General features: G+C 44.7%; 1 protein-coding gene across 1 annotated transcript; it reads right to left on the bottom strand.

Annotated features, from left to right (window-relative positions):
* Positions 1-37,744: 37,744 nt before the first annotated feature.
* Positions 37,745-130,817, bottom strand: LOC137326857 (uromodulin-like 1). Its single transcript, XM_067992237.1, has 30 exons — positions 130,742-130,817; positions 127,101-127,343; positions 124,982-125,143; positions 118,434-118,531; positions 116,476-116,662; positions 114,337-114,477; positions 112,075-112,197; positions 109,308-109,562; positions 108,591-108,703; positions 106,252-106,471; positions 102,465-102,605; positions 101,199-101,333; positions 95,003-95,260; positions 94,172-94,306; positions 92,687-92,944; positions 88,819-88,953; positions 86,032-86,292; positions 84,728-84,844; positions 81,301-81,558; positions 81,054-81,197; positions 80,652-80,909; positions 76,683-76,795; positions 75,679-75,898; positions 57,509-57,649; positions 52,567-52,796; positions 51,877-52,019; positions 49,666-49,887; positions 48,209-48,368; positions 45,056-45,146; positions 37,745-37,932 (listed from the first exon to the last, which is right to left on the bottom strand). The coding sequence occupies exons 1-30, from the start codon at positions 130,815-130,817 to the stop codon at positions 37,745-37,747; spliced, it is 5,226 nt and encodes a 1,741-aa protein (XP_067848338.1).
* Between the last annotated feature and the right edge of the window lie 13,362 nt (positions 130,818-144,179).

Below are 144,179 nucleotides of genomic sequence, written 5' to 3'. Positions count from 1 at the left end.
AATGAAGTAGAGAAACATCCTGGGCTCCATAATGGGACAGAGCCTGCCTCAGTCCTTGAATCGTCTCACTAACTGAATGCTCAGTACATCAGATCTTATTTTGTTGAGATAGTTTTTTAGGTGTGTTCTTTTTTGTATATATAGGGTAAGGAGGTGCTATTATGTGTAAGAAGTCTGAATGCATCATCATTAGTGACAAGGTGAAAAACCTGCTTTCAGTGTCTTATAATCAGTGATCCAACAAGAATGTCAAGGGGCCTCTGTCACCAGACGTTACCTCAGGGTCAATTAAAATCCCTGTCCACTGAAGTTGTTTCCAGATTTCAGTCATTGAGAAGGGTTTACTTAACAAACCTTTGAGTCACACACAGAGACGGGGACAGGTAGTGGGATGGTAAGAATGGGTCTCTCTTGTGTTTTTCCTCTGTGAGTTGACGTAGCACCATCCTCTCACCAAACTCCCCTTTGTGGATGCCTTTCTCAGGCGCTCACAATAGGACCTTTAACGGAGAAGTTGATTGTGTAAATATGTGCAGCTAACAAACAAATTTTTTAAAACCTGCAAGTGCTAAATATCTGAAATACAAACAGATAATCTTGAAAAGACGCAGCAGCTCAATCAGAGAACAGACAGGTTTTAAGACTCAATTCTGATGAAGCTTACACATCCACAACATCATAACCTTACCTTTTCTTCTTTCCCATTCCAGACCTTGTCTGGCCTGCTGTGCGTTTCCAGCACTTTCTGTTTTCATTATATAATGAACATTCAGGGATGCAGCTACTTTGGTCAGCAGCAGTAGAATATACACCGATCGTCAATTTAAGAAAAAAATATATTTGCATTTATATAGTAATTTGTTGTGTCTTAAGGGCATCCCAACATGCTTCCCAACCAATGGACTGGTTTTGAAGTGTTATATATATGTGTGCAATAAAGTCCCACAAATTTAGCAAATGAACAAATGACCAGTAATCTGTTTTGGCGGTGATGGCTGATGGATACATTTTGGCCTGAACACCAGGCAAACGTTTTGGTCCTCTTCGAATAGAATCACTAATATCCACTTGAGCAGATAAATCAGCCCTCGGTTTAACATCTCATTGAAAAGACAACACCTTGAATAATGGAGCACTCCCTCAGTACTGCTCTGAAAGGCTCGATTTTAACCCAGAACGGAAATTTGGCGGGCACCAAAACCACCCCCCCCCCCCCCCCGCCCTCGACCTCAGCAGCGTGAAGCTGCAGCGATTTTAACTCCTGGGCCTCATCTGCATGCCCTCGAACAGTTGCTCAAAACGGGCAGTAAACGGCATCTAGAAGGTGGGCAGAAGCTTAATTTCAGGCGGTTGGGAGGCTGTCGCCTGGAGCTAAATGAACAGTTGCCTAGCACTCAGCTAAGTCATGGGGAGGGGATTTTGGGAGGGACTCTCATTCGGGAAGTGGGGAGCCCAGAGCAGGGGAGGCCATAAACTTTCTTTGTTGGGCTCGGGAGAGCACTCTTGCTCCTCCTGGCCCCACAAGGAATGTTAAAAAAATGCATTCTGGCCACGGCTCCAATAGCCAGTGGGCTCAGACCACCAGTTAAAATTGTAGTCGGGGCCCGATGGCTTCAGTTCTGGCCACCTGCTCAGACAGCGTCAGCGTGTTAAAATAGAAGACAGCAGGAACGGAGCAGGACATTGGCGGGTAAGTCCCAGTGTCCCCCAGGCAGATCGGGTTCAAATCACCCCTGAAATGTCAGTCTAGGCTATATGCTCAAGTCTGTAATGTGCTTGGAACCCACAACCTTCTGACCTCAGAGGCAAGAGTATTACCAACTGGGCCAAGCCTACGTGATGAGCCTTTCGACCCCTCTAACTCATAATTCTACAATTAATCCCGGTATGCTGATGGGCCACTACTGACCTGGGGCTATGAAAACAAAAAAGACATGGGGCTCAATTTTAAAATGAAAATCCGGGTACGTTGGGGTCAAAGAAAATCAGAGAAATCCGGAGCGGGCAGGATTCCGGCTCCAACCCGCTGAAGAATGCACAACTCTCCAGTGGCTGGAGTCATACCTAGCACAAAGGAAGATGGTAGTGGTTGTTGTAGGTCAATCATCTCAGCCCCAGGACATTGCTGCAGGAGTTCCTCAAGGCAGTGTCCTAGGCCCAACCATCTTCAGCTGCTTCATCAATGACCTTCCCTCCATCATAAGGTCAGAAATGGGGATGTTCGCTGATGATTGCACAGTGTTCAGTTCCATTCACAACCCCTCAGATAATGAAGCAGTCCGAGCCCGCATGCAGCAAGACCTGGACAACATCCAGGCTTGGGCTCATAAGTGGCAAGTAACATTCGCGCCAGAAAAGTGCCAGGCAATGACCATCTCCAACAAGAAAGAGTCTAACCACCTCTCCTTGACATTCAACGGCATCACCATCGCCGGATCCCCCAACATCAACATCCTGGGGGTCACCATTGACCAGAAACTTAACTGGACCAGCCGTATAAATACTGTGGCTACAAGAGCAGGCCAGAGGCTGGGTATTCTGCAGCGAGTGACTCACCTCCTGACTCCCCAAAGCCTTTCCACCATCTACAAGGCACAAGTCAGGAGTGTGATGGAGTACTCTCCACTTGCCTGGATGAGTGCAGCTCCAACAACACTCAAGAAGCTCGATACCATCCAGGACAAAGCAGCCCGCTTGATTGGCGCCCCATCCACCACCCTAAACATTCACTCCCTTCTCCATTGGCGCACTGTGGCTGCAGTGTGTACCATCCACAGGATGCACTGCAGCAACTCGCCAAGGCTTCTTCGACAGCACCGCCCAAACCCCCGACCTCTACCACCTAGAAGGACAACAGCAGCAGGTACATGGGAACAACACCACCTGCACGTTCCCCTCCAAGTCATACACCATCCCGACTTGGAAATATATCGTCGTTCCTTCATCGTCGCTGGGTCAAAATCCTGGAACTCCCTTCCTAACAGCACTGTGGGAGAACCTTCACCACACGGACTGCAGCGGTTCAAGAAGTCGGCTCAACACCACCTTCTCAAGGGCAATTAGGGATGGGCAATAAATGCCGGCCTCGCCAGCGATGCCCACATCCCATGAGCGAATTTAAAAAAAACGACCCGGAGTCATCTGGGTTTCGCGCGCCATTCCCGAACCCGGAAGTCCCCCCGTCAATTAAAGCTGGCGGGACAATATTTAAACAACCAAACGTACCGAGGTACTTAAGGTAGTTTATTTTTGGCATATTGAATAGTTTAAAAGATTTTGACCTTACCTGGGTGGCTTTCCCACGGCTTCCGGTTCACGCCTGATTTCACCAGGCGGGAAGGGCCAGATCAGTCAAAAATAAACTAAATAAATTAAATAAAATTACATTTCCTATTGTAACAAAATAAATAAACATACCTTTCAAACGATGTCTTCTGTACACCCCCCTCCCTCCGATGTCCGATGTCTTCTTTACACCCCCCTCCCTCCGATGTCTGATGTCTTCTGCACACCCCCCTCCCTCCGATGTCCGATATCTTCTGCACACCCCCCTCCCTCCGATGTCTGATATCTTCTGTACACCCCCCTCCCTCCGATATCCGATATCTTCTGCACACCCCCCTCCCTCCGATGTCCAATATCTTCTCAACACCCCCCTCCCTCCGATGTCCGATATCTTCTGTACACCCCCCTCCCTCTGATGTCCGATATCTTCTGTACACCCCCCTCTCTCCGATGTTCGATGTCTTCTGTACAACCCCCACCCTCTGATGTCCGATATCTTCTGTACACCCCCCTCCCTCCGATGTCCGATGTCTTCTCCCCCCTCCCGATCTTTGTCTCCCCCCCCTCAACTCTCTCTCGCAACAGCTGATGAGGTCGATCTCTCTCTCTCTCTCTCTCTCTTTCTCCCCCTCCCCCCCATTCAGATGAGCAGATGGCGCGAAATCCGGAAGAGGCTTTAATTGGCCTCATTAGGGTTGCAATCGCACCCGCCTACTACCCTTCTGGGTTTGGCGCCTGCAAATCACCCCCCTCCCCCCCAGTTGCCATCCCGCCGCTCTTTTAAAATTGAGCCCATGGGCTCGCACTCCACGGGCTCCTGCTGTACCATGAATATCAACCTGATGTCAGGGAAGTGGAGTCTACCTGAAACTGAACCTGTCCAGACATCCAAATCTTTGGCCTCGATTTTCATGGGGTGAGGGTAGGGGGGTGCGGGAAGGGTGTGGGGGACGAACCCAGCAAGGCCGGGGATGTGGAGGTCCTGCCAATGTTAAATCACTGCTCCCCCGCTCAGGCCTCGAACGAAAATTGCAGATGGGGTCCCAATGACATCATCGGACCCGATCTGCATATTTAAAAGACCCAACTTCCTTCCTGCAGGTTGTCAAGAGCAAGTTAAGATCGGGACACAGCAGGAAGGCAGTGGGATCAGAGTGGGTAAGTGTCTCGCCCTATTTTAACTGCCCCCCCCCCCACCCCCGCCCAGATTCCACCAGGTGGGGCAGTTAAAATCAGGATCTTTGTTTCAATGTGCTTATTGTGTGATTTATTCTGCTCCTTTCAGAGCTGTGTGCTTTATCACATATTCTTTCTATTGCAGTTCTGGGGATTCCAAACAGATATCATAAGCCGAGCTCCAAAGAGTATCCTTGGTTGCCCAAGATCCATCCAGCTAGAGTGGAAATACATTGAAATAATGATGGGACTGAGACTGGCATAGAATAAATGCATTGTGGCAGTCTCCAAGGTACCTATCATATACCTGTAATATGTTACACAGAACCTGCATGCTGATGGAATAAATCCTTCCTTTTGATACATGCCATAGCATTGATGAAAGGAGCCAGTATGGTTATACGAATTCCATCAATGATGTTCAGTTCTCTTACGAAGCCAACCATTTTAAGAAGTGTAACATGGAGTTAGATCAAAACCTCAGCACAGAAACCAGCCATTCAGCCCTACTGGTCTGTGCCACCATTTTTGCTCCACACGAGCCTCCTCCCTCCCTACATCATCTAACCCTATCAGGATACCTTTCTCCCACATATGCTTATCTAATTGGTCTTGGTGATTGGATGCCACTGACTGGCAAGGCGTAACAAAATTTTCCTTTTATGGCTTTTTGCTTAATTAAACATTGTGCATAACTTGCCCTGTCTCTTCTGGGCTGGTTGCTATCTAGGTGTATGTTTGTCATTGTAGGAACAGTGGAGGTCCAAAGAGATTTAAGGGTCCATGTTCACCGATCATGTCACTTGGGTAAGGTACCAATGGGCAGAGATCTCCATAGGACCTCATCCCAGCGAGGCTCATCACCTTCAGGGAGGAAGTTGAAAAAATGATTTGGGCTCAATTGCTATCTATGAAAGCATCTGAACAATTCTTATGCTAGCAAGTTTACTTCGAGGATTACAGCACCATAACTGCATGGAATTGAGAACCATAGAAATACATAGAAATTACAACACAGAAACAGGCCATTCAGCCCAACCAGTCCATGCCAGCGTTTACCCTCTACGTTGAGGAAATAGTTCCAATCACATTTACCTACCCTGTTCCCATATTTCTTCAACCCCTTTTTCTTTATTCATCTATCCAATCTAATCTTGAATGTTCTCATAATCTCAACTAACCCTGGAAGTGAATTCCACAGCCTCACAACTCTCTGTGTGAAGAAGTTTCTTCTGCCCTCTGTTCTAAATCTCTTAAATTTAATCTTGTATTGATAGCCCCTCGTTCTAATTCCCTCAACTACTGGAAGCAGTCTGCTTCTATCTACCCTGTCCCAACCTTTCATCATTTTAATTTTAATCGCCCCATAATCTGCATTGTTCTAGCGGAAAAAAAATTTCAAGTATTTCTTCGTATTTGTATTTCCTCATACCAGGCAGCATCCTAGTAAATTTGCGTTGCACCCCCTCTAAAGCCGCAATATCCTTCCTATAGTGCAGAGCCGAATGCTGAGCACAGTACGCTAACTGAGGTCTTATATAGACTCTCGGTTTTTATATTCTATACCCCTTGAGATAAAACCTAGAATTCTATTAACATTTTTTACAGCCTTATCAACCTGAGGTGCTGCCTATAATGCCCTGTTTTAGTGATGTTGGTTGAGGGATAAATATTAGCCAGGACACTGGGGAGAACTCCGCTGCTCTTCTTCGAATAGTGTCATGGGATCTATTTCCATCCACCTGGGAGGGCAGACGGGGCCTCAGTTTAACGTCTAATTCAAAGGACGACACTTCCGACAGTGCAGCACTGGATTACGTGCTCAAGTCTCTGGAGTGGGACTTGAACTCAAAACCTTCCAACCACAGAGGCTACCAACCGAGCCACAGCTGACACCTGACAGTTGGCTGCTAAAATTGCATCAGGGTCCCACCTAAGCGATAGGATCCTAATTTGCATATATTTATAAGCCTCCCATCTGAGGGAGGCGGGTACCTTAGCGCCCATAAAAAAAATGTCATTAAAATGGGCATGGAATGGGAAACGAGTGGTAAGTACACCACTTCCATTATAGCTCCCATTCCGCCTGATTACCACCAGGCGGAGTGAGTTAAAACTCCCCCTCTGGTGTTGTAGATCTACCTCCAACCCACAGTCTCTTCAAGTGAGACCCTCCTTGGGGTTGATGAATTTACCCTGACGCGTTTCAAATAAAGTGATCATTTCTCGCTAACGGGCGCATTCATTCGTCCGTGCACATGAACAACAAGCTGCGTGTGATGGTGCAAACCACACATACCCGACTCAAGGGATCTGGGGATCGGGCGGGAAAGTGGAGTTGAGGTCGAAGATCAGCCATGATCTGATTGAACGGTGGAGCAGGCTCGAGGTGCCGTCTGGCCTACTCCTGCTCCTATTTCTTACATTCTTATGTTCTGATGAATCCATCAGCATAGTATTCTGCTGAAGTAGCTGTATGTCAGAGTGATTTCAAGCAGTTTCTTCGAAACAGAAAACATGTTAAACAGAGAAATTCTAATTGCACATCAGTGGGTCCACACCCTCTGTCATTCAGTACAAACAATGTGTTTAGCCATGGCTCTGGCCAAGTTATACAGTGAAAAGGAAGTCTCTGAGAAGTATTACCATGCATCAGCCGCACAAAGGGAAGGTGTAAGATACAGTCCCCACTGCTTATAGCGGGCGCGTTCGTGCGAACACGATTTGCCCGCTGTATGCGGTAGCTGGTATAACGGGGTAGTGTTATTTCAGTACTGTACTTCTTTTAAGACGCAGGCGAAAGTTTGCATGTGAGGGTCAGCCTTGCCAGGCTCTGTCAGCAACAGGAAGCTTTAATTATTGCTGGGTTCAGGTTGTGACGTTGGGGGCCTGACTTTGCAAACCCCCTTCATATTTCACAAGGCGCAATATTAGTGGGCCAAAAGAAGCAGTGCTGTGGATAAGTGGAGACCTCATCTTAGTTTGAGCAATTATCAAAACCAGGTCCCATGCTGGATTTTGTGACATTGGGCCAATCTCAACAGGCACACCTCGCCCATTGAAAGTGGTTGATTGACAGCTCGTGGGCTTGGTCTTCTTTAGCTTAATCTTTAAAGCAGGACTTTTGTTATTAGAAACGAAATCAAAAGCAAAAAAAACTGCGGATGCTGGAAATCTGAAATAAAAACAGAAAATGCTGGAAAAGCTGAGCGGGTGAGACAGCATCTGTGGAGAAAGAAACAGAGTTAACGTTTCAGCTCGATGAGCTTTCGTCAGAAAACAAAATGCTGCCTCACTTGCTGAGCTTTTCCAGCATTTTCTGTTTTGTTATTAGAGTTGGTGGTAAGTCATAAGGCCCCGATTTGCATGAATTCATGAGGCGCCCGGCTGATTCAGACCCATGGAAACACCGGGGGGGGTGGGGGGTGGGGGCGGCCGTGGTGGGAAGCAAGGCAGTAAGTCCACCGTCACAATTTTAACTCCGCTACACCGGGGGCGGAGGGAGTTAAAATTGACTCTTTTATCATTTTGAACTGAGCTTCCTTTCTCCATATCCTTGATAACCGTACTTCCCAAATAGATATCTATCTCCCTTCTTAAATATCTTGATTGATTTTCTACCAGTTCTGGGGCAGTGCAGTTCAATCTCGCACAACCTTTTGTATGAAGGTTTGGCCTTAGAAGTTGCAGTGTGCACCGCCTGTTTCTCAAGCGCTACTTGGCCTCCTAAATCCTCAATATGGCGGGCAGAAAGCATGCTTACCATCCCGGCCAGAAGTACAGCACCCGCCATATTTGGGTGAGGACAAACAAGAGGCGTCCTTTACCCAGGCCTCAAACAAGGTGCCAAATGCCTGTTTTAGGTCCCCTCTCCAACACTGGTTTGCTGTGAAGCAGCGGGCTGCACTCAGGGAAACCAGCCCTCGGGCTCGCCTGCAACAAAGAAGGTACCTGAATGTGGAGCACTCCTGATCTTCCTGACCCCACATTTAACCACCCGGCCACCCGACCCTCGATCCTCACACCTGTCGCCTCACCTGACCCCCCGATCCCCCCTCCCCCACCTCTTCTCATGATTCCCGATCTCCCCTCCCCACCTCCTCTCCTGACCCCCCATCCCCCCTCCCCCACCTCTTCTCCTGACTCCCGATCCCCCTACCCAACTCCTCTCCTGACCCCCGATCCCACCTCCTCTCCTGACCACCAATCCCCCTCCCCACCTCCTCTCCTGACCCCCGATCCCCCCAACTCCTCTCTTGACCCCCGATCCCCCTCCCCACCTCCTCTCCTGACCCCCGATCCCCCCAACTCCTCTCTTGACCCCCGACCCCCTCCCCACCTCCTCTCCTGACCCCCAATCCCCCTCTCCCACCTCCTCTCCTGACCCCCAATCCCCCCTCCCCCACCTCTTCTCCTGACCCCCCGATCCCCCCTCCCCCACCTCCTCTCCTGACCCCCGATCCCCCCAACTCCTCTCTTGACCCCTGATCCCCATCCCCCACCTACTCTCCTGACCCCTGATCCCCCCTCCCCATCCTCCTCTCCTGACCCCCAATCCCCCTCTCCCACCTCTTCTCCTGACTCCCAAATCCCATCCCCCACCTCTTCTCCTGACCCCCGATCCCCCCTCCCCCACCTCCTCTCCTGACCCCCGATCCCCCCTCCCCACCTCCTCTCCTGACCCCCCGATCCCCCCAACTCCTCTCCTGACTCCCGATCCCCCTACCCCACCTCCTCTCCTGACCCCTGATCCCCCCTCCCCATCCTCCTCTCCTGACCCCCAATCCGCCTCTCCCACCTCCTCTCCTGACCCCCAATTCCCCCCACCTCTTCTCCTGACTCCCAATCCCCCCTCCCCACCTCCTCTCCTGACCCCCGATCCCCCTCCCCACCTCCTCTCCAGACTCTCGATCCCACCTCCCCCATCTCCTCTCCAGACTCCCGATCCCGCCTCCCCCATCTCCTCTCCTGACCACCGATCTCCCCTTCCCTCTCAGCCTCTTCTCCTGTCCCCCAATCCTCCCCCCACCACTTCCTCTCCCAACCCCTGATTCCCCACCCACCCCCGGCCTCTCCTCCCAACCTCCTCTTCCAACCCCCGTTCTGACTCCCATGTCGGCCCCTGCGATTTCAGGACCCCCGAGCCAATCCCAACCCCTGGCCGGACCTGTGGCCCTGACCCCTGGACCCGACCCCCTGCCCCACGTTGCCTCGCCACCCCCCATCCAGGCCCCTGGCCCCTGAATCCACTTATCTGAGGTCTGCTGTGAACAAAAGGGAATTGGATTTGTACTTGAAAAGGAAAAGTTTGCAGGGCTGTAAGGAATGAGGTGGGGTGTGGGACTAATTGGATAGCTCTTTCAGAGATCCAGCACAGGCATGATGGTCTGAATGGCCTCCTTCTGTGCTGTAGGAATCAATGATTCTATTTAGCATCTCTGATATATTCTATTTGTGCACTGAGTAAGCTATTATTGCCCTGGTGTGGCTATGAGTCAGGCAACAAATTATGTGTTATTCCCTGAGGCATTGAGGTGCTGTTGGTGCAGAAATTTGTAAAGATAACATAAGGATACACACTGTTGTTCAGCTGTTCAAATAAATGCAGAACGTATGTATTGTCATTTGAAAAGATTATTAGGTTTCACATCGATTTCTCAAAGTTCAAGCTCTTTTTCAGAGATAGATGCGTGCAGGGTAGATCCAGTATCAGCTTGGTGTTGATCTAGGGAAAGAAGAGCAAGGAGGAGACCTGGGCTGCCGCACCTCAGTATGGTAGGACAACATTCAGCTATGTCTCTGTGGAAAGAGGGTGGGCAGAGAGCAGCTCTTTCCACACAGAAAATCTGAAGAACCCACCCAGCACAATTCTGAATCCCCTAACACTGACCAGTCTTAAGAGCCATGATGTGGAGATGCCAGTGATGGACTGGGGTGGACAAATGTAAGGAGTCTTACAACACCAGGTTATAGTCCAACAATTTTATTTTAAAATCACAAGCTTTCGGAGATTATCCCCTTCGTCAGGTGAATGAGTGAAAGATTCTCAAATCGCATATCTTATATTAGGCTGGGACAGCATCACACCAATCAAAAGGTGTCGTTGTTGTTCAAACAGGCCAGTCACGGAGAACAGCACATCCCAGTACACTGGATATACATTGTGTCAATTACACAGACAAAAAGAAAGAGACCCAAATGGCAGAGAGAGAGAGAATATTAAAACACATAACTTTTTTTTCCCCTTTTTGCTGGTGGGGTTACGTGTAGCGTGACATGAACCCAAGATCCCGGTTGAGGCCGTCCTCATCAGTGCGGAACTTGGCTATCAACTTCTGCTCGACGATTTTGCGTTGTCGTGTGTCTCGAAGGCCGCCTTGGAGAACGCTGACCCGAAGATCAGTGGCTGAATGACCTTGACTGCTAAAGTGTTCCCCGACTGGGAGGGAACCCTCCTGTCTGGCGATTGTTGTGCAGTGTCCGTTCATCCGTTATCGCAGTGTCTGCATGGTCTCGCCAATGTACCATGCTCCGGGGCATCCTTTCCTGCAACGTATGAGGTAGACAACATTGACCGAGTCACAGGAGTATGAACCATGTACCTGGTGGGTGGCGTCCTCTCGTGTGATGGTGGTATCCGTGTCGATGATCTGGCATGTCTTGCAGAGGTTGCCGTGGCAGGGTTGTGTGGTGTCGTGGACGCTGTTCTCCTGAAAGCTGGGTAATTTGCTGCGAACGATGGTCTGTTTGAGGTTGGGTGGCTGTTTAAAGGCGAGTAGTGGAGGCGTGGGGATGGCCTTAGCGAGGTGTTCATTGTCATCGATGACATGTTGAAGGCTGCGGAGAACATGGTGTAGTTTCTCCGCTCTGGGGAAGTACTGGACGACGAAGGGTACTCTGTTGGTTGCGTCCCGTGTTTGTCTTCTGAGGAGGTCTATGCGATTCTTCGCTGTGGCCCGTCGGAACTGTCGATTGACAAGTCGAGCGTCATATCCCGTTCTTACGAGGGCGTCTTTCAGCGTCTGTAGGTGTCCATCGCGTTCCTCCTCGTCTGAGCAGATCCTGTGTCTTCGTAGGGCCTGTCCATAGGGGATGGCCTGTTTGACGTGGTTGGAGTGGAAGCTGGAAAAGTGGAGCATTGTGATTTTAAAATATAGTTGTTGGACTATAACCTGGTGTTGTAAGATTCCTTACAGTCTTAAGAGATGTAAGGGATCTTACAACACCAGGTTATAGTCCAACAATTTTATTTTAAAATCACAAGCTTTCGGAGATTATCCCCTTCGTCAGGTGAGTGAATGAATAAGAGGTTCTCAAATCGCATATCTTATATTAGGCTGGGGCACCATCACACCAATCAAAAGGTGTCGTTGGTGTTCAGACAGGTTAGCCACAGAAAACAGTAGGTCCCAGTATGCTGAATACACATTGTGTCAAATTACACAGACAGAGAGAAAGAGACCCAAAAGGCAGAGAGAGAGAGAGAGAGAATATTAAAAACAGATAACTTTTTTTTCCCCTTGCTGGTGGGGTTATGTGTAGCGTGACATGAACCCAAGATCCCGGTTGAGGCCGTCCTCATGGGTACGGAACTTGGCTATCAATTTCTGCTCGACGATTTTGCGTTGTTGTGTGTCTCGAAGGCCGCCTTGGAGAACGCTTACCCGAAGATCAGAGGCTGAAGTCCTTGACTACTGAAGTGCACCCCGACTGGGAGGGAACCCTCCTGTCTGGCGATTGTTGCGCAGTGTCCGTTCATCCGTTGTCGCAGTGTCTGCATGGTCTCGCCAATGTACCATGCTCCAGGGCATCCTTTCCTGCAACGTATGAGGTAGACAACGTTGGCCGAGTCACAGGAGTATGAACCATGTACCTGGTGGCTGGTGTCCTCTCGTGTGATGGTGGTATCCGTGTCGATGATCTGGCATGTCTTGCAGAGGTTGCCGTGGCAGGGTTGCGTGGTGTCATGGACGCTGTTCTCCTGAAAGCTGGGTAATTTGCTGCGAACGATGGTCTGTTTGAGGTTGGGTGGCTGTTTGAAGGCGAGTAGTGGAGGCGTGGAGATGGCCTTAGCGAGGTGTTCGTCGTCATCGATGACATGTTGAAGGCTGCGGAGAACATGGCGTAGTTTCTCCGCTCCGGGGAAGTACTGGACGACGAAGGGTACTCTGTTGGTTGCGTCCCGTGTTTGTCTTCTGAGGAGGTCTATGCGATTCTTCGCTGTGGCTCGTCGGAACTGTCGATTGACAAGTCGAGCGTCATATCCCGTTCTTACGAGGGCGTCTTCGAACGAGATATGACGCTCGACTTGTCGATCGACAGTTCCGACGGGCCACAGCGAAGAATCGCATAGACCTCCTCAGAAGACAAACACGGGACGCAACCAACAGAGTACCCTTCGTCGTCCAGTACTTCCCCAGAGCGGAGAAACTACACCATGTTCTCCGCAGCCTTCAACATGTCATCGATGACGACGAACACCTCGCTATGGCCATCCCCACACCTCCACTACTCGCCTTCAAACAGCCACCCAACCTCAAACAGACCATCGTTCGCAGCAAATTACCCAGCTTTCAGGAGAACAGCGTCCACGACACCACACAACCCTGCCACGGCAACCTCTGCAAGACACGCCAGATCATCGACACGGATACCACCATCACACGAGAGGACGCCACCCACCAGGTACATGGTTCATACTCCTGTGACTCAGCCAACGTTGTCTACCTCATACGTTGCAGGAAAAGATGCCCCGGAGCATGGTACATTGGCGAGACCATGCAGACACTGCGACAACGGATGAACGGACACCGCGCAATAATCGCCAGACAGGAGGGTTCCCTCCCAGTCGAGGAACACTTTAGCAGTCAAGGACATTCAGCCACCGATCTTCGGGTAAGCGTTCTCCAAGGTGGCCTTCGAGACACACGACAACGCAAAATCGTCGAGCAGAAATTGATAGCCAAGTTCCGCACCCATGAGGACGGCCTCAACCGGGATCTTGGGTTCATGTCACGCTACACGTAACCCCACCAGCAAGGGGAAAAAAAAGTTATCTGTTTTTAATATTCTCTCTCTCTCTCTCTCTCTCTCTGCCTTTTGGGTCTCTTTCTCTCTGTCTGTGTAATTTGACCCATTGTGTATTCAGCATACTGGGACCTACTGTTTTCCGTGGCTAACCTGTCTGAACACCAACGACACCTTTGATTGGTGTGATGGTGTCCGAGCCTACTATAAGATATGCGATTTGAGAACCTCTTATTCATTCACTCACCTGACGAAGGGGATAATCTCCGAAAGCTTGTGATTTTAAAATAAAATTGTTGGACTATAACCTGGTGTTGTAAGATCCCTTACATTTGTCCACCCCAGTCCATCACCGGCAACTCCACATCAGTCTTAAGAGAGACGTTAGAAGAGGCCTGGAAGCAGATTGTCCAGCCATCCCCTTGAGCCGGGATTGTCTGTGGTACTGGGGGACCAAACTGGTACAGGAGAGAAGAAAATGATTTGGCAGAATGATAGAAGCGATCTTCTCCTTTTTATTGTCATGAAACCCAGAGGTAGGTTCATTGAAAACCCAGATTCACTTGGAGCATAGAATTGATAGCATCTACTGGCTATCAGAGGTTGGATTCTGGTGCACTCTGATCTCCTATTAGTGCATAAAACAGGAAGGTAAATTTGCATCTATACTGAAAATTGGGCAGGTTCTACAACAGGTGGGTGACCTGCTCTACCAAATTACCACCCGGACAGTGAAGATGAAAATTTATCCCAAGGACTTTAATTGCCCATTTGTATGTACTTCCCACTTTACTTCAGTTATATTGCAATTACTCTTTATAACAGTCACTAACATCCTCATTAATTCTATGTTCTGAAAACAAAACAATAAACACTTGTAAAATACTTTTATAATTGTTTAAGTCTCATGCTGGTTGGCAGCAACCTTAAGTTCGCCAGATTCACTGAGGCTGGTAAAAAAAAAATGGGCCCTCTTGGTTATCTGCCTTAAGCAAATCCAGCAAGTTACTTTGGCGTTGCTGCCGACCGTGTGAAACTCATGCATCAGGAGCCACCCACGCTAGCACGACATTTATACCAATGTCAAAACTGCTTTTGAAACAGCTTTCTATTAAGTCACAAGCCTGAGAGATGTTTCTCTTGCCTGTTATGTATGTTTATCGTTCTTCAGAAAGTCTTGGCATCCTCTGTTTACATCACTCAAGCTGATACTCTTTAGGCATGCCTCACCTCTCTAAAGTATCACGTATAATTGAGATGGTATGCAAAGTAAAGGTTAAGCACACCCCTTCACTTTGCTTTCAAGCTGACTCACACTGCTAAATATTGGAATCATAGCTGTTGGGTGTAAATTTTGAACTGAATCAAATGCCCTCATAATAACCAGCTACAACATGATGTAGTACCATGCACTATGGAGCAGGAAAAGGTTTAATGACCTGAAAAGGTTGGTCAGGATACGTGAAGACACAAGTATCCTTGAACATCTTGCAACATTGTTTGATGCAAGACTTCCTCCCATCCCCATTATATCTGTAATTGATGGAATGAGTGGTATGGTAAAATTTCACAAAGACTCTCAATCCCCACACTTGCACCATTCCAGTGAGTCAGCTCCTAGTTATTGAGAGCAAGGGTGGTAGTGCAAAGCTCAAATTAGGGATCTTGATGCACAGCATTTGAAAGTATTATCCCTTAGCAATGGATTCAGACACCTCTGTGAAGCTAAATGTGGTGGCAGGAGGGTGACTTTGTCACTCTGTATTCTCAATGCAAAGGAAAAGGTGTCCCATAATAAAAGGCAATAAGCAGCTCTAGAGGGAGGATTTGCTAACCTTTTTTTCATCCGTTCATGGGATGTGGGTGTCGCTAGCAAGGCCAGCATTTATTACCCAACCCTAATTACCCTTGAGAAGGTGGTGGTGAGCCGCCTTCTTGAACCGCTGCAGTCTGTGTGGTGAAGGTTCTCCCACAGTGCTGTTAGGTAGGGAGTTCCAGGATTTTGACCCAGCGACGATGAAGGAACGGCGATATATTTCCGAATCGGGATGTTGTGTGACTTGGAGGGGAACGTGCAGGTGGTGTCGTTCCCATGAGCCTGCTGCCCTTATCCTTCTAGATGGTAGAGGTCGCGGGTTTGGGAAGTGCTGCCTAAGAAACCTTGGCGAGTTGCTGCAGTGCATCTTGTGGATGGTACACACTGCAGCCACAGTGCGCCGGTGGTGAAGGGACTGAATGTTTAGGGTGGTGGATGGGGTGCCAATCAAGCGGGCTGCTTTGTCCTGGATGATGTCGAGCTTCTTGAGTGTTGTTGGAGCTGCATGTATCCAGGCAAGTGGAGAGTATTCATCACACTCATAACTTGTGCCTTGTAGATGATGGAAAGGCTTTGGGGAGTCAGAAGGTGAGTCACACACCACAGAATACCCAGCCTCTGACCTGCTCTTATAGCCACATTATTTATGTGGCTGATCCAGTTAAGTTTCTGGTCAATGGTGACCCCCAGGATGTTGATGGTGGGGGATTCGGCGATGGTAATGCCATTGAATGTCAAGGGGAGGTGGTTAGATACTCTCTTGTTGGAGATGGTCATTGTCTGGCAGTTGTCTGGCACGAATGTTACTTAACCTTACTTACCTTAGAACACTGTCTGCTCACAAGGAAAAGGTTCTCAAGTTACTTGGCTGCCAGTAGGAGATGGGAAAGTAGGAGGCCAGCTGCCAAGCACAGGTTTGTAAAGACCTGATGGTCTGCAGTTCATAAAGTAGTGTCTTGTCTTTCAAGGAAAATGTGTGATTTCTTTTCAATGCTTATATATTTTTTTGTTCATTCATGGGGTGCCTGGCACTTGTCTGGCACAAAGGTTATTTGCCACTTATCAGCCCAAGCCTGGATGTTGTTCAGGTCTTGCTGCATGCGGGCACGGACTACTTCATTATCTGAGGGGTTGCGAATGGAACTGAATGCTGTGCAATCATCAGCAAACATCCCCATTTCTGACCTTAGAGTTATACAGCACGGATAGAGGCCCTTCAGCCCATCGTGTCCGCGCCGGCCATCAAGCCCTGTCTACTCTAATCCCATATTCCAGCATTTGGTCCGTAGCCTTGTATGCTATGGCATTTCAAGTGATCATCCAAATGCTTCTTGAATGTTGTGAGGGTTCCTGCCTCCACAACCCTTTCAGGCAGTGAGTTCCAGACTCCAACCACCCTCTGGGTGAAAAAGTTCTTTCTCAAATCCCCTCTAAACCTCTCGCCTTTTACCTTGAATCTATGTCCCCTTGTTATAGAACCCTCAACGAAGGGAAAAAGCTCCTTAGTATCCATCCTATCTGTGCCCCTCATAATTTTGTACACCTCAATCATGTCCCCCCTCAGCCTCCTCTGCTCCAAGGAAAACAAACCCAATCTTCCCAGTCTCTCTTCATAGCCGAAGCGCTCCAGCCCTGGTAACATCCTGGTGAATCTCCTCTGCACCCTCTCCAAAGCGATCACATCCTTCCTGTAGTGTGGCGACCAGAACTGCACACAGTACTCCAGCTGTGGCCTAACCAGTGTTTTATACAGCTCCATCATAACCTCCTTGCTCTTATATTCTATGCCTCGGCTAATAAAGGCAAGTATCCCATATGCCTTCTTTACCACCTTATCTACCTGTTCCGCCGCCTTCAGGGATCTGTGAACTTGCACACCAAGATCCTTATGATGGAGGGAAGGTCATTGATGAAGCAGATGAAGATGGTTGGGCCAAGGACACTGCCCTGAGGAACTCCTGCAGCAATGTCCTGGGGCTGAGATGATTGGCCGCCAACAACCACTACCATCTTCTTTGTGCTAGGTATGACTCCAGCCTCTGGAGAGTTCTCCCCCTGATTCCCATTGACTTCAATTTTACTAGGGCTCCTTGGTGCCACACTCGGTCAAATGCTGAATCGATGTCAAGGGCAGTCACTCTCACCTCACCTCTTCAATTCAGCTCTTTTATCCATGTTTGGACCAAAGCCAAGGTAATGAGGTCTGGAGCCGAATGGTCCTGGAGGAACCCAAACTGAGCATCGGTGAGCAGGTTATTGGTGAGTGAGTGCTGCTTGATAACACTGTCGACGACACCTTCCATCACTTTGCTGATAATTGAGAGTAGACTGATGGGGCAGTAATAAGATTATATCAATTATCATCTTCTGTGATGAATGTTCCTCCTCCACAATTACATTTCCTTTGATATCTTCCAGGTCATTCCCAGTCAGAATCAGAACCTTGTTGCACAAGAGGTAGAAACAGTGGTTAAAAATAGAGGTACTTAGATGTGAAGTTTTGTTATTAGTAAACAGGGAAATTGTCTTAAGTGTGAGTGTGCATTATTCTTTTGGAGTATTTGGATCTTATGATAATATTGTGAGAGAACGACTTCTCTCCGGTAAGGCCAAAGATTTATTGCTTTCCGGAATAGTAATCATTTTTGGGCCCCTTAAGTGGATCATGTGGTCTTAGATGAATGCTTTCACTGAAAAGAGTTGTTAATTTGCAGCCATTTCTCTTGAGCTGTTGGCAATGAGTTTTCTGGAACCTCTTCATCTCCATTCTGGGCAACCTCTGCTCAAATGACTGGAAGGCCTCATCCACCCCACCATGCACCTGGATGGTATAGGTGTGCAACATGCAACGGGCAACAATAATCCTTGAGATACTTAGAGACCTGCATAAATGGACGGTGTTATCAGTGAGTGCTGCAGGGGGTATTCCCGGACTGCAATCAACTAACAAAATACAGATTCAGGGTGAGATCTTGGCTGGCAACCAGCAGAGAATGTTTATTATTTTATTGCAATGAAATAGATCTTTATTTAGAAGGCTGAGGGGTGACTTAATAGAGGTGTTTAAAATTATGAAGGGGATCGATAGGATAGATGTAGAGAAGATATTTCCACTTGGGAGTCCAAAACTAAGTGTCATAAATATAAGATAGTCACGAATAAATCCAATAAGGAACTCAGGAGAAACTTCTTTACTCGGAGAGTGGTTAGAATGTGGAACTTGCTACCACATGGAGTAATAGTCCAACGATTTTTATTTGAAATCTACAAGCTTGTAGATTTCAAATAAAAATCGTTGGACTATAACTCGGTGTTGTAAAATTGTTTACAATTGTCAACCCCAGTCCATCACCGGCATCTCCACATCATGACCACATGGAGTGGTTGAGATAAATAGAATAGATACATTTAAGAGGAAGTTAGGTAAGTACACGAGGGAGAAAGGAATAGAACGATATACTGATATAGGGTTAGATGAAGCAAGGTGGAAGGAGGCTCGTGTGGAGCGTCAACATCAGCACAGACCTGTTTCTGTGCTGTAAATTCTATCTAAGTCCCGTTCTCGCACTGAGGACACCATCCAACATGAGTGGCACGATTACCGTGCTAAATGGGATAGATTCAGAACAGATCTAGCAGCTCAAAACTGGGCATCCATGATGTGCTGTAGGCCATCAGCAGCAGCAGAATTGTATTCCAGCACAATCTGCAACCTCATGACCCGGCCTATTCCTCACTCTACCATTACCAACAAGCCAGGGGATCAACCCTGGTTCAATGAGGAGTGTAGAAGAGCATGCCAGGAGCAGCACCAGGAGTATCTAAAAATGAGGTGCCAACCTGGTGAAGCTACAACACAGGACTACATGCATGCTAAACAGGGAAGCAACATGCTATAGACAGAGCTAAGCGATTCCACAACCAACGGATCAGATCAAAGCTCTGCAGTCCTGCCACATCCAGTCATGAATGGTGGTGGACAATTAAACAACTAACGGGAGGAGAAGGCTCTGCAAACATCCCCATTCTCAATGATGGCAGAGTCCAGCACGTGAGTACAAAAGACAAGGCTGAAGCGTTTGCAACCATCTTCAGCCGGAAGTGCCAGGTGGATGATCCATCTCGGCCTCCTCCCGATATCCCCACCATCACCGGAAGCCAGTCTTCAGTCAATTCGATTCACTCCACATGATATCAAGAAACGGCTGAGTGCACTGGATACAGCAAAGGCTATGGGCCCCGACAGCAACCCGGCTGTAGTGCTGAAGACTTGTGCTCCAGAACTAGCTGCGCCTCTAGCCAAACTGTTCCAGTACAGCTACAACACTGGCATCTACCCGACAATGTGGAAAATTGCCCAGGTATGTCCTGTCCACAAAAAGCAGGACAAATCCAAACCGGCCAATTACTATACCATCAGCCTACTCTCAATCATCAGCAAAGTAATGGAAGGTGTCGTCGACAGTGCTATCAAGCGGCACTTACTCACCAATAACCTGCTCACCGATGCTCAGTTTGAGTTCCGCCAGGACCATTCGGCTCCAGACCTCATTACAGCCTTGGTCCAAACATGGACAAAAGAGCTGGATTGAAGAGGTGAGGTGAGAGTGACTGCCCTTGACATCAAGGCAGCATTTGACCGAGTGTGGCACCAAGGAGCCCTAGTAAAATTGAAGTCAATGGGAATCAGGGGGAAAACTCTCCAGTGGCTGGAGTCATACCTAGTGCAAAGGAAGATTGGAGTGATTGTTGGAGGCCAATCATCTCAGCCCGAGGACATTGCTGCAGGAGTTCCTCAGGGCAGTGTCCAAGGCCCAACCATCTTCAGCTGCTTCATCAATGACCTTCCCTCCATCATAAGGTCAGAAATGGGGATGTTTGCTGATGATTGCACAGCATTCAGTTCCATTCGCAACCCCTCAGATAATGAAGTTGTCCGTGCCCGCATGCAGCAAGACCTGGACAACATCCAGGCTTGGGCTGATAAGTGGCAAGTAACATCCGCGGCAGACAAGTGCCAGGCAATGACCATCTCCAACAAGAGAGAGTCTAACCACCTCCCTTTGACATTCAACGACATTACCATCGCCGAATCCCCCACCATCAACATCCTGGGGGTCACCATTGACCAGAAGCTTAACTGGACCAGCCACATAAATATTGTGGCTACGAGAGCAGGTGAGAGGCTGGGTATTCTGCGGCGAGTGACTCACCTCCTGACTCCCCAAAGCCTTTCCACCATCTACAAGGCACAAGTCAGGAGTGTGATGGAATACTCTCCACTTGCCTGGATGAGTGCAGCTCCAACAACACTCAAGAAGCTCGACACCATCCAGGACAAAGCAGCCCGCTTGATTGGCACCTCATCCACCACCCTAAACATTCAGTCCCTTCACCACCGGCGCACTGTGGCTGCAGTGTGTACCATCCACAGGATGCACTGCAGCAACTCGCCAAGGCTTCTTCGACAGCACCTCCCAAACCTGCGACCTCTACCACCTAGAAGGACAAGAGCAGCAGGCACATGGGAACAACACCACCTGCACGTTCCCCTCCAAGTCACATACCATCCCGATTTGGAAATATATCGCCGTTCCTTCATCGTCGCTGGGTCAAAATCCTGGAACTCCCTTCCTAACAGTACTATGGGAGAACCTTCACCACACGGACTACAGCAGTTCAAGAAGGCGGCTCACCACCACCTTCTTGAGGGCAATTAGGGATGGGCAATAAATGCCGGCCTTGCCAGCGCCGCCCACATCCCATGAACGAATAAAAAAAGGACACGTAGTTTCTTTCTTTTCTTTCTCTCTCCTCCATCTCCCCCTTCTTTTCGATCTCTTCCTCTTCCTCCACCTCATTTCATTTCTCTCCTCCATTTCCTTTATTCGTCTTTCCTCCTCTAGCTCCCCTTTCCCTTTGTTTCTTTTTCTCTCCTTCTACCCTTCCATTTCTCTGTTCTCCCTTTCAGTTTCTATTTTTAAAAATCAGTAATTTTTCTATTTAACCCCCAGTTACTTGCAGAACTTTTCATTATTCGAAAGAAAAATCAAGGCTGCAGATTTCTATTTTCAATAAAAGTGTATTTGTTCACTGAGTGATTGGTATGGTTTCTTTGACGTCATTGTATTCTGTCAAACTAGTTTTGAGAAGAAAGAGACAGCGACTGATTGCCAAACTCACTGGGAGCTGCTTTTCTTGTGAGAGAAAAATGAAAATTAAACTCTGCAATTCCTAGTTGCAAAATGGGTGTGTTTTTTGTGGAATGTCGCAAAAATCTAGTTTTCAGCCGCATCCACGCTGCTTGCATGAAGATTAAGGAGTTGGCTACTAAATTGAGAAACATGACCTCAAGGGGTGAAAATTTCTTTAGGCCCATTATTCGGACGAGTTTTGTGCGTCTGCCGCACCTTTATTTTAAGAAAATTAATTTCAGGTCACTTGCCTCTCTGGCGGCAGCTCAAAGGGAAGTCCTGGGAGGGGCTTGGAGCAGCAATGGGGAATGCCTGAAAAATGGCCCAACACAATATTGGGTCGGACGTCTTTCAGGCGTAATATTTGCGTGGGACATTGATTCCCGAAATTGGCCCTAATTGCGCCCGTTTTGCGTTCTTGGTAGTGAGGTCCAACTTCCAGCCCCAAAGGGATTAAGCTCAGGATTGCTTCCTGTGTCATACTGTGGACAGGTTAAGGAGAGGAAGATTAGGAAGGTCAATGCGTGGCTGCAGGGCTAGTCCAAGAAGGAAGGCTTCACATTCTTGGGGCATTGGAGCGATTTTTGGGACTGGAAAAGATGTAGCAAAGGGATGGGAGGATTTAAACCATGAGGAGATAGGAAAAGTCTAGGTTTGAGACTAGAGAGGGAGAGCATGAAACTATTGGAATAGAAGCAGAAGGCTTAGCTGAAATAAATAGCGAGAAAATACTATTGTGTGGGGAGAAGCTCACTGTAGATGTCACATATTGAGTGTGTAATCACTCGTTACACATCATCCTTCAGGGAAGGTCTGAGAGAAAAGCCAATTACTGCTGTTACAGGGTGTCACCTGATTTGAGAGAGGAAGTCACCAGGCATCTGGTCTGGGTACTAGCAGAAAGCAGAAGAAGCAGTTCCAGTGTTGGATGTGTTCCTTCCTAATTGGATGTAGATTCAGCTTCTGTTGGGAATGGGAATGGCTTCTGGCTGGCAATCTGAATTCAGTGTGTGAGTCTCACAGCCCAGTTCAGACTACTCACCTCCCCAGACAACTTTCAGGGGAGCAGGACTAATTGGATAGCTCTTTCAAAGAGCCGGCACAGGCACGATAGGCCAAATGGCCTCCTTCTGCACTGCATCATTCTATGATTCTAAGAGGAGAAAGAGAAAGAAACAGGCTATGAGGTATTGAGAGATAAAGCACTTGTCCAAGAGTCAAGGAATATCAAAAAATTAAATGAGAAGCCCTCGAAAAATAAGGGTCAACACTTCAAAACATTGGAGTTAGGCTTGAGTGGTATTTATGTGAATGCACAAATCATTCACAACAAAATTGGAGAATTAGATGCATTAGTAACTATGGAGGGATATGACATAGTAATTATTACAGGCACATGGCTCAAATTTGGACAGGACTGGGAGCTTATATTCCTGGTTATAACATTTCAGGAGAGATAGGTAGATGGGGTGGCAGTATCAGTGAAGGATCACAGTACTAAAACACAAGGGCCTAGAATTTCCTTAGTGCTGCGCCCGCTCCGCTGCCGTAACTTCACAGGAAGTGCAGCAGAAACCCCGTTTAGGCGCTCTGAGGAAATTCCCGGCCAATTATGCATCTTTCTTAAGGGACAGAAGCCTTTTTAATAAGGTGTTTTACGTAAAGAATGTGGCATCCTAACAGATGAGGCAAGTAAACATAAATATCAAAGAAAATCTGAAAGGATTGACCAACAAAGAGATTCAGACAGAAACCATATGGTTGGAGATCAAAGATGTAAAAGGGATTGTTGCATTAATGGGGTTGCACGACAGGCCCCCTGGAGGGAAATAGAAGAGGAAATGTGGAGACAAGTAGAGGAGATGAGTAGGAATTTAAAGAAACTATTCTTCAAGGAGGTTTGAATTACCCACTTATTGATTGAGACAGGGAAGAAGCAAATGGAGAAAATGGAACGGAATTCCTAAAGTGCGTGCAGGACTCCTTCATCCAGCAGTGCGTCCGTATGCGTTCAAGGGGAGAGACGTTGCTAGATCTAGTTATAAGTAATAAAATAGATCGGGTACGTGAGATAAATGTGAGCCAGCACCGTGGGAGTAGTGACCATATTATGACAAGGATATTTTTAAAAAGGAGATTGCAAAGTTGCGGAACAAACATAAACCATTTCTTTAAAAAAGGAGAAGGAGACTACTTCAAGATTTAGGATGGCGTGGATAAATAAAGAGGTTAGAAACAACCTAAACTTGAATAAGAGGGCATATGATAAACACAAGGCTGAAGTGGAGAAAATAAGGAAAGAGGTTAAGGAAGGGATAAGGAAAGCAAAGGGGGGAGTATGAGGAGAGAATCTCAAAAAATATTAAAAAGAACTCTACAAATGTATCAGTTAATATAGGACTGTTAAATGTGAGGTGGGACTCTGAGAGAAGAGGTTAATTAGTTAGTAGAAATTGGTGCGATATTTAACAAGTTTTTCACTTCAGTATGTACAATAAAGAAGGGTATTGAATCCTGAATTGATTAAAAGCAAGATGAGAGATATTCAAAAGGAAAGTATCAGAGAAGTTGCTTAAGCTAAAGAAGGACAAAGTTCCAGGACCTAACTGAAGAAATCCAAGGATCTTGAGGGAAATGGGAGACGAACTAACGGAAGCAGTAGAAATTATGGGGCAAAAATTCGATAGGGCCGTTTTCGGGTGGGGGTAGCATGATGCGCTAGTACCCCGCGCCCAATGGCCCCTATGCAGGCAGCATGTGAACTTCACGCTGCCTGCTACTTACCATCATATCTCCATGCAGCCATGAGGAAGTTGGAAATGGGGCGTGCACAGCGCACATCATCAGCAGCCTGCACCTCTTAAAGGTGCAGGTGCACATTTCAAATGGCAGGTACACAGCTCACTAGGAGGAGGGAAAGACGACCACAAGGATAGCAGGACCGGCACAAGAGAGGGCTTCACGCCGCACTGGAGGTCCCAATGAAGGGGGTCTCTGCATATCTAATGCTCCTTCTCCTTTCCCACATCTTCCTCCTCCCATAATCTTTTCTGACTCACGTGCTGCACGTGCTGTCAGTATGCATGTCTTACTTGCTCCTTTACCCACTCCACAGCTCAACCTGTTTCCCTTTGTCATTGCAGATACCCAAGAGCATGTGGCGGCACTGTCTGAGGAGGAGGAAGAGGAGGAGGACACACCGTCACTCGATCTGACACTTGCTTCCACCAGCTCAGAGACTGACACTGCGTGTCCTTTAGAGGTTAGGTTAGAGGAGGGATCCGCACGTGGTGAGACACCGAGCACAAGTGCACAGGAGCCAGGGTGAGGGGAGCAGATACCACAGGTGCCAGCTTGCCGGAGGACAAGGTCGCTCACTGGTTCTGCTGCAGGGCAGTCAGTTAAGGATTTCGATGGGCAAGGCTACAGAAGACGGCTGATGGGCGTACACCACCAAATGCTTGGGGCACTGGAAAGCCTGCCAGAAAGCCTGTGCATAATGAAAAGGGGAATGGAGGAGTCCAGCTCCAACTTGGCACAGGGCTTTGCGCAGAACTTGGAGCCCATCCTTTCCAACATGGAACGGGTGGTCACTTCCATCAGCACACCTGTGGAACCCACCATGATGCAGCGTCTGATGACTGATATCACAGCTTCCAATGCAGCACAAACATCTGCCATCCAAGGTTTGACTGCTGCTATGGAAGCTCAGACTGCTGCTATCATGGGTCTGGGGACCACTGTGGAACAGGGCTTCCAGGGCGTCACAGCACTCCAGCAATCCGTTCTCCAGCTGATGACCAGGATTTCTGAGGCTCCGCCCCGTGCGAGTGGCAGTGGCGCCATGGCAGTCGGACCTGCTGTCCTCTCTCAGCCTTCCTGCTCCCGCCCCGTCACTCCGCCAGTGCCCGTGTTGTCGCCTATCGGCCAGCCAGGCCGGACTGCTGCAGCCCATGCTGAGATAGTGCAGTGTGAAGCTGGGCCCTCCCGGCCCAGAGCTGCTCGAGGTCGTCCTCCAAGGCCATCTGCACACTCCTCCATTGAAGACCAGCAACCTCCCACCATCCATGTTCCAGTCACTGGGGAAGCACCTCATAGGAGCACTAGGATAGGTAAAGGCACACGAACAACAGGCACTAAGGGAATGCACAAGGGTGAATAGATCTGTTCTGTTTCCATAATTTCATTCATTCATTGATAAATGTGACTTTGATTTTGCATTTGGTGGTGGTTTTTATTTGTGCGATGAGCTGAGAGGGAAACCAATGTGTAATCAGATGGAGGGTGATTTGATTGTCTTGTGGGAGTGGAAAGGTGGGGAATGTAGGACTGTTGGTGAGTTGGGGGATGTAATTCACATTATTGATAGCGGGCACGGATCAGGCGAGCACACAGAGCCCTTGCAGACAAGGTGTGTGGTTTCCTGTTGCACCCTTGCGTCTTCGTCCACTTCCTCTTCCGGCTCCACCCCCTTCTCCTCCTCCTCCTGATCCTCTTCCTCCTCAGCCTCCTCCTCCTCCACCTCTGGCTCAGGGTCTTCTCCAATCATTAGTGGCAAAGGCTGGTCCCTCATGATGGCGAGGTTGTGCAGCATGCAGCAGACAGACCACCACAAATCTGCCCACCCACTCAGGGGAGTACTTCAGGGCTCTTCCAGACCGGTCCAGGCAGCGGAAGTGTTGTTTGAAGAGGCCTATGGTGTGTTCCATGATGTTGCGTGTGGCAGCAAGGCTCTCATTACAGGCCTGCTGTGCACTTGTGTGTGGGTTCCTGACCGGTGTCGTGAGCCATGGCGTGAGGGGATAGCCCTTTTTGCCCAGTACCCAACCTTTGGCTTGCTGAGTCGGGTGAAAAATAGCTGGCACGTTGGACTGCCACATGACGAAGGCATCATGACTGCTCCCAGGGTAGCGGGCATCGACCTCCATGATTCGATGCGTGTGGTCGCACATCAGCTGCATGTTGGGGGAGTGGAAGCCCTTTCGGTTAACGAAGATGGCTGAGTGCGATATGCGTACAGTCAATGGCACCCTGCACCATGGGGAAGCCAATAATGCGGGCGAACCCCACCCCCCCCCCCCCAACCAACCCCGGGCTCACTTGTTCTGCTTGTCTCTGTGGAGAGAGAAGGTGATGGACCTGTTCCTCATCTGGTACCTGTAACCTCCCTTATGCAGCAGTGCACTGCAAACTGCGAGATGTTGCACATTTCGCCAGCAGAGGCCTGAAATGATCCTGAGCCATAGAAATTCAGCGCCACGGTAACCTTCACAGCCACAGGCAATGCTGTCCTTGGCCTGTAGTGAGGCTGCAGTTGTGGCCGCACCAGTTGACAGATCTTGGTCACAGCTTCCTTGGTGAACCTCAGGCGAGCTCTACCACCTAGAAGGACAAGAGCAGCAGGCACATGGGAACAACACCACCTGCACGTTCCCCTCCAAGTCACACACCATCCCGACTTGGAAATATATCGCCATTCCTTCATCGTCGCTGGGTCAAAATCCTGGAACTCCCTTCCTAACAGCACTGTGGGAGAACCGTCACCACACGGACTGCAGCGGTTCAAGAAGGCGGCTCACCGCCACCTTCTCGAGGGCAATTAGGGATGGGCAATAAATGCCGGCCTCGCCAGCGATGCCCACATCCCGTGAAAGAATTTAAAAAAAAAAAATCCTCCTCGGTCATGTTGTGGTCCCGGAAGGCCCTCGTTGGCTAGGTCCTCCTCCTCACTGCCCTGCGCCTCCTCGTCCTCCATCTCCTCGCAGCTTGACCTGCTGTGCGTGGCCTCTCTGCGTGCTCCCAGTCGTGCTCAATGCCCAGCGGGAACCCTAGCAGACCGCCCATGGTTGCCAGGAATGTTGTTCAACCAGGGTTGTAAATTTTCGAATCGTGAGGCAGCACCTGCCGAACCACTCTCAAATGTACTCTAGGAGCTCTCAGTAAGGATAGGGAGCTTCAAAAAACACTTCCTACTCCACCAGCAGCCAGAAGCAATAATCCAGCAACTAACCTGCATGGCCCCTTTAAATAGCGCTGATGGTGGGGGGGGGGGGGCGGTGGGGTCCTCCAGACACTGTAAGACACGTTCAGATGGTCGGGATTAAGACTGTGTGTTGAGTTGAGCGTTAAGGCCCAAAATGGTGTCTATCACTTTAAATCAGCGTTGCACACTGATTGTATCCATTTTCTCCTTACTTTTCATGCTTCCAGCGTTCGGTATTTGCGCCTGCGCTAACCCCTATACCAAGATGGTGTCTCACGGTGGTTGGAAGTGGTTAGCAGATCCATTTCTGTTCACTGTGTATATCAATGCAGGGCTCGAGGGAGTGATGTCAAAATTTGCAGACAATACTAAAATAGGAGATATAGTCATTAATTCTGTGGACCAAAGAATGCTCCAAGGGGATATTGACAAGATGGTGGGGTGGCAAAAAAAAATGGCAGATGAAATTGAATGTCAGTAAAAATGAGGTAGTACACTTTGGTAAAAAAAAAATTAATAATTATACTTTGAATGGGGGAAGGTTGCATGATACAAAAGAGCAAAGTTATTAAAAGTAGCATCTCAAGTGGATAAGGCCATAAAAAAGCTAATAGAATACTGGGTTTTATGGGAAGAGATATAGGAGTGGACACTGGTACGCACCACGTGAAATTGGTCCTCTTGTGTCAACAGGGCGTGATCTGAGTGCTGGGGATGGAACTCGCACCCCCAAGAGGCAGAACGTCGGTCCTGAAGAGAATGAATGTCTTCGGGGACACTGGGAAGGGGAGGGCTATCGGTGGCTGTGGGCCTGGGGGAGCACTCCTAATCCTCTTTGCTCCTTATTCTGGAAAGTACTTCTTTTTTTTTACTCATTTTTTTTTTGCAACACTTTCTAGCTGTCCCTTTAAGGACCGCTGGTTTGGTTGCTTTAGGCCTGAGAAAACTGACTGCAATATGTGCGGCGCATGCTGCGGTCAGTCGCGATTGAATATGGGAAAGGGGCCTGAAATCGGTGTTAGGATCTGGTTTTGAATAGGAAATGGCCTGACGTTAGTTTCAGACGTTTGGCCTGGACAACTCCGGGGGGGGCCCTAACCAATTTAGCATGCGGCGCTCCCCCAGCACGGAATGAGCACACGACGCATGCCATATTGGGCTTTCCAGCACCCATTTTTCACTCAGAAAACGGGTGCAACAAACTCCAATTTTAGGATGTAGAATATTAAGGTCAATATATAATGCTGAACCTATATAAAACCTATATAGACCACTGTTGGAGCACTATGAGCAGTTTTGGGCTGCACATTATAGGAAGAGGCAATAGAGAAGGTACAGCACAGATTGCTATTATAAGATTGCTATCAGGCATGTGGAAATACCAATATGAAGAAAGATGTGAGAAACTGGGGGTGTTTTCATTCGAACAGAGAAGATTACAGTGTGATTTGATAGAGCCGTTTAAAATTATAAAGGGATCGGTTAAAGTAGATAGAAACAGGCTGTTTCCAGTGATTGAGGCATTGGGAATGAGAGGACTTACATATAAGATTAAATGTAAGAGATTTAGCACAGAGAGAGGAGAAACCTTTTTACACAGAGTGTTATGGAATGCACTACCAGAGTTAGTGATTGAAACAGAAACCATGGCCAACAATTTAAGAATCGGTTAGATAGATAGTTGAAACAAAGGGGAATAAAAGGATACGGGAACAGGGCAGGTAAATGGGAATAAAAGTATTGCTCGTATGGAGACTAAACACCAACGCAGGCTGATTGGACCCATGTTTGTATTGTAAATTCTATGTAATTCAGCCCGTTAAGCCTGCTCCATCATAAGATCAGCCCATCCTCACTTATCCATATAGAAACCACCCCCCCCGCTACAGCAACCCCCCTATCATGACATCCAACTATTGCTTAAATAAATCCAGGGTTTAACCTCCACAACCATGGTCAGAAACCCATTCCAGAAATTGATCACTCTTTGCGTGAAGAACAGCTTCCTGGTAGCAGTCTTGTGTTTTATTAGTTTGAACCTGCATCTCCTTGTCCTGTTATCACAGTTGAGTTTGAGGTAATGTTCCTGATTTATCTTTTCTGTGCAGCTTGCCATCTTATATACCTCTACAGGGGCATCTCTCAGTCATCTAAAAGAAACGGACATACATTTGCCTTTCACGACTTTAGGATGTCCCAGAACATCCCAACCAATGAAGTACGGTCACTGTTGTAATGTAAGGATGAAAATTAATTTGCACACAGCAGGGTTCCATGAATAGCAATAAGATAAATGACCAGATAATCTATTTCCACGATGTGGGTTGAGCGATAAATGTTGACCAGGACAACTCTCCTGCTCGTCTTCAAATAATGTGATGGGATCTTTTATATCCCACTGAGAGGGCAGAGGGGGGATGCAGTTTAACATCTCATCCAAAAGACAGCACCACCAACAGTGCTCCAAACCCTCAGTACTGCACTGGAACGTCAATCTAGATTATGTGCTCGAGTCTCTGGAGTGGGTCTTGAGCCCACAGCCTTCTTAGGCAGAGGTGAGAATGCTATCATGGAGTCTCAGCTGCCACCATTTAACAAGCCATCGACAATATCACAAACTCTCCCTGACTACTTTGAGAGAGCTGTTTCTATACCCACCACATTACACAACAGCAACATTGTAGTGAATAGCCCCTTACAGGAATACGCCTTGGTTGCCATTCAAGTATCACCACACTTAAGTCTTCGAGAAAAAAGGGTGCAGTGGGTCAGATGACTATTGCTAAACATCTTTTTTATTCCTAAATTTAGCAACTCGTGCAGGAACATGGAGAGTGAGAAAAACAAGACATGAAATCATTAGAACAGTCATTAGAAACAAAATTTATTTGTATGTGTATTTTTAAAAGGTTTGTTACTATGGCCTCAATAGTCCCCCAGCCTCCCCAACCCCCGCCTCACGACGGGCGGGAAAGGGTCGGTGGAAAGGGTTAAAAAGTGAAATCCGTGGAACCGAACCCCAAAACGCCGCCCACGGGTCAGGAGCCATTTTTACGGTGCCAGATATCGGGGCGTCTGATTGTCCTGCCGTGGAGAACCGGGCTCCTATACTGCAACTGGGAGCCTGGTTTGAAATTAACTCATGCTGCATGGGTATCTCTGGGGTCAAGAAACTCAGCAGTGAAGCGGAGATGGAAGCTGCCGGCTCCCCAACGTAAGTGGCTCTTTCAGCACTCCTTGTGGGCCAGCAGGAGCAGGAGGGCTCCCCCCAGGCCCTTCAAGGAAGCCTTAGGCCTCCCCCAGCCCTAATCTCCAGCCTCCCACCACATCCTCCCGATCACAGGCCTCCCTCAACCCCCCGATGGCCAACTGGATGATCTTCTCCCCACCCCCCCACTCCTGATTGCCGATCATTCCCCCCTCCCGATTGCCGATCTTCTCCCCCCCTCCCAATTGCCGATCTTCTCCCCCCCTCCCGATTGCCGATCTTCCCCCCCCTCCCGATTGCCGGGGACTAGCCCCAAGTGACCTTGGCTGCGGCCTCCTGCCGCTGGTGTTCCCACACGGCCAACGGCCAGGATGTCCATTTGGCCGGCTGCCGGGCGGGAGGCCGAGCTACAAGATGCAAATGAGGCCTTGCCGTTAAAATCGGCAGGACCTCTGCGTCCCCGGCCTTGCCGGGTTTCTCGGCCATTTTCCGCCTCCCTTTCTCCCACCTGCCTCCCCGTAAATATCGGTGCCTAAGTTTCATAAATAGTTTATTGAGTGCTGGATAAATTCTGACAGGAGCAAAGGAGTTCTCCCCAGTGTCCTGGTTAATATCTGGTCAATTTTTTTTTTTTATTCGTTCACGGGATGTGGGCGTCGCTGGCGAGGCCAGCATTTATTGCCCATCCCTAATTGCCCTTGAGAAGGTGGTGGTGAGCCGCCTTCTTGAACCGCTGCAGTCCATGTGGTGACGGTTCTCCCACAGTGCTGTTAGGAAGGGAGTTCCAGGATTTTGACCCAGCGACAATGAAGGAACGGCGATATATTTCCAAGTCGGGATGGTGTGTGACTTGGAGGGGAACGTGCAGGTGGTGTTGTTCCCATGTGCCTGCTGCTCTTGTCCTTCTAGGTGGTAGAGGTCGCGGGTTTGGGAGGTGCTGTCGAAGAAGCCTTGGCGAGTTGCTGCAGTGCATCCTGTGGATGGTACACACTGCAGCCACAGTGCGCCGGTGGTGAAGGTAGTGAATGTTCAGGGTGGTGGATGGGGTGCCAATCAAGCGGGCTGCTTTATCTTGGATGGTGTCGAGCTTCTTGAGTGTTGTTGGAGCTGCACTCATCCAGGCAAGTGGAGAGTACTCCATCACACTCCTGACTTGTGCCTTGTAGATGGTGGAAAGGCTTTGGGGAGTCAGGAGGTGAGTCACTCGCCACAGAATACCCAGCCTCTGACCTGCTGTAGTAGCCACAGTATTTATATGGCTGGTCCAGTTAAGTTTCTGGTCAATGGTGACCCCCAGGATGTTGATGGTGGGGGATTCGGCGATGGTAATGCCGTTGAATGTCAGGGGGAGGTGGTTAGACTCTCTCTTGTTGGAGATGGTCATTGCCTGGCACTTATCTGGCGCGAATGTTACTTGCCACTTATGAGCCCAAGCCTGGATGCTGTCCAGGTCTTGCTGCATGCGGGCTCTGACTGCTTCATTATTTGAGGGGTTGCGAATGGAACTGAACACTGTGCAGTCATCAGCGAACATCCCCATTTCTTACCTTATGATGGAGGGAAGGTCATTGATGAAGCAGCTGAAGATGGTTGGGCCTAGGACACTGCCCTGAGGAACTCCTGCAGCAATGTCCTGGGGCTGAGATGATTGGCCTACAACAACCACTACCATCTTCCTTTGTGCTAGGTATGACTCCAGCCACTGGAGAGTTTTTCCCCTGATTCCCATTGACTTCAATTTTACTCGGGCTCCTTGGTGCCACACTCGGTCAAATGCTGCCTTGATGTCAAGGGCAGTCACTCTCACCTCACCTCTGGAATTCAGCTCTTTTGTCCATGTTTGGACCAAGGCTGTAATGAGGTCTGGAGCCGAGTGGTCCTGGCGGAACCCAAACTGAGCATCGGTGAGCAGGTGCCGCTTGATAGCACTGTCGACGACACCTTCCATCACTTTGCTGATGATTGAGAGTAGACTGATGGGGCGGTAGTTGGCTGGATTGGATTTGTCCTGCTTTTTGTGGACAGGACATACCTGGGCAATTTTCCACATTGTCGGGTAGATGCCAGTGTTGTAGCTGTACTGGAACAGCTTGGCTAGAGGCGCAGCTAGTTCTGGAGCACAAGTCTTCAGCACTACAGCTGGGATGTTGTCGGGGCCCATAGCCTTTGCTGCATCCAGTGCACTCAGCCGTTTCTTGATATCACGTGGAGTGAATCGAATTGGCCGAAGACTGGCTTCCGTGATGGTGGGGATATCGGGAGGGGGCTGAGATGGATCATCCACTCGGCACTTCTGGCTGAAGATGGTTGCAAACGCTTCAGCCTTGTCTTTTGCACTCACGTGCTGGACTCCGCCATCATTGAGGATGGGGATGTTTGCAGAGCCTCCATCCTCCCGTTAGTTGTTTAATTGTCCACCACCATTCACGACTGGATGTGGCAGGACTGCAGAGCTTTGATCTGATCCGTTGGTTGTGGAATCGCTTAGCTCTGTCTATAGCATGTTGCTTCCGCTGTTTAGCATGCATGTAGTCCTGAGTTGTAGCTTCACCAGGTTGGCACCTCATTTTTAGGTACGCCTTGGTGCTGCTCCTGGCATGCTCTTCTACACTCCTCATTGAACCAGGGTTGATCCCCTGGCTTGTTGGTAATGTTAGAGTGAGGAATATACCAGGCCATGAGGTTGCAGATTGTGCTGGAATACAATTCTGCTGCTGCTGATGGCCCACAGCGCCTCATGGATGCCCAGTTTTGAGCTGCTAGATCCATTCTGAATCTATCCCATTTAGCACGGTGGTAGTGCCACACAACACGTTGGATGGTGTCCTCAGTGCGAAGACGGGACTTCATCTCCACGAGGACTGTGCGGTGGTCACTCCTACCAATACTGTCATGGACAGATGCATTTGCGACAGGTAGATTGGTGAGGACGAGGTCAAGTCGGTTTTTCCCTCGTGTTGGTTCGCTCACCACCTGCCCAAGGCCCAGTCTAGCAGCTATGTCCTTCAGGACTCGGCCAGCTCGGCCAGTAGTGGTGCTACCGAGCCACTCTTGGTGATGGACATTGAGGTCCCCCACCCAGAGTACATTCTGTGCCCTTGCTACCCTCAGTGCTTCCTCCAAGTGGTGCTCAACATGGAGGAGGACTGATTCATCAGCTGAGGGAGGACGGTAGGTGGTAATCAGCAGGAGGTTTCCTTGCCCATGTTTGACCTGATGCCATGAGATTTCATGGGGTCCAGAGTCAATGTTGAGGACTTCCAGGGCCACTCCCTCCTGACTGTATATCACTGTACCACCACCTCTGGTGGGTCTGTCCTGCCGGTGGGACAGGACATACCCAGGGATGGTGATGGAAGAGTCTGGGACATTGGCTGAAAGGTATGATTCAGTGAGTATGGCTATGTCAGGCTGTTGCTTGACTGGTCTGTGGGACAGCTCTCCCAATTTTGGCACAAGTCCCCAGATGTTAGTAAGGAGGACCTTGCAGGGTCGACTGGGCTTGGTGTTTTGCCATTGTCGTGTCCGGTGCCTAGTGGTCCGTCCGGTTTTATTCTTATTGTGACTTTTTTAGCGAGATTTTACAACTGAGTGGCTTGCTAGGCCATTTCAGAGGGCAATTAAGAATCAACCACATTGCTGTGGGTCTGGAGTCACATATAGGCTCAGACCGGGTAAGGACGGCAGGTTTCCTTCCCTAAAGGACATTAGTGAACCAGATGGGTTTTTACGACAATCCGGTAGTTTCATGGCCATCATTACTGATACTAGTATTTTAATTCCAGATTTTTTTATTTAATTAATTGAATTTAAATTCACCAGCTGCCGTGGCGGGAGTTGAACTCATGACTCTAGATTTTCGTCCAGGCCTCTGGATTACTAGCCCAGTAACATAACCACTATGCTACCGTACCCATGCTACCTCAATGCTGTGTGTGGGATCTTGCTGTGCGCTAATTGGCCGCTATGATTCCCTAAATTACAACAGTGACTACACTTCAGAAGTACTTCATTGGCTGTAAACCTGTTTGGGGTGTTGTGAAAGGTGTATGAGGTTATAATTAATGCCCCAGATGACTCCTTGATCCACTTGGTGAAGAAGCAAATTCAAGTTCCAAATTACAGGCTTCTGCTTAACTTAGATTGAGAATCTGACATACCAGGGTGAAGTAAGCTCGGGGTGAGAGGGCAGGTGAGGGGCAGATGAAAGGTTAATACATTTCAAGCGTATCCATTGTTGTTGGTGTGGTTGGTGTGTTTTACTATAACCAAATTCTCAGCAGAAACTGTAGGTACAAAAATGCCAATGATCTGTGTGTAAGCAGGTGCTACTGGCAGCAGTGTAAAGAGCAGACATGTTCCAATGGAGGTTCCCTCTTGCTTTATGTCAGGCCAGTGCATTCACTTCATAACATAGCATGTAATGGCACCAATATTGGGTGGGTCTATAAAGCAACACAATTATAAAGCATATATAAAGCAATTCGTGCTGCTACAGAGCATGTGGACATTGTACATTAAAGTGGAGAAATAGGCTCCACTTGAGGTCGTCTTGAGGTCATGAAAGGTGCTATATAAATGCAAGTCTTTCTTTCTTTACTTTGGCACTGGAGGGCTGTTGGGACCCAGTGAACTGTGTCTAGCGAGAGTCAGCACATTCAGGCTCGGGGACAATTGGAAGCCTTGACTCTTCAGAAACACATACCCTTCTTGGAGGAAAATCATAAGAGGCATAACACCCAAAAGATGTCATGCATGGTATTACTGAGCTAAGGGTTATGCACTGCTTAAAAATAATTCCCTTGCAAATATTGACACTCTGTCAGAGACCCCCTACAAATAACGACACACTCCCAGAGACCCCCTACAAATAATGACACACTCCCAGAGACCCCCTACAAATAACGACACACTCCCAGAGACCCCCTACAAATAATGACACACTCCCAGAGACCCCCTACAAATAATGACACACTCCCAGAGACCCCCTACAAATAATGACACACTCCCAGAGACCCCCTACAATTAATGACACACTCCCAGAGATCCCCTACAAATATTGACACACTCCCAGAGACCCCCTACAAATATTGGCACACTCCCAGAGACCCCCTACAAATATTGGCACACTCCGAGAGACCCCCTACATATATTGACACACTCCTGGGGGACCCCACTTCTAGCTTCTGAAAAACAGTATCATCTACCCAAAGAACACAGTGCCATCATATGCAGAAAATATTTTTTATTAGCACTCAGCAACAAAAAATAACTTGCTAGTAAGACATCACAAAGAATAAATACAGAATACATCATTCTCAAGATGCTGCGCTCGCTCTGTAGCTGGCCCATGCAGACAGAAATCTGATGGCATCAAGGATCCCTGGGATTCCCCTCGTGGAACAGCTACAGGCCCCTGGATTCCAGGTTGAAAAGGGAATTGGTTTGCGTTAATCCGTCCATGGTGACTTGGCATGAAAAAAAACCTCTACATTGGAGCAAAATGGAAGGAATAAAGGCCTAGAAATTGGATCCCGCCCAAATCGCCCAATGGGGCTGGCAGCAGAACCAGGGCAAATTGGTCCACTGGCCTCATTTGCCACCGGTTGCGGCTACAGAGACAGCTCACTGGTCCTAGCGGTGGGGAGGGGCGGCGTGAGCGTGCGGGGAGGCAGCAAGTTCGGCCCACTTGGACACCGGCCGAGGTCATTACGAGAATCCGGAGGGTGGGGGGGAGGGAATCTGGGAGGGTGGCGAGTGGTGGTTGGCAGCGGCCGGTTAATTTAAAGTGGAGCACGGAGGAGTACTCAAACAAGCCTATTTGCTTATGCAAAGGGGCTAACGTTCTGGGAAAGAGCGTAGCCTCTCACAGCTAAATTCATTTCATTTTTTCTTAAATGAAATCCCCCCCCTTCCCACTTTTCTCCCCTTCTCTCCTGGAGACACAGGCTCCTGCTGGGTTCTGATTCACTAGGAACCAGTTGCTTTCCACTGCCTCACCTGTTCTTCATGTGTGAGTGTAGACAGTCTGTAGGCCATTGAACCATGTGAAGCATCACAGCCGACCCTGATCCTGTCCATTAAGACAGTAATCAGAGCGAGACCCTCTCTCCCCCACCCCCCCACCTCCCTCCCACTCAAAGGTGGGAAGACAAATCACAGTGCCCCTCCTGCCACTACTTCACCATGCCTCGTGAAGTCACCCAATGGGGTCATTCCACACGAAAGGGGCGATTTTAGCCCTGCCCGCCCGTGGGCAGTTAAAATCGCCCATGGGACTCACCCGCCAACATCTCCCACCGACCCCAAAGGCTGCGATTGTAACCCGCTCTTCTGAGCAGGGGCGAGAAGGACGCCCGGTGGACCTTCTTTGAATATGCAGATCGCACTCCGATGATGTCATCGGGACCCGTTTTGACCATGAGCCTAAGCGGGGCAGCGTTTGTCAGGGTCTTTTAAAGGATTTCAAATGACAAGAAAATCTGTCAAAATCCTTGCATTTATTCCTTTCGACCTGTAAGCTTAACGATGGTCGGCACGGAAGATTAAGTGTACAACAACAACAAACAAACAAACAAACAACAACAACTTGCATTTATGTAATGCCTTTAACGTAGTAAAATGTACCAAGGCGCTTCACAGCAACGATTATCAAACAAAATTTGACACCGAGCCACATAAGAAGATATTAGGACAAGCTTGGTCAAAGAGGTAGGTTTTAAGGAGCATCTTAAAGGAGGAGAGAGGCGGAGAGGTTCAATGAGGGAATTCCGGAGCTTAGGGCCTAGGCAGCTGACGGCGCGGCCGCCAATGGTGGAGCGATTAAAATCGGGGGATGCGCAAGAGGTCGGAATTGGAGGAGCGCAGAGATCTCGGGGGGCCGTTGCGGCGGAGTCTGCACCACCTCCCCCGCAACCACGTTAAAAGAGACAGATTGAATGGCAAAAAGAAACTGGGCTTCCTACTAACGGACTGGTAGATGAGTGACGCAATCACTGCAGCCCTGCCACCAAGGCACGGGCTATACACAGTCCTCGTCACGTATTTCTGTATCGTCAGTAGTTGTCGAAAGCCTGGTAGTTCTGGCCATCGGGTTGGACGATGAAGCTCCGACCCCACCTCGTGTATATGATCACCACCACCGCAGATATTACCACAAGCGTCAGGCAAAGGAGAATTCCAAGTGCAACCACAGCCTTCACCGCTGAGCCATTTTCCTCCAGGTCAACCACGGGTCCAACATCTGTTAGAAGATAAAATCGCAAGATTCTTCGTCAGCAGTGCAGTGATATCAACACCATATATAGTTAGAAAACTATCCCAAAAAGGACAGGTTTTGGAAAGAATTTCACCATGGTTAAAGCGATGCATGAATTAATGTTGGTGTTGAATCAGTGAAACATAAACTGAATATTCACTGCCTTTTTTCAAATTTTCTATTTTGCTCCCCATTCCTTTCTACTCCTTAAAGGTCCATCTGAAGTTACACTTACCTATAGCCCCCCTGTACCTTGGCCATCCTGAAAGTATACACAGCTAGAGCTGCCATGAAGCCAAGGCCCTGTATGGCCTCTCGGGTAGATGGAAAAGTTTTTTTTTAAATTTCGTTCATGGGATGCGGGCGTCGCTGGCGAGGCCAGCATTTATTGCCCATCCCTAATTGCCCATTGAAGAGGAGCAGGGGAGCTCTCCCCGATGTTCTGGCCAATATTTATCCCTCAACCAACATCACTAAAAACAGATTATCTGGTCATTATCTCATTGCTGTTTGTGGGATCTTGCTGTGCGGAAACTGGCTGCCACGTTTCCTACTTTACAGTGACCGCACTTCAAAAATTACTTAATTGGCTGTAAAGCACTTTGGGATGTCCTGAGGTTGTGATAGGCCCTATATAAATATCAGTCCTTTTTCTTCATTTGTTACTAATATTGCACGGCACTGAGTTTACAGCCATGTTGGTCCTGAAAGCCACAATGAGCCCATATCCTATCCAGTCATTCTACCATGCATATTAAAAAATAAATTGGAGACCATGCTTTAGAGCTGCTTGTCTGTCCTCCTTTACTCTTAAACACTTGGAGCTGGCCAGAATTACCCTTCTCACATCATTTGTCCTAACCCTTCTCCTCTTATATTTCCACAATCTGCAACAGATGGGTATCTCATTTGCCAAATCTACCTCTCACTTATTCCTAATTTCTCCCCTTTCTTTTTTCACAGAGGTGAATATTTCTAACAAGTGTTTGGGAATTCTACCCAAGTCTTTTTTTAAAATTCATTCTCAGGTTGATACTGGCGTTTATTACTTATCCCTAGTTGCTCCTTTGACACAACTGAGTGATGTACTAGGCCACTTCCAAGGGCAGTTTAAGAGTCAACCTTGCTGGTGTGGGACTGGAGTAAAGTAAGTAGGTTGCCTTCTTTAAAGGACATTAGTGAACCAGGTGAGTTTTTACAACAACTTCATGATCACTTTTACTATTACCAGTTTTTTTTCTAGCTTCATCAAATTCTCAAACTACTATAGGTTGGATTTGAACTCAAGTTCGCTGGATTTATCAGTCCAGGCCTCTAGTCTACTAATCCGGTAACATAACCACTACACTACGATACCCTTGTATCTTTGTAAATATGTCACAATATAGTAAGGGCTACAAAAAGAGAGTATGAAAAGAAACTCACAAGGGATATCAAAACCAATACGAAGAACTTTTATAGTTATATTAGGAAAAAGAGGGTGGTCAGGAGCAGTGTTGGCCCCTTAAAAACTGAAAGTGGGGATATTGTCATTGACAATGGGGAAATGGTGGACATGTTGAACAATTACTTTGCGTCAGTATTTACAGTAGAAAAAGAGGATAGCATGCCGGAAATCCCAAAAAAACTTACATTGAATCGGGGACAGGGACTCGATAAAATTAACATAAGTAAAGCAACAATAATGAAGAAAATAATAGCACTAAAGAGTGACAAATCCCCAGGACCAGATGGTTTCCATCCCAGGGTTTTAAAGGAAGTAGGTGAGCACATTGCGGATGCCCTAACTATAATCTTTCAAAGTTCTCTAGATTGGAAAATTGCACATATCACTCCGCTTTTTAAGAAAGGAGAGAGAGGGAAACCGGGGAATTATAGACCAGTTAGCCTAACATCTGTTGTGGGGAAAATGCTGGAGTCTATAATTAAGGATAGGGTGACTGAACACCTCGAGAATTTTCAGTTAATCAGAGAGAGCCAGCATGGATTTGTGAAAGGTAGGTCGTGCCTGACAAACCTGATTGAATTTTTTGAAGAGGTGACTAAAGTAGTGGACAGAGGAATGTCAATGGATGTTATTTATAAGGACTTCCAGAAGGCATTTGATAAGGTCCCACATAAGAGATTGTTAGCTAAGATAGAAGCCCATGGAATCGAGGTAAAAATACGGACTTGGTTAGGAGGTTGGCTGAGCGAAAGGCGACAGAGAGTAGGGATAATGGGAAGGTACTCACATTGGCAGGATGTGACTAGTGGAGTCCCGCAGGGATCTGTCTTGGGGCCTCAATTATTCACAATATTTATTAACGACTTAGATGAAGACATAGAAAGTCTCATATCTAAGTTTGCCGATGACACAAAGATTGGTGGCATTGTAAGCAGTGTAGATGAAAACATAAAATTACAAAGCGATATTGATAGATTAGGTGAATGGGCAAAATTGTGGCAAATGGAATTCAATGTAGACAAATGTGAGGTCATCCACTTTGGATCAAAAAAGGATAGTTCAGGTTACTTTCTAAATGGTAAAAAGTTAAAAACACTTGATGTCCAAAGGCACTTAGGGATTCAGGTACATAAATCATTGAAGTGTCATGAACAGGTGCAGAAAATAATCAAGAAGGCAAATAGAATGTTGGCCTTTATATCTAGAGGACTGGAATACAAGGGGTCAGAAGTTATGCTGCAGCTATACAAAACCCTGGTAAGACCGCACCTGGAGTACTGTGAGCAGTTCTGGGCACCGCACCTTCAGAAGGACATATTGGCCTTGGAGGGAGTGCAGTGTAGGTTTACTTGAATGATACCTGGACTTCAAGGGCTAAGTTACGAGGAGAGATTACACAAATTGGGGTTGTATTCTCTGGAGTTTAGAAGGTTAAGGGGTGATCTGATCGAAGTTTATAAGATATTAAGGGGAACAGATAGGGTGGATAGAGAGAAACTATTTCCGCTGGTTGGGGATTCTAGGAGTAGGGGGCACGGTCTAAAAATTAGAGCCAGACCTTTCAGGAGTGAGATTAGAAAACATTTCTACACACAAAGGGTTGTAGAAGTTTGGAACTCTCTTCCGCGAACGGCAATTGATGCTGGCTCAATTGCTAAATTTAAATGTGAAATAGATAGCTTTTTGGCAACCAAAGGTATTAAGGGATATGGGCCAAAGGCAGGTATATGGAGTTAGATCACAGATCAGCGATGATCTAATTAAATGGCTTAGCAGGCACGAGGGGCTGAATGGCCTACTCCTGTTCCTATGTTCTTGTGTTCCTATGTTCCTATGTCATCTGTGCCAAGCTTTTTCTCCACCGTACAATAAGGAGACAAAGAAAGAGTTAGAGGAGAATGAATTATCATTGTCTCTCCACCTTAATGCTGAAAATTATGCATTGATTATTGTAGCTTTGTTGGGAACTTGGTTAGATCTTGGTCTTTCACTTCTGAAGGGTTCATAATCCACCAATGTTAATGGGACCAAAGTCGCCATTGTCTGTAAGTGCCCTACATGAAATGAGTTTGGACAGTATAAATTCAGTTCCTACTGAGCGTGGGCCAACAATAACATCTTGCATTTAACATAGAAAAGCATCCAAACCAAAGGAGGAGAGATTATGAGGGGTGACCAAAAGTTTGTCAAAGAGGAGGATGGCCTTGAAGGAGGAGAGGGAATTGGAAAGGTGTGAAGGTTTAGGACACAGCACAAAATTTACCCTATTTTGGACACTGGGTGCTTTTCTGAGGTTGGGGCTGAGGCACATTTTTTGGGGGTAGTGGAAGCTTTACTCTGCATCTGAACTGTGCACGTAAATCTAGGCCAACACTTCAATGAGGGAGCACTGCATTTTTGGAGTTGTCATCTGAGACGTTAAGCTAAGGCCCTGTCTGCCTGTCCAGGTGAATGTAAAAGATCCCAAAGTGCTTTATCAAAGAAGAGCAGGGAGTTCTCACAGTGACCTGGCTAATATTCTCTCAAACCGCTCCATCAAAATAGACTAATTGGTCATTATTCTCACTGTTGTTTGTGCGACCTTATGCTGTACATAAATTGGTTGCTCTGTTTCCCCTTGCGGGAGTGTCGATAACTGGAGGACACAGATTTAGGATAATTGGCAAAAAAACCAGAGGGGAGCTGAGGAGAATTTTTTTAACGCAGCGAGTTATTATGATCTGGAATGCACTGCCTGAAAGGGTGGTGGCAGCAGATAGTAACCAAAAGTAACCTTCAAAAGGGAATTGGATATATACTTGAAACGGAAAAATTTGAAGGGCGTCAGGGAAAGAGCGGGGGAGTGGGATTAATTGGATAGTTCTTTCAAAGTGCAGGCTCGATGGGCCAAATGGCCTCCTTCTGTGCTGTAAGATTCTATGATTCTATGAAAGCAACAGAGAGTATAAAGGTAATTTTTTGGTTGTGATGCCAACCATTGGGACATTCTATGGACTTGACAAGGTGCTATGCAAATACAAGTTCTTCCTTTACTTGGGAATATTTGATGCTGCCATTGGCTGCCGGAAAGGAAAATGTTGGTTCTACTTCTGCCATTACCTTTACCTGACATCTGTTCCCTCCTTTATCATTGGAAGGAGCAGTCCCTTGACCATCCACTGAGACCCCCCCCACCCCGACCCCAACCACAATCTGCTATCTCTCAACTTTCCGGAGGGTTTCCTGGCCATGATTGTATCCTTAGTCATCTCCATTTCCTGGACACTATTTACATTAAGCTGAAAACAACGTGGTGTTTGTTATGTAAAGAAAGAGCGGGAAATTATGTTGCCGATATCTTATTGTTTAAGAATGAGATAAAGACATCTTGCCAAATATTTGTAGTGATTTACACCCCCATCTGTGATTACTGATTTTTGGACTCTAGGCGAATCAGGGATATGGGGATCGGGCGGGAAAGTGGAGTTGAGGTCAAAGATCAGCCATGATCTTATTGAATGGTGAAGCAGGCTCGAGGGACCAAAGGGCCTACTCCTATTTCTTATGTTCCTATGTTCTTGCTACAATCAGCCACTTCTGGTGAAGGTGTTAAAACGTGGGTGGTGGGCAAGGTTATGATTTAGCTGATAAGGTTTTCTTCCGGCCTGGGCTTGTTTGAAAATGACCTCAAAGTTAACATCCATTTAAAAAAATAATAACCTAGAAATTAATGTTTGCACAATGATTAACGATATTAATGATTAATATATTAATGATACGAAACTCAGAAATGTAGTAAACAGTGTGGAGGATAGTAATAGACTTCAGGAGGACATAGACAGACTGGTGAAATAGGCAGACATTTGGCAGATGCAATTTAACGCAGAGAATTGTGAAGTAATACGTTTTGCTAGGAAGAATGAGGAGAGGCAATAAACTAAATGGTACAATTTTAAAGGGGATGCAGGAACAGAGAGACCTCGGGGTTATGTACACAAATGTTTGAAGGTGGCAGGACAAGTTGAGAAGGCTGAAAAAAGCATATGGGATCCTGGGCTTTATAAACAGAGCCACAGAGTACAAAAGCAAGGAAGTTAGTCTAAACCTTCATAAATCGCTGTTTAGGCCCCAGCTGGAGTATTGTGTCCAATTCCAGGCAACACACTTTAGGAAGGATGTCAAGGCCTTAAAGAGGGTGCAGAGAAAAATATACTGGAACAGTACCAGGGATGTGGGACTTCAGTTATGTGGAGAGACTGGAGAAGCTGGGGTTGTTCTCCTTGGAGCAGAGAAGGTTAAGGGGAGATTTAATACAGGTGTTCAAAATCATGAAGGGTTTTGATAGTTTCTACTTATTTACTCTGTTTCTAATGGCAGAAAGGTCGGTAACCAGAGGACACAGATTTAAGGTAATTGGCAATAGAACCAGAGGTCAAATGAGGAGACACGTTTTTATGCAACGAGCTGTAATGATCTGGAATGCACTGCCTGAAAGGGCGGTGGAAGCAGATTCAATAGTAATGATCAAAAGGGAATTGGATAAATACTTGAAGGAGAAAAATTTGCAGGGCTGTGGGGAAAGAGCATGGGAATGGGACTAATTGGATAGCTCTTTCAAAGAGCCAGCACAGCATGATGGGCCGAATGGCCTCCTTCTGTGTTGTATCATTCTATGATTCTATCAGCATGCAAATGCAGAATGTGGTCATCTGATATTCCACTGTCCACTATCTTAACAGTCATATTTTGCTCCCCATATGCCCTGGAGGATTAAATGCCTTGTCCACTACACAATTAAGTCATAAAAACCCTAGGGTCAAAATCCAGTTCGTGCTGTTATCTGATCTTACAGTACAACATTCATGTTTCCCTCCATTACAACAATGACCACACTTCAAAAGTACTTTGTTAGCTGTAAAGCGCTTTGGGACATCCTGAGGTCACGAAAGGTGCTACATAAATGCAAGTTCTTCCTTTCTTTAGCCATGACTTCAATTGGGCTGGTACAATTGGCCTTAGCACCTCTTGGCTATGGAGAGGAAGGAATCAGTCAGGTATCCTGCTTCTGAATGTGTGTGTGTGCGTGCGTGCGTGCATGCGTGTTTACGTGTGTGCGTGGCTCTGCGTGTGTGTGCATGTGAGTATGTGTCCAAGTGCATGTGCGTGTACGTGTGTGTGTGTGTATATCAGGTCAGATAGCCTGCCGGTAGCCACCCTCCAGTCTCACACACGGAGACTGTACCTTGGGTGAGGTGCTAGAGGGCTGCAGGCACCTGTCAGCAAGAGTTCGGGTTTAAAAGAGGCGCTGTTCCTATTCAAACACATCACTGTTCCGTAAGCGTCACTGCAGAAGAAACATCGGATGTTTGCCCTCGTAGTTCTCCCATACTAAGGACAATGCAATAGAGAAGGTTTGGGTGAAAACACTGGCAATGACCTGCACGGATTGTTCCTTGCTAATGCCAAAGATTCCTGTATTACATATTTCAATTATCCTCTTTTTGGTTCAGCATCTGATTATGCTTCAGTGACATGCCTTGGGACATTTTATCTACATAAGTTGTTGTAATCCAATCTGTCTCTAAAGGTCACCATGCTTTACTCGCTCTGGCTGGAGTATTTGTTTTTGGATAGTACAATGTAACAGCACCACACCCAGGAGAAGATTCAAATACCACTCACCATTATTATACATGCGATACAGAGGCCCAAGTGATATTGTTCTTTCTGCAATGACTTCAGCGTTCTCAATCAAACGCAATCCGTTGCAGGACTGTTTAAACAGAGAAACATGAAACCATTAAGAATCAGTTTTTAATAAGATGTAGCAACAATCGCATTCTCAGTCAACTTTTGTGTTCCAGATCGACCACAAATACCCAGGCCTAGGGAAATGTAGCAACAAAGGTATTGCAAAGGCATCATTCAAAATGGTCTATTGCAAAAAGAAATCCCTGTTCAATAATTCTACTTGACAGACTTAAGGGTGACTTACACTGAAAGTTATACAAACGTACTTGAAATCTTAATGAAGCACGTAGGTTCTAAGCTCCCCCAATGATCTAATAGTTACAAGTGCGATCTAGCTCAGTATGAAACATGTAGGCCGGTTGAGATCACCTGTTCTCAACCAGGGCAGCAGTTGGGGTACTGCAATTGACATCTCGTGCATCTTCCACTTCCTTTGCCCCAGCGTGCCTTCAGCTGCCTTGGCCCTAAGCTCTGGAATTCCCTCTCTAAACCTCTCCGCCTCTATAAACCTCCCCGCCTCCTTTAAGACATTCCTTAAAACCTACCTCTTTGACCAAACTGTTGGCCACCTGTCCTAATATCTCCATCTTTGCCTTGGTGTCAATTTTTGTCTGATTTACGCTCCTGCGAAGCACCTTAGGACGTTTTACCACATTAAAGGCGTTACATAAATGCAACTTCTTGTTGTTTCATCTCCCCTGCCGTAGTGAGGGGGGAAATCAGCCAGGGTTTCTTTTCCTCTTCATCAATGCTGCAAAGGGTGGTCATTGTATCAGTCTCAGCTGTGATACTGCCTTCAGTTGAATAGCCTGTCTGCACTTATTATGTAGTCACATTGGACAAATTTCTTAAGAGTTTTTTGAGAATGTAACTCGCAGGGTAGATAAAGGGGAACCAGTGGATGTGGTATATTTGGATTTTCAAAAAGCATTCAATAAGATGCCACATAAAAGATTGTTATGCAAGATAAGGGCTCACTAGGTTGAGGGTAACATATCAGCATGGATAGAGGATTGGTTAACGGGCAGAAAACAGAGAGTAGGGATAAACAGGTCATTTTCAGGCTGGCAGGCTGTAACTAGTGGAGTACCGCAAGGATCGGTGCTTGGGCCTCAGCTATTTACAATCTATATTAATGACTTAGATGAAGAGACCGAGTGAAATGTATCCAAGCTAGGTGGGAAAGTAAGCTGTGAGGAGGACACAAAGAGTCTGCAAAGGGATATAGACACATTAAGTGATTGGGCAAGAAGGTGGCAGATGGAGTATAATGTGGGTAAATGTGAGGTTATTTACTTTGCTAGGAAGAATGGAAAAACAGAATATTTTTTAAATGGTGAGAAACTATTAAATGTTGGTGCTCAGAGGGACTTGGGTGTCCTCGTACAAAGAATACAAAAAGTTAGTATGCAGGCAAAGCAGGCAATTAGGAAAGCAAATGGAATGTTGGCCTTTATTGCAAGGGGATTGGAGTGCAAGAGTAAGGAAGTCTTATTACAATTGTACAGGGCTTTGGTGAGACCTCACCTGGAGTACTGTGTACAGTTTTGGTCTCCTTATCGAAGGAAGGATAAGCTTGCCTTAGAGGCAGTGCAGTGAAGGTTCACTAGGTTAATTCCTGGGATGAGATGGTTGTCCTATGAGGAGAGATTGAGTAGAATGGGCCTATACTCTCTGGAGTTTAGAAGAATGAGGTGATCTCTTTGAAACATATAAGACTCTGAGGGAGCTTGACAGTAGGTGCTGTTTCCCCTGGCTGGAGAGTCTAGAACTAGGGGTCATAGTTGCAGGAAAAGGGGTCGGCCGTTTAAGACTCAGATAAGGAGGAATTTCTTCACTCAGAGGGTTGTGAATCTTTGGAATTCTCTACCCCAGAGGGCTGTGGATGCTCAGTCATTGAGTATATTCAAGGCTGAGATAGATAAATCTTTGGACTCTAAGGGAATCAAGAGATATGGGGATTGGGCAGGAAAGTAGAGTTGAGGTCGAAGATCAGCCATGATCTTATTGAATGGCGGAGCAGGCTCGAGGGGCCGATTGGCCTACTCCTGCTCCTATTTCTTATGTTCTTATGTTCTTATAGACTGTTAGTCCTGTTGTTCACCAAGGTCCCCGTTATCAGCTCGCGCTTCCAGCAATTTGCAGTGCAAAAAACTTTCAAGCTGCAGTGTGATGGAAAAATAAATCTAACTAACTGGGCACACAGTGAGATGCTGCACTCCAGCTAATTCAGGGCCATTAATGTGACAGCACCACCTGGCTGTGACAACTACTACTACGCTTCCAAAATAGCTCAAAAGCAACAAAAATGCATTTAAGGAAGAGCTGGAGTCCAAGCTCGTTATAATAAAATTTCTCATTAAAATGTCTCATTCTAACAAATACCTTCCCCAATTCAGTCACCCTGGGGTAAATTTTAACCTGGAGCCGGGGAAAGAAGGTGGGGATTCCTGATGGGAAACCTGGGTTTCTCGGACGTCCTTACGATTTTGATGTAAGGACGCCTTTTAATTTTTTTTTGTCCTCTTCCGACAATGCAACACTCCCTCAGTACTGCGCTGAAGTGTCAGCCTAGATTTGGTGCTCAAATTTCCAGAGTGGGGCTTGAATCTACAACCTTCTGGCTTAGAGGTGAGAAAGTACTACCAGCTGGCCAAGGCTGACACCTTAGATATGGTTAAAAAAAAATATAGGAAGACAGCTGGGACTCCAAATTCTTTTTTTAATGTAGTAAGCAAAGAAATATTTTGTTAACTGGAAACCACCCAATTTTTTGGTTTGAGTTTAGAGGTGTCCAAAGGACAGCCATGGGATCTATGCTGCCCCAAGCTCGGACTATCCAGTCTACAAAGCCCCAGTGACTCACCCTCCTGCTTCTGAAATGGGGCAGCAATTTTAAACAGTTTGATTGTAATCTAACTTGGAGGCAGGGGGAACTGGTGCTTATGTGTATTCTTTAGGTTCTGTGACTTTTATTGTATTCATTCATTCGTGGCTTGCAGGACTTCATGGCCTGCAATGAAGTGGTCCAAGAAGACAAAACGATTTAACACCCCTCTTCCAGAGTCACTTTGCTGGACCTACCGGTTGACACGTGGTCCCATTGACTTCCAAACAGACCCGAGTCTGGCAGTGTATGTAGACAAAAGGCATGTTAATGAAGGAAAACACTTTCAGAGTAAAATTTGCACTTGTTGAGTTGCCATTTTCAGATATTCTTGTCTGTGATTCTGGAACTGGACATCTGAAATGGGAAAAGGGAGAACAAAACTTGTTAATAGTTAAGATCTGGTTAAAACTGACAAAATAGGAGTCGTTGATATTGGACCATTTTGGTTGGTCACTCCTCATGATCAATTTCTCCATCTCATCTACAATGTGAGTTTTATTATTAACCTCACTTATTCATTCAAAGACTCAAATTCTGCAATGATAAAAGGAGGAAGTGGGGCCTTGATAGCTCTATTGGGAAAAGCACTGCCCGGTGTAGAACTGAGCCGTATAGACCAGGCAAGTACGAAGCCTGGTCAATGCTGAGCTGACTGATCTCAGTGGCAGTGTGGGTACCACACGAGGCCTCAGTGCTCATAGGCCAGAGAAAGGGGAAAGAAAATGACACAGAGCTGCCACTCCTCATCAATGGTCCTGTGGCTCATGCTGGAGAGTGGGCAGGGGTGGACATTTAGTAAGGACAGGATCTGGCTTAGCTGTGGTGTTCCCTTCTCCCCCATGGTAGAACAATCTACCAACACTCACTGCTCAGGTATGAAGAATGGCCACTTGGGCCAGGTATTGGAGGGAAGTTCCTGTCCATTCAACTGTACCCAGCTACAGTCAATGGCTTCCGGATGGAGGAGGATGAGGAGGTGGAGGCAGGAAAGGGGAGAAAATGGGAATGTCAGAAAAAAAACTCACTAAAAAATTAAATTTTAGAACACCAACAAATCAAATATTGAGTTTAGAAGAATGAAAGGCGATCTCATTGAAACACACAAAATTTTTAAAGGGCTCGACAGGGTAGATGCAAGGAGGATGTTTCCCCTGGCTGGGGAGTCTAGGACCAGGGGTCATAGTCTCCGAATAAGGGGTAGGCCATTTAGGACTGAGATGAGGAGAAATTTCTTCACTCAGAGGGTGGTGAATCTTTGCAATTCTCTACCCCAGAGGGCTGTGGAGGCTCAGTCACTGAGTACATTCAAAACAGAGATCGATAGATTTCTGGATATTAAAGGCATCAAGGGATATGGGGATAGTGCAGGAAAATGGCGTTGAGGTAGAAGATCAGCCATGATCTTGTTGAATGGCGGAGCAGGCTCGAGGGGCAGGATGGCCTACTCCTGTTCCTATTTCTTATGTTCTTATTGATTAAACAAAAAGGAAAATACAAGAGGCAAAACCTCAGTTTTTTTATGAGGAAGACCTTCACAGTTCATGTACAAAAGTCAGACTTCATTAATTAATTTGAGCTCCTCGTTGACAAAATAAATTGGGTTTTCCACCATTCTTCACCATTCAAACAGCCCTGGCCATCGGTTTCTTACCCGGATTTAATTATATTGTACGAGGCATCACTGGTTGAATTGTTGCTTGGCGTTGCCCAGCATTCTGCAAGGATCAGCTTGGCTCTGGTATCTGACGTATCAAATGATACTTGAATGGACACTTCATCTTCAGGTGTTAAAACGGGGTCGTTCGATAGTGTGTTGCTTCCACTGAAGGTCTCAATGCTAGCCACGTAGTTTCCTATTCCTTCTAGGCTCATTCTGTTCACCATTGAAACAAAATATTTGACTTGTTAAAATAACTTAGCGTCGGAAGTCCTACTACAGAAGCTGAAATTTTAACGGTGAATGTTCTACTTTATAGAGCAATGAAGAAACACAGCTATGTTAAACAGAGCCAGTAGGACAAGGAGGCACAGGTTCAAATCGGCAAAAGGCAAACTTAGCACTAATTCAGTAAGTTTTGCTTCAAATACCTTGACAGAGATATTTAAAATTATGAACGGATGGAACAGAGTAGATGGAGACAGGATCGAAAGATCTAGAATGAGCGGACTTAGATATAAGATTACTTGTAAGAGATTTAGGACAAAGGGCAGGGTTAGGGGTTGGAGCAGGGACCATGTTACATTTAAGAGTAGGTTAGAGAGGTGGTTGAAGGAAATTGGGACAAAGAATTATGGGAACAGGGCAGGCAGATAGGATTAAGTCTACAGCTCGTGTGGAGGATAGACAGGCTAGTTGGGCTGAACGGCCTGTATCTGTGTTGTAATTTTTGTATGTGAATTGATGTAAAGAGTGTTCAACATTTGGAATGAATTTCTGAATAGGCTACCGGAGGCAAAAAATCTGTAGACATTTAGTTGGATGTTGGGATGGAGGGGCTATGGGGTTTTTTTTGGGTGGATGAGCTAAGGTGGGACGAATAATCTACCTCATTCATACCTGCCTTGTAACTTTGTGACGTCTACTACCGTGTCACCAGCTACAGGCTCCAGTCACTGCAGACTGGACATCAAGGCAGTGAGGAAACAATAGCAGGATGAGTGCTGAGAGTCATGGTGTGAGTGTGCAGAGGCAAATTTTGGGCTTGTGTGACTCCCAAGGCCATGGAGATATAAAAGTGACAACATGCGTTCATGGGGAGGGAGGGGAGAACTTGACCTTGTGGGGAGCAGGAATATTTCCCAGTGTGAATCACCCTCATTGTAGCATTAAGCACCCTAAAATGTATATCAGTATAGGAATTAACAGAAAGAGCAAAAAACAGTGGATATAAAGAAATGACTATCAGGTTGCTACAGTTATGTTCATTTCAGGTTACAAAAAGCTATCCAACAATTTGCACTGGATTTCCCCCCAATATTCCGCCCAAAATCTGTCAGTATTGAAGCTGAAAATGAAGGGAAATGGGCCGGAGAGACCTAACCCCAGTTCCCCACCCCCGCTATCACCAGCAGGACTCTTCCTCCCCCACCCCTGCAGGGAAGTTAGCAACCCCATTTTCCCCCCACAATCACCAACTACCCCACTGCACGTAAATAACAGGGCCTGGGAGCCCAGCTGAATTCCCAGCCTCCCACCTCAACTGAGACCGACTCCAAAAACCACCGGGAGACCACTGGAGGTCCTTTTGGAGGGAAAGGCCCCAGTAAAGGGCACTGCTCCCTCTCTTCTGCTTTCAATCACCCACCCTTTATCGGCCTCGGCTCATTTCCTTGGCCAGCAGCGGAAGGCTCCTTCTCGATGGCAGGGACTCCACCAGAAGCCCATCATGCATAACTAATAAGCCCCATCCCAGGGAGATGGGTTGGGGTCATGGTGACATCAAGGCGGCAGGCAATAGTCCCACCCAGACCCTCCTCCAGCAGCAAACCCACCCCTGAGAAAAAATGAGCCTTTTATTTTGACAGGGTGAGATGAAGTAGGGTGGGAGGAGGAGCATAAACATGGACCGGTTGGGTCAAATGGCCTGTTTCTGTGCTGTAAATTCTATGTAATTTATCTAGTAACTCCTCATAAAATCAGAATTCTCAACTGTCCCTATCTCTATCACTCTCTGAATTTAACTGATGTTCCTCTGGGTGTGTATTTTCCTTCACTCTCCAACCAAAAAATTTAGCATGAATAAAACGGTATGATATTAGAGTTTGCTGCCCAATGCTATGGCAGTGTCATGACATGCAGACTGACGGACAGGCCTAGCCTAGCACTGAGTCCCTCAAACCTCACTGAAACAGACCACCTTACCCATTTGGAGTGTAGCCAGCAGTGAGCACGAGGCTGTTGTCAAATGTACAATATACAGGAATGTCGAGGTTAGCACCAGCAGAGACTGCACTTGAGGAAGGCATGTTACGAAGTGTCGTTTTCACCACTGTGTGAGTGTCGTTCTGGAATGAATAAACATAGTCATCAAGCAGTTACCAACACATGCACTGACTGGCAAAGCCTCCCAGTCCTGGGGTCAGAATAACGATAGGAAAACATGTTCAATTTGCCACGCATATCAAGCCAGCAACAATTTGTTCTTAAGCTTTTTTGTTCCCTCCGGTTTTCCGCCATTTTCTCCTATTGGCAGCAATGCATGCTGGGCCTCAGCACCAGGGACAACAGTGCTCTCCAGTAACTTGCCCAAGTGGACATTTTGGATGTATGAGATGAGCCCTCACTGAGGTTGGCGGGGGGGAGGGAGGGGAGACGAGTGCTGAGCCCATTGCTGACTCTATCTGAATCTAGTCCACACCTTTACAGCAGGTGTCACTGGAGAAGGGAAACTTTGGATGGCTTTCCCTTCCTTAGCTTGAGAACGCCAAAGCCAATTGCACTGCCACCCCACTTAAGTCTTCAAGACAGGATGTTGCTTACTCAGAAGGTCAGATTTCGAACTGCTTTAAAATACAGGAAGGATTTACAATAGTTAAATAGTTTTGGACTTACGTTTGATATTTGAGTTCCACATTCAGTCCACCCGACCTTCAGGACAACATGGGTCAAGTTAACAATGCTCCCATTGCACTGCAAGTTCCCCAGGTACAGGGAGGACGCTGGAATATGCTTCTCTTCCAGAAATGATCGTTCCATCATGACTGAGATCTCATGAAGTTTACAGCTTATCATCATCGATTGGGTAACTGCTTCTACAGTTGTTGGGTTGTCCACCAAGGGTTCTGCAGTGGACATTGGAGGTTGACATAGAAGAGTAAAAAAAGTTCAGCTGAAATATTTACATTGCTCTCCTGTTGACTTCACGCTTAGTTTAATTTTATAGAAACAGACTGACTGTGTGGTGTTTATTCCCCACACAAGCAGCAGTTCCAATCCTAGGTGCCCATCCTGTTCCTATACCCTTTTATTCTTCCTTTCCTTCAACCATCCACCTAACTCTTTCTCAGAAGTCTGCTTCGATCACTAAATTCTGGTACTGCATTCCACAACCTCACAACCCTCTGTATAAAAAGAAGTCTCTCCTGCTCTCTGTCCTGAATCTCTTACATTTAATCTTATATCTATGTCCTCTTGTTCTAGATCTCTCAATTACTGGAACCAGTCTGTTTGTATCTATTCTGTCCCATCCCTTCAGAATTTTAAACACCTTTATCAAATCATCCCTTCATCTTCTCTGTTCCAGAGAAAACACCCCCAAATTTTCAAGTCTTTCCTCATTCAGGTATCTGCATTTCCTCATACCAGGCAGCATCCGAGTGAATCTGAGCTGTGCCCTCTCTAATGCCTCAACGTCCTTCCTCAAGTGAGGAGCCCAAAACTGCTTGCAGTACTCCAACTTTGGTTTGAACTATGGTTTTATATAGATTCAAGGGAGATAAATCCAAAAGTTCTCAAGATAGAGGAACAGAGTGAATTTAAAAAGAAACACAGATAATTTCTCAGTGCTATGGCTAATATCAAACGTAAAAAAAATACCGTTGGGATCAATTTCAGTAAAATTGATAAAGATACAGAAAATTGCCTTGAAGTATGAATAATGTTTTGCCTGAGATTGAAGAACGGATTAACTAATGCATTAAAACAACATTGAAAATATTACATGTAGTCTTAACTTATCTTCAAAAGACACTCGCCTTGAATGCACACTTACGATATGAGTAACAAACACATTAACGGATGTAAATGAAATTCTTCCGTCCGCTATTTTAACGAAGGATTAACATCTTCATTAAAATATCGGACAAAGGAATTTCATCCAAACACATCATCATTACTAATACCAAGCAGCCTGAGTTCAAGACAAACGATGCATCAGAAAAAGTTCAGAGATAAGCAGCGAGGAAAGTTTTAAGGTTCAAAATGGTAAGTTATGACGTGGGCTAACAGAACTGGATTTGTTATTAATCAAGCAAGGAAGATAGAGAGGGGACATGATCCTGATTTTTAAAATACCAAAAAAGCTGTCTGTGCTCAGTAAATTGACCTCAGCTGAGAGATGCCTCAGTTGGCCTCAGTGCTACTGCTAAGAAGGGGATAAAACCATCCATGATTCCCCCAAGTTGTGCTGGAATGTACACGTGTGCGGATGTCAGATAAGGACAAGATCAGGTTAGTTGTGATGCCAGACATGGGAAAATAGGCTACTTAGCACCTCTGTCTAGGCCCACACTTGAAGAATGGCTACATGAGCGAGAAAGAGATGATAATTACGGAACTGTACCCAAGGATGAGTCAATGGTTTCAGAAGGCAATTCGAGAAAATTGGAGGGAATTTTTTCCGGGGGCGGGGGGTGGGCGGAGGAGCGGAATAAAGATTGAAGTTAAATACATTGAATAATGTAACTATGGCATGAATGACAGTGCACATTGAGACAGACAATTATACAAAATTGGTTAGGTGACACGGTTGTTTTTTGGACTGGAGGGAGGTATACAGTGTTTCACAGGGGTCGGTACTAGGATCACTGTTTTTCTTGATATATATTAATGACTTGGACTTGGGTGTACAGGGCACAATTTCAAAATTTGCAGATGACATAAAACTTGGAAGGGTAGTGAACAGTGAGGAGGATTGTGATAGACTTCAAGAGGACATAGACAGGCTGGTGGAATGGGCGGACACGTGGCAGATGAAATTTAACGCAGAGAAGTGCGAACTGATACATTTTGGTAGGAGGAACATGGAGAGGCAATATAAACTAAAGGGTACAATTCTAAATGGGATGCAGGAACAGAGAGATCTGGGGGTGTATGTGCACAAATCTTTGAATGTGGCAGGGTAGGTTGAGAAAGCAGTTACAAAAGCATATGGGATCTTAGGCTTTATAAATAAAGGCATAGAGTACAAAAGCAAGGAAGTTATGATGAACCTTTACAAAACACTGGTTCAGCCACAACTGGAGTATTGTGTCCAGTTCTGGGCACCGCACTTTAGGAAGGATGTGAAGGCCTCAGAGAGGGTGCAGAAGAGATTTACTGGAATGATTCCAGGGATGAGGGACTTCAGTTACGTGGATAGACTGGAGAAGCTGGGGGTGTTCTCCTTAGAATAGAGAAGGTTGAGAAGAGATTTGATAGAGGTATTCAAAATCATGAAGGGTCTAGACAGAGAGAGAAACTGTTCCCATTGGCAAAAGAACCAAAGGACACAGATTTAAGGTGATTGACAAAAGAACCAAAGGCGACATGAGGAAAAACTTTTTTACACAGCGAGTGGTTAAGATCTGGAATGCACTGCCTGAGGGGATGGTGGAGACAGATTGAATCGTGGCTTTCACAAGGGAATTGGATAAGTACTTGAAGGGAAGTAATTTGGAAGGCTACGGGGAAAGGGCAGGGGAGTGGGACTAGCTAGATTGCTCTTGCTGAGAGCCGGCACGGACTCGACGGGCCGAATGGCCTCCTTCCGTGTTGTAACCAATCTATGATTCTATGATCTTCAGAGAACATATTTTGCCAGGAAAGACTCAGTATTACGTTAATTGACTGCCTGATTATGCAAAGTGGCCTCACTGAGCGGCCTCACTCGCACACTTTACACTTCCAGCACTCATTTTTTTTTTCAGGGGGGGTAGGGGAATCAACAGATGATGGAGTGAGTCTATAATGGAATAATTAGATATGGACTCTGGACAGTGAGCTTTGATGGGCTCGTTTATGTTCTAATAGTTGTCTGGTTTCAAAAAGCTTGGTCGTTCCTGTGGTTAAAATGACTACTTTGCTCTTTTTTCCCTTCGGAGCTTAGTCCTTTATTGATTCACAATTTTCTTCTCATCTGTCTGATAGGTGGCCTATAGTCGCAGCAGAGTGGAGTAAAATTCATCTTGGGCTTCAACGGAGTTGAATATCGGGCAGTATATATGCCAGGTGGCCGACGCGATGCTGCACGTTATGTGTTATTGCCCAAGACGCCTTCCTATCCCAGTGTGTCCCTTTAAGGCCGCAGGCATAATTGCTGTGCTGACCTGGGTCAGTTAGAGGCTAATTGCTCTTAAGCAGGCTCAGGTCAATTCGAGCTCAGACTGGCTTTCTTCCATTTGACTCGTGAAGTCATTTTCTGCTGCATGGGAGATTGGAAAAGACTGGCTTCCTTTCCCTTTTTCTATAAAAGTCCGACAGAAATTTATACGTGTGGTAATGTGACAGCTGAGTTGTGACGGACAGATCTGAAAACTTTTTTTTTTTAGAAAGATACTTATAGATCTCCCACGGCGTTGCTGATGGTGAGTCCGGGGATGTACCATTTTGTGACGGGGACCCTAAGGGCAACATTCCCCTCCTACAGCTGAGCGAGGATGGGCACTGCTGAAGAAAAGGGCTCACCTGTAACCCATCCACCAGCAGAAGGAGGCAATCTGTGGTGGGGATTAAAAGAAACACACAGTGGTGTCTACAAGCAATTCAAAAAATTGACTTGACAAATTGCCAAGGAAGAAGGATATTGGGGTGTACTGTGGGAGGGGGTGGGAGTGCGCGGGTTAATTAAGTTTGGCTAGCGGTGCATCATGTATATCTGTGTCTCCCGGGGTTTGCTTATTTGGCCTATGGATTGGTTTTCCTGAAATTTTCCGGAGCTGTTTAGCACTGTCAGCAATTGGGGAGGGAGGTGCCTAAAGCTTCCGCCATCTAGTGGATATGATGAGCACTGGTGGACCTGATGGTCTTTTATTGGCCTTCTTTGCACAAGTTCCCAACCTTGCTGGGTGACAGAAGACTGGGGCTGAGGTTCAGTCGGGTGATTGAATTGAAGAGAAAAGTACTTCTTGGTGATCAGTTAAGCATTGGCCAATCAGAAAGGAGAGAATTACCCCTCTGACAAAAAAAGAGTTAAATCCATTAGGTGATTTTTTTTTCCCCCACCACTGAGGACAGATCTCGCCTAGTTACCTCAGTAGCTGGTTGGGCAGAGGCTGGGGACCTCTGGAGGACGTTGGCCAGATCAAGGAATGACATTTAGTTCGGGTAGTGTCTCCTTAAGGAGTTGATAGGGTAGTTAGAGAGACATTACTTCCTCTGGTGGGAGAGTTTAGAACAAAGTGGTACAACCTTAAAATTAGAGCTAGGCTGGTAATGGGTTTATCAGGAAGCACCTCTTCACACAAAGGGGAGCGGAAATCTGGAACTTTCTGCCCCAAAAAGCTGTTGAGGCTCAGGGTCGATTGAAAACTTTAAAAGTGAGATTGATAGATTTTTTTTTCCGGTTTTGGATATGGAACCAGGGCAAGTAAATGGAGTTAATATACAGATCAGCCATGATCTAATTGAGTGGTGGAACAGGTTCGAGGGGTTGAATGGCCTTCTCCTGTTCCTATGTTCCTACCCTAAAGAGAGTAGAAAACGTGAAGGCAATTATAAATAATCTGAACAATTGAAATCAAACAGCCATTTCGAATAGTTAACAAGGAGAATGCTTATTACGGAACCCGGGTTTTACCTTTGCAATTTCTGCCAGGCCGAACTGGGTTTACATCCACAAAACTGTCAGAACAGCTACAGGTGTAGGACCCCTCTGTGTTGATACAGTTTGCATTGAGCGAGCAGTCGTTGTCGGCAAGTGAGGCGCACTCGTCGTAATCTGCGTTAAAGAGAAGTTGAAAGGAAAATGAAGAAACAAAGATTTGGGCAGCCTACCATGATTCACGGTCGGTGCTCGGGCTGTGCCTTTGTAACAATTATAGAAAGAAATCTTATGGGAGCTAAAGCTGCACGCCTTTGCTCAGCAAAACAAAAATTAAGTTGGCCACTATGGAAATGCACGTGTTGGAATTATGCTTTGCCCCGGGCAATCAAACAATTAATTCATACCAGTCATCTCCCAGGTGGCAAGTTCCCAGTTTTTCCTTTGCAGCTAGGGTGAGGTTCTGAGTGCAAAGCAAGGGCTTTCCCCCGTGGAGTTACAATGAGTCTACAGCTCAGAAACAGGCCATTCGGCCCAACTGGTCTGCGCTGGCGTTTATGCTTCACACGAGCCTCCCGCCTCCTACTTCATCGACCCCTATCAGCACACCCTTCTATTCCTTTCTCCTTCATGTGCTTATCTGGTTTTCCCTTAAATGCATCGATGCTATTTGCCTCAAATACTCCTTGCGATAGCGAGTTCCACATTCTTATCACTCTCTGGGTAAAGAGGTTTCTCCTGAATTCCCTATTGGATTTATTAATGACTATCTTATATTGATGACCTATAGTTTTGGACTCTCCCACATGTGGAAACATTTTCTCTACCTCTACCCTATCAAACCCTTTCATAATCTTATTGACTTTTATAAGGTCATCCCTCTGTCTTCTCTTTTCTAAAGAAAAGAATCCCAGCCTGTTTAATCTCCCCTGATAAGTATATCCTCTCGGTTCTGGTATCATCCTTATGAATCTGTATTGCACCCTCTCCAGTGCCTCTATATCCTTCTTATAATATGGAGACCAGAACTGTGCACAATACTCCAAGTGTGGTCTAACCAAGGTTTTATACAAGTTTAGCATAACTTCTTTGCTTTTCAATTCTATCCCTCTCGAAATGAACCCCTGTGCTTGGTTTCCCTTTCCTATGGCCTTATTAACCCACATCGCTACTTTTAGTTATTTGTGTATCTGTACCCCTAGATCCCTCTGCTCCTCTATCCCATTTAGACTCTTATTATCCATGATGTGGAGATGCCGGTGATGGACTGGGGTTGACAATTGTAAACAATTTTACAACACCAAGTTATAGTCCAGCAATTTTATTTTAAATTCACAAGCTTTCGGAGGCTTCCTCCTTCGTCAGGTGAACATCGTTCACCTGACGAAGGAGGAAGCCTCCGAAAGCTTGTGAATTTAAAATAAAATTGCTGGACTATAACTTGGTGTTGTAAAATTGTTTACACTTATTATCCAAGCAGTAGGTGGCCTCCTTATTCTTCCTACCAAAATGCACCACCTCACACTTACCTATATTGAAATTCATTTGTCAATTACACGCCCATTCTGCAAGTTTATTAATGACTTCTTGCATTTTGATGCATTCTTCCTTTGTATTAATTACACCCCCCAATTTCGTGTCATCCGCAAATTTCGAAATTGTACTTCCGATTCCCGAGTCCAAATCATTGATGTGAACAACAGTGGTCCCAGCACCGATCCCTGTGGAGCACCACTTCCTACCTTTTGCCAGTCTGACTAGTTCACCTTAACCTCTACTCTCTGTTTTCTGTTTTGTAGCCAGCTTGCTATTCATTCTGCTACCTGCCCCCTGACTCCACAAGCTCTGACCTTAGTACCTTATCGATGGCCTTTTGAAAATCCAAATATATTACACCTACTATTGTCTATTCTTTCTGTTACTTCTTCAAAGAATTCAATAAGGTTGGCCAAGCATGACTTTCCCTTCTGAAATCCCTGCTGACTATTCTTTATTATATTTTCATTTTCTAGATGTTTTTCTATTACAACTTTGAGTAAAGATTCCATTATCTTTTGAGAGATTTGAGCACCTTTTTCCAATATTGAAATGGATGTTAACATAGAAACAATGGTCAGCTTCGAAAGATACAGCATTAGCCAAAAAGACTGAACGAACTGCTGTTACCACGGTCCCTGTGTGCAGCTGGACTTTTGATTGATTGATTTAAAACTACAGTTCATATGGGAAAGCTTCTAAAAGTTTTAAACAAGTCAGCATGCCACAGAACTGATACCACTGAGAAACTGTTGAGATAGTTAGAGTCATGGACACTTAAGACCAGATGAGCACAGATAAGGGTGGCCTTTACATTCCAAAGTGCCTGAAAAGCCAGATGAGCACAGATAAGGGAAGACTTCACATTTCCAAAGTCCTGAGCTAATTGTACCTGGTTTTGAATGAAGTAACTATCCATCATAGAGGCCTAATCACAGGAGGCGATGGGACAGAGTGACACTTCCCTTATTTTACTTACGCCCCAAAGTGCAAAAAACAACATAAAAAGAAGACATCGCAACAGAACTGGCACTGCAGTCGGAGGTCAGAGCAACAGGAGTGCACCTCAAGAATGAGGACAACATTGAGGAAGACACGACAGCCTTGAGTGCAATGGACTGATCACCCAGAAAACTCAACGGCCACTCTCTACTTCGAAAGGTTGTATAAATTTGTGCCAATAAAGTTGTTTAGCCTTAAAGCAATTTGTTCGTGTGGTAAGTACTCTTTTCCAAAAGTTACCGTCCAGATTTCACCAACCCTACACGAACCGGTAAGGACCGGTGTTTGGATTGTGCAGACAAACCCTACAGAACCTTGGTGCCCAAACATAGACTCTGACAGATAACTTGGAAAAGAGTCAGTGGCAGACCTATTTTGACTCCGCGGTGATAGAACAGAGCTCGTGGAGTAGAGTAAACTGGATGCATATGTAACAGCTGATAGGGAACTAGAAGAAGAATAAACTAGAAAAGAGTATTTAGCAGACCTATTTTAGAACATAACATAAGAAATAGGAGCAGGATTAGGCCATAAGGCCCCTCGAGCCTGCTCCACCATTCAATCAGATCATGGCTGATCTTCGACCTCAACACCACTTTCCCGCCTGATCCCTTGATTCCCCTTGAGTCCAAAAATCTATCTATCGCAGCCTTGAATATACTGAATGACTCAGCATCCACAGCCCTCTGGGGTAGAGAATTCCAAAGATTCACAACCCTCAGAGTGCAGAAATTTCTCCTCATCTCAGTTCTAAATGGCCGACCCTTTATGCCCCCTAGTTTTAGACTCTCCAGCCAGGGGAAACAGCCTCTCAGCATCGACCCTGTCAAACCCTCTCAGAATCTTATATGCTTCAATGAGATCACCTCTTATTCTTCTAGACTCCAGAGAATAAAGGCCCATTCTACTCAATCTCTCCCCACAGGACAACCCTCTCATCCCAGGAATTAATCCAGTGACCCTTCGTTGCACCGCCTCTAAGGCAAGTATATGCTTCCTTAGGTAAGGAGACCAAAACTGTACACAGTACTCCCGGTGTGGTCTCGCCAAAGCCCTGTGCAATTGCAACAAGACTTCCTTACTCTTGTACTCCAACCCCCTTGCATTAAAGGCCAACGTACCATTTGCTTTCCTAATTGCTTGCTGTACCTGCATGTTAACTTTCTGTGTTTCGTGTACAAGGACACCCAAATCCCTCTGGACACCAACATTTAATAGTTTTTCACCATTTAAAAAATATTCTGTTTTTCTATTCTTCCTACCTCACATTTCCCCACATTATACTCCATCTGCCACCTTCTATTTTCAGCAAATAACAGGTACAAGCTACCTTTAAGAGATTTCTAAGAAACATCCTCCCTTTAAGAGATGGAGCTCCCCCTGGTGGTGGAAAGTGCAAATTGCATTCATTCCACATGCAAGGCCTGGAAAGGAACGCGGATTGCAGGTAAGTGCACATCATGCTAACAATGGACCCTCAACCAACTTTTCCCCCCCATGTGTCCTCCTCACAACTTACTTTCCCACCTAGCTTTGTATCGTCAGCAAACTTGGATACATTACACTCGGTCCCTCATCTAAGTCATTGATATAGATTGTAAATAGCTGAGGCCCAAAGCACTGATCCTTGCGGCACCCCACTAGTTACAGCTTGCCAACCTGAGAATGACCCGTTTATCTCTATTCTGCTTTCTGTCATTTAACCAATCCTCTATCCATGCTATCGCCTTATTCCCCTTATTACCCCCAATCCCATGTGCCCTTACCTTGTGTAACAACCTTTTATGGGCACCTTATCGAAAGCCTTTTGAAAATCGAAATATACTTCATCCTCTGGTTCCCCTTTATCTATTACGCTAGTTACATTCTCAAAAAACTCTAATAGGTTTGTCAAACATGATTTCCCTTTCATAAAACCTTGTTGACTCTGCCTAATCATATTATGATTTTCTAAATGCCCTGTTACCTCATCCTTAATAATGGATTCCAGCATTTTCCCCGATGACTGATGTCAGGCTAACTGGCCTGTAGTTCCCTGTTTTCTCTCTCCCTCCTTTCTTGAACAGTGGTTTACATTTGCTACCTTCCAATCCACTGGGACCGTTCTAGAATCTAGGAAGATCACAACCAATGCATCCACTATCTCTGCAGCCACCTCTTTTAGAACCCTAGGATGTAGGCCATTAGGTCCAGGAGGCTGGTCAGCTTTTAGTCCCATTAATTTCTCCAGTACTTTTGCTTTACTAATATTAATTACTTTAAGTTCCTCACTCTCATTAGACTCTTCCTTCCCCACTATTTCTGATATGTCTTTTGTGTCTTCTACTGTGAAGACAGATACAAAATATTTGTTTAACATCCTTGCCATTTCCTTATTCCCCATTATAATTTCTCCTGTCTCAGCCTCTAAGGGACCAACGTTTACGTTTGCTACTCTCTTCCTTTTTACATACTTGTAGAAGCTCTTACAATCTGTTTTTATATTTCTTGCTTGTTTACTGTCATATACTATTTTCTCCCTCTTTGGTCATCCTTTGCTGGTTTCTTAAACTCTCCCAATGGCTTACTACTCTTCTTGGCAACATTATAAGCCTTTTAATCTAATACTATCATAGAATCATAAAATCATAGAGATTTAGGGCACTGAAGGAGGCCATTCGGTCCATCGTGTCTGTGCCAGCCGAAAAAGAGCTATCCAGCCTAATCCCACTTTCCAGCTCTTGGTCCATTGCCTTGTAGGTTACATCACCTCAAGTGCATATCCAAGTACCCTCTAAAAGCGATGAGGGTTTCTGCCTCTATCATCCCTTCAGGCACCCGCTGGGTGAAAGAATTTCTCCTCAACTCCCCTCCAATCCTTCTACCAATCACTTTAAATCTATGCCCCCTGGTTATTGACCTCTCTGCTAAGGGAAATAGGTCCTTCCTGTCCTCTCTATCTTGGCCACTCATGATTTTATATACCTCAATTAAATCTCCCCTCAGTCTCCTCTACTCCAAAGAAAACAACCCCAGCCTATCCAATCTTTCCTCATAGCTAAAATTCTTCAGTCCTGGCAACATCCTCGAAAATCTCCTCTGTACCCTCTCTAGTGCAATCACATCTTTCTTGTAATGTGATGACCAGAACTGTACGCAGTGGTCTAGCTGTGGCCTAACTAGTGTTTTATACAGTTCTAGCATAACCTCCCTGATCTTATATTCTATGCCTCGGCTAATAAAGGAAAGTATTCCATATGCCTTCTTAACCACCTTATGTACCTGTCCTGCTACCTTCAGGAACTGTGCACAACGACTCCAAGGTCCCTCTGTTCCTTTACACTTCTCAGCATCCTACGATTTATTGCGTATTCTCTTGCCTTGTTTGGTCTCCCCAAATGCATTACCTCACACTTCTCCATATTGAATTCCATTTGCCACTTTTCTGCCCACCTGACCAGTCATAGAATCATAGAAGTTTACAACATGGAAACAGGCCCTTCGGCCCAACATGTCCATGTCGCCCAGTTTATACCACTAAGTTAGTCCCAATTGCCTGCACTTGGCCCATATCCCTCTATACCCATCTTACCCATGTAACTGTCCAAATGCTTTTTAAAAGACAAAATTGTACCCGCCTCCACTACTGCCTCTAGCAGCTCATTCCAGACACTCACCACCCTTTGAAAAAATTGCCCCTCTGGACCCTTTTTTATCTCTCCCCTCTCACCTTAAATCTATGCCCCCTCGTTATAGACTCCCCTACATTTGGGAAAAGATTTTGACGATCGACCTTATCTATGCCCCTCATTATTTTATAGACTTCTATAAGATCACCCCGAAACCTCCTACTCTCCAGGGAAAAAAGTCTCAGTCTATCCAACCTCTCCCTATAAGTCAAACCATCAAGTCCCGGTAGCATCCTAGTAAATCTTTTCTGCACTCTTTCTAGTTTAATAATATCCTTTCTATAATAGGGTGACCAGAACTGTACACAGTATTCCAAGTGTGGCCTAACCAATGTCTTGTACAACTTCAACAAGACATCCCAACTCCTGTGTTCAATGTTCTGACCAATGAAACCAAGCATGCTGAATGCCTTCTTCACCACCCTATCCACCTGTGACTCCACTTTCAAGGAGCTATGAACCTGTACTCCTCGATCTCTTTGTTCTATAACTCTCCCCAACGCCCGACCATTAACGGAGTAGGTCCTGGCCCGATTTGATCTACCAAAATGCATCACCTCACATTTATCTAAATTAAACTCCATCTGCCATTCATCGGCCCACTGGCCCAATTTATCAAGATCCCGTTGCAATCCTAGATAACCTTCTTCACTGTCCACAATGCCACCAATCTTGGTGTCATCTGCAAACTTACTAACCATGCCTCCTAAATTCTCATCCAAATCATTAATATAATAACAAATAACAGCGGACCCAGCACCGATCCCTGAGGCACACCGCTGGTCACAGGCCTCCAGTTTGAAAAACAACCCTCTACAACCACCCTCTGTCTTCTGCCGTCAATCCAATTTTGTATCCAATTGGCTACCTCACCTTGGATCCCGTGAGATTTAACCTTATGTAACAACCTACCATGCGCTACCTTGTCAAAGGCTTTGCTAAAGTCCATGTAGACCACGTCTACTGCACAGCCCTCATCTATCTTCTTGGTTACCCCTTCAAAAAACTCAATCAAATTTGTGAGACATGATTTTCCTCTCACAAAACCATGCTGACTGTTCCTAATCAGTCCCTGCCTCTCCAAATGCCCGTAGATCCTGTCTCTCAGAATACCCTCTAACAACTTACCCACTACAGATGTCAGGCTCACCGGTCTGTAGTTCCCAGGCTTTTCCCTGCCGCCCTTCTTAAACAAAGGCACAACATTTGCTACCTCCAATCTTCAGGCACCTCACCTGTAGCTGTCGATGATTCAAATATCTCTGCTAGGGGACCCGCAATTTCCTCCCTAACCTCCCATAACGTCCTGGGATACATTTCATCAGGTCCCGGAGATTTATCTACCTTGATGCGCGTTAAGACTTCCGGCACCTCCCTCTCTGTAATATGTACACTCCTCAAGACATCACTATTTATTTCCCCAAGTTCCCTAACATCCATGCCTTTCTCAACCGTAAATACCGATGCGAAATATTCATTTAGGATCTCACCCATCTCTAGTGGTTCCGCACATAGATGACCTTGTTGATCCTTAAGAGGCCCTACTCTCTCCCTAATTACTCTTTTGCCCTTTATGTATTTGTAGAAGCTCTTTGGATTCACCTTTGCCTTATCTGCCAAAGCAATCTCATATCCCCTTTTTGCCCTCCTGATTTCTCTCTTAACTCTACTCCGGCAATCTCTATACTCTTCAAGGGATCCACTTGATCCCAGCCGTCTATGCATGTCATATGCCTCCTTCTTCTTTTTGACTAGGGCCTCAATCTCCCGAGTCATCCAAGGTTCCCTACTTCTACCAGCCTTGCCCTTCACTTTATAAGGAATGTGCTTACCCTGAACCCTGGTTAACACACTTTTGAAGGCCTCCCACTTACCAGACATCCCTTTGCCTGCCAACAGACTCTCCCAATCAACTTCTGAAAGTTCCTGTCTAATACCATCAAAATTAGCCTTTCCCCAATTTAGAATTTTAACTTCTGGGCCAGACCTATCATTCTCCATAGCTATCCTAAAACTAATGGAATTATGATCACTGGTCCCAAAGTGATCCCTCACTAACACTTCTGTCACCTGCCCTTCCTTATTTCCCAAGAGGAGGTCAAGTTTTGCCCCCTCTCTAGTCGGGCCATCCACATACTGAATGAGAAATTCCTCCTGAATACACTCAATAAATTTCTCTCCATCCAAGCCCCTAATGCTATGGCTGTCCCAGTCAATGTTGGGAAAGTTAAAGTCCCCTACTATTACCACCCTATTTTTCTTGCAGCTGTCTGTAATCTCCTTACATATTTGCTCCTCAATTTCCCGTTGACTATTTGGGGGTCTGTAGTACAATCCTATCAAAGTGATCTCTCCCTTCTTATTTTTCAGTTCTACCCATATAGACTCCGTGGACGAACCCTCGGATATATCCTCTCTCACTACTGCCGTGATGTTCTCCCTAATCAAGAACGCAACTCCCCCTCCTCTCTTACCTCCTGCTCTATCTTTCCTATAGCATCTGTACCCTGGAACATTGAGCTGCCAGTCCTGCCCCTCCCTTAGCCATGTTTCAGTAATAGCTATAACATCCCAGTCCCATGTGCCCATCCATGCCCTGAGTTCATCTACCTTGCCCATCAGACTTCTTGCATTGAAATAAACGCAGTTTAATCTAGACTTCCCTTGGTCTTTGCCCTGCTTTCTCAGACCATCTGTCCGGTCATGTTTTGTACACTCTCCCTTACTGCCTTTTGTTTCTGTCACCACTTTACTTCCCACTGACTTCCTGCATCGGTTCCCATCCCCCTGCCACTTTAGTTTAAACCCTCCCCAACAGCACTAGCAAACACTCCCTCTAGGACATTGGTTCCAGTCCTGCCCAGATGCAGACCGTCCAATTTGTACTGGTCCCACCTCCCCCAGAACCGGTTCCAATGGCCCAGGAATTTGAATCCCTCCCTCTTGCACCATCTCTCAAGCCACATATTCATCCTAGCTATCCTGTCATTCCTACTCTGACTAGCCAGTGGCACTGGTAGCAATCCTGAGATTACTACCTTTGAGGTCCTACTTTTTAGTTTAACTCCTAACTCCCTAAATTCAGCTTGTAGGACCTCATCCCGTTTTTTACCTATATCGTTGGTACCTATATGCACCACGACAACTGGCTGTTCACCCTCCCCCCTCCAGAATGTTCTGCAGCCGCTCCGAGACATCCCTGACCCTTGCACCAGGGAGGCAACATACCATCCTGGAGTCTCGGTTGCGTCCGCAGAAACGCCTGTCTATTCCCCTTACAATCGAGTCCCCAAGTCCATTGACATCTTCCCGCAGTCTCCAGCTTTCCTCCTCACTATCAACCATACGGCCAATTTTTGTATCATCTGCAAATTTCTTAATCACGCCCCCTACATTTAAGTCTAAATCATTAATATATATAACAAAAAGCAAGGGACCTAGTACTGAGCCCCCTTGAACCCCTCTGGAAATAACCTTCCAGTCACAAAAACACCCATCAACCATTACCCTTTGTTTCTTGCCACTGAGCCAATTTTGGATCCAACTAGCCACTTTCCCTTGGATCCCATGGGCTTTTACTTTTCTGACCAGTCTGCCATGTGGGACCTTGTCAAAAACCTTGCTAAAATCCATGTAGACTACATCAAACGCACTACCCTCATCGACCCTCCTTGTTACCTCCTCAACAAATTCATTCAAATTAGTCACACACGACTTTCCCTTATCAAATCCATGCTGACTGTCTTTGATTAGTCCGTGCCTTTCTAAATGATGATTAATACTTTCCCTCAGAATTTTTTCGAATAATTTACCCACCACCAAGTTTGGGCTAACTGGCCTGTAATCACTCGGTCTATCCCTTTGTCCCTTCTTAAACAATGATACAATTTTAGCAGTCCTCCAGTCCTCCGACCATGCCTGTAGCCAGAGAGGCTTGGAAAATGATGGTCAGAGCCTTAACTTTTTTAGTTAGCCACAGATGGATCACTTTTCCTATGGAGTTTTTATTTCTCAATGGAATGTATATTCATTGAGAATTATGAAATATTTCTTTAAATGTTCACCACTGCTTATCTACGATCATATCTTTTAATCTAATTTCCCAATCAATCTTAGCCAACTCGCCACTCATACTTATGTAATTGGCTTTGTTTAAGTTTAAAACTCTAGTTTCGGGCTTAAGTACGTCCCTCTCGAACTCAATGTGAAATTCTGTCATATTATGATCACTCTTCCCCAGAGGATCCCTTACTATGAGGTTACTAATTAACCCTGTCTCATTACACAAGACAAGATCTAAAATAGCCTGTTCCCTATTTTGATTGGACAGTGATAGAACGGAGCTCGTGGAATCGAGTAAACCAGCCGCGTACGTAACAGCTGATAGGGAACTAAAATGGAAAAGGCTATTAAAACTTATGTGGAAAAGCACATCGGAGAGAGAGAGATAGCAATGACATAACCCAGAGTGTCTCGTCCTGGGATAAGGCAGGGGAACGGTTCGGTGAAGAAACAAGCTAAAGTGGTATGGTTATTAGTACTAAGTAAAGAGAATGCCGACAAGGATAAATGACGCCAGGAATTAGCGGAAATGGTTGACTGCCTGCGCAAGGAACTGGAGGAAGCCCGGGAAGGTACAAACAGAGTAGCGACAGAACCAAAAGAACAATTAGAAGCAGAGTGCGATTGCATCAAAAGTTTGGAAAACCAATTAGATAAAAAAAAACAAGAAAGCACGACTTTGGCTGTGTCGGTAGATTATATTCAAGCTGAAGGTGCAAAGTGTATTCAGGAGAAAATAGGAACTTGAACTGTGCTAGATGAAACCTGTCAGACTTTGTGTGAGATGGAGATTAAGATGAAGAAACTGGGAAAGGAGAAGAAAATTAAAGAGAAGGATTGGAAAGCTGGAGTCCTGTTGTTGCAGCAACAGGTGGAAGTTGAAATTCTGAAGGGAAGGTTGAAAGATGAGGAAGAAAAGAACAAAAAGAAAGATGGAGGGGTCGGAGGTGAAGGCACAGACTGTGAGCTTGAGATTTTGAGTCAGTACAGAATGGGGTTAAGTCACAAACATCAGAAATTGAAAGCTACATCATTAAATAAATTTAAAACAGAAATAGACAGTTTCCTAGAAGTAAAGGGAATTAGGGGTTACGGGGAGCGGGCAGGAAATTGGACATGAATTTAGATTTGAGGTTAGGAGCAGATCATGGCTCTCAAAGGCTCGGTTTTAACCAATTCAGGGTTACTTGTTATTTTCCGAGACAAAGTGCTCGAGGAGAAGGGAAATATGGGAGTTACCTTCAAAAGTAGTTGCAAGCACTTCTGTCTTTATTGTAAAATCACTAAGCCTGGTTATAATTTGTTCATGAAATTGATAAGACAATTGATGAGTTGCTGTTCAAGCACTTGAGGAGGGGAAATTTATTTAAAATTAAAGGGGATGATCAAATTTACTCAGAACAAAAAGGAGTCCAGTCTAAATGGTTCCTGTTCAGTGCTGTGTATCAGAGGGAGTATTTTGGGGAAATAAAATTGTACATTAACTAGTCCTGTCAGTCAGTAATACTGCTCTCTAGAATTGGGATAATTTTGAAATGATAAAATGGACTCGAGATATTTTCGAAAATGAAAGTGGTCCAAGAAGTGTTTAGGAAAAAAATAAACAAAAATGTGTTAAGTATAACTTGTATCAGGTCGGGAATGTCTAATCTATGCTCTAAGGGTTAATGTAATTATTGTATTGGACATGAATGAGATGAAATAGTTAATTGATAGCTTTCTCTTGGAAATGTTGTGTCCTTGCCTATACTGAAATTGGGAAGACTGTATTTGATAGCCTAGCCACTATGGGAGACATCGGGAACATGCAGGGGGAGATAAAATGGTCAACGTGGCTCAGGAGGGTGAGAAAATCTTTTAACAAAGGCAGTGACACATGCCCCATAGAGAAACCAACTAATTCATTAAATAATCAGGATAGAGTTAAACACACTGGTACCTATCAGGGGGATTGAAATTAAAGTAAATTAAAGACTCTCTGTAATCACCAGGCATTGTTCTGTGATTTATAAATGCGATAGGTTCGAGGATTTCAGTTCCACATTCACCTGAGGAAGGAGGAAGCCTCCGAAAGCTTGTGGATTTTAAAATAAAATTGTTGGACTATAACTTGGTGTTGTAAAATTGTTTACAAAAGTAAATTAATGGACATAGAAATTTGGATTTCGAAATAGAACTAGACAGACTAGATGCAGGGAGGATGTTCCCGATGGCTGGGGTGTCCAGAACCAGAGGTCACAGTCTCAGGATATGGGGTATGCTATTTAGAACCGAGATGAGGAGAAATTTCTTCACTCAGAGGGTGGTGAACCTGTGGAATTCTCTACCACAGAAGGCAGTGGAGGCCAAGTCATTAAATATATTCAAGAAGGAGATAGATATATTTCTTAATGCTAAAGGGATCAAGGGATATGGAGAAAAAGCGGGAACAGGGTACTGAGTTAGACAATCAGCCATGATCATTTTGAATGGCGGAGCAGGCCCGAAGGGCCGAATGGCCTACTCTTGCTCCTATTTTCTATGTTTCTATGTTTGAAAATTCAGGATTCAGTTCCTTTGAGTTAACGATGAAATTGGGACAACTGAGGGCTAGGGAGAAATAATACTTAGCAAAAATATCCACAAGATGGATAGTAGAAAAAAGGAGAGCTGGAGAATCTTTTAAGTCTCAGATTTCTTGATAATATGGTACACTGCCGTTTTCTGTACAGTGTATTATGATTTTCTTTGTCTATATCAGATAACTAAATGAAACTTAGAAGCAATATGTATATGTCTGTGTGTGTTTATGCAAATATAATGATAATAAAATGTAAACCCAAGGTGATCTTAGGCAAGACCAAGAAGAATGTTAAGGGGTAAGATGACAATTGACCCAGAGTGGTTCCACTCAGGTTCGAAAGGAGGGCGATGTAAGAATATGGTTTAAAACTATGTATAGTCAGGAATTCCATCTCACATAGCGTTTAGGCATTTAGCAAGAGGGTGGTGCTGGGGCAGACAAAATTGCTGTCTCTGTGTGAACAAAAGCAGCTTATAAGTCAGGAGATAAGGGATGTGGTAGTCACACCACGTGGTACGGGTCATCTGGAGTTGTTTCACACAGAGTCAGCATGGGGGTGGAATAATTTATGACTAGGAGATAAGACCAGAGACGTGTGCGTGCAGCCCCACCAGCCGAATGGTATAAAGATAGGGCTTTGCTCCTCCCAAAAGTTAGAGCTTTCCCTGGACATAAGTGGTGGGAGAAGATATATCATGCTGGGGAATCACCGTGGGCCCATTTAGCTTCATATGCATTTTTAATTATCCAAATATTAGTCATATTAAGTACATGGTGTATGTTTTATAAAATACGGAAATTGGTGAAGAAGTTAACCCAGAAAATGAAGGATAAGGAATTGAAAAGCTTAATGAAAGAGGGATTTTAAATCCAAGTACAATATGAAGTCCCTCGAATGTGTCACAGTAAATCTGTTTTGAGCAGGAATGTGATCAAATCCAGGAGAGAGTGTGGGAACAAACAAAGGTTGATGATTAAGTCATCAGTAGACTGTGATTAAAGTATATTGTGCATATAATCATTGTAACTCTGTATGTATATGTATTAACAAAAGATCGTTTGTGTAAGGGCATAAGATATAGATTATGTAGGAAACAGAGGTGGAGAATGGTCAAGAGTCAAATCAACATGAAAGTTCATTGATCGAAGAATTCATCAATGAACTTGAGGAGAGACTGTGAGATTTGAGCGCCTTTTTCCAATATGGAATTGGAGATTAACTTAGAAACAATGGTCAGCTTCGAAAGATACAGCATTAGCCAAAAAGACAGAACGAACTGCTGTTACCACGGTCCCTGTGTGCAGCTGGACTATTGATTGATTTAAAACTGCAGTTCATATGGGAAAGCTTCTAAAAGTTTTAAACAAGTCAGCATGCCACAGAACTGATACCACTGAGAAACTGTTGAGATAGTTAGACATGATGTGGAGATGCCGGTGATGGACTGGGGTTGACAATTGTAAACAATTTTACAACACCAAGTTATAGTCCAGCAATTTTATTTTAAATTCACAAGCTTTCGGAGATTTTCTCCTTCCTCAGGCAAATGTTTCTTGAAACATTTGCCTGAGGAAGGAGAAAATCTCCGAAAGCTTGTGAATTTAAAATAAAATTGCTGGACTATAACTTGGTGTTGTAAAATTGTTTACATTTGAGATAGTTAGAGTCATGGACACTTAAGACCAGATGAGCACAGATAAGGGTGGCCTTTACATTCCAAAGTGCCTGAAAAGCCAGATGAGCACAGATAAGGGAAGACTTCACATTTCAAAGTACTGAGCTAATTGTACCTGGTTTTGAATGAAGTAACTATCCATTCTAGAGGCCTAATCACAGGAGGCGATGGGACAGAGTGACACTTCCCTTATTTTACTTAAGCCCCAAAGTGCAAAAAACAACATAAAAAGAAGACATCGCAACAGAACTGGCACTGCAGTCGGAGGTCAGAGCAACAGGAGCGCACCTCAAGAATGAGGACAACATTGAGGAAAACACAACAGCCTTGAGTGTGACAGACTGATCACCTGCAAAACTCAACCACCACTCTATACTTTGGAAAGGTTGTATGAACTTGTGCCAATAAAGTTGTTTAGCCTTAAAGCAATTTGTTCGTAAAGTACTCTTTTCCAAAAGTTACCGTCCAGAGTTCACCAACCTTTCACCAACTGTTAAGGACCGGTGTTTGGATTGTGTAGACAAACCCTACGCTTTCCTACCAATGACGTTAAGCAAACTGGTCTATAGTTCCCTGGACTTGTTCTATCTCCCTTTTCAAATATAGGAATAACATCAGCTGTCCACCAGTCCTCTGGCACTATTCCCTTCTCTAATGATTTTTTATATGTATGTAATAGTGCCTCTGCTATCTCTTCCCTAACTTCTTTTAATATGCTCAGATGCAATCCATCCAGAACAGGGGTTTTATCCTCTCTAAGTTTGATTAGTTTATCAATTATCTCCCCCCTTTCTATCTTAAATGTCTTTATACCTTTTTTGATCTCCTCTTCTAATGTCATGCCCACCTTGTTAGTCTCCCTGGTGAATTCTGAGGCAAAGTAACTATTCAATATTTCTGCCATTTCACTGTCATTACCTGTGAGTTTATTTTGTGCAACCCTTAGAGGCCCATCCCTATTATAACTTTTCTTTTGTTATTAATGTGTCTGTAGAATACTTTACTACTTCTTTATATATAAGGGAAGTAGGGGTGGAAATTGCAGAGATGCTGGCCATAATCTTCCAATCCTCCCTAGATATGGGGATGGTGCCAGAGGACTGGAGAATTGCAAATGTTACACCCCTGTTCAAAAAAGGGTGTAAGGATAAACCTGGCAACCACAGGCCAGTCAGTTTAACCTCAGTGATGGGGAAGCTTTCAGAAACGATAATCCAGGACAAAATTAATAGTCACTTGGACAATTGTGGTTTACTAAAGGAAAGCCAGCACAGATTTGTTAAAGGCAAATCGTGCTTAGCTAACTTGATTGAGTTTTTTGATGAAGTAACAGAGAGGGTTGATAAGGGCAATGCTGTTGATGTTGTGTACATGGACTTTCAAAAGGCGTTTGATAAAGTGCCACAAAATAGGCTTGTCAGCAAAATTGAAGCCCATGGAATAAAAGGGGCAGTGGCAGCATGGATACGAAATTGGCTAAGTGAAAGGAAACAGAGATTAGTGGTGAACGGTTGTTTTTGGGACTGGTGGAAGGTGTACAGTGTTGTTCCACGGGGGTCGGTATTAGGAACACTGCTTTTTTTGATATATACTAATGACTTGGACTTGGGTGTACAGGGCACAATTTCAAAATTTGCAGATGACACAAAACTTGGAAGGGTAATGAACAGTGAGGAGGATAGTGATAGACTTCAAGAGGACATTGACAGGCTGATGGAATGGGCGGACACATGGCAGATGAAATATAATGCAGAGAAGTGCAAAGTGATAGATTTTGGCAGGAAGAATAAGGAGAGGCAATATAAACTAAATGGTACAATTCTAAAGGGAGTGCAGAAACAGAGAGACCTGGGGGTATATATGCATAAATCTTTGAAGGTGGCAGGATAGGTTGAGTAAGTGGTTAAAAAAGCATACAGGATCCTGGGCTTTATAAATAGAGACACAGAGTACAAAAGCAAGGAAGTTATGTTGAACCTTTATAAAACATTGGTACAACCACAACTGGAGTATTGTGTCCATTTCTGGGCACCGCATTTTAGGGAGGATGTGAAGGCCTTAGAGGGGGTGCAGAAAAGATTTACTAGAATGGTTCCAGGGATGAGGGACTTCAGTTACGTGGATTGACTGGAGAAGCTGGGGTTGTTCTCCTTAGAGCAGAGAAGGTTAAGAGGAGATTTGATAGAAGAGTTCAAAGAGAAACGGTTCCCATTGGTAGAAGGATCGAGAACCAGAGGACACAGATTTAAGGTAATTGGCTAAAGAACCAAAGGCGACATGAGGAAAAACTTTTTTACACAATAAGTTGTTATGATTTGGAATGCGCTGCCTGAAAGGGTAGTGGAAGCAGATTCAATCGTGGTTTTCAAAAAGGAATTGGATAAATAAATACTTGAAGGGAAAAAATTTGCAGGCTACGGGTAAAGAGGGGGGGAATGGGATTGTCTGGATTGCTCTTACAAAGAGCCGGCACGGGCTCAATGGGCCGAATGGCCTCATTCTGTGCTGTAACCATTCTATGAGTCTATGATTCTATATTCCTTGATAATTTAATTTTGTAGTTCCTCTTTGCTTTCCTAATTGTTTATTTGTCATCCTTCCTAACCTCTCCGTATTCCCTTTTGTCGTCCTCCCTTACTGTCTATGTACTTAGAGTATGCCTTTTTTTTTAGTTTCAATTTTACTGAAGAGAAAGAGGAGAAAAATCAAAGGGCCGCTGCTCTCTAAACCTCCGAGGCTCTGTCTCAGCAGTACCGTGGTGGAGGCCTACACGTAGCTAGCTACCTGTCTAGTTTCTCACACGGAGAATGGTCTTCATCCCTGGAAAACCTTGGGATGAGGAAGACAAAATTTGTTTCACCGCTGGCCATCAACCCAGCCAGTCCCCCCATCCCCAAGACTCAGTGATACCATTATACCACCAGTGACGGAGACGTGGAGATAAACTGGAAGCGACTTCTTTACTGCTACTAGTAAATGAAGATCAGTGTTTTTTAAACTTGCATTTATATACCTCCTTATCACGTTGAAAAATGTCATTGCGCTTCCCACAATTAATTACTTTTGAAGCATAATGACTTTTATGTAGGCAAATGCAGCAGCCATTCTGTGCCAGCAAAGTCCTGCAAACAGCAATGAGATGAACATCCAACTGATCAGTTTTTGTTTGTTGATATTGTCTGATGAGAGGGCAGAATACCAGGCAAACTCTCTGCTCTTCCTACCCTAGGACCTTTAATATTCCACCTGATCTACCAGAACAGATAGCTGGAACCTTGGTTTAACATTTCATGCCAATACCTCTCCCTGTGCATTAGTTTCAACAAACACATCAACAGGTTGTTCATAAATGTGCTTATAAGTTTAGTTAAAACTAAGATGCTGAAGATAATATTGCCAATAATTTCACTACAGTAATGGCCATTAAGGTTGTAAGTCAGATCTTACTATAAACATCCCAATCGCACACCACAATATGCCGCCAATGAGACAAGTAGCCGGCAGAATTTGATTGGACAATGACAAGAATGACTGAAGTCCCTGGATGATCCAAATGGCTCTTCCATCCAGAAAGCCACAATTACTGAATGTACAGTTGTGGTGGGGGGAGTGGTGCAAAAGTTCTGGTCACATGCATTTGACGTCATACTTGTGTGAGATAACATTGAAAGTTTCATTTTCCCACCCCATCCCCATTACCTGATATGTCTGTGCTGTCGGGATCAAAGTTAAAGACAGAGCTGTCCTTTAATGATGTCACAAGGTCCACGGTAATTCTGGAAACATTAGCCACTATTTCTTCATCAAAGACCACTTGGAAGTCTACATTCACACTTCCTTCCCATAGGGATTTTATCACAATCTTGACTTTCCCGGAAGCTATAAGTTTGGCAGTGTATTCAGGCAAAGATTTCAAGATCTGCAACCATAAAGATGAGTGTATTCGTTAAGAATGCAATTTTTGTTGGAGCACTGGGAATCAGAACATTTTCCAATTTCAGGCACCCAGTGTGAGCATCAGGCTCTCAGAGGTCAGGTCCGGCAGGGGATCAATGCAAAGATCCCTCTGTAGAAGAAGGTGCCTCAGTCCCAACCTCAGAAAAGCACCTCCTACCAGTACAATCTGATATTTTTCTATTTTCCAGCCCATCTTCTGAGTGAGACTGACAATCTATTGCCAATTAGTGTCAAACTCTACATGGCTGGTCTTTCATCCCATTAGCTTAGGCTGCTTTTGACCCCAATTCTATGTAACATCTAAAATTATATTTATAAATACAGTGCCCCCCCCCCTATTAAGATGCACTGTGACATAAAACACTGTTTCATATAATTAGACTTTCTGGTTTTCTATGTTTTTCTTTGAGTGGGATTCGGTTTCACCAATTTTGGTGTTTCTTGATTTTTTTTTTGGTTAAAGAATGTCACATTTGGTGTAAACCCAGGTTTCCTGACGTAGTCCTGCAGGTGGAATCCAGCTGACAGACTTATGGAGAGCTCTTGGTGAGAATCCTTTTAGTGTTTCACCTGTGGTTTTAAAACAATAACTGGTTTCACAATGTTGCATTTGTTGGGGTTTCACTGGTTAAAACCAAAATCCAGGAATCCTACACATAATCCATGCCACTTATTACACTTTCATTAACACTGGACCTTGAGAAGCAAACCCAATATGGTTAGAGGGCTGTGAAGTATGTACATACCTGTGTAATAAATTGCGCTGTAAAGGCCTTGAATTTGTCACTGCTGCTGTTTCTCAGCCCTTCATTGAACATTAAATTTGTTATTCTTGTTCTTCCTCCCATGATGTGTGCAGCTGTGGGATGGTGTGAAAAGTCAGTAAATACTTTCAATGTCAGTCTTTTGAGATGATTGAGTCTGCGAGATTTGGCTTGGTTTGGTTTGGTTCATTTTGGTTTGATTTACTACAATTATTTTGATTTGGCCTAACCTGAACCTGAACTCAAAACCAAATCAAAGCTACGTTTGAAGGGAGAAAGAGCAGGGGAGTGGGACTAATTGGGTAGCTTGTTCAAAGAGCCGGCACAGGCGCGATGGGCCGAATGGCCGCCTTCTGTGCTGCATCATTCTATGATTTTATGGTTTGTGCCACAGGAGTGTATCTGGAGCCTCCATTAGCTCCCAAGCATGAATGAGCTGGGCCTCAGGCAACACTGTCAATCCTCGTGTGTCGGAGGGTTAGCACCACTTGTTTCAGTAAATTAGAAGCAGTTTCCAGACCCCATGTTTCTACTCCAAGTCTGTGTTACAGAGAAAAGTGCAGCATCCCTTCAGAGTCTGGCTCTGGAAAGGTAGAGGAACAGTGGGGAGCATGACATATGGGGCACGATTTTAAAAGGGAAAAGCGGGTGGTTTGGGGGCAGGGGGGCATTCAAAATCGCAACCATTGCGTACCTGCTTCCAACCCGCCTCCAACCCGCTCGCTTCCAGTTTTCAACCCGCTCCCAGGAGGCGAGTTGGTGATTAAAACCTTTCAAGGAGGCTTCAGGCATCCATTTTTCTACACATTCCGATTTCAATCCTGGGGGGCCAGGATTCCCTGGGCTTCTCTTTCACGCCACGTGAAAGGAGGCGAGAAGACCCGAGATTAACAGGTAAGTGCCTAGAAAGGCACAGCTTGTGGGCCCGGAGGAGCAGGAGTGCTTCCCCCAGGCCCAACAGGCCTACCTGCAGCGACCCCTCCCCCCCAACAATCAAGGACCCCCACGATGACCCCCAATTCCTCCCCCCCCATAACAGACACCCCTCGACCCCCGTGCCAACCCATGCCCCATGCCAACCCATGCCTACCCATGCCCCCCCATGGCTACCCTCCATCCATACAAACAAAGTCTTACCTAAAGACTTACCTGAACACTCTCCCTGGCTGGTCTCCCGTCCAACTGAGGCCAGCCTGTCAATCAGGTAGATTGGTTTTGGGAGGGAATTGCAACCAGAGTGGGGGGAAATAGTGACTGAAAGATCAGGGGGGTAATTTTAACTTTGGGTGATTGTGTAAAACGGGCGATATCAAATCAGCCACCCCTTATACATCTCTCCTGAGTTTAATTTCAATGAAAATCGGGAGAGATGTATAATGAACAGCTGATTCAATAAGGCCCATTTTACACTATCGCCCATAGTCAAAATTATCCCAAGGGGATGGAAAATAAACAGTAAACCAGTGTTGGAGGAGCAGAGGGTGGATGTGGGGCATTGCGGCTGTAATTTGGCCTGTTTAAGCAGAGTTTACTCTCCATACAGTTAAGGAAGGCAATTTGAACCAATCAATACACTGTACATCCTAACTTACTGGCAGGCATAGAACAGACGGCAAACCGACAAAAAAAAGACGTCCTTACGTCAAAATCGTAAGGATGTCCGGGAAACCCATACTCCGCAATTTGACCCCCCACCCCCTTCCTGGCTCGGGGTCAAATCGTGCCCATGGTGTTCACTCTCTTGAAACAGGATCCCAGAACGAGTGCAAAAGTAAAAGGAGCCTCAGGACAGTCATTCTAATCCTTGTGGGGTATTGCAAGTCCCCAAATGGAACATAGGAATATCTTTGCCCATGTCCTGTTGGAGAAAGGCCTATAATTCAGAGGTCACTAAGCATAGTCATACATTTGTTAACAGCTTAGAAAAAAAGGAGAATTTTTAAGATTTTAAATAATTGTCTATTTCAAAATGGTTAAGTTGTAACATTTTCAGATTTGCTGTATAAAACAGAGGCTTGTGGCTTTTCTGAAGAGGCTTTAAAATGGAATAAAGGCAGCAAATAGCAGATAATGAGGGAGAAAACTTTGGCGACCAACAATGGGGGAGAGGAAGGGACGAAGCCGCTACCACAAGGAGTAGTTGAGGTGAATAGCACAGATGCATTTAAGGGGAAGTTAGATAAACACATGAGGGAGAAAGGAATAGAAGGATATGTTGATGGAGTTAGATGAAGTAGGGAGGGTGGAGGCTCGTGTGGAGCATAAACACAGACATAGACCTGTTGGACCGAATGGCTATACATTCCATGTAAGCCCAGTTAGGCCTACTGTGCTGGACCCTGACTGGTCTGAAAATCCATGTGGCTGTGCTACTCCTGACCATACAAACATTACAGTGACAGACTTTGGGAAAGTAACCATGAGGAATGGAGAAAGCTATCATTGGTTGGAGTTCATTGAAGGAATTTCATTGTTAAACTCCAGGACAACACAATGGGGAAAGGCTGGTATATCTTGGTTGGAATTTAAAAATATCATTCTCTTTCCTTCCAGAATCTGGTCGGTCCACTCTTTCTCTTTCTGGCTCTACATGCATTACCTAGTTCAAAAAATATGGTACCACTTTGAGGCCATTGCTTTCAAGCTGGAAGGTTGTCATTGAAATCAGATTCAGGGTTCTGTAGCTACCGCGACAAAGTTCTATGCCTGCCAGTAAGTTAGGATGTACAGTGTATTGATTGATTCAAATTGCCTTCCTTAACTGTATGGAGAGTAAACTCTGCTTAAACAGGCCAAATTACAGCCACAATGCCCCACCTCCACCCTCTGCTTCTCCAACACTGGTTTACTGTTTATTTTCCACCCCTTGGGATAATTTTGACTATGGGCGATAGTGTAAAATGGGCGTTATTGAATCAGCTGTTCATTAAACATCTCTCCCGATTTTCATGGAAATTAAAATCAGGAGAAATGTATAACAGACAGCTGATTCAATATCGCCTGTTTTACACAATCACCCAAAGTTAAAATTACCCCTGATCTTTTAGTCACTATGTCCCCCAACTCTGGTTTTGCAATTCCCTTCCAAAACCAATCTACCTCCGTCCATGCCTTCAAAGGCCTCCTAAAAACCCTTCTTTGACCGTACCTTTGGTTTCCTTCCCTCTAAATGTTCCCACCTCATTTCTTGCTCAGTGTCCAACTATTTCTGCTGCCTTCGGTGTTCTGAGATGTTGACCCAGATTTACCTCAGTAACAGATTTGCCACAAGAACTCTGTTGGGGTGGAACTTTCCACCTGCCCAGTCGACCTACTGGTGACCCCAGTGACTTTCATTGGATTAGCCCCATTATCATTTTTTTCAGCTATGGAAGCAACAGTCAGGTCCTGAACAGACCTAGGTCTTAAGGACACTTAACAGCCAAAGTGGGACAAAGAAGTGTTTGGCACAAAGGAAGAAAAATTTAAAAAAATTGGAGTCATCTTTAGAAATAGAGAACATCTGGGAGTTCCACTAAAAGTCAGAGGAGATAATAAAGCCAAGAATGGCAATAGATGAAGAAGGTCCAAGGGTGAAGACATCAAAATTAAGAGTTGGTAGCTGTTGAGTTGGACTTATGACACACATGAAGAAACTGTAGCCGGGGTTTTCTGCTTGTGGCCTTGCCAGCCCATGATCTGGGTAAGATGGGTATAGAGGGATATGGGCCAAGTGCAGGCAATTGGGACTAGCTTAGTGGTATAAACTGGGCGACATGGACATGTTAGGCTGAAGGGCCTGTTTCCATGTTGTAAACTTCTATGATTCTATGATTCTACCTTCCTGTCCATTACACGGACTGGCAAGGGCACAAGCAGAAAACGTCGGCAAGTGTCTTTGAGGAATTATGAGAACCAAGACCAACAGTGATTGAGGGAAAACTGGATAACTGAGAGCATAACTCTTCGTACCTGTTTTTACTTCTTGTACTTCAGCTTTGCCTTCTTTTCCACAGACCTGAGAGACGACTCTGACGGTGTATAACACTCCAGCCTCCAGGTTTGACACGGTCCAGCTCCGCTCCTCGGTCTTTGCATCAATCACGATATCATTGTCCTTCCAAAGCTGCACGACAAACGTTTGGTTGATTGTGGCATCAGCATCCCAAATCACGTTTAGCTTGTTGCTTGTGACATTAAAGATGATGAGGCTTCTGATCAATGTAGGAACTAGGGGATAAAAACGAAAAACATGAGTTTTTTTTTTAGGTTTTAAGATGACAGGAATTTCTAAAATCTTTCTGTAATTTCTCTAAAATAACTGTGAAATGAGTGATATTGTACACGGATTGAAAAAGACGTAGCTTAGCTCACCACAATCCGGAGTAGCCATTTGTGTAGAAAATGATGTGAACATTTGTACAGAGTTGGATGATAACTGATCCAGGGCAATGCTGTTTCCTTGATTGTCCATATTAGCTATGGATATTTTCGTTTCAGCCTTGGTTGCACTGAGAGCTGTAAAATTGGGAAGGCGATTAGCTCTCCGGCTCTTCCATATAACATATGGTCTCTACCTAAAAGGTACATTTGCATTCAAATCACTAGCCCTGCCTAATACCTGTTTTTATATTCAGCTCTGTGGCAATGCTGTCTTGGTCACAGACTCTAGACATGACGCTCACAGTGTACTCAGTCCCAGGCTCCAATCCTGATGCTGTCCATTGCATTTCTTGCGTCTCTGTTTCGCTCACGAGGCTCTCATTCTTTAACACCTGCACGACAAATGTCTGCTCTTCACTGGTGTCTGTTGTCCAAGTTATGTGAAAACCAACGCTGGTGACACTGGAAACAGCCAAGTTGGTAACTGGAGAAGGAGCTGTTGGTGAATTAAAGAACCAATTAGTGAGTACCATACAGCAACATGGTCATCACAACCCTGAGTATGAGGGGAGCTATCTTTTCCTTAATTTGTTCTTGGGATGCGGGTGATGCTGGCAAGACAGCATTGATTGTTCATCCCTATTTGCGCTGAGAAGGTGGTGGCAGGCCTTCTCTTTGAACCGCTGCAGCCCTTGAAGTGATGGTGCTCCCATGATGGTGTTAAGGAGGGAATTCCAGGATATTGACCCAGTGATGATGGCGGAACGGTGATATATCTCCAAGTCAGGTTGGTGTATGACTTTTGGGGAACTCGGAGGTGATGGTATACCCATGACATTGCCACTCTTGTCCTTAATGATATAATGACAACACTGGTGCTACAGCAGTAACAATTATTTTCAGAAGGTTTTTTTTGAAATTTTAGTGACCTTGGCATCTAATCTCCTCTGGAAGTGCACTGACTAAGGCGTTTGTGTACTGTTTTAAAGCGGTCATTGGCCCATTTAAAATAAACTTGCATTGAAATAGAGGAACTTTGCAAGAACACGTTACACGGTGAGCTACCAGAGGAAACTAAGTCATCAGAGAGAGAGAAACAAAATTCCATAGAAGGGTAACAGTGAACCAATATGTAATTTTTAGTCAGGGGCCTTGTTTCAGGTCCAGTTTTACATTGAGTTTTAGCACAAGAGGCATGACTTATTTTCTGTATTCTGAGGAACAATAGTTCCATATATTATGACAAATCTACTGTATGCCTATTCTACTGATTATTTATCTATTTACTGTTAACAAATCTGCTTGCTAGTGTATCAGGCCACCACAGTGGCAGTGTGGCCCTCGGCACCATGTCACAGCTTGGTCTCTCCTCTTACTCCTCTAGTACCTCCTCCTCCTCCTTTGAGAACCTCCCCTTGATCCACTCCTCTCGCTTCTCCTTTGAAATCTTCATTGTCTACTGCTCTCCCCCCAGACCCCACTCCATGTTTCCCACTGAGATATCCTCCCTTGTCCTCTGCACTGAGTGATTCCTCACCCTCAGTGATTTCCATCTCAGCTTCACTTGCCCTATCTCCTCTGAATTCCTGCCCTCCTGTCCTCTCTAAACCTCTCCCTCCATATAAACTCCGCTATCTACATTCACGACCAACCATAGACCTCCCATGCCCTCCCTACTCCTTTGGTCTCAATCACAGGAAAGGCCATTTCCAACCACTTCCTTATATCCCTCGCCACTCACACCCTCCTAACCCCTTCCAACCCCATCTCCCACTGCATCTGCCCCTAAAGAAAACCCTCCGCAGGTCACTTACAACAGCACTTTCAAACTCTCAATTGTCTGGCCTTTGGCCCTCCATTCGCCACGATATTTCTGCTGCCATCGATTTTCTCAACCACTCCATTACCTCCACTTTTGATGCTAGTCCCCAGCAAAACCCTGATTCTCTCCGACCCTGGTCTATCCCCTCTCCCGTCCCTGGTGTGGCCCCCATATTCGGTCCCTCAAGTCCAAGGGTCATAGATTTGCTTGAATCTGGTGCGCAACCAGTCTAGCCATCCATCGCCAGATCTGGCTGCAGCACAACAGCCATTGGGCTCAGTCTCTTCAGCCAAAACCGGCCACGGCTGCAGGATCATCTTAGAGAGCAAAGATAATCCCCAGCTTCTTTTCTCCACCACCAAATGTATCCTTAAACTTTATGTTAAACTTGTACAGAACCTGGTTGGACAACACTTGGAGTACAGTGAACAGATCTGGTCTTCATAATATAAAAAGGATGTAGAGGCACCGCAGAAGGTGCAAAAAAGATTTACTAGGATGACACCAGAAATTAGAAGTTATACCTATCAGGAAAGATTGAATAGGCTGCGATTCTTTTCTCTAGAAAAGAGAAGACTGAGGGGTGATCTGATAGAGGTCTTTAAGATTATGAAAGTGTTTGATGGGGTAGATGTAGAGAAGATGTTTCCACTTGCGGGGGAGACCAGAACTAGGGGCCATAAATATAACATAGCCACTAATAAACCCAATAGGGAATTCAGGAGAGGCTTCTTTACCCAGAAAGTGGTAAGGATGTGGAGCTCACTACCCTACTTCAAGGAGTAGTTGAGGCAAATAGCATAGATGCATTTAAGGGGAAGCTAGATAAACACATGAGGGCGAAGGGAATAGAAGGATATGTTGCAAGGGTTTGATGAAGAAGAGTGGGAGGAGGCTCATATGGAGCATAAACACCAGCATAGACCTGTTAGGCTGATTGGTCTGTTTCTGTGCTGTACATTCTTTGTAATTCTTTGTAAGCCCTTCTCCCCTGCCCCATCCACCATCACCTCCAACAACAAGCGCAAGGAGTTCACAGAGTTCTGTATAAGATCGAGACCATCCTTTCAGCTGTCTCTGCTGCTTCCCCTCCTTCTTCTTGCCCACTTTCCCCCAAGCTCCCCCCTGCCCTAGCCATGATATTGTGTTTTTCTCTAGTTTTTCTCCCATTTCTCCTCATCTATGAAACCCACCTCCTGCTCCCTTGATTCCAGTCCCACTAAACTGCTGACCACCCCACTTCCCTTCCTGGCCCTAATCCTAGCTGACATTGTAAACGGTTTCCTCTTCTCAGGTACAGTCCCCATCCTTTTCAAAACCACCATCATCCCCCTCGACCTCTCTACCCTTGCAAACTACCACCCCAATCTCCTTTTCCTCTCCAAAGGCCTTGAATGTGTTGTTGCCTCCCAAATCTATGCCCATCTTTCTCGCAACTCCATCTTTGAATCTCTCCAATCAAGTTTTCACTCCACGTCACTAAAATGGTGCTAATGGCTAATGACTAAAGCCTTTTACATGATCGCCCATACCGACTCCTCCAATGCCCCTTCTCCGTTTTCCAGCTGAGCGGACTGCCTGTGTTTTTGGTTCCACTCTTACCTAACTGATCGCAAATGACAAGTTGTTATCATTCACCCCAAAATTTATTCTTTTCTTTTCTCTGTCCCGTCTTTCAGATTCTCTCCCCAGCCCACGAGAGATCATTTTTACGTTTGAGGTAAAAGCCCAACAATATAACAATATGCAAATGCCTTCATAACAACTGAGCACTCAGCAGAGAATCTAAAAGTACAACGTCACTGAGACCAAATGTTGAAAAGGCACAGTAAGTATCACATACAGCATGGAGGCACGTCCGAGTATGGGAAACCAGCTGGGAATCCGGGTCTATTCAGGTAGATGGTCATTGAGGAAACAAAACCTGTGGCAGAACGTTTCACCCTGGTGCTTGTGGTCTCTGTTTAAAAAAAAAAGACAGTTTTACTATTAGTTATAAGGCAGATTAGCAAATTTAGGGTGGAAGTTACTGTCAGCCGTGCCCTCATATCAATGCTTAATGTGCTTTTGCCAAATTCCTCCCTGTGATGTTTTAATATAGGCAGTAATTCATTAAAGCAGCAAAGAGAGGAATTTGGTTTTTTTATGACAATATCCCCGACAGTAAGTTCTGCCCTTTTGCAACTTTAACGTAATTGGGTGGAACTTTTAAATTCAGCTGGAGCGTAAAACGGGCGGTAGTGGGTCGGTCCGATTATCCTTTCCACTGACTTTATGGAAATTTGGACGGGGTATTTAATTGGCTACCGCCCATTTTACGCCCCCACCTCCCAATCCCTCCCCCAGTCAAAGTTCAAAGTTCCGCCCATTAATTCATCGTGCTAGAACACCTTGCAAGACGACTGTTGGTTCTTACATTTAGATGTGAATTTTTTGAGTCAGGTGAAAGCAGGCAGGAAGGGTCGGATCCATGAGGTGGGTGCCTTTATTGCGTTGCTTGTGGGCCCGGAGGAGCAGGACTGCTTCATCCAGGCCCAACAAGCTCAGCTGGCCGACGGGGACCCCGCGATCGGCTGACCCCCGCCCCCCAATGATAGACCCCCTCCCCGATGGTGGACACCCACCCCCAATCCCCAATGCTTTCTGACCCCCCCTGATGTCGTTGCTGGCTGACCCACCCCCTGATTCCCGATGCTGGCTGGACCCCCCGATGTGGTCCATGCCCCCCCACCTCCCTGCCGATGATCTCCAGCTCCCTCCCACCCCCCTCTCTGACTCGCGGCTCCTTTCCCTTCCGATAGGCTCCTGTCAATCTGGCTGCCTGGCACTTGGGAAACCCATAAGCTCAAATACTCACCTCCAATTGAGTTGTGATCACAGATCGCGATGCGCTCAATTCGCTTCCGGGTTCCGCATGCGAATATCTGCGGACGGGCGGGGTACCCAGCTTCGAGTGAAAATCATGCCCTTGCTCTCTCTAACCTGCCCCAAAAACATGCCTCAACTCCAAATTCAGAATAACACTCCCTGAGCTAAAACGTTTCCATTTCCCACATCATCTACCCTGTGGCCTTCTGAGTGAGATTGCCAATTTAGTATCAATTAACGTCAAATTATGGCCAGCTCATGCCCACTCCGAACTGTTACCTGTTTTCACGTTCAGCTCTGTGGCAATGCTCTCTTGTTCACACGATCTGGAGGTGACGCTCAAAGTGTACTCGGTCCCAGGCTCCAATCCTGACATGGTCAATTCCAGCTCCAGGGTTTCTGTTTCTTTCACAACACTGTCATTCTTTAGCAGCTGGACAATAAATATCTGCTCTTCGTAGTTATCTGTTGTCCAGGTTGTGTGAAAACTCTTGGTGGTGATATTGAAAACTGTCAAGTTGATAATTGGAGAAGGAGTTGCTGAAAAGGGAAATGGTCAGTCATTACAAGAAAGTACATAGTATCCCTTTCAGGATCGTAATGCTTTGGGAGGATAAATTTATCAAGTAATAATGGCATAAGTATTGTGATATCAAAGTATGACAAAAAAAAATTCTGGAATAAAATCTGATGATAATAACATGAGTTGTGAGCACAGCACTAATTAAATAGCTAGTCCAGTCAGGAATGTGTGGAGCGTGATGCTTTGAGAGGCTAATTTTGCAATGAAAAATCATGATATTAAATGACACTGGCAAATAGTAATCGATTATTTTATACAGAAGCATTTTCTGAGTTGGTCAGTGTTTCGACTTGATTCAATATAATCACTTCCTGTCATTCTAAAGTTGCTGTTTCATTCTTAGTACTGTAACCTTTGGGGCTGGCGACTTTATTCATGTGAGTATAGAGTGTAGTATAACACCACCTGTGTCGTCCTGACCCCCACACCACCAAGAAGTGGTCCCACATTGGTTCCAGCCGCAGTCTAATTGTAGTCGGCACAATGCCCACCCTTTACTCCCCTTTTCTTTAAATGCAGGCAGTCTCATTACAACAGAGGCTATGCTTCAGAAGTACTTCACTGGTTGTAAACCGCTTTACAGGACATGACAAGGTCGTGAAAAGCCTTATATAAATGCAAGTCTTTCTTTTCATGCAGCACTGTTCTATTTTCTTCTAATTGAAAAGAGTTGACGATTCTACTCTGCAACAGTATGCGAGGAGAAGGTTGTAGGAGTTAAGTTTGTAGGTGAGTTAGTGATTTTTCTATGTGATTGTTATGTGCTATATTTACTTTGTGGAGTGTGATTTGTTGGGAACATTGACATTGGGGAGAACAGGTTTGTGTAATGCATTAGGTGGATAAGGATAGTAGAAAAGATCCTATCTGAAGAAAGAAAAACACAGAGATAGAAACATTTATTTGTAGAGTATAATTGTCCTCTGTGGCTAATTTCATTGCACCACCTGAACCCATGTGAAATGTAAGTTAAGAAACAAAAAGCCTAATGAAGATTACTGAGGTAAAAAAACCTCTTATTTTGCTAAGGCACTTAAAGAGTTAATCCTATAACATTATATGTAGCCTTGTCAATTTAAGTTGATTCTGGGTATGGAAGGGTTGTCTTATGAGGAAAGATTGAACAGGTTGGGTCTATACTCATTGGAGTTTAGACGAATGAGAGGAGATCTTATTGATACATACAAGATTCTGGGGTGGACTCGATAGGGTAGATGCTGATAGGATGTTACCCCTCATGGGGGAATCTAAAACTAGGGGGCATAGTCTCAGAATAAGGGGTCGCCCGTTTAAGACGGAAATGAGGAGGAATTTCTCCTCCCAGAGGGTCATGAATCTTTGGAATTCTTTACCCCAAAAAGCTGTGGAGGCTGAGTCATTGAATACATTCAAGGCTGAGTTAGACAAATTTTTGATCAGCAAGGGAGTCAAAGGATATGGGGAAAAGGTGGGAAAGTGGAGTTGAGGTAAAAATCAGATCAGCCATGATCTCATTGAATGGCGGAGCAGGCTCGAGGGGCCGAATGGCCTACTCCTGCTCCTGTCTCTTATGGTCTTATGGTCTAAGTGCTTCTAAAAGACTCATTTGGTTGAAGAGTTAGTCCTATAGATTCATATATAGTTCGGTCACTTCAAGTGCCTGTAAAAGAGTCATCTGGTTAAAGAGTTAATCATGTAGATTCTTATCTAGTATGATCACTTTAAGTGCTTGTAAAAGATTCATCTGGTGAATGAGTTCTATGTTGGTTTAAGCTGTGCAAGGACAGATCACTCAGAGGAGAGTTCCCAAGGGGAAATGGAAGTAAGTATGGGGGGGGAAGGGGGTCAGTGGCAGATATCTGGAAGGGTCGAGGTGTCGGGGCAAGGGTGGAGTCAGGGTCATGAGGTTGGGTCACAAGGTCAGAGCCATGACGTGGACGAGCATGAGACCAGAGGTGGTAAGTTCAAGGCCCAACTATTGATAATGAGGACAACCACAACACTAATCCGGTGCCCAGAAAATGTCTAGGTGGGTGGGTCCGAATATTAGGCTTGTGCCCAGCCCACTTCTACTGAGGAAAGAAAACAGGAGGGGTGGGGAAAGGGTAGGCCATGGCCTGAGGCCCAAAATTGGAATAAGATGAATGAAAATGGGTACGGGGAGGAGGGGGGGCCTGCTGCTCCAAAAATCAGGAAAACATATACCCAAAAATCGGCCAAAAAATACTTGAAAATCAGGTGAAAAAACAGAATAGCGAATGGAAACTTGCATCGCAGCATCACTAGTGGCTGTAGGTTTATAATTACAGCAAAGGGAAAGTTGACAGCAGGCATGCAATAACAGCGTGATTGGCAAATGTTGACATAGAATTTTTCCATGATATGTTGACATAAAAAGCATGACTCAAAACTCAACATCAATACTCAATAAACTATCTGGAACTACAGTACCAACAACTCAAAATATTGAAATACTGACAAAATATTGAGCGGTTATCACATACAGCATGGAGGCATTTCGGTATATGCGAAGCCTATTGGGAATCCAGAAGTGTTCGGGTAGATGGTCATTGTGGAGACAACTCCAGTACTGGACTGTCTTGGGCTGGACGTATAACTGAGAGCTTTCATAGTAGTTTCTGTCAAAAAAAATTAGGCAATTTTATTATTGGTTACAATATGACAGGTAAGCACGGCCTTAAAGGAGGCCTGTCATCTAAACTCTTTGGCCAGTGACATAACAACCTAAGAAATAATAAATCAAGAAAATTGGCCCATTACTGGTCTTGCACAACTTACTTTATCTTAAATTTTATCCCAGAAATAGAACTTCTGATCCCTAAAGATAATCAAGTACAATTCCAGAATATTGATCCATATTCACTAATCCACCTGATCTGCTACTCTTCATAGACAATAACCTCACCCCATCTCCTTCAAAGAACCACCAGCACATAAGTCATCCTGTCCCATGGAGTATTTGATCATTTTAGTCATTACTTACAACCTCCAATCACATTTCCAGGAGGTAGTTCAGTGCCTTTCGAAGGAGTTAGCTGACACAGCATCAAATACTTTTGTGTTCCTACACATTCACCATCCTGTGGGATACAACTGAGGCTGTTTAATTTTAACCCTGTGTCATCTGGTTCTGTGCTCAATGTTCAAATCTAATAATCTGCTTAACTCCATATCTAGATTTTTAAACGCTAGTATCATGTCCACCCCCTCACCTTCCTTTATCCAATGAAAAAGAATTCAACTCCAAAAGTCTTCGATCATTACTTAATGCCCTAAGTCTCGTAATCATACTTGTCATTCTTCTCTGAACTCTCTCCAACACATCAATGTCCGTTTGAAAGTAGAGTGCCCAGAACTGCATTCGAGTGAGTAAGAAATCCTTTGATTGCTGGACCGTAGTAACGTTGTAAATGTTACCAATACCACCCATCGAGGGATGCCAAGGAAATCCCAGTGTAAGGTAGTGGACCAAGAAACCTGACCCAACAGGTCTCCACCCCTGTTCCCTTCATGCTGCACCTGGAAAATAAATGTTCCCCAAGGACAGGGAAAAGAAAAATCTCCCCTTACTTATGTCATAGAATTCAGAGCCAAAATAACTGGCTGTTGAATGAAACACAGTTCTCACTTGAGAAGACTGATGTAATGATTCCATTCTATTTAGCACATCTGCAATTTCCTGATTTTGCATAATGTTTCTTTTGGAATTGGATATATACTCGAAAAGGAAAAATTTGCAGGGCTACGGGGAAACAGCAGGGGTGTCGGACTAATTGGCTAGCTCTTTCGAAGAACCGACACAGACACAATGGGCCGAAAGGCCTCCATCTTTGCTGCAAGATTCTACGATTCTTCCCAAATTAAATTTTAAAGTGACATAACCTCGTTAGCATTTTAAATAAGTCCTGGGGCTCAATTTTCAAAGGGCGGCAGGATGGCAGCGGGGGGGGGGGGGTCAATGGGCACGCGGCAAACCCGGATAATAAAAACTTACCGTTCCCCACGCAATCACAACTTAATTGATGGCCCTTAACATGGCTTCTGGGTTTGCCATCCAAAAATTGCGCAGTGGGCGGACTGCGCACGCACATGACAGGCTGTCAGCTGGAGCATCTAGATTTAAAGGGCCATTGCTCCATTGGCTTTTGCTGGAGCAAAGACCAAGAACACACAATGACGCAGCACAGGGTCCAGACTGCTCCAAGATTTAATGATGCCTCACTCCAGGTGCTACTGGATGGGGTGAGGAGGAGGTAGGATGTCTTCTACCCGGCGGACAGGAGGAAGTGTCCTGCCTCTGCCACCAAGAAGGCCTGGCTCGAGGTGGCAGAGGAGGTCACCAGCAGCAGCAACATCTCCCGCACCTGGGTCCAGTGCAGAAAGCGTTTCAATGGCCTAACTAGGTCAGCCAAAGTGAGTACACTTACTGATTCTCCTACATTCCGTGTTCCACATCACCACCCCCCCGACCACCCCCCAACTCATTCTGCACTGCCAAGACTACTCCATCACATCACTCCTCACACCCACTTAAGGCTCATCCTCAACTTACCTTCACTTCCTCACCTCCCCATTACTCACCCCACCACTTCCACTCAACCCAATCCTCATACAATGTGATGTCTCTGTCTCATACTCACCCTCTGATGCACCTCTTTCACGATCAGCCTCACCCAAACCAATGCAATCATCGGTTGGCCACGTCACCATCACTCACTTACACGTCTGTACTTTCTCCCCTTCTAGAAGAGAGCTCAGAATGCATGCGAGAGGGCAAGGTCTGGAGTGGAGGGGGGGGGCGCCACAACAAATAGTGGTCCTTACAGACGTGGAGGAGGAGGCCCTGCAGATCAGCTGCACCCTCGAGTGCCTGTCCGTCGGGGATGCCAAGACTGGCACCCCACAAATGTCTAGTGACACAACTTTAACATTCATCACACACAACATGAGTTAATGTTAACAATGATTGGCATGTTGAACAACTCAATATGTTCATCTCACATGACACATCTGTGATGATGCTTAATATTGCCTTCTGTTCTCTTACATGCCATTCAACGACTGTAGTGACAGCACAGGGTGATTCCTCAGAGGAGCTCCCGGCCTCTGAGGGTGCACTGTCACATCTCAGCGAGCCATCCACCAGCGCACATACCCACACCTCAGTGGGTCCCAGTAGTCAGTTAGTTGGGTTGACACCAAACACAAGTGGGCATGAGCAGATACTGGTGGCGGGGGCAGCTGTGGAGAGTCCACGTCGGTGGGCGCACTCCTCTCCAGGCTCTGCTCAGCTGGATGGAGATGCTGAACCCCGGGGGTCATCCTTTAAAAGGAGAATGATCGAGGGACATTTGCAAAGTGCTGGAACAGGTGCCACGCACACTCTTCACAATAGCGCAGAGGATGGAGGAGTCCAACTCCTGCTTGAATGGAATGGTGGCACAGGTACGGGAGCCATCGCAGCCCCCCCTCCCCCCCATCCTGATGGTGTCAGTTTGAAAGTTAGTCAATATGTGTAAACAGAACAATTCTGAGTGGAAACCAAGAATTCTCAGTCTAAACACAAAGATTCCCCAGCCAAAGGTTTGTCTGAGAGAACTGAGTGCCCTGCTGCAATAACTCACCTTTTATCCCCATCTGTCAAACAAGGATTCAAACGTCCAAATGGCTGCCACATCTCCTACAACACAGAGTGCGTCCCACAGCACAGGAAACATGCTGAGGCTGAATGAAAGTCGCTCCCCTGCCTCAATCACCATGAAATTAACAACTTCAACAAGTTCAACAATGTTAATAAGTGCTTTAAATATTAGCCCGCTGGCTTTAATTGCCGGCGGGACTTCTGCATTCCAGAAACGCGTGCGCAAACAGATGCGTCTGTGTGAGAAGCAGAAGTCGGCGGGCTGGAGCCGGCTTCCTTACGCACTCGGGATTTTCCCGATTTTCCCAGCCCACCCCGCCCCCAATGCACCCACACTTTGATTTGAAAATCGAGCCCCTGGTGCCAGACGGTATAATGTTAATCTGTTAGCGTGTGGGGAACTCTATAACAACCTTTTAAGAACTTTCTAACCAAGTCACAGGACTCGAATGTGCAAAATAAAACTGTCCAGTCAACGAGCATTGATCGGAATAATATCCACATGAGCACTTGGAATAAGAACAGTCAGGTTGGAACAAAAAAGAAATAAATTAACTTACTGCCAGTCAATTTCTATGAATGGTCACCTCAGAGGAAAACTTTTGAAAGTCAAACACAGACAACTTTGATTCTTCAACCTAGAAATGTTTATATCTAAACAGTATAATCTGCCCATCACTAGGAAAGATCCCCAACCCTTGTACTATTACCTGTTTTCACTCTCAGCTCTGTGGCAGTGCTCTCTTCTTCACAGGCTCTGGAGATGACACGCACGGTGTACTCAGTCTCAGGCTCCAATCCTGACACGGTCCACTCCAGCTCCAAGATCTCTGTTTCATTCACGATACTCTCATTCTTAAACACCTGCACAATAAATGTCTGCTCTTCATAGTTATCTGTTGTCCACATTAGGTGAAAACTGCCAGAGGCCACGTTGGAAACAGTCAAGTTTATAACTGGGGAAGGAGCTGTTGAAAACACCAATTATAAAAAACACAATTAGCCAACATAAGGCAGCTACATAGTTATCTAGTTTTCTGATTGGGGGCACTCAGAGAGTGATACTCTGCATGGACACAATCAAGGAATCATACCACCAGCATTTGGGTTACTGTAATAATTATTCTTTCTAAAAACAACTTTCTGAATTGATAGCTACATGAAAAGTTTTGATAGAGTAGATAGGGAGAAACTCTTCCCACTGGCAGGAGGGTCAGTAACCAGAGGACACAGATTTAAGATAATCGGCAAAAGAACCGGGGGCGGTGGGGGAATGAGGAAAAATGTTTTTATGTAGCGAGTGGTTATGGTCTGGAATGCACTTTCAAAGTTCAATAACTTAAAAGGGAATTGGACATTTACTTGAAAAGGAAAATTTGTGGTAGAATATGATTAGTCATTTTTACGACTAAACCAATCAGAAATGCCACTACAAACAGATTTCAGAGATTTGATTGGTCCCTGGTGACACGGTTGGTTGAACGGATAGGTTGAAGGGAGAGTGGTCTCAGGGATCTGATTAGATGAAGTGCTGAGATGTGAGTGGTCTCTGGTTCTCTGACCTAATTGGTGGAAAGGATTCTACAACTTTACAAAACCCAATACTAGCATCACACAGATCTTTAATAATATTGGTAGATTATGATAGACTCCAAGATAAAATGTTGTTGTAGATACTCGTGTGTTGGCTCTGCTGAGTTTCCATTATGGGGTTGGATTTCCATAGAGATTCTCCCGCTCATCTGCCGTAACTTCGGCGGAAAATCCGTGGAAATTCTGGAGAAATGGCATAAATGGAGATTGTGACTTTCCTCCAGGGTTTCCGTGGATCTTCCATTGAAGTTATGGTGGAAAATCGGGAGAAGCCCATGGATATTCAACTCGTATTTGAGTAGGGCATAAAGCCCCTTTGTTATGTAAACAGTGACTGGCTTTCATATCATAGAATCTTACAGCACAGAGGCCATTCAGCCCATCGTGCCTGTGCCGGCTCTTCGAAAGAGCTATCCAATTAGTTCCATTCCCTGGCTCTTTCCTTATAGCCCTGTAAATTTTCCTTTTTGAGTATATATCCAATTCCCTTATGAAAGTTACTATTGAATCTGCTTCCACCACCCTTTCAGGCAGTGCACATCACAGGATATATCTAGAAATACAGTATCAGTGAGACTGAAGATACAATGACTATTACATACAGCATGGAGGTACTTCTGCATAAGGAAAGCCGGGTGGGAACCTGGAACTGTTCAAGTAGATGGCCACTGTAGAGATAAATCTGGTTCCGGACTGAATTGGACTAAGTGTAGTAGCTGGTCCGGTCATGATGGTGCCTATTAAGCAATAACAGGCAGCTTTAGCTACTGGTAACAAGGCTGACAAGTAATTATAGCTTTAGAGGGGCAATACCATCATGTGCTAAACACTACTAGACAGTCCCATGCAACATATTTATAATGATTAATAGCAGAATTTCATCACAAATCAGAATTGCTGGAATTATTTTGAATATATTTAATTTTTACTAATATTTGCAAGAGATATTAGACAAAAAAGATTGTCCTCCAAAGAATAGAGCATCCACTGTAGCCAAGTCTGTTCCCCAGGATGTGAAATGGAGACCTTGCAAGGCTGACTACATCTGTTAGTTTGAAAGACTATGTAAATAGACAAAACCCAATAGAAATGGTGGCACAAATGTTTGATGTCCTATTCCTTCATCAGACCATTCTGTCATATGTCAAGAGACATTTTTGTTAGATTAGACTACACTTTCAGCAATGTCAGAGGAATTAGAAGGACCACTTCTACCAAAGACAGAACATACCCCAGAAATATTGACCAGAACAAAGTTATATTGAAGAACCAAACAACAAAATCACTGACAACGATAAGCTTTTGCTCATCTGCATTGAATGTCAAAAACAGATCACCTCGTTCCCAATCCACGTGTACTATCCCTCTACATTCAGGAGGCTGTATTACATATAGAGGTCATTAGGAATATTTCCCAGCCCTTGTACTATTACCTGTTTTCACTCTCAGCTCTGTGGCAGTGCTCTCTTCTTCACAGGCTCTGGAGATGACACGCACGGTGTACTCAGTCTCAGGCTCCAATCCTGACACGGTCCACTCCAGCTCCAAGATCTCTGTTTCATTCACAATGTTCTCATTCTTAAACACCTGCACAATAAATGTCTGGTCTTCATTGGCCTCTGTTGTCCAAGTTACTTGAAAACTGCTGCTGGTGACCTTGGAGACAGTCAAGTTGGTAACTGGAGTAGGAACTGTTGAAAAGGTGAAGTAAAGAAATGGTCAGTCAGCACGGCCCAGTTAAATGGTCATCCTCGTGAATGTGATGTTACTTTTCCTTCCTCCTTCCACTATCTGCCAGCAAGGAGCACCATTTTCAAAAACACAAAAAATATACGAAGAGAAAATTAAGCTCAGATTCCCTTAGAGATATGTCAAAGAAACCTTTGCTTCTTCGCATGAGAGAACAAATGGATACCAATTGATCGCCAATTCACACAGACTATTGACTTACACCTATAGGGCTGTTATGTACTCAGATCACGAGCAGTATTTCTCACCCTTGTACTGTTCCCTGTTTTTACTTTCTTCCCTCTAGCAATGCTCTCTTGCTCATAGGCTCTAGACAAGACGCTCACAATGTTCTCAATCCCAGGCTCCAATCCTGATGCTGTCCATTCTATTTCTTGTGTTACTGTCTCATTCACTATGCTTTTGTCATTTAACACCTGCACAACAAATATCTGCTCTTCGCTGGTATCTGTTGTCCACGTCACTTGAAAACATCTGCTGGTGATGTTGGAAACAGTCAAATTGATAACTGGGGAAGAAGCTGTTGAAAAGATGAGTTAAAGAAGTAATCTGTCAGCACCATACATCTACAAGATCATCCCAGTGGGAAGCATAGGAAGTATGAGGAGCACGGTATGAGGGTATTGTTGTCGTGTAATAACTGCACTGACATTGTTATATGAAATTCTAGTAATAATTGCTAGACGTGGACATGCTGGTGGAATGAGCGGACACATGGCAGATGAAATTTAACACAGAGAAGTGCGAAATGATACATTTTAGCAGGAAGCATGAGGAGAGGCAATATAAACTAAATGGTACAATTCCAAAGTGGGTGCAGGAACAGAGAGATCTGGGGGTATGTGTGCATAAATCTTGAAGGTGGCAGGACAGGTTGAGAAAGCGGATAAAAAGCATACGGGATCCTGGGCTTTATAAATAGAATTGTAAACAATTTTACAACACCAAGTTATAGTCCAACAAATTTATTTTAAATTAAATTCCACAAGCTTTCGGAGGCTTCCTCCTTCGTCGGGCAGATGGTGGAAATAAATAGAGGCATAGAGTACAAAAGCAAGGATGTCATGATGAACCTTTATAAAACACTGGTTTAGCTACAATTGGAGTATTGCATTCAATTCTGGGCACCGCACTTTAGGAAGGATGTGAAGGCCTTAGAGAGGGTGCAGAAAAGATTTACTAGAATGATTCCAGGGATGAGGGACTTCAGTTACGTGGATAGACTGGAGAAGCTGAGGTTGTTCTCCTTAGAGCAGAGAAGGTTGAGAGGAGATTTGATAGAAGTGTTCAAAATCATGAAGGGTTTGGATAAAGTAAATGAAGAGAAACTGTTCCCATTGGCGGAAGCGTTGAGAACCAGAGGACACAGATTTAAGGTGATTTGCAAAAGAACCAAAGGCGACAGGAGGAAAAACTTTTTTACACAGTGAGTAGTTATGATCTGGAATGCGCTGCCTGAAAGGGTGGTGGAAGCAGATTCAATCATGGCTTTCAAAAAGGAATTGGATAAATATTTGAAGGGAAAAAAATTGCAGGGCTACAGGGAAAGAGCGGGGTAATGGGACTAACTGGATTGCTCTTACAAAGAACTGGCACAGGCTTGATGGGTCGAATGGCCTCCTTCTGTACTGTAACCATTCTATGATTCAGTGATTCTAATTAGTTCAGGTTGGAGAGCTCGATAAGCTGAATTACTTCCTACTGTGCTAAAATTGCTATGGTTCTATGATTCTTTGAAGAATCACTTTCTGTGGCAAAACCTGTGAAGGGTTGGGATTTGAACCAGCTGAATGTTGCAGTCGAGCGACACAGCATGACAACCTAGTTTCAGTTGAGACTAGTTTTAAAAAAACACAAATGGAACAGATGGTCAGAAACTGAACTACAAAAGTGATTAAGCATGTGGAGATATGAGAAGCTGCAATAACAAGGTTAAAATTTGCAGCACAATCGGGTTACGAAACAGCAACTGTCACGCGGGTGTATGCAGGGTATATTTGATTAACCTTTGAGCCATGTCCAATCACGAGTCACTGACTCAGATCGGCCGAAGCCACGATACAGCAGAAATGGACCCTACTGTCCAGATAACTGGACAAACTTAGATAAAAGACAGAACTAAAAGAAGGGGCATGGCTAACGATGTAAAGTTATAATTAGGTTGCTTTTGAATGTTGCCACGGAGCCGGATTGGCTAAGGAATAAGTAATGTAGTAACTGCTATCGGTGCGCTCCAGTCTTGTACTGTATATAAGCTTGTGAATTTTGTTGATCGGGGAGAAGGTGCTCGCACAGACTGCGGGGTCAGAGACCCTTCTCCCAGAGCTCTGTTTTAATAAACTGCACCTTTTACTTTACCACAGATTAGATGTGAATTTATTTTCACCCAACACCTGCATGATGTCAGCCATGGCTCAGTGGTAGCACTCTCGCCTCTGGGTCAGAAGGCTGTGGGTTTAAGTCCCAATCCAGAGCCTTGAGCACATAATCTAGGCTGACACTCCAGTGCAGTATTGAGGGAGTGCTGCACTGTCGGATTCGCACCCCATCCACCACCCTAAACATTCACTCCCTTCATCACCGGCGCACCGTGGCTGCAGTGTGTACCATCCACAGGATGCACTGCAGCAACTCGCCAAGGCTTCTTCGACAGCAACTCCCAAACCCGCGACCTCTACCACCTAGAAGGACAAGAGCAGCAGGCACATGGGAACAACACCACCTGCACGTTCCCCTCCAAGTCACACACCATCCCGACTTGGAAATATATCACTGTTCCTTCATCGTCGCTGGGTCAAAATCGTGGAACTCCCTACCTAACAGCACTGTGGGAGAACCTTCACCACACGAACTGCAGCGGTTCAAGAAGGCAGCTCACCACCACCTTCTCGAGGGCAATTAGGGATGGGCAATAAATGCCGGCCTCGCCAGCGACGCCCACATCCCATGAACGAATAAAAAAAAAGGTGCCGTCTTTTGGATGAGCCTTTAAACCGAGGCCTCGTCTGCCCTCTCAGGTGGACGTTAAAAAATGCCATGGTACTATTTCAGAGAAGAGCAGGGGAGTTCTCCCCGGTGTCCTGGCCAGCAATTATCCCTCAACCAATACCACTAAAACAGATTATCTGGTCATTTATCTCATTGCTGTTTGTGGGAGCTTGCTGTGCACAAATTGACTGCCATGTTTCCTACATTACAACAGTGAATACACTTCAAAAAAGTACTTCCTTGGTTGTAAAGCACTTTGGGCTGTCCTGAGGTTGTGAAAGGCACTATATAAATGCAAGTTCTTTCTCTTTTTCTTTTATGATAAGGAAAACGGTTTGACTTGGTGAGGTGGCGCGTGGAATTGGGCACTGTGGCAGTGGTTGGTTAAAAATTCACACCGCCAATCCTCCCTGACCGACAAAGTGATCCACCAGTGTTAGAGGTGCAGCCGTGGTGACGGGCTGAGTAAACAGGTGGGTAAATGACGGGGGAGCAGTCTCCAGACTGCTCTTGCACAGGTTCTAATGACTGGCTCAGGCATGGTAGAGGGAGCAGGTCCACCTGCCATCTACCCTCTTGGTCATAGTAGGTGTGTGGCCTGAAAGATGAGGGAGGGGAAATAACTTGAAAACAACAAAAAAGGGATAAAAGCTGGTTACTGTTTAGACCGGATTGAGTGGATCCAAAAATTCCTGGAGCCCGATTCTGCCACTAGAAGGGTGGTGGGATGAGATGTGTGGCTCTCACTGTGCCTCGTATTGACCCTGTTCCATACCCCAGGGATGAGATCATTTAACCTCCGACCCCACAAATCTGGGCCTCTGCTGCCCTGGGCTTTCCCCTTCCCCACCCATGAAATGTACCCATTCTCCCAGCCTGAAACTGCCCAGTTACCTCTTTCTGTCTGTTATAGGTGGATAGCTGGACGGCAGGTTGTTAACAAAGCCCAGTCATTAAGATCAGCCAAAGCCTCCCATAGAGACGCCCAGGCAGGAAGGGTGTCAGACCCCCCATTCCCCACACACGCCTCCCCACCCCGACTTCCAACCTGGGAGTTAAAATCCACCCTTGTGTCCTCTATGCTCATTTTGTGTCGGTGGGAGAGTTTCTTCATTTACATTCTAAATGACTGGCTTCTTTTCTCATTTTTTGTAAAGAGTATTAAAAGAAATTGAATAAATCTGCCCATGCTTAAGTGTGACACAGGAAGTGTGACAAGGCTTCCCAAACCCGCGACCTCTACCACCTAGAGGACAAGAGCAGCAGGCACATGGGAACAACACCACCTGCACGTTCCCCTCCAAGTCACACACCATCCCGACTTGGAAATATATCACTGTTCCTTCATCGTCGCTGGGTCAAAATCCTGGAACTCCCTTCCTAACAGCACTGTGGGAGAACCTTCACCACACGGACTGCAGCAGTTCAAGAAGGTGGCTCACCACCACCTTCTCAAGGGCAATTAGGGATGGGCAATAAATGCCGGCCTCACCAGCGACACCCACATCCCATGAACGAATAAAAAAAAAGGCAGTATGATGGACAGGAAGTGCACAGACATGTTCCATTTTTATTAATATTACTAGCAAATCTCTCATGGCGCTGCTAATGGTGAGTCAGAGGACTTGCTATTTTATAAGGGCACGAATATTATAGGCCCAGAAATTCCTCGGAGCTACACCTCCTCTGTAACTTTGTCGGAAGTGCGGCGAAAACCCTGTTTACACTTCCGGAAACGTTACGGCAGAGAAGTAGGAGCAATTCCAAAGAAATTCCAGACCAATGTGTTATTCTTCTAGTAAAGTGTAGATGTGTGAACCATCCAGGCAAAAGTCTAATTGCTGTTAAGTAAACATTGAGTGAGTTTAATTAAGAGGGTACAGTATTCTGTGTTCCTGGAGTGTTCCTTTGTTTATCCTTTATTTGTGACAGAAGTTTGAGTGTAACCCTTGAAATGTGATAGGATGTGTGCATTACTTACTTTTTTAAATAAAATTAATAAATAGATAAAGGGAGATAGACTGATGGGATTTGTGATTTTGTCAAAGTAGGTGATTGTCTTTTTTACCCTCCCAAAGAACTGATCTTTGTAGCCCTTATAAATGTCGAAGCTTTTGTCTTCATGGGCACATAGAGGTGAATGGTGGAGTTTGGGGACTACATATCAAATTTAAAGCTACGTTACCTTATATCTCAAGTAACTGATACTAACAGAACATGATTTAGGATTTATCCACCAACGCTAAGAGAGATTTCCAAACCTTCAAACAGGACAAACCAACAAATAAGAAATATCAGCTAATATAGGATAGAACATAAGAACATAAGAAATAGGAGCAGGAGTAGGCCAATCGGCCCCTCGAGCCTGCTCCGCCATTCAATAAGATCATGGCTGATCTGATCCCAACCTGGGCTTCAAGAGGGCGATTGCTAAGGCTCGGGGGGCCAATTGGACAACCCTTCCCTCTACAGTGGACAGCAATATCCCTCCATCATTATTCGTTATAACATGTATTGGAACCAACGCGATATAAAGCTTTTCTTTTCCTAAATGCTAATGATGACTCGTGTTGAGGTGAAGTTCCACAAAGGTCAGTGCCCTCCGATATCTCGTCCAAGTGGCCATTTTTCATTTATAATCCAATGAAGTAAATGCTCCTGTGTGTGTGTCAGTGAGTATTTACATTTACTCTGCAACAGCCAACCTCCACAGTACTTAAGCTTAGCTGTATAGAAACAGATTAAAAATGATGAGCATTCTCCCTACGATACACTAGGAAATGATTCCATTCTCAAACCCTCTGCCAAAGAGCCATCGGTTCACAATAAAGGATCTGAACCAACAATAGCAATAAATCTAAATGTTGAGTGGATGCCATGGGGATCACATACCACAGTGAGACACTTCGGAATATGGAAAGCCAGCTGGAAATCCAGGGCCATTTACATAGGTGATCATCGCGGAGGCAAAGACAGTAGAAGATTGTTCTTGGGTGGATGTCATAGTTAGTACAGTCGTAGTAGTTTCTGTAAAAAATAAGGTTGGGTAATTTTACAAGCAATTTTTAAATTCATTTTCGGGATGTGGGTGTTGCTGGCAAGGCCGATATTTATTGCCCATCTCTAGTTACCCTGAGAAGATGGTGGTGGGTCTTTTTCTTGAACTACTGCTGGTAGCAGTTTGATACAACTGAGTGGCTTGCTAGGCCACTTCAGAGAGCAGGTAAGAGTCAACCACATTGGTGTGGGTCTGGAGTCACATATAGGCCAGACTGCGTGAGAACGGCAGGTTTCCTTCCCCAAAGGACATTAGTGAAGCAGTTCGGCTTTTACGACAATCCAACAGATTCATGGTCACTTTTACTGATACAAGCTTTTTGTTTAAAAACTGAATTCAATTTCTTAAACTGGCCCATTGAGATTTGAACTCATGTTCTGACTGGATTATTAGTCCAGGCCTCTAAGACTACAAGACCAATAACATAACCACTACACTAGGCAGCTTTAAAGGTCCTATGACAATTTAAAAGAATGATAGGAGAACCCATTTATAAGCAAAGCGTGTGCAATAAACAGATTTATTGAAGGTTCCCAATTTTCAGGTTATCTGATAAAATTCCACCCAATACAAAATTTTGAAAGCACAGATGAAGACCTAAAATTACAGGAAAAGCTAAGAAAACATTATCACCAAGAGCTCCCCAGGAATCAATTATTCTGATTTTCCAAATTCCTCCTGCACAATTAGGGAAAGAGCAGGGGGGAGTGGGACCAATTGGATAGCTCTTTCAAAGAGCCAGCACAGGCACGATGGGCCGAATGGCCTTCTTCTGCACTTTAAATTCTATCATTCTATAATGGTACCAGAAAACTTATCATGAAGAGGTTCATCACATGAATATCTTTCTCAACCTCCAGGCCCCACAACATATAAAGAGGAGAGACCAAGGAAGAAGAAACGCAAACACAAGGTAGCACTGAATTGCATGGGCTTCTTGGGCTCAACTATCAGGTTTCGGGGGGGGGGGGATTGCAGGTGTCCCAGGGGCCGTAGTTTGCGCACCCTTTCCTAGTGCCTGTTTAAGACTCTGTGACACAGTCCACATCAGAAGCTCTGTTTAAACCCTCTATTAATTGTTCCAGCAATTCAAGTCTTACCTTCGCAGGATCTACCAGACCAGGTTGGATTCACATCTCTGTAACGTTCGCTGCAGATGCATGTGTATGACCCATCAGTGTTTTTGCACATCGCATGAGGCGAACAGTCATTGTAAATAGGTGAGATGCATTCGTTAACATCTAAGGTGATAAAGATTTATAAACAATGTAACGCAGTAGAATTCCATCACTGTTACCTCTTAAACACCACCAGTTTCCAATGTCTCAGCGGGTACACGCACTATCCAACGTGGAGTTCAACCACACACTCACACACCATTTTATATTGCATCAACTCAGGGTGGCAGTAGGAGTGTTGCAATTGGCGTCAGTGCCCCAGGCTATGCAGGGGAAGAATCAGCCATTCCTCGGGGTAGATTTCCAGGGTTGACTTCAGCAGAAATAAAAATTGGGCAATTTCTATAATGGGCGACCAATTTGCAACACCAGTGTTATGCCTAGGTGGCAAATTGAAAATCTAGCCCCCTTATCTCTATCCAGTGACCTCCACACTGCACACGTGCGGATATTGAGTGAAGCTAGGATCAGGCTTTAATGCCACTTTTGATTGAATAACATGCCGGTGCTCACTAATTAGATTCACACATGAAGGATGGTAGCAGAAGGTGAGCAACTCCTCCTGTGGAACCAATCATCAGCACAAGTGTAGGGTTAAAACCCTTTGAACAAAACACATTTGAAGGAAAGGATTAACCGTGCTCCTTTTAAACAAAGACATTTGAAAAACTGCAAACACAGTAATGTAGACAGAACTGGTTTAAACTGTGTTCTCACAAATCCTGTTCTTCCCTCAATGACACTGATGGCATTGGAGAGTATGAGTTTCTGGACCGAAGACATTGTACTGTGCAGGTAGATATATCTAGATTATTAAATAAATAAGCTAGATGGATAATATTGAGCTCAAAGGGTTGTTAGGCTTTTGGAAACACAAGCTTTTATCACAGTAGGAGGTTGTATGGGGAAAGGAGATTGCTGGAATTTATAAGGCAACATGTTGCTACAAGGGCACACATCAAAAGGCTTACAACAAAGTTATGGCTCGGGAAAAGAAAATGGTATAAGAAGGTGAAATGAAAGGGGCCACATGATACGGGATGTGCAAGGACATAGAACATTTGAAACCATTGACAGGTAAGAATCAAAGACCAAATTGTCTGGGGCACAGAGATAAGAAAGGCCTCCATATTCCAGTCACATAAGATCATTGCACCTAATTTTGATTGACTCAACTATCAATCATGGGGTATACTAATGATCAAAGCCTAAACTGTCAATCATGGGTATACTAATAAAAATAATAAAAAGATGACATTCCCCCAATCGGTCAAAAACAATATAAAAAGAAGACCTCATGGTAGAAACAGTCTCTACCACACTGCAAGAAGAAGAGGACCTTGAGACACAAGAAGCTGATTACTTCTGAGCTGCCTTGATGATACAAAATCCTTGGTTTAAAGGTTGTATATATTACATGATTTGCCTGATATTTGTATGACTTGTTATGTTATTAAATAATAATGTTGTGAATTATTAAGTTTATAATGGGATTTTATAGAAGGTCATGTGTATAGTTTGATTTTGCCTCATGCATGCTTGTATAATTCTAACATCATTAATTACTTTTGATTAAAGGAACTACCGTGAGTGGGGACTTTCTTTGCTTGACTATTCGTCCAGGTTCAAGATTCACAGGAAGTCAGGATTTCTCTACACCAGTCAGGGCCTTCAGGAGAGAAGGGGTGAAAATTTGTGGAATGGTTGTCAAAAGACCAGCGCTTGTGTTCTCAATTAAAGGGGCACCAGTTCTGTTATTAAACCGTATTCCTACGATGTTTTACAAGCACGCAAAGCACTGCATCCAGAATACACTCCCATCACGTCAGTGTGTGATCTCCTCATGGTGAAAAGAGGTGTGGGCCTTCTCCCACTTCAAATGAAAATAAAATGGCCCGACAGTTTTTCATGAAGGCCTTTTTAAAACAGTACACACTGACACTTATAAGTGTAAAAGCTGACACTTGTGCATTTTTCCCTGATACATGTGTGATACATGTGTCTTATACAGGAACTAGCTACCAATTATACTGGAGATGCATGTTATTTATACGGCCAATGCAATTTCACTCAGCTTGTCTCTCTTAGGCCCAGTGGATGTTGGCATGGATTCCATACTGAACCTTCTGATGTCCCCAAAGATGTTGCAAAGTTAATTCAAACTTTTTTGGGTATTAATTGCCTCTAGAATGCAGGCCCTTGTATAACGTGAACGGCCTCAAGCACCACCCCCTCCCCACCCCATTGAAGTGGCAAGCTGCAACAGGATCTTCTGCCAGCAACTCTGGGTAAGCGCCTCCCCTGTCCCTAATATTAAAATGATCCCATCCCCGGGATTTGGGACAGCCTGGACAATCAGTGGCAGAAGTCCTGCCCTGTCACAATTCCGGCGGCGGAGCGGGAACTCGGCAATTTTGGCCCATTTTTTTCTTCTCCAATTCCTCTCTTGTGATCTGCCCATCACTGGCGTCAGCCAAGAGAATGATTTCTGCCTGTCGCTCTCTATAATGACCCATTAGGAAGTGCTTGAGACCAGCCCGGGGTAATCACCCATCTGTATTTCCTCCACGTGCCCTCCCTTGATAGGACCACAGTGATCCTCAACTCAATGTGGAGGGAATTGCAGGCACGATCAAGGTCAATGTGTAAAAAAGGCAGCCAAACTGTTAGTGCCCACTTTGTCCTGCCACCCGAGGCACATTTCACTCCCTTTCCCTCCCCCCCCCCCACCCCCAAATTAGTCAAGAAGTGGTCATGACATTGCAAATTGGACATGACCATTGGAGGGAATGGCCTTTTCTCATTCCATACATTATTATGTTATGTTCTCGGGGCACAAAATCCTTCCATTTTTCTCCCAAATTCCCTGAGGTCACCTCAGGCTACCTGCACCAGCTATAGCCGAGAGGTCAAAGGGCTCTCAGGACTACTAAAGTGCCAAAGGGGAAATTGGAACAACAGCCCAGAAAGAATTATCTGTCAAATGTTTCTTCCTTAATCAGTGCAGTTTAGACCAGGAGCTCAGGAAGCCAGGGATTATCAAAACTGCATCCTACCTTAGACAGGAACTCTAGTGATCTGCAGCACCACCTCCTCTGATAGGTCACTTTAATCAACAACAACTTGCATTTGTAGTAAATCATCCCAAGGCGCTTCACAGGAGTGTTATCAAATAAAATTTGACACCAAGCCACATAAGGAAATATTAGGACAGGTGACCAAAAGCTTGGTCAAAGAGGTAAGTTTTAAGGAGTGTCTTGAGGAGAGAAGTAGAGAGGTTTAGGGAGGGAATTCCAGTGCTTGGGGCCTAGACAGCTGAAGGCACGGCTGCCAATGGTGGAGCGATGAAAATTGGGGCTGCGCAAGAGGCCAGAATTGGAGGAGCGCTGAGCTCTAGGAGGGTTGTAGAGTTGGTGGAGGTTACAGAGTTAGGGAGGGACGAGGCCGTGGAGGGATTAGAAAACAAGATTGAGAATTTTTAAATCGAGGCGTTGCTGGACCATGAGCCAATGTAGGTCAGCGAGCACAGGGGTGATGGGTGGACAGGACTAGGTGCAAGTTAGGATACGGGCAGCAGAGTTTTGAATGCGTTTACATTTACGGAGGGTGAGGATGGTCAGGAGAGTATCACTTTAATATTAGTTAAGAAAAGAGTTTTCTACCTTCTAAGAATGAGATCCAAGTCTAATCATCTAAGGAGTCCACTTACCTGAAATGGAGGTGCTGCTGTGATCATACTCAAAGACAGAGCTATTGTAAAAAGAGGATATCAGAGCAGAGGATACATTCCAGACACTGAGTTTGATTCCTTGATCAATAACAATTTCAAAGTTCACCACAATGCTCCCATAGTTGAGAGATTTTATACGGAACAGAATTTTCCCACTTTGGTACCATCGATGGATCGTTGGCGGAAGGGATTTTTCAACCTAAAAAGAAAAGTATTATAAACTCTGCAAACAGTTTTTAACTTCTTCATTGTGTTTAATTTTATGCTTTTCAGTGTGAGGTTCCCATTTCAGGCACTCAATTTGGAGAAGGGCAGCCTAGTCTTTATGGTAACCCAAAAGGTTATGAGTTCAAATGCCACAGTAGTAAATTCCGAAATTTAATTCAATAATTCTGATAATTTGTGGGATAGCATCAGAAAATGACCATGAAATCTGCTGGAGTGTTGTAAAAACCCAGCTGGTTCACCAATGCTCTTCGGGGAAGGGAACCTGGTCTAGCCCACATGTGACTCCAGACACAACTAGGGATGGGCAATAAATACTGCCTTGCCCACATCCCATAAACAAATTTTAGAAAAACAATTTCTTGTCAGCAACAACACCAACAATTTTCATTTATATAGTGCCTTTAACATAGTAAAACGTCCCAAGGCACTTCACAGGGGTGTTATCAAACAAAGTAAAGCGCTCTCCACTCTAGGCCAACCTCAGAAGAATATTCCTTGTTGCACCAGGAATTTCCTTTTGGCACCTGAGTCCATTTACACTACAATTGTAGCACCTACACTACACTTATATTGTAAATGCAGCATAAATCCAGAGTCACTGCTTGACCTGACACCAGAGCAAAGTGGACTGACCTTCCCTGGAGAAGGTGGTCTCAGTCTTACCGCTTTGCTGTGGAATCAGGTGGAGCCTTAACACCCGATTTACACTGCACAAGTTTAGTGCCAGTGTGAAGCGAAAACCACTTTGCACTGATATTAAACTTGTTGTATGCATACACCCTAAGTGAGATTGCCAGTTTAACACCAATTAACACTAAATTATAATCCATTCTCTAGATGTGGGTGTTGTTGGCATTTATTGCCCTGTTCCTTAGTTGCCCTGAGATGGCAGTGCTGGACCTTCTTCTTGAACCACCGGTAGAGGTTTGATGCAACTGTGTGGCTTACTAGCCACTTCAGAAAGCAGTTTAACGGTCAACCATATTGGTGTGGAACTGGAGTCACATAAGCCAGACGTTTGTGAACCAATTGGGTTTTATCGACAATCCAACAGCTTCACGGTCACTTTTACCGATACCAGCTTTTTAAACTGAAATCAAATTCTCAAACTGCCATGGTGGGATTTGAACTCATGTTATTGGACTTGGACTAATAATCCAGAAAAAGTATCAAACCTCTATCAGTGGTCCCGGCATGGGCTCAATGGGCCGAATGGGCACCTTCTGTGCTGTAACCTTTCTATGATTCTATCACCACTACGTTAAACTTGTACAGAACCTTGGTCAGGCCACCCTTGCAGTACTATGCACAGTTCTGGTACCCACATTATAAAAAGGATATAGGGATATTGGAGAAGATGCAAAAAAGTTTCACAAGGATAATACCAGAACTGAGAGGATACACTTATCAGGAAAGGCTGAACAGGCTGGGGCTCTTTTGTCTAGAAAAGAGAAGGCTGAGGGGTGACCTGTTGGGATCTTTATGAAAAGGTTCGATAGGGTAGACACAGAGACAATGTTTCCACTTGTGGGGGAGACCAGAACTAGGGGCCATAAATATAAGATAGTCACTAATAAATCTAATAGGGAATTCAGGAAAAACTTCTTTACCCAAAGTGTGGTAAGATTATGAAACTCGCTACCACAAGGAGTAGTTGAGGTGAATAGCATAGATGCATTTAAGGGGAAGCTAAATAAGCACATGAGGGAGAAAAGAATAGAAGGGTATGTTGATAGGGTTAGATGAAGTAGGGAGGGAGGAGGCTCGTGTGGAGCATAAATGCTGGCGTAGACCAGTTGGGCTGAATGGCCTGTTTCTGTGCTGTAGACTCGATGCACGTTACCACATAACCACTACACCACCGTAATTTGGGGTTGTGGGCCCTCACCCAACACTATCTATTCAGACTCATTTTGCACAGGACCCTTACAACCAGGAGAGAGAAGATTTTCATCCCTGAAGTCTGGACTGGATTAAAATGCAGCTCCCAGAGATGAAAAGACAGTGCACTACCTCCCTCCACAGCTCTGAACAATGCTGTACTGTCATGTTTTCAAACTGCAGTTGTACCTTGTGTCAAGCTCCCTTACCTCTTGCTGCCAAAGCTGTGTAAACTGCTTAAATTCACTGCTACTGGTGTTGCTGAGATTTTCAGTGAAGTTATAATTCTTGATCCTCACTCTTCCGTCCAATAATAAGGCGGCTGCAAAGCATTGAGAGTGCATTACTATTCTGGGAAAATCCTGCAAAGACTGCCTCCTTTGTTAAATACTGTTTACTGTCTTCCCCCTGCCCCCTCTCTTTCCTCCCGCCCCCCCTCCTCCCCAACCCACAACTGACGACCTGTTGGTTAGTGGTTCCACCTAGCCTGGTACTAAGTCTTTATACACCTGGTCCTCAGTCTGGGCTGAGTTGACTTTATCTCAGCTGAGGCAGTAGTGAGAATGCTACAGTTGGTCTCAGTACCCCTGGCCTAAAGGAAGGGGGAGGAAAAATTAGCCAATATGCCTGATCCTAATTGCTGTACATTGACTCCTGGTGGAAAGTGCATGCGTGAGGACAGGAACTGGCCCACCTGAGATGCTCTCCATGGTCAAATGGTCTGCTAGATTCACAAATGAAGAATGGCCACTTGCATGAGGAAACAAAGGCTGGTTGGATTTGTGGAACCTCTCTCGAGCAAGAGAAAAAAACCATCTGGCAATAGGAATGGCCGATTTCCATCAAAATTTCTTGCAGTAATGTGAACAAGAGGAGGCCACTCTGGTGCATAGGCACATGAATGTTTCCTAGGGCTGTGCTATTACCTGTTTTTACTTTTAGCTCTTTGACAAAGCTGACTTCACAGGATTTCCAATGGACTTCCACTGTGTATAGAACCCCAGGTTCCAATCCTGACACCGTCCAACCCATTTCCTGCGTCTCTACTTCATTCACGATGCTATCTTTCTTCAGCACCTGCACAATAAATGTTTGATCTTCACTGGTAACTGATGTCCAAGTGACTTGAAAGCTGGTGCTGGCGACATTGGCAATGGTCAAGTTTGCAACTGGAAAAGGAGCTGTTGAAAACGAGTAGGGTTAGCATAGTTACATTGTCACCCCACTCACCTTCACAATATAATCGCACTGACTATTACACTGTATAGTCTTAATTCATGGTTGGTAAGCTATGAGTCAATAACATGGGATACAATTACTAAGCACTTGAAGAAAAAGGAATTAATCAGCACAGATTTCTAAAAAGCAGCACCAACCTTATAAAATTCATTGAAGAAATAAGAGGATAGCTACAGCAACTGAAGTGGATGTGGTTTATATAGGTTTTCATAACAACAAGTAGCATTTATATAGCACCTTTAACATATTAAAACATCCCAAGATGCTTCACAGGAGCATTATCAAACAAAATTTGACACCAAGCCACATGAGATATCAGAACAGATGACCAAAAGCTTGGTCAAAGAGGTAGGTTTTAAGGACCATCTTAAAGGAGAGAGAAGCGGAGAGTTTTAGGGAGGGATTTCCAGAAATTGGGGCCGAGACAGCTGAAGACACGGCCGCCAATGGTGGACCGATGAAATTTGAAGATGCGCAAGAGGCCAGAATTGGAGTGCAGAGATCTCGGAGGGTTGTAGGGCTGGAGGAGGTTACAGAGATAGGGAGGAGTGTGGCCTTGATGGGATTTGAAAACAGGTATGACAATTTTAAAATCGGAGTTGCTGGATTGGGAACCAATTTAGGTCAGTGAGCACATTTGATGAGATACCACATAGGGACTTATGGCAAAGGTAATGTCACATGGAATTAAGTGGAATGTGTTGATATACATAGAGATGGTAAAGGGCAGGGAGCAAAGGATAGGAGCAAAAGGAACTTTTTCAGACTGGAAAAAAGTGGTGATAGGTGGGTATTTGTGTCAAGGCTGCTCTTATTTACTATTTACGTACCTCAATTCCTTAGCCCAGATCAGTTAACAATGTTAATTTGCTGATGACACCAAATGGAGGGTAGAGCAAATTGTGAGAAAAACTGTGAAAGACTGCAGGAGGACATTGATAGGCTATCAGGATGGGCAGATAGGTGGCAGATGCAGTTCAAAATAGAAAGTGAATAATACATTTTTGAAATAAGAAGAAATACAACGTAAATAGTAAGATTTTAAATTCTGTACAGGAACAGAGACCTTGGTGTACAGATGCAGAGGCCATTGAAAGTGGCAGGACAACAAATAAGGCCATGAAAAGGGCAAATTGAATCTTTAGTTTTCTACCTAGAGGCGTAGAATATAAAAGCAGGGTGGTAATGTTCAACTAGTAACAAGACCTTAGTTAGGTCGCAGTTGGAGTATTGTGTACAGTTTTAGGCATCCCATTATAGGAAAAATATAAAAGCAATGGAAATGTTGCAGCATAGATTCACTAGAATTGTTACTAGGGTTGAGGGCTACACTTGAGAAGTTAAGGCTTTGTTCACTACATCTGAGAAGGTTGTGAGGTGACCTGATAAAGGTTTTCTCAGTTATAAAGGTAAATAGGGATAGGTTGTTCCCATTGATTGGCAAGACAATAATGAGAGGACACAAATTTAAGATAATCATAAAAAGAATTAAGTCAGGTTGGAAATTCCTTTTTTAGAGGGTGATTACAATGTGGAATTCTATGCCTCAACCTACAAATGGGCAATAAATACTGGCCTTGCCAGCGATGCCCACATCCCATGAATGAATTTTTTTTAAAAACATTGTCTATAAGACTTTTAAAAAGGAACTAGATAATTATTTTTTTTTACAAGCAACTAATGGGTACAAGAGCGATCAAGACTGTGGAGCTAGATTAGGTGGCTCATATGGGGAAAAACAGTGGTGCAGACTTGATAGGTTGAATGGCCTGTTTCTGTGCTGTAACATTCTAGGATTCTACTTTATACAAGCTTATATTGTGGAGTCAATGGTTAACCCAGCCGAGAAATATCAACAAAAGTTCACCACTGCCACTATACTCAGAACAAGGATATTTTTGTTGGTCCTGTGAAGCAGTACCACAGTGAAAAGAATTCATCAGTCATTGTACATGAGTAACCGGATGGGTCAGTACCTGTCAGTAATTATACAGGAGGCACTAGATGGGTTAGTAATTATACAGGAGGGATTCAGAAGGTCAGTGCCTGTCAGTAATTATACAGGAGGGACTCAGTCGATCAGTACCTGTCAGTGATGGCAAAGGATGAACTCTGTGTCAACCATCTGTCATGATACAGGAGGAACTCTATGGGCCTGTACCTGTCAGTGATTACATAGGAAGTCAGTTGTTTAATAAAGGGTAGTTCTGAGTGTTGGAATGCTTACCGCTGCGGGAAAATCTACAGGGTGGACAGAAACACTGGCCAGGTTACTGGTCTTGTGTACTCACCATCCCATAATTTTACCCCATTCATTTTAGTGGACAGGAAAACCGTAGGCTGGTGTGTGAGCTCAGCCATTGGCTTTATTTAAATCCCAGTACCCCTAGTGCTTCCCAAAAAACAGAACAGAACAGGTACTGGAACAACCCTGAAAGAAAGCAAAGTACGTACAGCATGAGGGCATTTCAGATGATGGAGCGCTAGCTCCCGACCTTTCCAGCTCAGTGATTGTTGAGGAGGCTTTGCTCGACTGTCCTGAGCTTGATGCAGGAATCAGAACATCTGTGGTCATTTCTGTGAAAGCAAAACATGGATGGTTTTGCAAAAGATTCAGTTTAAAATTTGTAGTGAACAGATAAAGTGAAACAAATTAGATAGTAAATGCACTGTCCAGTGTGGAGCTGATTCTTACAGATCAGGAGGAACGCAGGTTCACCCGATTCAATCGATAGCACTCTCTCCTCGGAGTCAGAAGGTTGTGGGTTCAAGTCTCACTCCAGAGACTTGAGCACAAAACCTAGGCTGACACTCCAGTGCTGCACTCTCGGAGGTGTCATCTTTCAGATGTGACATTAAACTGAGGCCATCTCAGGTTGACGTAAAAGATCCCATGGCACTATTGCGAAGAAGAGCAGGGGTGTTTCCCCCATGTCCTGGCCAATATTTATCCCTCAACTAACATCACTGAGACAGATTATCTGGTCATTATCTTATTGCTGTTTGTGGGACCTTGCTGTGTGCGAATAACGGCTGCCGCATTTCCTACATTACAACCGTGACGACACTTCAAAAGTACTTTACTGGCTGCAAAGTGCTCTGAGACATCCTGAGGTTGTGAAAGGCGCTATACAAATGCAAGTTCTTTCTTCCTTTCTGGTCTGGTACTGAGTTAACTGAAATTGGAGTTACAAATGACTTCAGTGCCCCTGAGTGGGGGGAAATCAGTCTGTGGTCCCACTCCTTGATTGCTAAGATGTCCCCCCCCTACTGGAATATGTGTGGAAGTAGGGGGAGGATGGGATTGGGCTGGGCTGTGATGGCCCAAGCAGTTGGAAAGCATTTGTGCAGGCTTCCCACCCGCATCACAGGCACATGGTGCAGTGTGACCAAAGAATAAAATAAGTAAGTCTAATAGACTGGTCCAGACAGTGATTTAGACATTGACCTTTCACCTCGAAGACTTGGTGTTAAATTCTGATGGGATGAAATAATTCTTCTGTCTGCTGGCTGGAAGGGTTTTGGGCAAACCCAACCCAGTTCCTAGGAGGCACGGACCACGGCCCAAGACGGGCCTTAATTTGGCACTGAGGTGACGGCCTCACTCAGAGGGGACAAGGTGGCTGGTGTGGGGAATGGAAAAATCTGGGGTGCTTTTTTTGAGGCATCCTAGAGGGAACTTTACTCTGCATCTAACCATGATTTACCAGACATAGAAACATAGAAACTAGGAGCAGGAGTTGGCCATTTGGCCCTTCAAGCCTGCTCCACCATTCAATATGATTGTGGCCGATCCTTTATCTTAATACTGTATCCCGCCCTCTCCCCATACCCCTTCATGCCTTTTGTGTCTAGAAATCTATCTATCTCCTATATATTCAGTGACATGGCCTCCACAGCCTTCTGTGGTCGAGAATTCCACAGGTTCACCACCCTCTGAGTGAAGACATTTCTCCATCTCAGTCCTAAATGTTCTACCCCGTATCCTAAGATGGGGTAGAACAACCCCTCGTTCTAGACTCCCCAGCCAGGGGAAACATCCTCCCTGCATCCAGTTTGTCTAGCCCTGTCAGAATTTATTACCTTTCAATTGAGATCCCCTCTCGTTCTTCTAAACCCTAATGAATACAGGCCTACTTGACCCAATCTCTCCTCATACAACAGTGCTGCCATCCCAGGAATCAGTCTGGTGAACCTTCGCTGCGCTCCCTCTATGGCAAGTATATCCTTTTCTTAGGTAAGGAGACCAAAACTGCACACAATATTCCAGGTGTGGTCTCACCAAGGCCCTGCATAACTGCAGTAAGACATCCTTGCTCCTGTACTCAAATCCTCTTGCAATGAAGGCCAACATCCCATTTGCCTTCCTAACTGCTTGCTGCACCTGCATGTTTGCTTTCAGTGACTGGTGTACAAGGACACCCAGGTCCCTTTGTACATCAACATTCTCTAACCTATCACCATTTAAATAATACTCTGCCTTTCTGTTTTTCCTTCCAAAGTGGATAACTTCACATTTATCCACATTATACTGCATCTGCCATGTATTTGCCCACTCACTAACTGCTTTTGCCCTGGGAGTCTTGATGCTGACACTGGGCATCTGAAACGGAAAGTGTTCCATTCTCTAACGCACACAGCCTGGCCTTGATTAGGCACAAAAGAAGAACAAATAAGCCTCTATCTTCACTCCAAGATTAGCTGGATGACCATTACCTTTACAGTCTCTGCCTCGGCTGGAAGGCTCTCCGTCTGTGAAGCCACTCTGACATGTACAGTTGTGAGACCCGTCCGTGTTTGAACAGGTTGCTCTCAGAGAACAGGAGTTCAGCTCTGCATGTTCACATTCGTTGATATCTGCAGAGGAGATTGTGTTAAACTAATGCAAAAAAAAAATCACCTGTAAAACCAAAATTTGAGAAAGAAGAGTTCAATTCTCCCAGTGTTTATTACAACTGAGATGTTTGTTTAATTGGAAAACCTACCCATGGAAATGCCTTTGCTAAAAGCTTTAAACTACCCTTCGTAGAAAAAGATTTCCTCTGCCATTTTCCTTCCCTTCTTTTCTCACCTGAAGGTGTTGACTCCTTACTGGATGCACTTCTTCACACAAAGGGGAGTGGAAATCTGGGACACTCTTCCCCCAAAAAGCTGTTGAGGTTGGGAGTCAATTGAAAATTTCAAAACTGAGATTGATAGATTTTTGTTAGGTATATTAAGGGATATGGAAACAAGGCAAGTAAATGGAGTTAAGATACAGATCAGCCATGATCTAACTGAATGGCAGAACAGGCTCGAGGGGCTGAATGGCCTACTCCTGTTCCTATGTTCCTTATTAGGATGCAATTCTTTAGCTGCCAGGTGCCCTCCCTTACTTCAGCAAAATGACCATCATTCACATGAGCCTAGACAGTGGGTGTAGGTATCGCCACCCAACCAACCATTCGGCATCCGATGGTCACAAAAGTGCACTTTTGAGCAGGAGGCACAGGATGGCAATCGGGAGCAGGCACCCAGACAATTTCCCCTTCCCTGACCGGAGGGTATGCGGACCATGATAGTGCCCCTACCACCCCAGCTTAAATCAGCTGACTCAGCATAGACCAAGGATCAGATCTGGGCCCTTTCTGATGTGTATCTCGCTGGATCAATCTGCTGAATCGTTGTAGAAGCCATTTGTAATCCAAAAACGTTTCTCCATCTCCTCCAACAACATTGATAGAACTAAAAACTTTCATCACTGTACATGGATCGCCCCCTCTTTCTGCCATGTGATTCAAACACAACACCTGGTAGAAAGATAGGAAACCATGCAGAAAAGCACAACGAGGATTTACAATTGGCCTCTGTACCCCTGGGTTAGAGAAGGGGCAAATCCACCTGGGTTTCTGCTCCTGATTGCTGTCCAGTAGTTGGAAGTATGCATGTGTGGACGTCAGATAACAATCGGGTTGGCACAGCCCCCACATTCAAATAACCCTGCTGACGTGAAGAATGACCACTCGGGCGAGGCTCAAGAGGACTACTGACACCCTTGGAATGTAGAGTCATGGAATGACGCCCAATGTAGAGTCAATAACTTCAGGGGAGGAGGCGAAGAGAAAACTGCTGGGGAAACAAACACGCTGTATCCGAAAGCTAGGAACCCATGTGGGAAAATTATGATTACAGCCACAGGCTTCCTGCTGTAGTGGAAAGCAGCTAAGTTGACCTTCGAAACTACAATGGCGAAAGACTCTATGCAAAGTCAAACGCTTTTCTCTTGAAGTGGCCTCGCCCCTCCCTATCTCTGTCACTACCTCCAGCCCTACAGCCCTATGAGATCTTGGCGCTCCAATTCTGGCCTCTTGCGCATCCCCAATTTTGATTGCTCCACCATTGGTGGCTGTGCCTTCAACTGCTTTAGGCCCTAAGCTCTGAAATTCCCTCCCTAAACGTCTCTGACTCTCCACCTCACCCCTCCTTTTTAATACGCTCCTTAAAACCTACCTCTTTGACCAAGCTTTTAGTCACCTGTCCTAATATATTTCCTTATGTGGCTCGGTGTTTTATAACACTTGGGATATTAAGGGCGCTATATAAATGCAAGTTGCTGTTTTTGTTGTGCTTGCTTTTTCTATCAAGCGAACACATTCCTGGGTGTACTGAACCCCAAGTATGTACCTTAACGCTAGCAGCCCTGAATCCTGCTGGCCTCCAAACTGAAGCCCTGATTCCTGCTGGTTTTCCAGACCCAAAGCCCTGACTCCTGCTCATGTCTGGGCATGAAGCATCAGCTCCAGCAAAAATTCCAATTGGTAATGATGGAGACAATGTTCCACTGCACTACAGGGGGGGGAAAAAATTAAAATTTACCTTTGGTTTCCAAGTGACAAACTTCTGCAATGTTTATTAAAACCTTCTGTAGCTCTTTAGATATATTCCCCAGTGTAGTTGGAGGCCTGGTGCCCAGCAAAAGTTTTGATACTGTTTTGTACTCTCCATCTTGTTGGGTGTGGATGTGATACACGGAGGAGTTCAACGGATGCAGAGCGCCAATCACCTGTAGTGAATGCAGATGTGTCACAGTCAAGTCACAGATTTTTTTTTGTCTAGAACAGGTGATTCATTATCACTTAGATCAACACGTTCACTGTTTCTAGGACCTTTTTTAATGAAAATTGGAGTTGTTCAGGCAACAAATATGTGGTCAGTGTAGAACTTTACAGAATTTGTCATGGGGAATCGCTCCTCACCAAATCACTTGCCTTATGTATGGCATGTGACAAACCCTTAAAGTATTCATTGGGGGAAAAAATCCTTTGGAGCTAAAGAGCAGGTGTAGCTGGAGCAGATTGTACTATCCTCTGATACATACAGAACTGCAGTAAAGAAAGAGCTTTCATTTATATCACACATTTCACAACTTCAGGACGTCCCAAAGCACTTTACAGCCAATGAAGTACTTTTTGAAGTGTAGTCACTGTTGTAAAGTAGGAAACACAGCAGCCAATTTGCACACAAACAGCAATGAGATAATGACCAGATAACGGGCCATAATTTGGTGTAGCAGGGCATCTAATGGCGTCTGCCGTTAGTTAGACTGGCCCTTGCATGTTTAGGTTTTTACATTTTTTGCGTGGCAAGTTGCTGAAAGTGCAAGCTGGTAACGTCGCAGCGAGGGAAACAGGGCATCTGGGACCTGAGTGAACAGGGCAAGCAACTGGGTATCTTCTTAACCAATCAGATTGAAGGATTGTGAAATTAACAGCACAAGGACTGAGAAGGAAGTGTAAGTTTGATTGGGTGAAATCAATATCAAATCAGGTATAGAATGAGAAATTGAGAGAGGGAAAGAAAGATTGGATTAAGAGAGGAAAATAGACAAAAGAGAAGTTTTTTTTTAATTAATTTTAAATTTGACGTTTTAAAATCACCAATAACAATTGAAACCTGAAATAATGAGACCCCACACTTGTAATAGTTAATTTTCAGTGCCAGAGCAGTTGACTGGCAGTAATTAACACTTGTCATGTCGTTAAAATGGTACTTAGACTGAAATGGACAAGACGTAACGTTCTGTGGCCAGTTTAGTTTGTCTCTACTGCGCAAATACAGCAACTTCACACCATTCAATGCATTTCAATGGTTAGGCAGACAGTGAGATGCCGTTTTCGCGAAGCTAACGGCAGAGCGGGGCATCTCGGACAGCAACGTTTGGATTTCAACATTGAACTGCACATCTGCCCTCGCCTGAAGTTGCTGTAACATTTGTGCATAAATAATGGCGAGCACCATTAGCCTCACTGTTATCTTGACAGCAAATACTGTCCCAATCTGTATTAGTGATATTGATTTGAGGGATAAATATTTGCCAGGACACCAGGGAGAACTCCCCGGCTCTTCAAAATAGTGCTGTGGAATCTTGTACATCCACCTGAGAGGGCAGATGGGGCCTCGGTTTAATGTCTCATCTGAAACACTGCCCCTCTGACAGTGTATGAAATTCCTCTCCTTTTAAAAGAAGACATTGGTCCATTAAACCCTTCGTTAAAATAGCGAACAAAGAAATTTCACACTAAACACAATCATCAGCACCTGAGAGAGAAGAAATATTAGCATCTGAGGTGGAAACCTTTCGTCAGAGCTGGAGAGACATTAATATATCTCTTCCTTTTCAGTGGGAATTGCTTCACAGGCCCAGACGCTAGCCTCTCCAGGTCCTGGCCTAAATTCTTGTCCCTTGTTTTGGGTGGGGGGGGGGGGGGGCGTGGGGTGAAATAATAACTATATAAAGATAAACATAAATCTATTGAAATAAATGGTTGACATACCACTGAGTGCAGCAATCTCAGGTGATTCATAAGATCCAATTCGGTCTGCTCAAAATATTGTTTCACTTCAATCAACAAATTGAAGTACCCTTCACCCGCTGTTAAGACAAATCGGAAAAGGGACATGTTATCCTTGATCAATACAGACTCACCCACAGAAATCAGCAGCAACAGTAATTTGGTGAAGAATGCCAGCTACTGCCCAAGAGGTGGAACTGTACCTCTTCATAATCACTATTCTGATGCTTTTCACTCTCTGTATTTATTGTAAAATTTTTTAAGTTTCTTCCTACAAGGGTGGTCAAGAGCAATGTGGGCCCCTTAAACTGATAATGGTGATATTGTAAATGAAAATAAGGAAATGGTGGTTAAATAATTTCTTTACGTCAGTATTTAAGTAGAGGAAGAGGATAACATGCCGGACACCCCAAGGAAACTAATTTTGAATCAGGGATGGGGACTTGCCATAATTAACATAAGCAAATTAACAGTAATGAAGAAAATAATGGCACAAAAGAGCGATAAATCCCCAGGACCAGATGGTTTCCATCCCAGGGTTTTAAAGGAAGAAAGGAGAGAGGGAAACCAGGGAATTATGGACCAGTTAGCCTAACATCTGTTGTCAGGAAATTACTGGAGTCTATAATTAAGGATAGAGTGACTGAACATCTTAAATTTTCAGCTGATCAGAGAGCCAGCATGGATTTGTAATAATTGTAAACAATTTTACAACACCAAGTTATAGTCCAACGATTTTATTTTTAATCCCACAAGCTTTCGGGGGCTTTCCCCTTCCTCAGGCAGTGTGGAAAAGACAATTTCGAATCCTTTGCATTTTAAGATCACAGAACAAAGCCTGGTGATTACTGCCCGTTGCCAAGGCAATCACATTTGTTCGCTGGTGGGGTTACGTGTAGCGTGACATGAACCCAAGATCCCGGTTGAGGCCGTCCTCATGGGTGCGGAACTTGGCTATTAATTTCTGCTCGACGATTTTGCGTTGTCGTGTGTCTCGAAGGCCAGCGAACAAATGTTATCTGTTTTTAATATAACGGGTCATTGACTGTCTTCCTTATCTCTCTCTCTCTCTTTTTTTTGGGGGGTTGTATATTCAGTGGCCTTTTAGATGACACCTTTCTGTCTGCTCACTGTGATTGCCTTGGCAACGGGCAGTAATCACCAGGCTTTGTTCTGTGATCTTAAAATGCGAAGGATTCGAAATTGTCTTTTCCACACCGCCTGAGGAAGGGGAAAGCCCCCGAAAGCTTGTGGGATTAAAAATAAAATCGTTGGACTATAACTTGGTGTTGTAAAATTGTTTACAATTGTTAACCCCAGTCCATCACCGGCATCTCCACATCAGGATTTGTAATAGGTAGATCATGCTTAACGAACCTGATTGAATTTTTTGAAGGGGTGATAAAGTAGTGGACAGAGGAATGTCTATGGATGTTGTTTATATGGACTTCCAAAAGGGATTCGATAAAGTCCCTTTTTCAGAGACTGTTACCTAAAGTTGAAATTCATGGAATTGAGGGCAAATTATTGACCTGGTTAGGAAGTTGGCTAAGCGGCAGGAGGCAGAGTAGGGATAATGTGCAAGTACTCAAATTGGCAGGATGTGACTAGTGGTGTCCCACAGGGATCTGTGTTGGGGCCTCAACTATTCATTGTATTTATTAACGGCTTAGATGAAGAGCCACATATCCAAGTTTGCCGACGACGCAAAGAGAGGCAGCATTGTAAGCAGTGTAGATGGAAGCATAAAATTAGAGATGTTAATAGATTAAATGAATGGGAAAAACTGTGGCAAATGGATTTTGGTGTAGGAAAATGTGAGGTCATTCACTTTGCACCTAAAAAAAGGATCAAACAGAGTATTTTCGAAGTGGTGGAAAACTCGAAACAGTGGAGGTCCAAAGAGATTTAGGGGTCCATGTAGATAGATCATTAAAATGTCAGGGACAGGTACAGAAAATAATCAAAAAGGCTAATGGAATACTGGCTTTTATATCTAGAGGACTATAACACAAGGGGGTAGAAGTTATGCTACAGCTATACAAAGCCGTGGTTAAACCACACCTGGAGTACTGTGTTTAGTTCTGGGCACCGCACTTTAGGAAGGAGATATTGGCCTTGGAGGGGGCACAGCATAGATTTACTATAATGATACCTGGATTCCAAAGGTGAGATTACACAAAGTAGAGTTGTATTCCTTGGAATTTAGAAGATTAAGGGGTAACTTGATCGAAGTTTTCAAGATATTAAGGGGAACTGATAGGGTAGATAGAGAGAAACTATTTCCGCTGGTTGGGGAGTCTAGGACCGGGGGGACATAGCCTAAAAATTAGAGCCAGGACTTTCAGGAGTGAAGTTAGGAAACACGTCTACACACAAAGGGTGGGAGAAGTTTGGAACTCTATTCTGCAAACGGCAGTTGATGCTAACTCAATTATTTAATTTTAAATCAGAGATTGATAGATTCTTGTTAGCCCCATATCCCTTAATACCTTTGGTTAAGACTTATGTAGTTAGGTCACAGGTCAGCCATGATCTCATTGAATGGCAGAACAGGGGCTAAATGGCCTACTCCTGTGTCAGTTTTCTCACATGAAAGATTGCAAATGTCTTTCGCTCCACAATCCTACCACATGTCAGGGCCCTCAGGAGAGGGGGTGAGGAGTAAAAAGGGAAGAAAACATTTGGGAGACTGAATTTGGTTTGCGAATAAGGACAATCACTGGCAGGGTAAAGTGGTTTGGTGGTTATGTCAATGGGCTAGTAATCCAGGGAATATGAGTTCAATTCCCACTATAGCAGTTTGAGAATTTGAATTCAGTTTAAATTACTTTGATATTTTAAACAAAAACTAGTATCAGTAAAAGTGACCATGAAGGTGTTGGATTGTTATAAAAACCCAACTAGTTTGCTAATGTCCTTTCGGGAAAGTAGCTGGCCTATATGTCCTACACCAACATGGTTGACTCTTAACTGCCCTTTAAAGTGGCTTGGCAAGCCAGTCAGTTTACAGGCAATAAATGCTGGCCTTGCCAGCAACAGCAACATCCTGAGTTTTTTTTTAAATCTCTGCTATGTATTTAAAATTTGATGTGGAGATGCCGGTGATGGACTGGGGTTGACAATTGTAAACAATTTTACAACACCAAGTTATAGTCCAGCAATTTTATTTTAAATTCACAAGCTTTCGGAGGCTTCCTCCTTCGTCAGGTGAACGATGTGAAAATGAAATCCTCGAAATGAAATCATAAATCATAAATCATAAATCTGTGAATTATAAATGCGATTTCATTTCGAGGATTTCATTTTCACATCGTTCACCTGACGAAGGAGGAAGCCTCCGAAAGCTTGTGAATTTAAAATAAAATTGCTGGACTATAACTTGGTGTTGTAAAATTGTTTACAATTTAAAATTTGAGATTGTCATGATGGTAGCCTGTGGTACTTTGACATGGTCCCAGTCCATTGAAGTGAATGGTTAACACCTGCTGTTCTTGTTTCTTTGAGAGGTGGTGCTATAACCCCTCTCTCAGCCGATTACAACCAACACAGCTGAGCGACATGCCATTTTCTTGGATTACTTGTGAGCAAAGCCACAGCGCATTCACTACTAGATACAACAAAAGAAGACCAAAATGGATAAACTTTGTTAAAGCAGCAATGTCTATCACAGAACAGCTGTGCGTCATTTTCTGCTTGAAATCACAATCACCACAGTGATGTTTTTTGCATTGCTCACGCTTGGCCATTACCCCGCAGTGCCCAGGGAACAAACATTTTTGGCAAACATTTTCATTTTTTAAGCAAAGAGGCTGCCTCTTTCAACGGGGTGTATTATGTATCCTTGTCATGTTTACAGCTCCCTCTCTCCCCACTGGGGATTGAGCGACTAAAACACAAAGCAGGTTCCACTGAGACGCTGTCTAATTTCTCTGATAATTAGCAAACGGGCCGACCTTTATGATTCATTGGTGGAGTTGATTGGTTCAGCATTGTTTTGTGATACAGATGGCAGATACTGTGTAGGAATACATCCCACACAATTAGAAACAATTGGCTCAAGATGTGTATCTATGTTTTTAATGTTGTTGTACACTTCACACTAGGTGTGATAACACCTCTGTGATAATTAAAGGGGCAGTGTTTTCATGAAACCAGTGTTTGGCAAATGATTTTTTTTGTTTAGTGAGGGAGATGATCCATTCTTCAACAGTGACATCACCACAAGCAAAGCGATTTATGAAGTCTAGATGTAATCACAGAATTATAGAATCTTACAGCACAGATGGAGGCTATTTGGCCCATCGTATCTGTGCTGGCTCTTTTGAAAGAGCTTTCCAATTAGTCCCACATCCCTGCCCTTTCCCCATAGCCCTGCAAATGTTTTCCTTTTCAAGTATTTATCCAATTCCCTTTTGAAAGTTATTATTGAATCTGCTTCCACCACCCTTTCAGACAGTGCATTCCAGATCATAACATCTCGCTGCTTAAAAGAATTCTCCTCATCTCCCCTCTGGTTCTTTTGCTAATTATCTTAAATCTGTGTCCCCGGTTAATGGCCCTCCTGCCTGTGGAAACAGTTTCTCCTTATTTACTCTATCAAATCCCTTCATAATTTTGAACACCTCTATTAAATCTCCCCTTAACCTTCTCTGCTCTAAGGAGAATAATCCCAGCTTCTCCAGTCTCTCCACATAACTAGATGTAATGTATGTCATTTGTGTGTACTTTCAAACCAATGAAAAACCTTTGCATCCCCTGAACTATCCAGAAGGATTCAGAGTCACCTGTGCCAGCTTCCAGCTCCTGATATAACAGGTAAACCTCCCTACATATCAGCAGAAGCCCACCAGCAGCAATGAGATAAGTGACCAGTTAATCGCTGCATAGGAAAAAAACATTTTATGCAGCGAGTTGTTATGATCTGGAATGCACTGCCTAAAAGGGCGGTGGAAGCAGGTTCAATAGTAACTTTCAAAAGGGAATTGGATAAATACTTGAAGGGGGAAAAATTTTGCAGGGTTATGGGGACAGAGCAGAGGAGTGGGGACTAATTGGATAGTTCTTTCAAAGAGCTGGCACAGGCACAATGGGCCGAACGGTCTCCTTCTGTGCTGTGAGAATCTATGACTCTACTGCTCTGCTTCATTGCCCTGTCTGAAGCAGCATAGTGCAGAGATTCGGCTGCAACATCGGGAATCAGGAGTTGGCACAGGCGATCCGCAATCCTCCCTGACGACGCACGAGACCTTCCGGCCATATCTACTCACAGTACGTGGGCAAATCTAACATTCCCTTGTAAAATTGGAGCTCAGTAAGCATGCAATAAATGTATGTAAATAAGCCATCATTGACCACCACAGGTGTCCCTGTGCCAGGCCAGAGGGCGAATAGGTACCTCATTTCAAGGTGTCTATCAGCACTGCTCTGTCCGTGCTCAGGGGGTGAAAGTGGCCCTCATCTGCATCATGTCTGGTCCAATGATTAAAGGAGTTGATAGGGTAGATAGAGAGAAACTATTTCCTCTGGTGGGGGAGTCCAGAACAAGGAGGCATAACCTTAAAATTAGAGCCAGGCTGTAAAGGGGTGATGTCAGGAAGCACTTCTTCACACAAAGGGCAGTGGAAATTTGGAACTTACTTCCCAAAAAGCTGTTGAGGCTGGGGGTCAATTGAAAATGTCAATACTGAGAGAGAGAGAGAGAGATTTTTGTTGGGTAAGGATATTAAGGGATATGGAAACAGGATGGGTAGATGGAGTTAAGATACAGATCAGCCATAATCTAATTGAATGGTGGAACAGACTCAAGGGGCTGAATGGCCTACTCCTGTTCCGATGTTCCTATGTTAAGATACATTTATATTGGTCTCCTTTTGATTTGGGAGATGGCCGTTCATGACTTGGCTCTTGGTATTTACATCCAGCACCATTATCAGCCATGATCAAATTGAATGGCAGAACAGGCTTGAGGGGCTGAATGGCCTAATCCTGTTCCTATGTTCTAATCCGACTGGCCTATGGCTCAGTTCTGGATTTCACCAATGGAGGAGGAGGGGGGGGGGGGTGAATCGGATTTGCGAGCCAAAATTCTATCCATTCTATGTCGCAGCGCCTTGGGGCTCCAACACTCTACACCACTGTGCTACTAGGAGCCAGTGTATAACTGTTTGACGTGTCTTACTGCAATTGTTGTTGCCTCCATAGTAAAACAGTCTGTCAACATTCTCTGTCGACACGTGAATAGGCACTTCGGGGAGTCACTGGAACGCAACAGGCAACCATGGAACTGGACCCCTGTTGGGAGTCAACGTCATTGGGAGCAAAGGAGACAGTTGACAAGAAAATGAAAATTCTACCATGGGCTATGTTGACGAAACCCTTCAATTCTTTCCACATTTCACACATAGTTACTTCACTCAATAACCCCACAACGGGGGAGGAAAATGGAGAGGGAGGAAAATGGAGAGGGAGGAGGGAAACATGAGAAAAGAAAGAAACAATATGTTGAATCTACCACCATAGTGCAGTACCTGCTGGAATAGGTGAGGTACACACTGATTCCCCACTGATGTTGCAGCATTTCTGCAGTCCTGGACAGTCAGTATCCCACCTGCAGGTGTGGTTCCACGTGGCTTTCTCCTCAGTTGGGCACCTTCCCGGATGTGAAGCAAACGCCTCGGTCCTGTTCAAATCTGCGGCAATCAAACAGTCGGTAATCAGTAGGGTTTAACGTTCCTTAGCCAAGAGATTAAACTGTGTGAATATTACAGCGCAGAGGCTTTATTAATTCGCCTGAAATTCCAATATCTGTCATGTTAATGGGGCCATTAAGAAATTCATTTTAAATGGATTAATACCTATGTTAAAGTACCAAGCAATTTCATCCAAATGCGTTAGGTATTCATATGCTAATATTGCCATGTGAAAAGTTTTTAATACTGAGTCAAAAAATCAACATTAATGCCTTTCCTGAAGATATACGGTCAAATGGATTTCTGTAAGAGAAAGGAGAAACTCCTAAATTAAGAACATAAAAGTTCTTTGCAACAGAGAAAACCATTAGACCTATTGGCCTCGATATTAGCAGGGCAGCGGGGGGTGATTGGGCGCGTGGCAAACCCGCATGAACCAAACTTACGGTTTCCGACGCGATAGCATGTTGATTGATGGTGGTTAACGTCCTCTTTGGGTTTTGCGCCCTGCAGCTAGCCTAATTGACAGGCTGGCTGCCATCAGGAGCTGCAACCCAGGGGTGGGCGAGAAAGAGAGAGATAGAGAGAGAGAGAGAGAGCCAGACGTCATCCGGCACTGGACTGGAAGATCGGGGGGGGGCGGGGAGGAGGAGAAGGGAAGATCGGGAGGACATCGGGAGGGTGAAGAGGGGGACATCGGAGCAGGTTTCAAAGGTAGGTGCATTTAATGTTCTCACTTCATTGCATGTTTTTTCACTTAATTTATTTAGTTTCTTTCTCCCTGATCCAGCCCTTCATGCCTGGTGAAACGAGGCATGAATCAGAAGTGGTGGGCAAACCGCCCAGGTAAGTTTTAAAAATCTCTCTAATCACTTCATCTGTCACAGGAACCTCAATGAGGTACATTTGGCTCTTTAACTGTTATCCCGTCAGCTTTAATTGCCGGGGGGACTTCCGGTTTCGGGACACCCGCACGCACACAGGTGGGTCCCTGGGAAACTCGGAAACCGACGGGTTGGAGCCGGCTTCCGAACCCGAACGGGATTTGCGGAATTTTTGGAACCCCAACGCACTCGCATTTGCCTCCTAAAATCACCCCCATTATATTTGGGCTATAAGATGCCTGACACCAATATCTACTCCACCAGTTGCACATGGGCACATTCTATTTGGTTTTCATCCAGGCAACCAGGTGGCAGACCTCATGGAGTAGTTAACAGGTTCATAATTGACCTTTGCGCATTTTTTTTTACTCATGAGAAACATTAGTCATGGGTAATGGAACACTTTTTGAATTTCAGGCATTAACCTTGCCTAGCCCACCTCAGGTACAACACGAACATATGAAAATGATGGGCAGGAAAAGACAGGTTGGTCCATCAAGCCTGCCCCACATTCATGATGCCTATTGCATCCTGACTAGACACTTCCTACCCCCACCCCACAGTCATGTAAGCTCCTGCGAGAAGCAAAAAAAAAAGACCAGACCAGAAAACAAAACACAAGTAGATGCAGAGTAAAGCTCTTTACTCTGCCCCCAACTACATTAGCACCTCTTACTTTACCAGTGCAACATGGTTTCCATTTCTTGTATATCTTTGAGTGCGATTGACAATTTAGCGCTAATTAGTGCTGAAGTAGAGGCACTATTGCACTGTGAGTCCACCCACACCAGGAACTGAATTAGAACTGCCCAAATGCATGGCATAGGACCCAGAGAGCGGGAATATGGTATTGAGATACAGGATCAGCCATGATCATGTTGAATGACGGAGCATGCTCGAAGGGCCGAATGGCCTACTCCTGCTCCTATTTTCTATGTTTCTTACAGAGAGCAGACATAGAAGATTTTCATCCCGTTAGTCTGGACTGGATTCAAAGTCCCTGAGATGTGCCACCCGGTCTCCTTACATTATATAGATAAACAAGCATGGATATTTTATTGTCCTGTACTTACGTAGTACACAGTAATGCCCAAGTTGCTCAAATCCCTCGCAGCAGTCGACTTCATCCTCTGTTACTTCAACAATGGCCGTACGATAAAGTGTTTTAAAGATTAGCTTTGGGCAAACCTTCCATGGATGCCAACCTCCACAGGATTCATACGTGGTAAATGACTTTTGATAGGACACAGTCTTTGTCACATTCCGCTTTACAGAGTATTGGCACAAGTTGTAGGAGAATCGGGAGAGTCCATTGTCTGGAAAAGAATACAGAAAATAAGTAGACAGAAGCTAAGAATTGGTTTTCGGCTAATGGAACCCTTTTTAAAAAAATATATATATATAGTGTGAAATTGCACTGTGGTGTTGAACGTATTAATGCATTCATGTGAAGTTCCTTCATCCACTATTTTAATGAAAACATACTTTAAAATGCTCCTTAAAAATCTACCTCTTTGACAAAGCTAGTGGTCACCTGTACTAATGTCTCCTTCTTTGGCTCGGTGTCAATTTCTGTCTGATTTATGCTCCTATGAAGCGCCTTGGGACATTTTACTAGGTTAAAGGCGCTATATAAATGCAAGTTGTTGTTGAAAGATGAGAAAGATTTGCATTCATAGAGTACATTTTGGTATAAACAGAATACATGATGAGGAACACCATGGGCAGTGATCTATGTCCCACTTGATGCTTAGAATTTTACAGTTGCATAATATTTGTCTTTGCTAAACTTATTCTACAACAGTAACTACACTTCAAAAAAAGTACTTAATTGGCTGTGAAATGCTTTGGGATGTGCTGAGGTCGTGAAAGGTGCTATAGAAATGAAAGTACTTTTTTTCTTTCTTTCTTATCACCAACAAATTACTGTCAATATCCCTAAAAACTAGATCCACTTTTCCCACGCAGACTTTTTCCAACCAGTTACTATACAAAGTACAGAAGCCCCAGGTGACATGGGCTACCCTTCCAGGGGCCCATTACATGCCGTCCCTCCCAAAGCCCCAGGGAACCCTCCCTTTATCCCCGTTTCCCCGCCCCGTCCCCCACACACGACCAAAGAAAAGAGGCTATCAATGGACTTCTGGGAGGACTCAGCTACTCGCTACCTACACAGTCGCCCCAGAAACCACACACTGCACCAAAAAAAAAATCACCTCTACTCGGCAAATTCTCAAAACACCCTCCTTGGTCACCTTGAAGGGCTGGGGAAAGATCCCATCATATCATTCCTGAGATTGTAGGGCTGCCAAAATGTCCAGAACGGTGTTGGGTCCTCAGAAATATTTATCTGCAAAATACAATGGCCGGGAATTTCCTCAGAGCTGCTCCCGCTCTGCAGCCGTCACTTCTCCGGAAATACGGCAGAGACACCATTGGTATCTGCCACAGGACCCCCAGGCAGGATGTTGGATAGCTCTGACTATAGGCCATCCTGCTCTCAAAGTTGCTCTCAATTCATCAGATGTTCCACCTCACAGAAGGTGAGAGATTCTTCCAGTGTATGAGATTGTACTTATTTTTACTTATATAGTTTCAGAAAAAAAATATTATTAATTTTTTTCCCCAACTTTTCTGCCCTGCTCTCCTGAAGGTGTCAAACCTTGATGGTGCTTTGTTTCAGGAACATAAGGCACCTGCTGTTACCTTTCCTAAGTATCCAGTCTTCAAATGTGAGCCTGGATAGTAATTATCAACAGGCTATTTGATCACGGGAGGCCTCACAGTCAAGCCTGATCACCTGACAGCTGCACATATGCACCCTCCAGGTCACTGGATAGTGATGGGGATTGGGGACCATGATTGGTTTTTGTTTCCCATTCTCTAAGCTCCAGGTGCACCAAAGCCAATTGTAGCACTCCAATTGTCGCCGTGTCTCAGCACAGATTGGAGGTCGGGGCTGGAAACATTGGAACTCATAGGGCTCAGTACCGCAGCAGGTAACCATTGTTTATAAACACACTAGGTGACGTAAGCAAAGTCATCATGTCACAATCGGAGACCTTGAAAGAAAGATACTCTGAGCAAATGTTGCCAGTGATGTCGGCCCTTTAAACTGCCCCACCTCACTATCAATGAAGGACGCGTTACAGTCAAGCATGTGAAATATCAGGCAGGCTGGGGCCTGTTCTTGGAGACCCAGTCAACTCATCCTAACCCACTGAGCACAGCAACCCATCCACTAGCAATGAGGGGCACCAAGATGACCACCAGTGTTCAGACCCCTCCCAAACCTAACCCACCCCAGCCTCCGGGGACAAACAAACTGCCTCAGCCCCCAGACCCACGTAGCTCCCAGTGCAAGCAGCCTGATGAGGTGATACGTTCTGCCCTCCCCCTGCAGGATTCAGCATTCAGGATGCACAGTGACTTTATAAACTATGCATGGAAAATCCACTCATAAATTGAGTATGATTATACACTGAAATATACAGTGACTTTGTAACATATTTAAAGAAATGTATCTTTAATCATACATGGTTTCATAAAACATGGCTTCATAAAACACCTGTATGGATATAAATAATAACTTCATAAAATGTGTGAATGTACATCTGTATAATAGCTTCATTAAAATATATATAAAACTGCTTCATGAAGTGCAAATATGCTTTCTTGAAAACCCAATTTAAAAAGCTTTTAAAAAAGAACACATTATGGATTTCACTACACAAAGTGACCAGATCAATCCTTCCCCCATTTTACCTCCAACATTTCTGGAGAAATAGACATCTTGGTGAAAAGCCTTTTCAGCTCCGAAATTGGGTTTGGGATCTCCTGTGACCAGTATGAAGGGACGGAGAGAAATTTCTGCCGGAGGACTCCCTAATTGTTACAGTTCTCTCTTTTTAATCCCCCTTCTCCCTGGAGGTGGGAGGGAGGGAATGGAGGGCCGTTATAGATGGAGTTGAAATCAGTCAAGGATGGAGGCTGAGCATGTATGGGCCTGATGACCTTTTCCTATCCTGAATGCATAGACGTGTAAAGAACTCAAAGTGAAATGTAAAATGCAATTAGTTATTTGAATTTCACAATTACTTCACCCTGATTTAAAGACAAAGTAAAATGGATCAACGTTAGCTGCTTATTGGCAGCTTCAGAGAATTCTCAGCGACATTACATTGTAAATCGCATCAACAATAACAAACTGAGATAATCAGTAAAGGCAAACTCTCCCGATCCTCTCAGGACACTGAGACTGAGGAGCTGAAGAGATTTTTTTATATTGGGGAGCTGTAGTCTTTGAGCCCCCAAAACCCGCCCTGTTCACCCCTGCAATGGGCTGGTGATCCACTGTGTCTTCCCTGACAATTGGCTCACGCTACGACCCGGGGAAGGTTTGCTGTCAGGAGGTGGGATTTTTCTCTTTCAGCCCCCACCCCAGGAACATCAGCAGATCCCGTTGGAGCCTAATCCTAATGATCACATTGGCTTCTTAGATCACCTCACTGTATAGGATCTGTCAGCCCCAAACAACTGCATGGATGCATCATTGTTACAATTCCATCCTCACACCCCACCCTTATTGTTGAGTGTTACCATCGGTGTCAATACATTTACGTAAAGAAAACACCTTACATAAAAGATATTTTAAAAAGCAAGAGTTTGCGTTCAATTATGTTTATATATGTAAACAATCACTGGATCTACTTACAGGTATAAAACTCAGTCTCTTCCCCCAGAGCACCAGCAGCAAACAGGGCCAGGGCAATGGTTAATATCCTATTCATTGCGTGAAATTGATATTCTAAAATATTCCACACTTCTCCCGGGCTTTCCCTCCTGTTTGTTTGTTTGTGTCACTCCGTCATGTAGGTTCCTGTGTGCTTCTCCTTTCGTCGTTCCTGCTTCTCTCTTTTTTTTTTGCTCTTTCTGACCTCTAAAGCTGAGCTGCTTTCCGAGGCTTGCAGTCATTCACCTGTGAGGATTCCACCTGTGCTCTCTCGTTACTCTTTGTTCTGGCCCTTCCCTCCCCTCCCCCCCACCCCCCTCCGCCCCAAACACACACTCCTCCCACTGCCTCCAACACTCACTTCTTTCTGTGGTGCTGTGTGTTCCTATCAGCCTTAATTGCTGCTAACATTTTGCTCTCTTCTGCTTTAGACACAAGGGCCTGGAATGCCCTCCGTGGGCACAAGCCAGAATTTCACCCAAAGTTGTGCCCATTTTTTGCCAATGTCAAAAAAAGTCCCAAATTTCCTCCTAACCTCAGTAGAATATGCCCCAACTCAAAATGCGCATAAATCAGCGGAAACAATCAGGGCCCAGAGAAACACCAAACCCACACCAGTATATTTCTTAAGCAAAATACTGCGGATGCTGGAAATCTGAAATAAAAACAGAAAATGCTGTAAACACTCAGCAATTCAGAACTAGCAAAAGATCATCGAGCTGAAACGTTAACTCTGCTTCTTTCTCCACAGATGCTGCCTGACTTGCTGAGTATTTCCAGCATTTTCTGTTTTTATTCCAGTATATTTCTTCTTTGAGCCTTAAAATTTAAAGCTTCAACTCATTCATGGCACATCAGGCACTGCATGTTTCGGACTCTGCAAAGCTTTTCAGTTTTTAAGGTGGCTTATACATCATGGGTAAAATTTTAACCTAACTAGCTCGTCGGGAAACTGACAGGATCAGGGGCAATGCTGGTTTTGCTCTCCACAGTGGGGCTTCCCGTCTGGTGAGTTAGTTTAATATTACCTCCAAAATTTGTGATAAAAATGCATTAAAAGAAACAGAAAATACAGACCCGCTGCCACTGTCTTCAACAGTGAGCTATATATAAATGAGCTCAGTTCTTCGGTCTCTCGTGAGGCGGCAGGTATTAATATCGCCCTTTTTTCTGGCTATAGGCGGTCTGATCGTTCTGCTAGCCTATATAGAGTGATGTATTTGCCTCGTTGTTACCCTGTGCAGCCTACCCCGGCCATCGGGGGAGTTCTGCAGCCAGAAGGAAAAGTTGTCATTGTAATATTCAAAACAACTGCCCGTCACTGATTTTTGTATTTCAAATATGAAAAAAGAATTCAAAATAAAAATTACAATTACATTTGGTTTTAATTCTTTTAGACAAATATCGCAGAACAATCCCCCCAAAAGAGCAGTGTACAGTCAGACAGGCCGATTTGGCTTTTATTTTGATCCCAGCTTTGGATCCAATTTATTCTTAGCAATGATGTTGTCACAGCCTTCTTCGTCAGCACTCAGTAACCCTGAGAGGCAGCTAATAAACCCGCCACCCCTCCCCCCTGGGATGTACAGCTCCACCTAATCCCTGGTCTCCAAGGCAAGCGCATAATTAGTGTAAGAAAATGAAAGCAAACACCATGGTAACACCTCACATGGGGACTGGGAACAGGGATGGTGACAGAATTGACACCAGCCCAAAGAGAAAGACTAGAAAGAGATTGAAAACGGTGAATTAAGAACCTAGCCATAATGTAACATTGCAATTGCCTTAATACTGTACACAATAGAGACACATTTACTCAACTATGAATTCTGTTTTAGAGCTGAACAAGATTAACGTCAGCGCCATGGAATAGAATATTTTTCCACTCTTGACACCTATTGTCAGCATTAAGCACTCCCACATCAGAATAGGGCTCCTTCCATCAACAATGTACTTTAAGTCCAAACTCAGAGAAGTGCTCCCTACTGCACCTGTGTGGGCATTTTTCCATTTCCCAACCAATTCTGGGTAGTTTTGTGCTGTAGACCCTCACCCGCGAGGAGCAGCCCCAAACTCGTTGCACTTAAGACACTCACAGCCAATAAAGAGAGGAGATTTTCACACTATCACTTTGGGCTGGTTTCAAAACCAGATCCCAGAGCAGAAAGGACAATGCTGAAACAAACAGCACCATTCGATCCCTCTGTGAGACACATCGTGACCTTTGGCAGAATAGTAAAGAAAATGAACACAATGAGGTGAAATCATTATAAAATTATCCATTTGAATCATTACTGTTGTTAAGGTCTGTGATCTATAATACACATCTTAAACTACATCGAGTTACATCGAAACTACAGCACAGAAATAGGACATTTGGCCCAACTGGTCTATGCCAGTGTTTATACTCCACACGAGCCTCCTCCCTCCCTATTTCACCTAACCCTATCAGGATATCCTTCTATTCCTTTCTCCCTCATGTGCCTATCTAGCTTCCCCTTAAATGCATCTATGCTATTCACCTCATCTACTGCTTGTGGTAGCCCATTCCACAGTCTCACCTTTGAGTAAAGAAGTTTCTCCTGAATTCCCTATTTGATTTATTATTGACTATCTTATATTTATGACCTCTAGTTTTGGTTTCCCTCACAAGTGGAAACATTTTCTCTACGTCCACTCTATCAAACCCTATCATTATTTTAAAGACCTCTAACAGGTCACCCCTCAGCATTCTGTTTTCTAGAGAAAAGAGCCCCAGCCTGTTCAGTCTTTCATGATAAAAATATCCTCTCAGTTCTAGTGTCATCCGTGTCAATCTTTTTTGCACCCTCTCCAATGCCTCCACATCCTTTCTATAAAATGGAGACCAGAACTGTGCCCCATACTCCAAATGTGGTCTAACCAAGGTTCTACACATGTTTAGCATAACTTCTCTGCTTTTCAACTCGATCCCTCTAGAAATGAACCCCAGTGCTTGATTTGCCTTTTTTATGGCCTTATTGACTTGCGTTGCTACTTTTAGTGATTTGTGTATCTGTACCCCCAGATCCCTTTGCTCCTCTATCCCGTTTAGACTCTTATTATCCAAGCAGTATGTGGCCCCCTTATTCTTCCTACCAAAATGCACCACCTTACACTTGAAATTCATTAGCCAATTATGTGCCCATTCTGCAGGTTTATTAATGTCCCCTTGCTTATCTGTCCTCAGTTCTGATGAAAGGTCCCACCCTCAATTTTTTTACCTGTCTTCTCTCTTTCAGGTGCTGACTGAGAAAAATGTAAGCTTCCAACATTTTCCATCTTTATTTCATAATTTTGCCATTCGTGCTTTTTTTTTCACGTTTACCCAGCTCCTGTTGGATTTAAAGAGGCATTGCTGTCTTACTGAAGTGAATCCCTGGGAGGAATTAATCCTATAGGTGGAAATAGATTCCATCTCCAACCCTGCTACCTTGCAATACCTTGATAGTAGTGAACCTATTCAATATTTAAATCTTGTTCTGGGGTGTTCAAGAGTTTTTTACAATTCGAACTGTGTAACACTGCTAGCAGACAAGGGAGCGACAGACAGGAATGAAATACAGGCGTGATTTTAAACAGAAAGCATAAATCTTTTGTCTGGGGAGGTACATATTTGGTGTGACTGCGACCCCCAGATATATATCTGAAACCAGTCCTGTAACGTCTAATATACTATTACTGTTGCTTTAAGAATTATTCTGTCTAGCTCAAGGTAATCAACATGGTTTATCAACATAGTACTTCATTGGTTGTAAAGCGCTTTGGGACATCCTAAGGCCGTGAAAAGCATCATATAAATGTAAGTCTTTCTTTCTTTATTGGTTGCTTCAACACAAACACAAGGAGAACCAGTTATAGCCAGGTGTGCAGTGAGTGCAGGAAAGCAGAGGTTAAAAGATGCAACCTCCACAACTTGCTGCCTATGTGTACTTTATTGACGTGTCTCTATAAATAACACACATAAGAGATATTATATGTCCCAGACCAAGAAAGGAGGAGAGAACAAGCCAACAACAGCAACCCCTCAGAAGCCAGGCAAGGATGGTGAGCCTAGCTAACAGGATCCCGAGGGATCAAAACCAAACAAATTGCTCCAATTGCTAAACACTTGCAATTCCCAATGTTTGCACAGCCCTGACAACAAACCTGATGTGCAGATGTATCCTCCTGCAAGCAGCAACGTATCAAAAGAAAGAAAGACTTGCATTTATATTGTGCTTTATCATAAGAACATAAGAACATAAGAAATAGGAGCAGGAGTAGGCCAATCGGCCCCTCGAGCCTGCTCCGTCATTCAATAAGATCATGGCTGATCTGATCCTAACCTCAAATCTAAATTCATGTCCAATTTCCTGCCCGCTCCCCGTAACCCCTAATTCCCTTTACTTCTAGGAAACTGTCTATTTCTGTTTTAAATTTATTTAATGATGTAGCTTCCACAGCTTCCTGGGGCAGCAAATTCCACAGACCTACTACCCTCTGAGTGAAGAAGTTTCTCCTCATCTCAGTTTTGAAAGAGCAGCCCCTTATTCTAAGATTATGCCCCCTAGTTCTAGTTTCACCCATCCTTGGGAACATCCTTACCGCATCCACCCGATCAAGCCCCTTCACAATCTTATATGTTTCAATAAGATCGCCTCTCATTCTTCTGAACTCCAATGAGTAGAGTCCCAAGCTACTTAACCTCTCCTCATATGTCCACCCCCTCATCCCCGTGATTAACCGAGTGAACCTTCTTTGTACTGCCTCGAGAGCAAGTATGTCTTTTCTTAAGTATGGAGACCAAAACTGTATGCAGTATTCCAGGTGCGGTCTCACCAATACCTTATATAACTGCAGCAATACCTCCCTGTTTTTATATTCTATCCCCCTAGCAATAAAAGCCAACATTCCGTTGGCCTTCTTGATCACCTGCTGCACCTGCATACTAACTTTTTGATTTTCTTGCACTAGGACCCCCAGATCCCTTTGTACTGCAGTACTTTCCAGTTTCTCGCCATTAAGATAATAACTTGCTCTCTGATTTTTCCTGCCAAAGTGCATAACCTCACATTTTCCAATATTGTATTGCATCTGCCAAATCTCCGCCCACTCACCCAGCCTGTCTATATCCCCTTGTAGGTTTTTTATGTCCTCCTCACTCTCTACTTTACCTCCCATCTTTGTATCATCTGCAAACTTTGATATGTCACACTCGGTCCCCTCCTCCAAATCGTTAATATAGATCGTAAAGAGTTGGGGACCCAGCACCGACCCCTGCGGAACACCTCTGGCTACTGGTTGCCAGTCCGAGAATGAACCATTTATCCCAACTCTCTGCTTCCTGTTAGATAACCAATCCTCCACCCATGCCAGAATAATACCCCCACTCCAGTGATTCTTTATCTTGAGCAATAATCTTTTATGTGGCACCTTGTCGAATGCCTTCTGGAAGTCTAAATACACTACGTCCACTGGTTCCCCTTTATCCACCCTGTACGTTATGTCCTCAAAGAACTCAAGCAAATTTGTCAGACATGACTTCCCCTTCATAAAGCCATGCTGACTTTGTCCTATTAAATTATGTTTATCCAAATGTTCCGCTACTGTCTCCTTAATAATCGACTTCAAAATTGTACCCACCACAGATGTTAGGCTAACTGGTCTATAATTTCCTGCCTTCTGCCTACTACCCTTTTTAAATAAGGGTGTTACATTAGCAGTTTTCCAATCTGCCGGGACCTTTGCCGAGTCCAGAGAAATTTGGAAAAGTATTCCCAAAGCATCCACAATCCCCACTGCCACTTCCCTCAAGACCCTAGGATGGAAGCCATCAGGTCCAGGGGATTTATCCACCTTGAGTCCCATTAATTTACTGAGTACCAATTCCTTAGTGATTTTAATCGTATTTAGCTCCTCCCCCACTAGAGCCCCCTGTTTGTCCAGTGTTGGGATATTCTTAGTGTCCTCTACCGTAAAGATTGAAACAAAATATTTGTTCAGCATTTTTGCCATCTCCATGTTTCCCACCATTAATTTCCCGGTCTCATCCTCTAACGGACCTACGTTTGCCTTAGCCACCCTTTTTCTTTTTATATAACTATAGAAACTCTTGCTATCTGTTTTTATATTTTTTGCTAATTTATTTTCATAATCTATCTTCCCTTTCTTAATCAATCCTTTAGTTACTTTTTGCTGTCTTTTGAAGACTTCCCAATCTTCTATCCTCCCACTAAGTTTGGCTACCTTATATGTCCTTGTTTTTAGTCGGATACTATCCTTAATTTCTTTACTTAGCCACGGATGGCTGTCATTTCTTTTACACCCTTTTTTCCTCAGTGGAATATATTTTTTTTGAAAGTTGTAAAATAACTCCTTGAATGAACACTGCTGCTCATGTACCGTCTTACCCTTTAATCTATTTTCCCAGTCCACTTTAATCAATTCCGCTCTCATACCATCATAGTCTCCTTTATGCAAGCTCAGTACGCTTGTTTGAGAACCATCCTTCTCACCCTCTAATTGGATATGGAATGTAACCATGTTCTGGTCACTCATTCCAAGGGGATCCTTAACTAGGACATTATTAATTAATCCTGGCTCATTACACAGGACCAGGTCCAAGGTTGCTTGCTGCCTTGTAGGATCAGTTACATACTGCTCAAGAAATCCATCCCTAATACACTCAATAAACTCTTCCTCAAGGCTGCCCTGCCCAATTTGATTTGTCCAGTTAATATGATAGTTAAAATCCCCCATAATTATAGCTGTTCCCTTATTACATGCCCCGACTATTTCCTGATTAATACTCTTCCAGCAGAGTTGCAACTATTAGGAGGCCTATATACTACGCCCACGAGTGTTTTTTTCCCCTTATTATTCCTTATCTCTACCCAAACTGTTTCATTATCCTGATCCTTTGTCCCAATATCATTTCTCTGTATTACAGTGATTCCTTCCTTTATTAACATAGCCACCCCACCTCCTCTTCCTTCCTGCCTGTCCTTCCTGATTGTTAAATACCCTGGCATATTTAATTCCCAGTCGTTGTCACCCTGCAGCCATGTTTCAGTAATGGCCACAAGATCATACCCATATGTAGTTATTTGTGCCGTTAACTCGTCCATTTTGTTACGAATGCTACGTGCATTCAGATAAAGAACTTTCAAATATGTTTTGTGACACTTAGTTCCTGCTTTTTCCTTTTTTAACACTTTACCTTTTACTCCATACCTTCTGTCCCTTCCTGACACGCTTTCCTCTGTCTCCCTGCTCAGGTTCCCAACCCCCTGCCACAGCTTTGATGCTGGGTTAATCGCCTTACGCCTTCTAGTTTTTATTTTATCTGTCATGCCTAAAGTACGCATCTCTCAGAACATTCCAAACTGATTTACATACACTGAATTATATCGTGCAGTTACTGTTGTTACGTGGGCAAGGTGTATAATGAAGGAAGAAAGAGCATGAACGTGCCTGTGTGTGTATCTATATATATATGTAAAAAAACTTGTATCTCAGAAACATTCTACTTACAATGCAATGCATTGTGCAGTTTCGTGGGTATTCATGGCAGCCATTTTGCACAAAGAAAGATCCCACAAACACGTGTGATATGAATGGCCAGTTAGTCTGTTTTTCGTGCTGTTGGTTGGGGGAGGAATGTGGGCGAGGATGCTGTGAGAATTGAATAGTGTCACAAGATCCTTAACCTGACAATTCTTAAGCAGACAGGGCCTCAGATTAACATCTCATCCAAAGAGCGAAATGGGCAGCAATCCCTCAATACCTCACTGAGCTGAACTGAAGCATCGGCCCCAACGAGAAACAGAAAATAAGGATCTCAGCCCCAAATGGTCCAAAGTAGGGTCAGCACCCTGTCCTGTTCTGAACTTCAAGTGGGCTTCTAAAGTGTAAACTAGACACCAAAGTCATGTTCATTTTTTCCACTAATTACTGTTCCTTACAAAATGGAGGCATTAAATATTAGTGTTTTCAGTGGATTTTAATCATCAGCGGCAAAAACATCAGAACCCAAGCCAGAACCTGTTGGGAGTTAATCTGCCCACGTATTTAGCAAGTGGAAGAATTTGTCCACCTCTTTCCTGCCCTTTGCCGGTTTTCAACTTTGAACAGAGGAGCACTGCTCTACATTTGCACAACAAACTCTTTTTTACCAACAACACAACTCCAGCTAGTTTGAGGGGGAGAATTAGTTACAAGAGTTTTCATAGAATCTTACAGCACAGAATGAGGCCACTCAGCCCATCGTGCCTGTGCCGATTTTACTAGTATATTTGTGATAATTGATATATTTATTGGTCCTTATGGTGGGAATTCCACCAGCCCACTCCCGATCAAGATAATCTGCCCACGTGTTCATTTATGCTCAGGTAGGCATTCAGTGGGATACCAAGTGGAGGCTAGTAACTACATTGAGAAGCTGTGCAGTACAGATACCATCTGTAATAAGGTTGAGAAAAGGCACCAAATTGAGTGGGTCCTTTTTGTCTCTGCATCTTAACCTTACTCAAAACCACTTTTGAAGACACACACACATCATAGCACTGACTATCGAACTGGTTTATATTGGTTGTAATCACTTGTAGGTTGATTACCTATTTCATAGGAACATAGGAACATAGGAACAGGAGTAGGCCATTCAGCCCCTCGTGCCTGCTCAGCAGCATGATTGAACATAATAATCTGTATTATATCAATACCATTACACAACCCAAAAATCCTATGGTCCTCAAAAAGGCATCAATTTAGAACCATAGAAGAACCTTGGAACCCATGATTTACAGTTTAGTAGGAGACTATTTGGCCCATCATGTCTGTGCCAGGTCTTTGCTAGACCAATACAAAACCAATTCCTCTGCCCTGCTGCCTTTCTATTGCCTTGTAACCTCCTCTGCTTCAAATATTTATCTGGAACTATTCCCTATAGGAAAGCATTCTATGCTTTTAACAACTCTCTGCATAAAGAAATTTAACATTACTATCTATTTTATTCAGCACTGACTGGTTAAAATCCACAAATTATATTCCAATTACGTTATTTAATAGACCTCTGAGTTAACAAGTACAAAATGGTGCAGAGCAGCTGTATAACGGTGTTGTCAACTCACAGCTCTCCAAGGCAAGTACCACTATTAATCCAGCAACAACAGTAACAGCTGCTTCTGGTTTACATGCTGTGTATTTAGATACAGTGTGGGTAATTTTAACCCCCAAGAACAGGTGGACTGGGGGCGGGTGGGTAGTAAAAATTGTTGATTTCATCAGCGGGACCTCAACCAGGCTCCAACGCGCCCACTTCTGGGTTTAACCCAGGCACGTTTGAAACCCGGAAGTCACGTTCACTATTAATGCTGGCGGCCGGCTTGTTAAAGGGGCAATGTAGGGGTAATCTAAACAGTTACTTAATCTTTTGTGGATTCTGAACCTGAAACAAATTTCACCTTACCTGCACGGGTTTCCCGTGGCTTCTCAAACTCGCCAGTGAAACGGAGGCGAGATCCATGCAGAAGTTGATTTGTCCTTTTAAACCTGTGATTGACACATTGTAAGAAAAGCTCAGGGATTGCAGCTGGTCTCTCAGTTCTCTCAGGAAAACGTTTGGCTGAGAGTTGTTTGTGTTGGGTCTCTATTCATTCTTTCAACCATCACTCAATTAAATTAAATAAACTGAAAATAATCAATTGTTAACATCCTGAATCAATGTTGAGTGTGTGCACAAACTTACATTTTTTAGAATGATGATAGCATCTGAAATATTGGAATATTCTGCAGTCAAGTTACTTGAAAGAATCATAACATTTTATAAGAACTTGGCTGTTTTGCTAATAAAAATTATAGAACTCCAAATGTATTTTCAATTCTAATCCATTATTTGCCTTTGTGTGGTCCATCTCTTCCCTTCTTTTTCTGCGTTTCTCTCTCTCACCTTCTTTGGCAATAGGCTTCCCATAGATATTTATTACAAGCTCGGACTCCCACAACTATTTGGATTATGTTTCTTTCCACCTTGCTTCCAGTAAGCACTTAATTTCTTTCTCTAATTTTCTCCTTCTCTGACATATCTGCTCTAATAAATCTACTTTCCACACCAGAGTTCCTAAAGGTCCTTCTTTTTCCTCAGCTGAGTCTTCCCTCAGCAGTGGTTGACAGGCCCATTGATAGAATCCACCACATTTCCCATATGCAGCGGAAAATAACTGCCAGGGACATCCGTTATGGTTTTTATCTTTTAATGCTGGTGTTGGTGCTGTTAGGAAGTTCAAAAAATGAATGTTACTTATTTTGCACTAATCATGAAAATGCTTCTCTCCTTCACCTCACCTTTTTCTCTCCCTCTCCCCTCCTCCTGCTCCCTCTCTATTCCTCCCCTCCTCTTTCATTTTCCCTATCTCCTCTCCCTTACCATCCTTCTCTCCCCTCATCTCTCCCTCGCCCCAACTCTCCCCTGTCCTCACCCTCTATCCGCACTTTCTCCCCTCCCCATTCCTTCCCCTCGCTGCCCCACCCCTTCCCAACCCTTCCTCTCCTCTTCATTCAGTCTGCCTTCATTGTTCTCACCCTCTCTCTTTCTCTTACCTCTCCCCTCCCTTGTCTTGATTTAAATATCTCACTTGGTTGGCGTGAAGAGTTGCATTGGTTTTGACTCCCCATGTGCAATGCCGAGGGAGGTCAACTAGCAAGAACGACAAGAAATTAAGAGAAATCTCTCCCCCGCAGCACCGCCATTGCATCACTTTCTACATCCCCCAGTAGAATAATAAACGTTGCCCCCATTCAACTGAGCAAAAAAACAATAAATCAAAACCCACCCACTGAGCAAAGGTTGGGAACGAAGCCAATGAGTGTATATCCGGAAACAACCCCCCAAAAAATGACCATAAAGCCAAATGCATCTCTACAGCATACGACCACAAACACAGAGCAGAAATTCCAGGTTAGGGCAACAAACCTTCTCCTCCCCACCACTGAGCAGAAATTCTAGCATGGGATCACAAACTCTCATTCACCCCCGACCACCCCCATCTCAGAAATTGCTGGTTAGGATATTAAACCAGCATTCACGTCGAGACTCCCCCATGGTCAAGACCCCCCTACTCCCATGGTCGAGACCCTCCCATGGTCAAGACCCCCTTACTCCCATTGTCAAGACCCCCCCACCCCATGGTTGAGATCCCCCCGATGACTGCCTCCGGCATCAGAACCCACCTCCCCCCAATATTCTCCATGGCCCATAATCTCTCCCTCCCTCCCTCCTCTCTGATTCCAGTTGCTTTCCCTCCGGTCAGCCAACCAGCCTGTCAATCTGGCTGGCTGTCGCGCGGGAAACCAGAAGTGAAATCAATTACCTTCAATTGAGCTGCGATCGCGGAATCCAGAATGCTCACTTGACTTTCGGGTTTCCCATACGATAATCTACCCACCCGCTCAGTTCCCGGCTCCATGCTAAAATCATGCCCAGTGTCTCTGGCTTCTTATTATTGTTTGGTATATATTTTAGGTGCATTTAGTATGAATCCACTACAATTGAGACAGCACAGCGGGGACCAGAGCGGCAGAGGCAAGTATATAAAAGTCGGGGATCAAAGGCCTAAACTCACTCGGAGCAGCGGAGGTGGAAAATCGTCGGGATAAATTCAGTGGGATCGAAAAAATAAAATGAAGGAGTGACGTCACAGGACAGCAGTAGGTGATTGGCTGGTGAGTATTACAGCATTGTTTTCCCCTCTAAGTTAGGACAGTGGGTTAAATTAAGAGCTGGGATAAACCACTATTACTTTATTAAATTAATAACTTAAACTAGATTATTAACTAGATTAATAAAACTATAAATAACCAATTGAATAAAAACTGCTTAAAAATGAATTAAATAAAACAAGGTTAGACAGCGATGGCGGAGCAGGTGGTGTGTTGTAACTGCAGCGTGTGGGAATTGGTGGAGACCAGTGAGATTCCCGGCAACCACATCTGCAGTAAATGTCTGTGGCTCAAGGAACTTCAGCTCAGAGTTGTTGAGCTGGAGTCCGCGCTGCGGGCATTGCGATAAATCAGGGAGGGGGAAAGTTACCTGGACTCTTTGTTCCAGGAGGCAGTCACACCCCTTAGGTTAAGTAGTACTTTAGAGTTAGTCAGTGGTCCGGGACAAGAGGATGTGACTGCGAGTCAGGCAGGTATGGGGACCCAGAATGTAGCGATGGTGGAGCCTCAACCTTTGACCTTGTCCAACAGGTATGAGGCACTCGCTACCTATATGGATGAGTCAACCCCAGTCCATCACCGGCATCTCCACACTATATGGATGAGAACAAGGACTGCAGGGAGAATAGGCAAACTGACCATGGCACCATGGTACAGGAGGCCATTCGAGTGGGGGGAGTAAAAAGAAATGTGGTAATGGTAGGGGTTAGCATAGTCAGGGGGCTAGATACTGTTCTCTGCAGCCACGACCAAAAGTCCCGAAGGCTGTGTTGCCTGCCTGGTGCCGGGGTTAAGGACATTACCTCATGGCTGGCAAAAGAACTTGGAGCATGAGGGGGAGGATCCAGTTGTCATGGTCCATGTAGGAACCAACGACACAGGTAGAACTAAGAATAGGGTTCTGCTGAGACAGTTTGAGGAGCTGGGATCTAAATTAATAAGCAAAACCTCAAAGGTAATAATCTCTGGATTACTACCTGAGCCAGGTGCAAACTGGCATAGGGACAAACAGTTCAGAGAGTTAAATGTGTGGCTCAGAGTGGTGTGGGAGGAAGGGGTTTTGATTCATGGGGCACTGGCACCAGTACTGGGGAAAGAGGGAGCTGTTCCGATGGGACGGGCTCCACTTAAACTGGGCTCGGACCAGTGTCCTGGTGAATCGAATAACTTGGGCTGTAGATTGGGCTTTAAACTAAAAGGGGGGAGGGGTCAGGTGAGGGGAAATTTAGAAATCTAAAGAGAAAAGTCAAGGCAACAGAGCAGTGTAGTGACTTGGGTAAAGATAAGCAGAGTGTGACAGGAAGGGACAGAGAATTTAACAGAAATAGTGCATCAACGAATAAGGTCAAAGCAGGAACTAATGGTAAAAAGTTAAAATTAAAGACTCTTTATCTACATGTATGAAGTATTCATAACAAGATAGGCGAATTAGTGGCACAAATAGAGATAAGTGGGTTTGATCTAATAGCCATTACAGAGGCGTGGTTGCAAGGTGACCAAGGTTGGGAACTAAATATTCCAGGGTACATGATGTTTCAGAAAGACAGACAGAATGGAAAAGGAGGGGGTGTAGCCCTGATAATAAAGGATGACATAAGGACAGTGGTGAGAAAGGATCTTGGCTCGGAAGATCAGGAAGTAGAATCAGTATGGGTGGAGATAAGAAATAACAAGGGCAGAAAACACTGGTGGATATAGTTTATAG

Source organism: Heptranchias perlo, chromosome 11, assembly GCF_035084215.1.
Source record: "Heptranchias perlo isolate sHepPer1 chromosome 11, sHepPer1.hap1, whole genome shotgun sequence".
Lineage (NCBI taxonomy): Eukaryota > Metazoa > Chordata > Chondrichthyes > Hexanchiformes > Hexanchidae > Heptranchias > Heptranchias perlo.
Note: the sequence above shows the minus strand (reverse complement) of the source record. Positions and strands in the feature narration are given on the sequence as shown.

What these genes read in the sequence shown, in the direction of transcription:
- LOC137326857 (XM_067992237.1), bottom strand. Translation starts at nt 130,817, where the DNA reads ATGAATAGGATATTAACCATTGCCCTGGCCCTGTTTGCTGCTGGTGCT. An exon ending in AGAGCTGAATATAAAAACAG is followed by an intron (nt 81,198 to 81,300) that starts GTATTAGGCAGG and finishes CCAATTTTACAG; the next exon opens with CTCTCAGTGCAACCAAGGCT. An exon ending in AGTACAAGAAGTAAAAACAG is followed by an intron (nt 76,796 to 80,651) that starts GTACGAAGAGTT and finishes ACCATCCCACAG; the next exon opens with CTGCACACATCATGGGAGGA.